The sequence below is a fragment of the Salvelinus fontinalis genome, chromosome 24, assembly GCF_029448725.1.
Source record: "Salvelinus fontinalis isolate EN_2023a chromosome 24, ASM2944872v1, whole genome shotgun sequence".
NCBI lineage: Eukaryota > Metazoa > Chordata > Actinopteri > Salmoniformes > Salmonidae > Salvelinus > Salvelinus fontinalis.
In genome coordinates, this window is record NC_074688.1 from 3,113,291 (window position 1) to 3,257,469 (window position 144,179).

The 144,179-nt window shown below is 43.1% G+C and overlaps 4 protein-coding genes across 5 annotated transcripts in view; 3 read left to right on the forward strand and 1 right to left on the reverse strand.

Moving 5' to 3' along the window:
- Positions 1-6,379: 6,379 nt before the first annotated feature.
- LOC129821770 (NADPH--cytochrome P450 reductase-like) lies at positions 6,380-43,916 on the forward strand. Its single transcript, XM_055879397.1, has 16 exons — positions 6,380-6,469; positions 10,796-10,985; positions 28,020-28,068; positions 35,586-35,714; positions 36,182-36,331; positions 36,910-37,034; positions 37,356-37,445; positions 37,566-37,664; positions 37,926-38,042; positions 38,222-38,340; positions 38,707-38,888; positions 39,309-39,458; positions 40,152-40,419; positions 40,621-40,766; positions 41,218-41,303; positions 41,672-43,916. Exons 2-16 carry the CDS (start codon positions 10,810-10,812, stop codon positions 41,814-41,816), a joined length of 2,031 nt encoding a protein of 676 aa, XP_055735372.1. The 5' UTR covers positions 6,380-6,469; positions 10,796-10,809; the 3' UTR covers positions 41,817-43,916.
- Positions 43,917-44,691: 775 nt separating this feature from the next.
- Positions 44,692-70,718, forward strand: LOC129821772 (RNA-binding protein FUS-like). 2 transcript variants are annotated; one of them, XM_055879400.1, is made up of 16 exons: positions 44,692-44,822; positions 45,596-45,626; positions 46,956-46,992; positions 47,099-47,165; positions 47,256-47,343; positions 47,514-47,617; positions 49,491-49,638; positions 54,880-54,914; positions 55,471-55,503; positions 55,676-55,821; positions 56,825-56,954; positions 57,032-57,136; positions 69,420-69,534; positions 69,666-69,745; positions 69,900-70,059; positions 70,324-70,718. In XM_055879400.1, exons 1-16 carry the CDS (start codon positions 44,813-44,815, stop codon positions 70,361-70,363), a joined length of 1,329 nt encoding a protein of 442 aa, XP_055735375.1. In that variant the 5' UTR covers positions 44,692-44,812; the 3' UTR covers positions 70,364-70,718. The 2 variants fall into 2 exon arrangements, with proteins under 2 accessions (XP_055735375.1, XP_055735376.1); XM_055879401.1 differs by lacking the exon at positions 54,880-54,914.
- Positions 70,719-70,822: 104 nt separating this feature from the next.
- On the forward strand, positions 70,823-118,053 carry mmp28 (matrix metallopeptidase 28). Its single transcript, XM_055879399.1, has 8 exons — positions 70,823-71,510; positions 73,637-73,713; positions 89,370-89,566; positions 106,140-106,361; positions 106,610-106,855; positions 114,355-114,504; positions 114,858-115,025; positions 115,244-118,053. The coding sequence occupies exons 1-8, from the start codon at positions 71,373-71,375 to the stop codon at positions 115,639-115,641; spliced, it is 1,596 nt and encodes a 531-aa protein (XP_055735374.1). The 5' UTR covers positions 70,823-71,372; the 3' UTR covers positions 115,642-118,053.
- A 10,239-nt stretch (positions 118,054-128,292) lies between these two features.
- LOC129821769 (cullin-3) overlaps positions 128,293-144,179 on the reverse strand; it is an 18,205-nt gene continuing 2,318 nt past the window's right edge. Inside the window, exons 2-16 of the mRNA XM_055879396.1 lie at positions 144,008-144,179; positions 139,115-139,228; positions 138,492-138,652; positions 137,479-137,593; positions 137,075-137,303; positions 136,504-136,649; positions 136,068-136,244; positions 135,231-135,401; positions 134,637-134,744; positions 133,981-134,105; positions 133,742-133,838; positions 133,307-133,441; positions 132,847-133,033; positions 129,446-129,591; positions 128,293-129,318 (exon numbers count right to left, since the gene is read on the reverse strand). The exon at positions 144,008-144,179 is cut by the window's right edge and continues 26 nt beyond it. Of these exons, the coding sequence (XP_055735371.1) occupies positions 129,187-129,318; positions 129,446-129,591; positions 132,847-133,033; positions 133,307-133,441; positions 133,742-133,838; positions 133,981-134,105; positions 134,637-134,744; positions 135,231-135,401; positions 136,068-136,244; positions 136,504-136,649; positions 137,075-137,303; positions 137,479-137,593; positions 138,492-138,652; positions 139,115-139,228; positions 144,008-144,179 (2,215 nt within the window). The 3' untranslated portion in view covers positions 128,293-129,186. The remainder of the gene's footprint in view (positions 129,319-129,445; positions 129,592-132,846; positions 133,034-133,306; positions 133,442-133,741; positions 133,839-133,980; positions 134,106-134,636; positions 134,745-135,230; positions 135,402-136,067; positions 136,245-136,503; positions 136,650-137,074; positions 137,304-137,478; positions 137,594-138,491; positions 138,653-139,114; positions 139,229-144,007) is intronic.

The following is a 144,179-nucleotide window of genomic DNA, read 5'->3' on the forward strand; positions in this document are numbered from 1 at the left end:
TCGTCAGAACCCAGAAGATGAGGCAGACACAGCAGTACTAGAGATGGTGGTTTAATAAAAGAACAAAATCTTCAGGCAAAGAAACTAAATCCACAATGTCCAAAAATAAAGCCAAGAGGCACAAAATGGAAATCCTCCAAAATACAAAAGAAACTCCACAAAGTGGTAAAAAACAGCAGGGAAAAACAAACCTCAAAAGACTACTCAAATAATACACAAGAACTAAACCAGAGAACCTCTGGAAAATCCAACAAGAGAAATCTCTGTATAAAACAAGGCTTGGGCTGGGGCTGGGTGCTAACTTACAAACACTGAGCAAGGAACTGAGGAACACACAGGGTTTAAATACTAACAAGGGAATGACCTACAGGTGCAAACAATAATTAGAGCAAGAAAAACAAAAGGTACAAAAAAGGTGCAATGGGGACATCTAGTGACCAAAACCCAAACAGTCTTGGCCAAAACCTGACACCCTGGGATAAAGACACAAAATGTACCTGACTGGGTGAGACAGAGTCTAATAATGACACGCCTTGTTATAGCTACATAGTTATATAGAGATATATTTGAGATACATTTATTTACGTCTACTCTGTGCCCATGGATTTCAGTCCTGGATGTGGCGAGGGCTGACATTTCTTCTGCCCTTCCTGTTTTTTGGTCATGTGAGTATGGGATCTGGCCGTGGGATTCCTCTGGCTGTGAGATTAGTTGAGCTGGAGTTAGTTTGCTTTGTCACGTATATAATAGTGAGTCACACTGAGGCTACTTTGTTGCACAGGGATTGCATAATAAATCACACATACAGTGCCTTCGGAAAGTATTCAGAACCCTTGACTTTTTCCACATTTTATGTTACAGCCTTATTCTAAAATGGATTAAATAATCTACACATAATACCCTATTATGACAAAGCAAAAAAACAAGTTTTAGAAATGTATTAAATCAACAACAAAAAACATACCTTATTTACATAGTATTCAGACCCTTTGCTATGAGACTTGAAATTGAGCTCAGGTGCATTCCGTTTCCATTGATCATCCTTCAGATGTTTCTACAACTTGATTGGAGTCCACCTGTGGTCAATTCAATTGATTGAACATGATTTGGAAAGGCACACACCTGTCTATATAAGGTCCCAGAGTTGACAATGCGTGTCAGAGCAAAAACCAAGCCATGAGGTCAAAGGAATTGTCCATAGAGCTCGGAGACAGGATTGTGTCGTGGCATAGATCTGGGGAAGGGTACCAAAAAATGTCTGCAGCATTGAACGTCCCCAAGAACCACCAAGACTCTCCCTAGAGCTGGCCGCCCGGCCAAACTGAGCAATCGGGGGAGAAGGGCCTTGGTCAGGGAGGTGACCAAGAACCCGATGGTCACTCTGACATAGCTCTAAAGTTCCTTTGTGGAGATGGGAGAACCTTCCAGAAGGACAACCATCTCTGCAGCACTTCACCAATCAGGCCTTTATGGTAGAGTGACCAGACGGAAGCAACTTCTCAGTAAAAGTCACATGACAGCCCCCTTGGAGTTTGTGGAAAGTCACCTGAAGACTCTCAGACCATGAGAAACAAGATTCTCTGGTCTGATGAAACCAAGATTGAACTCTTTGGCCTGAATGACCTGAAAATAGCTGTGCAGCGACACTCCCCATCCAATCTGACAGCGCTTGAGAGGATCTGCAGAGAAGAATGGGAGAAACTCCCCAAATACAGGTGTGCCAAGCTTGTAGCGTTATACCCAAGAGTACTGAAGGCTGTAATCGCTGCCAAAAGTGCTTCAAAAAAGTACTGAGTAAAGGGTCTGAATACCTGAATAAATGTGATATTTTTGGTTTGTTTTTGTAAATGAGCAAAAATGTCTGAAATCCAGTTTTTGCTCTGTCATAATGGGGTATTGTGTTTAGATTGAGGGGAGAAATTGTAATGAATTTTAGAATAAGGCTGTAACCTTCCAAAAATTGAAAAAGTCAAGGCATCTGAATAGTTTCCGAAGGCACTGTATATGTATATGATGGGGTGTATAGACACTATGGATAGTATATGAAAATGAAAGGTGTCTACAGCCGTAGTCATATAAGATGAGCCTTGACTAGAATACAGTATATACATTTGAAGGGGGTAAGTATGTAAACAATATTAAAGTGACCAGTGTTCAATGACTATGTACATAGGGCAGCAAGTATTCACCCCCCTGAGACAACACATGTTAAAAACACTTTTGGCAGTGATTACAGCTGTGACTCTTTTTGGGTAAGTCTCTAAGAGCTTTGCACACATGGATTGTACAATATTTGCCCATTATTCCTTTAAAATTCTTCAAGCTCTGTCAAGTTGGTTGTTGATCATTGCTAGAAAGTCATTTCCAAGTCTTGCCATAGATTAGCAAGCCGATTTTAAGTCACAACCAACTAGGCCACTCAAGAACATTCAATGTTGTCTTGATAAGCAACTCCAGTGTAGATTTGGCCTTGTGTTTTAGGTTATTGTCCTGATGAAAAGTGATAATTCGTCGCCCAGTGTCTGTTAGAAAGAAGACTGAAGCAGGTTTTCCGCTAAGATTTTGCCTGTGCTTAGAAGTATTCTGTTTATTTGTCTAAAAAAAAACTCCCTAGTCCTTGCCGATAACAAGCATACCCATAACATGATGCAGCCACCACCATGCTTGAAAATATGAAGAGTGGTAGGTACTCAGCAATGTGTTGTTGGATTTGCCACAAACATAACACTTTGTATTCAGGACATAAAGTTAATTTCTTTGCCACATTTTTTGCAGTATTACTTCAGTGCATTGTTGCATACAGGATACACATTGTGGATTATTTGTATTATATACAGGCTTCCTACTTTTTACTCTGTAATTTAGGTTAGTATTGTGTACTAACTACAATGTTGTTGATCCATTCTCTGTTTTCTCATATCCCAACCATTAAACTCTAACTGTTTAAAAAAAAATCATGGTGAAATTATTGAGCAGTTTCCTTCCTGTCCGGCAACTGAGTTAGGAAGCACGCCTGTATCTTTGTAGTGAATGGGTGTATTGATAAACCTTCCAAAGTGTAATTAATAACTTCACCATGCTCAAAAGGATATTCAGCATCAGTTATTTTTTTTTTTAAATTACACATCTACCAATTGGTGCCCTTCTTTGCGAGGCATTGAAAAACCTTCCTGGTCTTTGCGATTGAACATGTGCTTGACCTTCACTGCTCGATTGAGAGACCTTACAGATAATTGTATGTGTGGGGTATAGAGATGGGTTAGTCATAAATAAATTTAAACCACTATTATTGAACACATAAGTCCATGCAACTTATGTGACTTGTTAAGCACATTTTTACTCCTGAACTTATTTAGGCTTGCCAAAATGGGGTATTGTGTGTAGGCCAGTGACACAAAATCTTAATTTTATCAATTTTAAATTCAGGCTAAAGACAAAATGTGGAAAAAGTCAAGGGGTGTGAATACTTTCTGAAGGCACTGTAAATCTTCAGTTATATTGTAGAATTATGCTTTGTCATGTTTTAGAGGCTCTTGAATCAGACCTGGGTTTTAAACTTAAAACAATCATTTCAAATCATTTATCTGTGCCTGTTTGAGGTTGCCTGGCTTAATAAACCAATAAAAAAGTCCCAAAATTGCAAACCCTGCCCATCTGGCACTCCAGGCAGACTCAAACAAGTGCTCAAATTATTTGAACCCAGTTCTGCCCTAAACATTTGATTGACCTGGCATTTGGGATTTTGTGTGTGTGTGTGTGCGTGCATGCGTTTTGTATTACTTAATTATTTTGTGTGTATTTAATGTGTGTGTAAAGTAGGTAATTGATGTTTTGTGTTGCAGTTTTGGCAACTCTTACAACGGACTCTCTCTGTTCAGGATGAATCGGCTCCAAGACTGTAAATCAGGGGTTCTTAAACTTTTTCAGACTGGGACCCAAATTAGAAATTCTGTGTTTTCCTGGAACCCAAGCTTAGGAAAATATGCAACTATACGTAAATATCGGTACATTATGCCTAAAAAAAATTCAATATAGACAAAAACAAATAACAAGGAAATACCCATAAATATATTTATGTTTATTTTTCCCCATTAAAAACACTCTTACATACCTGTCCAGGTTGGAACTGTTGCTGTTAAAATACAATAAATAATTTCATTCTGAACTGGAATAAACGGATTGATCACGTCACACAGATGTATAATAGAACAGACACAGGCTTTTTGATCGTGCAACATTAAGTAACAGTACAGATAACAAATGCAGGCCTACTGTACATTTTACTGTATAAGTTATTGTTGATAAATCTAGGTTGGAACTGTTGCTCTTAAAATACATATGTTTTATTCTGAACTTGAATGAACTGATTGATCACATCACACAGATGTAGACCAGAAAACACAAACATACACACAGTCCTAATGAGAGGTCTGTGGCTGGTTGAAGTTTTCAACAAGCATGTCTATTCTGGGCTCAGTTTTTGACAGTGCAACACTGAGATCACGCTCAGCATTGACACTGTTTCTGTACTTGAGAACCCTGACTTGCATAGGTATGTGGTACCAAACTGGATCAGAACATCTACTGCTTTCTCAGGCAGGCAGGAGACCCGCTTCCTGCTGCAGATGAGCAACCCAGAACTGTGCGAGTGTTTGTCTCAAAAAGCATCTTGCTTCAATCAGTTTATTCCAGTTCAGAATAAAAAGTATTACTTGCAACAGTTCCAACCTAGACTCGTTTTCAACAATATTTTATACAGTAAAATGTACAGTAGGCCTGAATTTTTAATCTTCATCTGTACTGTTTCTTGGGGTTGCTTCTAAAATGTTGATTTCTTAATTAAACGTATTATGCCCTTTTGATAAGTCTTCCATCCATAAATGCAGACAATATAGTAATAAAAAAGCTGTCTTCCCCCATCTTAAGACAATATTCACAATTTCTGCTATGTCATTCTAGGTCTCAATGTGTGGGATCTCCTTCCTCATTATGTTCATGGGCAACTTCCTCACTACTGTTGCAGTAGTCCACACCAAGTTCAGGAGCAAGGACCAGGCAAAACCCAAGGGTCAGTGAGATGGAGAGATGAAGAGGATACACAGAAACTGCATCAGCTGATTTTCTCCATAAGAGCTTCTCCAGAACTTTCTATAATCATGGAGATTTCTGAATGGGTTAAATATGAATATGTTTCTGCTCAATACAATAATGGCACAGCATTTCAGCATTTTTATGGCGTGGCTTAGACATTTCAGTCATTTAATCTAAAATAAAAGGATAGAATAATAGTCAGTGTGATTGGGATTGTGCAATAACATGGCCTCTTATTGCTAAAATAATATATTATATACCATGTGTGTGTGGGGGGGCTGCCTACCTACCTAGTTAAGTTGCCTAACATTATCCCCCTTTCTACATTGTTTTTAAGTGTTTAATCACGATTGCGGCTTACAGACATGATAGCTAGGCTACATTGATGGACCATGTCTATTTGACTGACCACATCACATTGGCTAGCTAGCTAATAACAGATCATGTCAATATGGTTGGTTTGCTAACTTTCAGGGGATAAACTAGATGGCTATATCCACTTTTACTTGAGTAAATGTAAAGATACCTTAATAGAAAATGACTCAAGGGGCACTCCAACACTCGGACATCTTTACAAACGAAGCATTTGTGTTCAGTGAGTCTGCCAGATCAGAGGTAGTATAGATGACCAGGAATGTTCTCTTGATAAGTGTGTGAATTTAGACAATTTTCCTTTCCTGCTATGCGTTCAAAAAGAGTACTTTGGGTGTCAGGGAAAATGTAGGGAGTAAAAAGTAAATTATTTTCATTAGGAATGTAGTGAAGTAAAAGTTGGTCAAAAATATAATTAGTACAGTAAAGAACAGATACCTAAAAAAACGACTTAATTAGTACTTTAAAGTATTTTTACTTAAGTACTTTACACCAGTGGGTTCAGGTCTGTGCTATACTGCTATCTGTCCTTGTTACTATCACCAATCAAAATACACACTAATCTTTCAATATGACTGAAGGTAACTTGCTTCAGAGATGTGAAGACACTTTGTACTATTCGGTGGATACATAACCTTGACCCCTGGACCACTGCACTGTGATTTATTATTACGGTTACAAAGTCATTGGGTAATCTCTTTATGGACTAGTCCATTTCTTAAAATGTGTATTCTGCAAAGTGAGATAATAAGAAAATCGTTTTTAATAAGTAACTAAGCATAGTTAATTGAATTGTTAGACAAAGAGAATGGGTGATTCTTTGATGTCTTTCTGTACAAGTGATCTGACCTTGTCTACAGATAGCCTGTCGTGACGTGTATGTCCACTCTTGAGTAGGAAGTACTACACCCCTTGAGAAAACTGGTTTGGTTTAATCCACTAGAGACGGCATTGCGTGAAGTTTCTGCATTGAGTTGTGCATTTTCTTGACAGTGAAGACTGGAAGGTAAGTAGCTAACTGAAAGTCTAGCGATGTGGAAATGTTTAATATACTGAAGTGCCGTTTCTCTGGCAGCACTGAGGATTAATGTCATGAGAATGGATTGTAATAAAGCTAATTTCATTCAAACTTAGCTAGCTCGACAAGGCTTGCTACATAACCTAGCCAACTGTCAAGGAAGTACAACTAACAAACTTTCAGCAAGTACAGCTAACGTTAGCTTCTAGCCAATGGCTAAATATTCATTTCTATAGCTTGCTATTTAGTTTAAGCTAGTTCACTTACTGATATACCAAACCCTGATTTTAGTTAACAGCTTTGCCACTTGTCACTTTCTTTGGAGAGTCAGCTAGTAGTTGTTTGATTGCTAATGTCGTGGTCAAGCTCTATTCGAAGTTATATTGGTCGTTATCAATAAAACTGCGTGCCGTTTAAGGCATTGTTAAATACATGTTAACAACAGTATTTTGTTGTAATATCATCACTTGTAGAACATAGTCAGAACGACAAATGTCCGATTATACAGCAAGTAAGTTAACTGGATGCTTTTCATGATCAGTAAACATCAATTGATCACAATTTCAGATACGCGAGGGTAGCCTGACGATATCTCTCAATATTGGCCACCATAAATTTGATATTTGAGTGATATAAAAGTGAACTATACCTGATGAGGTGGTTTAGGTTACTTTCCAACCCTTTGTGCGCTCTGCCTGTCAAGCAGCAGAAGGGCGCATTTGCCGATGTAATGTTACTATTAACGATACTTGATCATGTTTACTTTGGAAGCTACCTGTAGAAACGTTGGCTTAACATAGTGATACGTAGACCTAATGTACATTTTTTTTATCCAACCAACGTAGGCCTGCCTGACATTATCCCCTTTTCAACAGGGGTTTTAAGTGTATAATCACGATTGCGGCTGACAGACATGATAGCTAGGCTACATTGATTGATTGATGGGCCACGTCTATTCGACTGACCACATTAAGTTGGCTAGTTAGCTAATAACAGATCACGTCAATAGGGTTAGTTAGATGGCTATATCCAAATATTGTTTGATTTGCTTGCCATCTATAGTGGTGATGACAGAAGTCTGACTGACCACTTTACCAGGATGAGGACTTGCCGATGACAAGCTTTAAAATAAATAAATAAAAGCCTAATCTCTGATGAAGCAAGCTAAATGACACGTTGTTTGCATAGCTAGCTACATGCCAAATGGTTAGGCTACCCTCACGTATCTGAAATGACTATCAATTGATGTTGACTGACCGTGAACATCAGGCAGGTACTGGCTGTAAAGAACCCCGACGCTCTGTTTGAACATTGAGACACATCGCTTGACGTATGGTTTTGGATGCATAAGAACTTTCCTTAACTTTCATACCAGCTAGATTTTTTTTAAATCAAGGTTTAATTGATACACCTTTTATAGGGTTAGTGTTCCCACACGGCCATATCTCCATGTTACGGAAGATAAAAGACCGTGCTAATTAGCTATCTAGCATGCTCTGAATACCTGTGTGTAACTGAAGAAGTCCGCCAGAAACGTGTTGTCATTGAAAAATAATGTTACTGCAACTGTGATTAAAGCCGGTTAAACCGTGTATATTTTGCATTTACGAAATTATTTTGATGTGATATGAAAGTAAAGGGCTTTATGTTTCTATAACCGTATCGCAATTTGAGCATCGATTCGCGCTTAGAAGGAGTATTTGGCTGCCAGAGCCAGTCTATCTCTGAAAATAACATATAAAGTCCTTGGCCCTTAGGGAGTAATGGTAAGCTCCTTCAGAGTAGTTCCTGGGCTAAACTGAACTTAGTTCCTGTCTCTTGTTATTAGTGTAATAATACATTGAGGCATTGTTTTATTAAGTATATTGTTTGATGGCTGTTTTAATTTGTCTATTTTGTCCAAAGTTAATAAATGAGCGATATGGTATCTCATGAACCTCAAGATAAGGAAAGAGGCATGATATGAACTCCTGTGACCTGTTGCACTCTGGCAGACGTGGGCATTACATGTGAATTGCTAAACATTAATCAGCATAGGCTGTCAACAACAATAACCTTGCTCTTACAACTTAGCATTTATTCTTCATGTTTCATTATAAAGTTAGAAATCTCGACAGGCCATTAGCCCAGAGCCCTGTTTAGACTTTATACACTTTATACAAACTAAACTCAGAAAAAAAGAAATGTCCTCTCACTCTCAACTGTGTTTATTTGCAGCAAACTTAACATGTGTAAATATTTGTATGAACATAAGATTCAAAAACTGAGACGTAAACTTAACAAGTTCCACAGACATGTGACTAACATAAATGGAATAATGTGTCCCTGAACAAAGAGGGAGGGGGGGGGGGGGTGGTCAACAGTCAGTATCTGGTGTGGCCACCAGCTGCATTAAGTACTGCAGTGCATCTCTTCCTCATGGACTTCACCAGATTTGCCAGTTCTTGCTGTGAGATGTTACCCCACTCTTCCACCAAGGCACCTGCAAGTTCCCGGACATTTCTGGGGGGAATGGCCCTAGCCCTCACCCTCCGATCCAACAGGTTCCAGACGTGCTCAATGGGATTGAGATCCGGGCTCTTCGCTGGCCATGGCAGAACACTGACATTCCTGTCTTGCAGGAACTCACGCACAGAACGAGCAGTATGGCTGGTGGCATTGTCATGCTGGAGGGTCATGTCAGGATGAGCCTGGATCCTCCCACATGAGGGAGGAGGATATCTTCCCTGTAACGCACAGCGTTGAGATTGCCTGCAATGACAATAAGCTCTGTCCAATGATGCTGTGACACACCACCCCAGACCATGACGGACCCTCCACCTCCAAATCGATTCCGCTCCAGAGTACAGGCCTCGGTGTAACGCTCATTCCTTCGACGATAAACGCAAATCCGACCATCACCCCTGGTGAGACAAAACCGCGACTTGTCAGTGAAGAGCACGTTTTGCCAGTCCTGTCTGGTCCAGCGACGGTGGGTTTGTGCCCATAGGTGACGTTGTTGCCGGTGATGTCTGGTGAGGACCTGCCTTACAACAAGACTACAAGCCCTCAGTCCAGCCTCTCTCAGCCTATTGCGGACAGTCTGAGCACTGATGGAGGGATTGTGCATTCCTGGTGTAACTCGGGCAGTTGCTGTTGCCATCCTGTACCTGTCCCTCAGGTGTGATGTTTGGATGTACCGATCCTGTGCAGGTGTTACACGTGGTCTGCCACTGCGAGGGTGATCAGCTGCCCGTCCTGTCTCCCTGTAGCGCTGTCTTAGGCGTCTCACAGTACGGACATTGCAATTTATTGCTCTGGCCACATCTGCAGTCCTCATGCGTCATTGCAGCATGCCTAAGGCACATTCTTTCTTTTGGTGTTTTTCAGAGTCAGTAGAAAGGTCCTACGTTTTCATAACTGTGACCGTAATTGCCTACCGTCTGTAAACTGTTTGTCTTAATGACCGTTCCACATGTGCATGTTCATTAATTGTTTATGGTTCATTGAACAAGCATGGGAAACTGTGTTTAAATCCTTTACAATGAAGATCTGTGAAGTTATTTGAATTTTTACGAACTATCTTTGGAAGACAGGGTCCTGAAAAAGGGTCATTTCTTTTTTTTGCTTTGTTTAGAATGCAAATGTTTTATTAGGGATTTTTACACATTGGGGGAATTCATCAACCATTTCACAATCCGTTCTCATTGTCTGTTCCGTTCTCCAGGGGTAATCCAAAAAATCTGGTCCTTAGCCAAACCGGTTCGGTACACAGTGGGTGTAATCAGACAGATATTTCTCTCTTCTCACACTCTTCATAACACACGCTTCCCTCTCCGTTCTCTGCCCCTTTGTGCAGGCTGCTTCCTCTTCTGCCCCTTTTTTTTTATCCCCAAGCACTCCCTGGCTTAATCGTAACTGGCACACAGATCAGTAGAAATGGTAAGATAAATTGGCATTCCACATGAGAAAGGTTGCCGACTCCTCGTGCAGCCTATTACCGGCAACTTTAGGAGAGTAATGTCAGTGACTGCAAAAGCCAGTAGGAGTGGGAGCAGTATGGTCTTTTTTTCTTTTTTTCTTGCTATCTGACTCACTCTTTTTTTTTTTGTCTTATTTCATCAAACAGTGCGCTTAAAGCATCAGTTAAGCTCAATGCATATAGTTGCTTTTATTAAAACACGTAGGGTCTGTCTATATATGGAAAAATACATGTTTAGAACTTTGACCAATCGATTGGTCGAAAGAACAGACTTTCGGTCGACAAAGATCTTTTTTAGTTGGACAGCACTACTTCTGGCCTCTAACCTCTGCCCTGTCTGGTTGTCCTGGCAGGCCTGTGTGTGACGATGCCGGACGTGGAATCAGAGAGTAGCACCCAGCCGGAGGCCATGGAGGAGGAAGAGCCTCTCTTCAGTAACCTGGACCTCTTCCTCTTCACCCTCATCGCCGGCCTCATCATCTACTGGTTCATGTCCCGCAAGAAGGCCGAGCCCATCCCCGAGTTCAAGAAGCTCGACCAACCGTGAGTACCGCTCGTTGTGTGCTAAATGCACACCAGGTGCTTGCTGTACATCTCTCACCAAATCCACCTAGTATTGGTGTTGAAATAAGTCACAATGGCCTAACCATAGTGTTAAGAGCACAATTACAGTATTATTACTGTGTTACTCATTGAATTACAATACAAGAATGGACATGAACCTTCTTATGCTGGTCCAAAGGTCAGCCATGTTGGTCAGGGAGTTGGTCAACCATGGTTTGCCAGTGCTATGAAAAGATAGTGTAAAACAGTGAATGTGTAGTATTTACAGTTGAAGTCGGAAGTTTACCTACACCTTTGCCAAATACATTTCAACTCAGTTTTTCACAATTCCTGACATTTAATCGGAGTAAAAATTCCCTGTTTTAGGTCAGTTAGGATCACCACTTTATTTTAAGAATGTTAAATGTCAGAATAATAGTAGAGAATGACTTATTTCAGCTTTTATTTCTTTCATCACATTCCCAGTGGGTCAGAAGTTTACATACACTGAATTAGTATTTGGTAGCATTGCCTTTTAAAATGTTTTACTTGTGTCAAACGTTTCGGGTAGCCTTCCACAAACTTCCCACAATAAGTTGGGTGAATTTTGGCCCATTCCTCCTGACAGAGCTGGTGTAACTGAGTCAGGTGTGTAGGCCTCGGTGCTTGCACACGCTTTTTCAGTTTTGCCCACAAATGTTCTATGGGATTGATGTCAGGGCTTTGTGATGGCCACTCCAATACAACAGGCCTACAAGCCCTCAGTCTAGCCTCTCAGCCTATTGCGGACAGTCTGAGCACTGATGGAGGGATTGTGCGTTCCTGGTGTAACTCAGGCAGTTGTAGTTGCCATTCTGTACCTGTCCCGCAGGTGTGATGCTCAGATGTACCGATCCTGTGCAGGTGTTACACTTGGTCTGCCAGCTGTCCGTCCTGTCTCCCTGTAGCGCTGTCTTAGGCGTCTCAAAGTACGGACATTGCAGTTTATTGCCCTGGCCACATCTGCAGTCCTCATGCCTCCTTGCAGCATGCCTAAGGCACGTTCACGCAGATGAGCAGGGACCCTGGGCATCTTTCTTTTGGTGTTTATCAGTGTCAGTAGAAAGGCCTCTTTAGTGTCCTAAGTTTTCATAACTGTGACCGTAATTGCCTACCGTCTGTAAGCTGTTAGTGTCTTCACGACCGTTCCACAGGTGCATGTTCATTAACTGTTTATGGTTCATTGAACAAGCATGGGAAACAGTGTTTAAACCCTTTCCAATGAAGATCTGTGAAGTTATTTGGATTTCTACGAACTCTCTTTGAAAGACAGGGTCCTGAAAAAGGGAAATTTCTTTTTTTGCTGAGTTTATGAATGTTATCGGTTGTTAGCAAGTTTGATTTCATTAACCTTATTTCTACGGTTACATATATTACTATTTTCAGCCCTTTCCTAGGTAGGGGATGTTGTTGTGAAGGTGAAATAAATGATCATCAGAGTGTAGGTGTTGTTGCCTACCTTCACAACCTGGAGGTGGCTCGTCAGGAAGTCCAGGACCCAGTTGCACAGGGCGGGGTTCAGAGACCCAGGCCCTGAGCCTAATGATGATCTTGGCGGGTACTATGGAGTTGAAGGCTGACCTGTAGTCAATGAACAGCATTCTTACGTCGGTATTCGTCTTATCCAGGTGGGATAGGGCAGTGCGATGGAGATTGCGTCATCCTTGGATCTATTGGGGCGGGATGCAAATTGCAGTGGGTCTAGGGTGTCTAGTAAGGTGGAGCTGATACGATCCTTCACTAGTCTCTCAAAGCACTTCAGGATAACAAGTGAATGCTACATAGTAGTATAGTAGATAGTAATTTAGTTCAGTTACCTTAGCTTTCTTGGGTACAGGAACAAGGGTGTACATCTTGATGCAAGTGGGAACGACAGACTGGGATAGGGAGAGATTTGAATATGTTTGCGCAGGCTCTGAGGACGCGGCTAGAGATGCTGTCTGGTCCAGCAGCCTTGTGAGGGTTAAGACACAAATGTCTTATTCCCGTCGGCCACGGAGAACGAGAGCTCGCAGTCTACGGGAGCTGTGGTGGCCTGCACGGTTTCTCTCAAAGCGGGCGTAGGTGTTTAGCTTGTCCTGGAGCAAGACGTCGGTGTCAGCGACGTGGCTGGTTTTCGCTTTATAATCCACGATTGTCTGGAGTCCCTGCCACATACGCCTCGTGTTTAAGCCGTTGATTTGCGACTCCACTTTGTCTCTGGTACTGGCGTTTTGCCTGTTTGGTGGCTTACCAAACAGGAGGGTATGACTGGACTGTTTATACTCAACCATATTCCCAGTCAACTAGCCGTGGTTAAATGTGGTGGTTAACGCTTTGAGTTTTGCGTGAATGCTGCCATCTAACTACAGTTTTTGGTTTGGGTAGGTTTTAATCGTCAGTGGGAACAACATCCCCTATACACCTTGTAAACAAGTAAATGTAACAAGTACTGATATTGTATCATGTAATTCTGTAGCATTCACATCTTTCCAAGAAAACAAAATCAGACATTTATGTTCTGTTTACAGTGCTATCGGAACCTATTCAGACCTCTTGACTTTTTCCACATTTTGTTACGTTACAACCTTATTCTAAAATTGATTGTAAAAATTTGCCTTAATCCCTCTCCACACAATACCCCATAATGACGAAGTAAAAACAGGTTTTTACACACTTTTGCACATTTATTAAAAATAAAAATCTGATATCTCATTTTTATTAGTATTCAGACCCTTTACTCAGTACTTTATTGACGCACCAATTAGTCTCAGGTCTTCTTGGGTATGACACTTGGCACATCTGTATTTGGGGAGTTTCTCCCATTCTTCTCAAGCTCTGTCATGTTGGATGGGGAGCGTCGCTGCACGGCTATTTTGTTTTTATTTTTTAGCTGTTTTTCTACCCAATTTCTTTGTATCCAATTGGTAGGTACAGTCTTGTCTCATCGCTGCAACTGCCGTGCGTACTCTGGAGAGGCGAAGGTTGAGAGCTATGTGTCCTCCAAAACACGACCCAGCCAAGCCGCACTGCTTCTTGACACAATGCCAGCTTAACCCGGAAGCCAGCCACACCAATGTGTCGGAAACACTGTGCACCTGGCAAACGTGTCAGCGTGCGTTGCGCCTGGTTCGCCACAGGAGTCACTAGAGCGCGATGGGACAAGGACATCCCTGCTGGCCAAACCCTCCCCTAACCCGAATGTCGCTGGGCCAATTGTGCGCCGCCCCATGGGTCTTCCGGTCGCGGCCGCCTGGACTCGAACCAGGATCTCTAATGGCACAACTAGCAACTGCGATGCAGTGCCTTAGACCATTGGGCTACTCGGGGGAGTCCCTGCACGGCTATTGTCACCTCTCTCCAGAGAAGTTTGAGCAGGTTCAAGTCTGGGCTCTGGCTGGGCCATTCAAGGACATTCAGAAACTTGTCCCGAAGCCACTCTTGCATTGCTTTGGCTGTACACTTAGAGTCGTTGTCCTGTTGGAAGGTGAACTTTTGCCCCAGTTCTGAGGTTCTGAGCGCTCTGGAGCAGGCAAGGATCACGCTGTATTTTGCTCCGTTCATCTTTCCCTCAATCCTGACTAGTCTCCTAGTCCCTGCCACCACCGTGCTTCACCGTAGGGATGGTGCCAGGTTTCCTTCAGACGTGACGCTTGTTTCTCTTGTTTCTGAGAGTCTTTTAGGTGCCCTTTTGCACACCCCAAGCAAGCTTTCATGTGTCTTTTACTGAGGAGTGGCTTACGTCTGGCCGCTCTACCATAAAAGCCTGATTTGGTGGAGTGCTGCAGAGATGGTTGTCCTTCTGGAAGGTTCTCCCATTGACAGAGCTCCAGAGTTCCTCTGTGGAAGAGTGACCATCGGGTTCTTGGTCACTTCCCTGACCAAGGCCCTTCTCCCCCAATTGCTCAGTTTGGCAAGGCGGCCAGCTCTAGGCAGAATCTTGGTGGTTCCAAACAGCCTATGAAATTGTAGAAAGATCTCAAGGATGATCAATGGGAACAGGATGCACCTGAGCTCAATTTAGTCTCATATCAAAGTGTCTGAATACTTATGTAAATAAGATTTTTGTTTTATTTTGAATAAATTTGCAAAAATTTCTAAACCTGTTTTAGCTTCGTTATAATGGGGTACTGTGTGTAGATTTAGGGGGAAAATATATTTAATACATTTTAGAATAAGGCTATAACGGATCAACATTTTGTAAAAGAGAAGGGGTCTGAATACTTTCCGAATAATATTGTATATTTTAGAGCAGTGTTTCCCGAACTCTGTCCTCAGGACCCCAGGGGGTGCACGTTTTGGATTTTGCCCTAACACTACACAGCTGATTCAAATCAAAGCTTGATGGTTAGTTGATTATTTGAATTAGCTGTGTAGTGCTAGGTCAAAAACCAAAATGTCTACCCCTTGGTGTCCCGAGGACTGAGTTTGGGAAACACTGTTTTAGATGCTATTTGTACAGAAAACATGTATAAAACCTGTGTAAATTGTAGGACAATATGTTAGGTTGTATCAAATTGTGTAATGGAATTATAGTCATCGCATGCCTTTATTTTCCTGACTTATTAAAAAACAGGAAATGCATCACCTATACCTCTACTGACAATAATTTCAATTAGACTGGTTTTAGATTTCTCCCTGACCATTATGGGTGCCATTATGTAACTTTGAGGGTTTATGACATAGCCCCTCTAGTAATTTAATAGGATCGCTACAGTGCTACTACTATATTACTATTGTCTCTCTGGGCTTAACTACATCCTTGTCTGCTTGTTGTTCCTTTTGTTACGTAATACTTGTATGTTTAGGGTTGGTAGCACACAATGCATCATGGTTTAGAGATCGGTTTACTAGGGCACACCTCGTTAGTATCGTGGCAAGGAAACAAATCACGAAGCGGATTACATTTCTTTGAAAATAGCTCTGTTGAAAACAAACATTATTTTGTCATCCAGTCATGTTTATTTTCCAAGCTATAGCACACTATTTTAAATGGCAGGTTTTTAAAGGTCCAACTTGTTTGTTCTGCTTCGTGTTTTCATTTTTGCCATGCCCCCCCCCCCCCAAAAAAATCACAATACTGGTATCGTCAAAGCCTTACAGTGCTGGTGTGTATTTGCTGAGGGAGGGGCTATAATGTAGCTTACATACCATAATGTGGACTTAATACACATTGCTGTAATGGTAGTTCTATTTTTGCATTGATTAAGCTGCTGTTTGGCAAAGTAAAGCCCTTGCCTTGTTTACTGTATTGTTACTGTTGTTCACGAAAGAAGACAGTAATAATTTCTGTGTTCATATACCTCAGTGGTCTAAAGTTGAGTGTAGTCCATAGTGTGAATGCAAAAATAATGGAAGTGATTGGCAGTGCACTTATTACCTCTAATTAGGTAATAAGTCAGTGCAATCACATTTTATTGCTACAAGTAGAGGTGAAGGGTAAGCCAAAACTGCCTGTGTGTCAGAGTGCACCCACAGGCTCACGCGCCTGGGGAATTTACTAAATGTAGCGACCTTTGTTTTCTTTTCCTGGCACCTCTCCATGAGTAGCTTCGCGTGTGCTGTCATGCTTGCCCCCCCTTCCTCTCACTTATCTTATCAGTGACTGAGGTTTGGCCTGAGCTTTGCTCACAGATCAGCAGATAGGTCAATATGAAACTTCGTAACTTCGCAAAAATCTGGACTTATTCAATGAATTTCATTCAAAGAAACTCACAGGCATCGCATGTGAGCCTACGCCTACTGCTTGTGCTTTCATTGTTGTTTTTTCATGTCTTCTGAGAACCTCTGATCGCACCAAGTGACATGAACAGATTCTTCTCCGTTCAAGGATTTAGTGGTTAGATCAGTTGATATCTGTTTTAATTCTGTGTGGTTAAGTTTGAACGGGATGACCCGGCTTGAGGACAAAAGCATGTTTTCCATTTCTATCGGGGGCTCACACTGCTCCTAGTTGTGAATGGTTAGCATTCCTGAAGTATTTTACATTTTTTGGGAAGATTTTATAAACTATACAAAACATACACATACAAACTAATAATAATAATAATCCAAGAAGGCGTAGCAGTCGGACGTGTGTTTGTCTTGTCTTGTCCCGTCTTGTCCCGCGTAAATAGTCCTCATATTTTTTGTATACATTTCGTATATATTTTAATTTCACTTTCCATCTTGGAACTGAATATACATTCCCGCAACCCGCCTCACCCAATGTGGTACGGATCTGCTATTTTTTATACTATAGAACCGTAACCCCAATCAGAAGCTAGCCAGATAACTAGCTAGTAGTCAGTTAGCCACTGCTGCGGTCTTCGCCCTTAACTCGGACACCAGCCAGCTTCAGCTCGGGCAAATACCTGCCAGTCTGCAGGCGCGATATCAACCCAGAGAATATAGGACTGCTTTTTCACCGGATTCCTGACGCAAGCTCTGGACAATTACACCGGATCATCGTCGCTAGCTAGCTGCAACCAGGTGGCTACTACTGGCTAATACCTCTGTCCCGAAACAAGCACCAGTTAGCCTTGAGCTAGCCTCGAGCTAGGCCCATCTGCCGGCTAGCCGAAGAGGCCTACCAGCGAATTATTGGGCTACAATACCTCTTTTGCCAATTGGACTGGACCCTTTATTGCCGACACGGAGCCCCGCCGATCAAACACGACTGGTCTGCCGACGTAATTGTCCGAGGTGGTTTCAACAGGCTTTTCCATTGCGACGTTTCTGAATACCCATCTGCTAATTATTAGCTGTCTTATCGGCTGCTAACTAAATAAATATACCGGCCAATTTTTTTTCTTTTTTCCTGGGTCACTATATCTATTTTGCCAATTGGATCGATCCCCTCTACCACACGGAACCCCACTAATCTACCGACGGAAACGAACGAGGTGACAAAAAAAAAATATATATAATAAAATAACATAGGATGGAGGTCTGTTTTTATCTTGCTACCGATAGCCAGCTACCCGGCCAGCTGTCTGGATCGCCGTGCCCCCAACCAACCTCTACTCACTGGACCCTTATGATCACTCGATTAAGCATGCCTCTCCTTAATGTAAATATGCCTTGTCCATTGCTGTTCTGGTTAGTGTTTATTGGCTTATTTCACTGTAGAGCCTCTAGCCCTGCTCACTATATATCCAACCTCTCAGTTCCACCACCCACATATGCGATGACATCACCTGGTTTCAATGATGTTTCTAGAGACTATATCTCATCACCCATTACCTAGGTTTACCTCCACTGTATTCACATCCTACCATACGTTTGTCTGTACATTATTCCTTGAAGCTATTTTATCGCCCCCAGAAACTTCCTTTTACTCTCTGTTCTAGACGTTCCAAACGACCAATTCTCATAGCTTTTAGCCGTACCCTTATCCTACTCCTCCTCTGTTCCTCTGGTGATGTAGAGGTGAATCCAGGCCCTGCAGCACCTAGCTCCACTCCTATTCCCCAGGCGCTCTCTTTTGATGACTTCTGTAACCGTAATAGCCTTGGTTTCATGCATGTTAACATTAGAAGCCTCCTCCCTAAGTTTGTTTTGTTCACTGCTTTAGCACACTCTGCCAACCCAGATGTTTTAGCCGTGTCTGAATCCTGGCTTAGGAAGACCACCAAAAATTCTGACATTTTCATCCCTAACTACAAGATTTTCAGACAAGATAGAACGGCCAAAGGGGGCGGTGTTGCAATCTACTGCAAGGATTGCCTGCAGAGTTCTGTTTTACTATCCAGGTCTGTTCCGAAACAATTTGAACTCCTACTTTTAAAAATCCACCTCTCTAAAAACAAGTCTCTCACTGTTGCCGCCTGCTATAGACCACCCTCTGCCCCCAGCTGTGCTCTGGACACCATATGTGAACTGATTGCCCCCCATCTATCTTCCCGAGCTTGTGCTGCTAGGCGACCTAAATTGGAACATGCTTAACACCCCAGCCATCCTACAATCTAAGCTTGATGCCCTCAATCTCACACAAATTATCAATGAACCTACCAGGTATCACCCCAATTCCGTAAACACGGGTACCCTCATAGACATCATCCTAACCAACTTGCCCTCCAAATACACCTCTGCTGTTTTCAACCAAGATCTCAGCGATCACTGCCTCATTGCCTGTATCCGTAATGGGTCAGCGATCAAACGACCTCCACTCATCACTGTCAAACGCTCCCTGAAACACTTCAGCGAGCAGGCCTTTCTGATCGACCTGGCCGATGTATCCTGGAAGGATATTGATCTCATCCCGTCAGTAGAGGATGCCTGGATATTTTAAAAAAATGCCTTCCTCACCATCTTGAATAAGCATGCCCCATTCAAGAAATTTAGAACCAGGAACAGATATAGCCCTTGGTTCTCTCCTGACCTGACTGCCCTTAACCAACAGAAAAACATCCTATGGCGTGCTGCATTAGCATCGAACAGCCCCCGTGATATGCAACTTTTCAGGGAAGCTAGAAACCAGTATACACAGGCAGTTAGAAAAGCCAAGGCTAGCTTTTTCAAGCAGAAATTTGCTTCCTGCAACTCAAACTCAAAAAAGTTCTGGGACACTGTAAAGTCCATGGAGAATAAGAACACCTCCTCCCAGCTTCCAACTGCACTGAAGATAGGAAATACTGTCACCACCGACAAATCCATTATAATTGAGAATTTCAATAAGCATTTTTCTACGGCTGGCCATGCTTTCCACCTGGCTACCCCTACCCCGGTCAACAGCACTGCCCTCCCCTCTGCTACTCGCCCAAGCCTTCCCCATTTCTCTTTCTCCCAAATACAGTCAGCTGATGTTCTGAAAGAGCTGCAAAATCTGGACCCTTACAAATCAAACGGGCTAGATAATCTGGACCCTTTCTTTCTAAAACTATCTGCTGAAATTGTTGCCACCCCTATTACCAGCCTTTTCAACCTCTCTTTCGTGTCGTCTGAGATTCCCAAAGATTGGAAAGCAGCTGCGGTTATCCCCCTCTTCAAAGGGGGAGACACTCTAGACCCAAACTGCTACAGACCTATATCTATTCTACCCTGCCTTTCTAAGGTCTTCGAAAGCCAAGTCAACAAACAGATTACCGACCATCTCGAATCCCACCATACCTTCTCCGCTATGCAATCTGGTCTCAGAGCTGGTCATGGGTGCACCTCAGCCACGCTCAAGGTCATAAACGATATCTTAACCGCTATCGATAGGAAACAGTACTGTGCAGCCATATTCATTGACCTGGCCAAGGCTTTTGACTCTGTCAATCACCACATCCTCATCGGCAGACTTAATAGCCTTGGTTTCTCTAATGATTGCCTCGCCTGGTTCACCAACTACTTCTCTGATCGAGTTCAGTGTGTCAAATCGGAGGGTCTGTTGTCCGGACCTCTGGCAGTCTCTATGGGGGTGCCACAGGGTTCAATTCTTGGACCGACTCTCTTCTCTGTATACATCAATGATGTCGCTCTTGCTGCTGGTGAGTCTCTGATCCACCTCTACGCAGACGACACTATTCTGTATACTTCTGGCCCTTCTCTTGACACTGTTAACAACCCTCCAGGCGAGCTTCAATGCCATACAACTCTCCTTCCGTGGCCTCCAATTGCTCTTAAATACAAGTAAAACTAAATGCATGCTCTTCAACCGATCGCTGCCTGCACCTGCCCGCCTGTCCAGCATCACTACTCTGGACGGCTCTGACTTAGAATATGTGGACAACTACAAATACCTAGGTGTCTGGTTAGACTGTAAACTCTCCTTCCAGACTCACATCAAGCATCTCCAATCCAAAGTTAAATCTAGAATCGGCTTCCTATTCCGCAACAAAGCATCCTTCACTCATGCTGCCAAACATACCCTTGTAAAACTGACCATCCTACCAATCCTCGACTTCGGTGATGTCATTTACAAAATAGCCTCCAAAACCCTACTCAATAAATTGGATGCAGTCTATCACAGTGCCATCCGTTTTGTCACCAAAGCCCCATATACTACCCACCACTGCGACCTGTACGCTCTCGTTGGCTGGCCATCGCTTCACACTCGTCGCCAAACCCACTGGCTCCAGGTCATCTACAAGACCCTGCTAGGTAAAGTCCCCCCTTATCTCAGCTCGCTGGTCACCATAGCAACGCCCACCCGTAGCACGCGCTCCAGCAGGTATATCTCTCTGGTCACCCCCAAAACCAATTCTTCCTTTGGCCGCCTCTCCTTCCAGTTCTCTGCTGCCAATGACTGGAACGAACTACAAAAATCTCTGAAACTGGAAACACTTATCTCCCTCACTAGCTTTAAGCACCAGCTGTCAGAGCAGCTCATAGATTACTGCACCTGTACATAGCCCATCTATAATTTAGCCCAAACAACTACCTCTTTACCTACTGTATTTATTTATTTTGCTCCTTTGCACCCCATTATTTCTATCTCTACTTTGCACCTTCTTCCACTGCAAACCAACCATTCCAGTGTTATTCTTTTTATTTGCTATATTGTATTTACTTCGCCACCATGGCCTTTTTATATATTTTTTTTATTTTTTTTTATATATATATTTTGTTTGCCTTCACCTCCCTTATCTCACCTCACTTGCTCATATTGTATATAGACTTATTTTTTTTCACTGTATCATTGACTATATGTTTGTTTTACTCCATGTGTAACTATGTGTTGTTGTATGTGTCGAACTGCTTTGCTTTATCTTGGCCAGGTCGCAATTGTAAATGAGAACGTGTTCTCAATTTGCCTACCTGGTTAAATAAAGGTGAAATATAAAAATAAAAAAATTAAAAAAACGACAACATCATACAAACATTAACTACATCACACCTGCCCAGACCAGGTTGTCCGTGGGTCCTTAAAGTCTTAAGGCTTTTAATTTAGATAAAGGAATTTAAGTCTTAAATACATTTTTAAAAGGTCTTAAAAATAAAGTAGACTGGGATATTGACTACTTTTTATTACGTTCCGTTTGCATTGAGGTGATGTAAAGAATGGGTGATAGGATTGTGATTTACTTCAATGGAAGGAACTCATTTTAGCTTGAGTCACGTGCAGAGCGGAACCACACTAACACGGAACCCAAACCAGCTGTGCGCGTGCGCCATCGTGCATAAATGTATTTTGTCCCCCCCCCCCCCCACACCAAACGCGATCACGACACGTAGATTAAAATATCAAAACAAACTCTGAACCAATTATATTAATTTGGGAACTTGTCGAAAAGCATTAAACATTTATGGCAATTTAGTTGGCTTGCATTTGCTAGCTAATTTGTCCTATTTAGCTAGCTTGCTGTTGCTAGCTAATTTGTCCTGGGATATAAACATTGAGTTGTTATTTTACCTGAAATGCACAAGATCCTCTACTCCGCCAATTAATCCACACATAAAACGGTCAACCGAATCGTTTCTAGTCATTTCTCTTCCTTCCAGTATTTTTCATCTCTTGACTTTATATTGCAATTGGCAACTTTCATAAATTAGGTGCATTACCGCCACTGACCTCGTTTGTCTTTCCCACATGGGTATAACCAATGATGAGATGGCACGTGGGTACCTACTTCTGAAAACCAATGAGGAGATGGGAGAGGCGGCAGGATTTGCAGCGCAATCTGCATCTCAAATAGAACTGACTTCTATTTTAGCCCTTGGCAACGCAGACGCTCGTTGGTGCGCGCGAGCAGTGTTGGTACAATAATTGAATAATATAGATTTCTACATTTATTTTGCAACACTTCGCGCAGGCGACGCGAGCGGTGTAGTCAGCCTGTAACGTTCCTGCAGCGAACAGAGGTCAGTGAGTCACTCTTGACTGTTGGCATATTTTCTTTCAACACGGCTTGTGCGTTAATCTGTTAGCTAGCAGAGATTGGCTGTGGTGAAGTGGTAACGGAGGTCGACTTGAAACTACGGTAGACGGCTAACGTTACAGGCTGACTACACCGCTCGCATCGCTCCCAACCCCTGGAACAGAGTCGTTTTGACACAAACAGCTCAGCAAGATCAGCTCATCTTGGGTCAAACTGCAGTTCTTCATGGTTATCTCCAGGACTTTCAGTCCCTTTTTGACCAAGTACCAGATTGACGAGCCAGTGATGCCACTCCACTGCAAAGAGTTGATAATGGTAATGATTTACATTATAGCAGTGCACAATTTGATATTGCCGTTTTGATTAAATCTCTTGTCACTGATTGTACTATTGATGATATGAAGCTTATGATGGAGGTGATGATAAAGATAAGAGTTTTGGAAATATACATGTATTTAATGACGAATATGGTTAAAATGGTATTTGCATTACATTTTGAGTTTTCCTGTTGGCATAGTCTGCTGAGGCGTTCTGTCAAGAGGGAGCTCCTCCAGGACATTGCAGATGATCAGACTGGATGTCGCCGACCAAAATATTTGGGCCCGCCCGAAGGAAGTTGACATAGGCTTGGGTGCCGAGTCAGTCCTCAAGGTAATGTGAGAATTTAAAGTATTACTTTCTATCAAATTATGGTGAGGCTAGTTTTCTATTGTAATAAGTCATTCAGGACTATTTACGGCCCACTGTCCCTGCTGAGAAAAAACAGTGTAGGGAGAGCTCACTGTCCTAGAGTTTAGGAGGGACTGCATGAAGGCTATGTCAAACAGGACAATAGCCCCCTGAAATACCCCACCATAAGACGGCTGGTCTGTTTGGACCGCACTGTCATATACTCCGACCCAGACTGGTGTCAGGAAAGGATGAGCAGTCTTGTGCATAAGTTTCAGGAAGTTTCAAGCAGTTGTCAGGAGGTGTCTCTGCTGGTAGGAACAGTTTAATAGAATAGTTCTGGAAGAGGTTTTGTTCTGGATTTATTACCAAATGCATACACAAGTATAACTTATGTCTGATGTAATATAATGATTCATCATCTAAATAATAGTTTTCACTTATTTCTTTTCGACTGTTTTGTTACAGGTAATGTGGGAACTTCCTATCCCTTGAGGGCAAAAGTAAGCACTTCCTCTCTTTCCGGCCCACAGAGACGAGGCTGGATGTGTTCCTGTGTGGCTTCCTCAGCCAAATCGTACCCTGAGCTTTGGGGTTTCTGTAAGAAGCTTCTTCGGTTCCATGGGCAGGCAGCTGTCGAGAGAGGCTTCTCCATAAATCGATGTAATTTAGCCCACACCTTCACAATGAATCCATTATTTATTTTAGAGAAGTCTAAAGAAGCATGATATGAAGAAAATTGTGTTTATTTCAGAAGAAAAGAGTAGCAAACTCTAAGTTGTCCTTATCTTAGGTCCTGATGTGGCTATGCCAAATGGCTGTGGGCTACACTAGTTCATTTAGCAGACATGATTTGCTTATAATACCGTGGTATTATTTTATAGTATGAAGAATACAATTGAACAAAGCTGAATAAAAAATAAATATTTTCTCAATTTGAGGGAGGGTGGACATGCGGCTATTCTGTGTGGAGAGGTTAACAAAGAAACAGGTACTCCTATTTGCTTAATTTAGAGTAATTCTAGTAACTTTAGTTGTTCTGCAAACGTTGGGCTACATGTTTTGATTTTTAATGCATTGTAAGGCTGCATGATGAGAAAAAAAAAAGATTATTTTTTTTAAAGTCACTTGAAAGGCATGAGCTCTGTTTAGTTTTTTGCGTAGTCTGTACACCAATAGTCTAATTCACAATTTGACAAGCACTTGATAATGCCTTCATGGCGGCATCCCCTTTGTGGAGAAATTAGTAGTTGAAGTCGCTTGCATCATTTACCATAAAGTAGTGTGAAAGTACCAGGTTTTGACCACTAGATGCCGCTGTTCCTGCTATACCGCCACACTCATCCATTTTGCTGGTCTCTTATGTTTATTATACTAAACACATATAAACACGACATGTAAACTGCCTGTTTCATATGATCCCAGAAAAAACGTATTTCTCAAATGTTGTGCACAAATTTGTTTATATCCCTGTTGGTAAGCATTTTATCCTTTGTCAGAATGCCACAGATGTCTCAAGTTTTGAGAGCGCGTGCAATTGGCATGCTGACTGTAGGAATGTCCACCAGAGCTGTTGCCAGATAATTTAATGTTAATTTCTCTACAATAAGCCGCCTCCAACTTTTTTTTATAGAATTTGGCAGTACGCCCAACCGGCCTCACAACCGCAGACCATGTGTAACCACGCCAACCAAGGACCTGCACATCCAGCTTCTTCACCTGCGGGATTGTCTGACACGAGCCACCTGGACAGCTGATGAAACTGACTGTAATACAGCCTTTATGTGGGGGAAAACTAATTCTGATTGGCTGGGACTGGCTCCCCCAATGGGTGAGCTTATGTGTTTCCAGGCCCACCCATGGCTGCACCCCTGCCCAGTCATGTGAAATCCTTAGCCTAATGAAATGACTGATTTCCTTATATGAACTGTAACGCAGTAAAATCGCTAGTTGTTGCATGTTGCGTTTGTTTTTGGTAAGTATATTTTGAGCCCTCTATGGAAAGATGTGAGAAGTATGATGTTTTCTGTTTTGCTCGTATGAAGTTGCTACATCCGATCTGCCAACTTCTGTCTATCTAAACCGTTTGGGCTACACACTAATATGACCCCTCTGTGGAAAGGAGCGTCGCTCACTAACATGTGGTTTGCTCTAGGATGCCCACAAGCCTCACAAGACTAGTCTGAAGGTAGCCGGTAAACAGTAAGAAAAATGATGGAAGTGAATATATGAAGATAGTTCCGTGCCTAAAATAATGTGTTACATGCATCAAAGCATTATTTTTTTTCTCAGATATAGGACAGGCACTTCAAATCAAACTTCATTTTACAATTTTTGGGGGTGGGAGGGGGATGACTGTCTTTATTTATTTATAAAGCTGTTGTTCAATACATTTCTATGGACTAAGCAATAAGGCCAAATTCAATGTTTCATCAAATAATTGCTAAATATATTTTTTTAATATACCTTAATTAAGTGCCTAAAACTACAAATCAAATGGCTAAATGAACCTTGCTATGACCGTCTTGTGTCATTGAGTACACCTACAGTACCCGATGTCTCAGGACATCGGGTGCCAAAAAGATCAAGGACATAAATCGCCTGTTCACCCCGCTATCGTCCAGAAGACGAGGTCAGTACAGGTGCATCCAAGCTGGGACAGAGACTGAAAAACAGCTCAATCTCAAGGTCGGCCATCAGACTGTTAAATAGCCATCACTCGCCGGCTTCCATCGATACGCAATCCTCACCTTAGAGGCTGCTGCCCTATATACATAGACTTGGAATCACTGGCCACTTTAATAATGTTTAAATACTGCTTTACTCATCTCAGATGTATATACTGTATTCTAATCTACTGTAATTTAGTAAATGCCACTCCGACATTGCTCAATCTAATATTTATATATTAATTCCATTCTTTTACTTTTAGATTTGTGTCTATTGTTGTGAATTGTTAGATACTACTGCAATGTTGGAGCTAGGAGCACCCAGCATTTCGCTACACCCGCAATAATATCTGCTAAGTACGTGTATGTAACCAATAACATTTATGATTTGATAGGAGTCAAACATTTATTCTACTGTCAAATTTGACTACAAAGTGTAAATAGGATCATTTTGGTCATAAAATCGGTCTCGTCCAAAACTGAGTTTTGTGAGACGTATGGTCGTGACTGCATCACAACAGTTGGGTTTGTTTCCATCCTGCCCACATTTGGCAGCACAGAAGTAATCATTTAGAGTGCAGCTGCACACCCTGATCAGAATACCTGTGGTAAATGTGGGTTGACTTTGGATATCCCTATGGGACAATGTTAAAATTCCAATGGCTCCAAATTTCAATGACTTTACAATATCGTAACTAATATAGTAGACATGTATATACAAATATTGAAAGCATTTAATGACAACTAAATGGTGTGCAACATGAATATATTGTCTCATTTACATTGTGTAATTTGATGGTTCCTAACTAGCCACGGCTAGGCTATCCACAGTCGAACCAATTTTGTCACAGTCACACACCAGCTGAAGCGTCCCACCTGCGAACACACACACACACACACGAGACCAACTCAGGTTTTAATTCAGTCATGGCCGCTTGCATTTCTTAATGAACCAAATCTTAAACAAGGCCAAATCAGGAAGTATAGTCTCCCTTTAGACTGTGGCATATGGTACAAAATGTGATAGTCTCAAGTTTTTATATACAGTACCAGTCAAAAGCTTGGACACACCTACTCATTCCAGGGTTTTTCTATATTTTTACTATTTTCTACATTGTATAATAATAGTGATGACAAACTATGAAATAACACATGGAATCATGTTGAAAACGAAAGTGTTAAATCAAAATATATTTGAGGTTCTTCAAAGTAGCCACCCTTTGCCTTGACAGCTTTGCACACTCTTGGCATTCTCTCAACCAGCTTCATGAGGTAGTCACCTGGAATGCATTTCAATTAACAGGTGTGCCTTGTTAAAAGTGAATTTGTGGACCATCCATATTGTGGCAAGAACAGCTGAAATAAGCAAAGAGAAACGACAGTCCATCATTACGTTAAGAAATGAAGATCAGACAATCGGGCCAGTGACATGCGCTACCTCCGGAAGTAGCGGTCGAAGATGTGACAAGTTAACAAGTTTACATTGCAGTAAAAGGTCTAGCCGAGGGTATTTTCTCATTCTTGGCAGTCTCTCGTAGTGAGAATAGGTTCTTAAACAAGATAGCCTGGCATTCTTTTAGCCAACTCCTCTGTTCACTGTCATGTGTTGTTCACTGTCATGCCAAGCAATGTTGGCTGAAACACAAACCGATCTGGCAACCAGGCTATAGGAAAGTGTGAAGGTCCTCCATTGACATGCTATTAATGTGCATAGTGTGAAAAAAAAAAAAAAGTGATCGTCCCTGTACCAGGCATGTGCTTTTCTTGTTTGTGAAAAGCATCATTGATTTGCAGTGTTTTATGTCCCAGCATATAGCGGTGAAATAATGATTTTTCAGTGTGATTTTCTCAATAGACTTTGAAAGTACATAACATTTGTCTTCTTTTTCTTTCAGAGCACCTTCTACTCGAGAGACTAGTTTTATTGAGAAGATGAAGAAAACAGTTAGTGTTTTTCTATTTTCCGGTATATTGGGGGTGGGAAGGACAATGGTCTAGCTACTAGACTGGCTTTACATAATGGTTCTTAGGTAGAGGACAGCTTGACGGATTGCAGTGGATCCTCCGGACTCCTCAGTCCAGACCTGGGTTCAAATGCAATTTGAAATCATTTGAAATATGTTCTGGGCTGGATTGAGCGTTTCTGGTACAATAGAGTCAATAGAATGTTCGAAAAGGTGAAAACCCTGGCCATCTGGCAATCCAGGCAGAAAAGAGCAAACACTAAATGTATTTGAAAGATTTCAAGTTGCTATTTAACCTAGATCTGCGCAGTAACGTTACTAGCTGATCTTGAGAAATTGATATAGGCTTGAGTAAGCAAGTGTGATTTGGCTGCAAAGTCCCCAGATATCAGGAGATGAAATAAATACAATAATGATGGTATTTTACGCCATCATTTAGTCTTGTCTCTGTTGCTCACTGTCTAATGATTTATCATGGGAACCATGAATGGTGAAATACACTGAGTATACAAATCATAAAGAAGACCTGCTCTTTCCATGACATAGAAAGCGATGATCCCTTATTGATGTCACTTGTTAAATCCACTTCAATCATTGTAGAGGAAGGGGAGGAGACGGGTTAAAGAAGGATTTTTAAAGAAGGAAGCCTTGAGACCATAGAGCCCAACAGTGGAGGTGTGAAAATAGCCATAAAACCAATAGTTTTTCCATAGGGGATTTTAGAATCACTTAAAATAAGGGTTGTGCTTCGTGTAGGCTTACCCTGGCGTGACGTTTTGATAACCATGTAAATCTCTCTCGGAAAAGATGAGTTTTATCAATATATTCGGTTCAATTTACTCTCAGGTTCGAAAATGCTAATTAGCATCAAATTCCTGCACAGGAATGAAATCATCAGCATGTATTCATCACATCTTTACTAATGCTGCAGAAATTTGCTTGAAAGCAGTATCCAGATCCATCGGATGTAGTGATCACAATATAGTAGCCATATCTAGGAACACCAAAGTTCTAAAGGCTGGGCTTAATATAGTGTATGAGGGCATACAATAAGTTGTGTAGTGATTCTTATGCTGTTGATGTAAAGAATGTTTGTTAGTCTGTGGTGTGTAATGAGGCGCAAACAGACACTGCACGTGACACAATTGCTTATTCCAGTCACTAATAAGCATGCACCCATTTAAGAAAATGACTGAAAAAACTGTTAAATCCCTGTGGATTGATGAGGAATTGAAAAATTGTATGGTTGAGAGAGATGAGGCAAAAGGAATGGCAAATGAAGTATGGCTGCACAACCGATTGGCAAACGTATTGCAAATTGAGAAATCCTGTGACTAAACTGAATAAAAAGAAGAAACTACACTATGAAACTAAGAAATTACATAAAGAATGATAGTAAAAACTTTGGTGCACCTTAAATGACATTTTGGGGGAAAAAGGCAAACTCAGCTCAATCATTCATTAAATCAGATGGATAATTCATCACAAAACCAACTGATAACTACTTAAATTATTTTTTCATTGGCAAGATTAGCAAACTTAGGCATGACATACCAGCAACAAACGCTGACACAGAGAGCTAACATTAATCATATGCATGTCAATCTCTCCTGGTTCAAAGTGGAGGAGAGATTGACTTCATCACTACATGTATTTATGAGAGGTATTGACATATTCAATGCACAGAACTGTCTGTTTGAACTAGGGTTGCAAAGGGTCGGAAACTTTCCCGGAAATTTTCCATGGGACATTAAGACCTGGAATTTGGGGAATTTTGCTTAAATTCCTCAAAAAAGTTAGCTTATAACAGTGAACCTTTTTTGTGGGATACACACAAGGCAATTCTAGGTCTTGTGGCCTATTTTGGTTAAACTATCCCCAATTCAATGGAATTGCAACCCTCGCATGCACAGTGCATTCTTCCATCACATGTACAGCTGATTCTCAAGGTCTTGCACACTAATGAGATGCTATTGAGCCCACGCTACTACGCTGTCTGAGCCAAGGACTACATGTTTACTGGTGAGTTTTCATTGCAATACTGGGTGGGGTGAATATATTTTCTTTGACATTATTTTTTGTTGACTAGTAAATAGTAGCCTACCGCAAAGTGTGTTTAAATCATTTCAAACTTGTTAACAATTTCTGCTAGTTAGTTTTTGCTACCATGTGGGTTTAAGCTTGCTTGAGCCTGCTAACTGAAGTGTTAATTCACTTGTTTCCATATGTTTCATTTGAAAAAATTTATCTTACAAAGGAGTTGTTTAATCTAACTGCTTAACTATTTATCTGTACATGGAATTGTATATATATATTTTTTTACTCATTATTTTCTAATATTTACAGGAAAATGCCACGGGCACTATCTGATGTGTGGAGACATTTCACTGCAGCTAATGTAGAAGGAAACGCTGTGTACATTTGCAAGTACTGTGCCAAATCATATGTGAAGAATGCAACAAAGATGCAGGATCATCTGGCCAAGTGCATAAAGTTCCCACAGCGCTCACAACAAGCAACCTCTGACAAAATTCCCTCTACTTCTATTTGAGGTGAACATGATGAATCAGACACCTTATCAATAGCAACAGCTCATGGTCCTCCTGGAATCAGAAGTTTTTTTGACTCAATGGAGGAAAGTAGTCAGAGAAATGCTGATGAATGTCTTGCTCGAGCTGTGTATGCAACTTGTTCACCTCTGATGCTCACAGGCAATGTGTATTGGAAGAGATTTCTGAATGTTCTTCCCCCAGAATACACCCCTCCAACCAGACATGCTTTAGCTACTCATTCACTGGATACAGAGTTCAAGTGAAGGTCAAGCAAATCATAGAGAAAACAGATTGTATTACAATCATCTCTGATTGGTGGTCGAATGTAGGTGGGCAAGGAATAATTAACTACATCATCTCCACCACTCAACCAGTATTCTACAAGAGCACAGACACGAAGGACACTAGTCTCTACATTGCAGATGAGCTGAAGGCAGTCATCAATGACCTTGGACCACAGAAGGTATTTGCACTGGTGACAGACAATTCTGGGAACATGAAGGCTGCTTGGCCTAAAGTAGAGGAGTTACTACCCTCATATCACAACCATTGGCAGTGCTGCTCATGCATTGAATCTGCTCCTCAAGGACATCATGGCACTGAAAATAATAGATACACTCTACAAGAGAGCCATGGAAATGGTTAGGTATGTGAAGGGTCATCAAGTTTTGCAGCGATCTACCTCACCAAGCAAAGTGAGAAGAATAAGAGCACCACATTGAAGCTGCCCAGCAACACCCATTGGGGTGGTGTTGTCATCATGTTTGACAGTCTCCTGGAGGGGAAGGAGTCTTTCCAAGAAATGGCCATATCACAATCTGCCGATACGGACATCCCCATCAAGAGGATCCTCCTGGATTATGTATTTTGGGGGAGAGTGGTAAGCGGCCTGAAACTACTGAAACCTATAGCAGTAGCCATTGCTTTGATTGAGGGAGACAATGCCATCCTGTCTGATGTTCAGAGAAGAAATCCGTGATGCCCTGCCCACTGTTGCTCCAAGCAGAGGAAACCGTGGTTCTGAAATACATCAAAAAGCACGAAGACTTCTGCCTGAAGCCCATACACGTCGCAGCGTGTACGCAGCATACTTACTGTCTGGTGCAGAGATCAACAAGGCCGATGGTGTCATCACTATCGTGTCTCGCCACCTTGGCTTGGATGAGGGCAAGGTTCTTGGCAGTCTGGCGAAGTACACTTCCAAGCAATGGCTTTGTGATGGAGATGCAATATGGCAGTCGTGGCAACATATCAGCCACCTGGTGGAAGGGACTTTGTGGATCTGAGGCTCTTTCCACTGTTGCCTCCATCATCCTCTAAATCCCAACATCAGCCGCCTCAGAGCGCAACTGGTCCTTGTTTGGGAACACACACACACCAAAGCACGCAACAGGCTGACTAATACAAGGGTTGAAAAATTGGTGGCCATCCATGCAAATTTCTGGCTTTTTGAACCTGACAATGAGCCATCCTCAACAAGGTTGGAAAGTGACAGTGAAGATGTGGCCTCTGAGTCTGATGTTCAAGAGGTGGACATTGAGGAGGTCCATGGAGAAGACATGGAAGCCTGAGAGGAAGACAACCAAGCTTTAGTTTCTAAACTACCATTTTACAGATGTATGTTGAAAATGTTTTTGGGAGATGCGATGGATCATTGGGGATCATTCAATATTCCCTTTTGTTGTTCAGTGAAATCAGCCCATGTGAAGAGTCAACTAATTTAATTAAAGTTCAATTCGTAACTAAATCGTTTTTTTTATTTCTATTGGAAGGATTTAATCATTTGCAATTATGTCGACTTATGATTAGGTAAAAGGTTTATGTTTCTGTCTCCAAATTATATGGTAAATATATCCAATGCAAAAAACATCTACATTTAAATGGTATTAATAATAATTTGCATATTTCTGTTAATTTCCACAGAAAGTTTCCACCTCTGAATATTGCCCTAATTGCAAACCTAGTTTGAACTACTGGCGCACAGCTCAAATACCCATGCATACCCCATAAGACATGCCACGGGAGGTCTCTTCACAGTCCCCAAGTCCAGAACAGACTATGGGAGGTTCACAGTACTACATAGAGCCATGACTACATGGAACTCTATTCCACATCAAGTAACAGACGCAGTAAAGCAGTAAACAAAAAAAACGATAAAAATACACCTTATGGAAGAACGGGGACTATGAAGCAACACAAACATAGGCACAGACACATGCATACACACACACACACACACACACACACACGATAACATATGCATTATACACACACGTACACATGGGTTTTGTACTGTAGATACAGTTGAAGTCGGAAGTTTACATACACCTTAGCCAAATACATTTAAACTCAGTTTCATAATTCCTGACATTTAATCCTAGTAAAAATCCCTGTCTTGGGTCAGTTAGGATCACCACTTTATTTTAAGAATGTGAAATGTCAGAATAATAGTAGAGAATTATTTATTTCAGCTTTAATTTCTTTCATCACATTCCCAGTGGGCCAGAAGTGTACATGCACTGAATTAGTATTTGGTAGTGTTGCCTTTAAATTGTTTAACTTGGTTAAAACGTTTTGGGTAGCCTTCCACAAGCTTCCCACAATAAATTGGGTGAATTTTGGCCCATTCCTCCTGACAGGGCTGGTGAAACTGAGTCAGGTTTGTATGCCTCTTTGCTCGCACACGCTTTTTCAGTTTTGCCCACACATTTTCTATAGGATTGAGGTCAGGGCTTTGTGATGGCCACTCCAATACCTTGACTTTGTTGTCCTTAAGCCATTTTGCCACAACTTTGGAAGTATGGTTGGGGCCATTGTCCATTTGGAAGACCCATTTGCAACCAAGCTTTAACTTCCTGACTGATGTCTTGAGATGTTGCTTCAATATATCCACATAATTTTCCTGCCTCATGATGCCATCTATTTTGTGAAGTGCACCAGTCCCTCTTGCAGCAAAGCATCCTCACAACATGATGCTGCCACCGCCGTGCGTCACGGTTGAGATGGTGTTCTTCGGCTCGCAAGCTCCCCCTTTTTCCTCCAAACATAAGAATGGTCGTTATGGCCAAACAGTTCTATTTTTGTTTTATCAGACCAGAGGACATTTCTCCAAAAAGTATGATATTTGTCCCCATGTGCAGTTGCAAACCGTAGTCTGGCTTTTTTATGGAGGTTTTGGAGCGTGGCTTATTCCTTGCTGAGCGGCCTTTCAGGTTATGTCGATATAGGACTCGTTTTACTGTGATATAGATACTTTTGTACCTGTTTCCTCCAGCATCTTCACAAGGTCTTTTGCTGTTGTTCTGGGATTGATTTGGACTTCTCGCTCCAAAGTACGTTCATCTCTAGGAGACAGAACATGTCTCCTTCCTGAACGGTATGACGGCTGCGTGGTCCCATGGTGTTTATACTTGCTTACTATTGTTTGTACAGATGAACGTGGTACCTTCAGGCGTTTGGAAATTGCTCCCAAGGATGAACCAGACTTGTGGAGGTCTACAATTTTTTTCTGAGGTCTTGGCTGATTTATTTTGATTTTCCCATGATGTCAATCAAAGAGGCACTGAGTTTGAAGGTAGGCCTTGAAATACATCCACAGGTACACCTCAAATTGACTCAAATGAAGTCAATTAGCCTATCAGAAGCTTCTAAAGCCAGGACATCATTTTCTGGAATTTTTCAAGCTGTTTAACGGCACCGTCAACTTAGTGTATGTAAACTTCTGACCCACTGGAATTGTGATACAGTGAAATAATCTGTCTATAAACAATTGTTGGAAAAATTACTTGTCATGCACAAAGTAGATGTCCTAACCGACTTGCCAAAACAATAGTTTGTTAACAAGACATTTTTGGAGTGGTTAAAAAACGAGTTTTAATGACTCCAACCTAAGTGTATGTAAACTTCCGACTTCAACTGTATGTGGTGGAGTAGTGGCCTGAGGGCAGACAGTGTTGTGAAATCTGTGAATGTATTGTAATGTTTTTGAAATTGTATAAACTGCCTTATTTTGCAGCTAATGGGGATCCTTAATAAATACCAATAGTACATTTAGCTAACATAGTTAACCCGGAGATTCTTACCTTTGAATCGATTTGGCAGTCTCGTCCAGATCGTGGCATTTGTAGTTCTTTGTGATAGCCACATTAGCAGCTAATTAGCGTTGCATTTTTGGGTGGTAAATACAGGTGAATATATTGATAAGTCCGCTTGTTCTAGAGAGATTTACATGGTTATCAAAACGTCAATCCAGAGTAAGCCTTCACTAAACCCTTATTTTATGTGTTTCTAATATCTCCAGTGAGACAAATGAATGGTGGAATAACTATTTCCCTGTTTGACCTCTGTTTTTATGGGTATTATGACTCATACTGTGGTACTCTATTGATACATGGATTATGTATGTGTACCATTCACAGGGTGAATGGGCAAGACAAAAGATTTTGGTGCCTTTGAACGGGGTATTGTAGTAGGTGCCAGGCGCACCGGTTCGTCAAGAACTGCAATGCTGCTGGGTTTTTCACGCTCAACAGTTTCCTGTATGTATCAAGAATGGTCCACCACCCAAAGGACCACCATCCAACTTGACACAACTGTGGGAAGCATTAAAGTCAACATGGGCCAGAATCCCTGTGGAAAGCTTTCGACACCTTGTAGAGTCCATGCTACGAAGAATTGAGTCTGTTCTGAGGGCAAAAGGGGGGTAAAACTAAATATTAGGAAGCTATTCCTAGTGTATTTTTTCTATCACAGAACATAATACTCTAACTTGTATAATGTAGTATTTTACCTCGTTATTGGACAGCAAAAAGTTGAATGGCAGCAGGGTGGGTTGGGATTTGGTTATAACTATGGCCTGGAGTTTTTTTTCCTGGCTCCAGGTCATGTGGTCAGTAAAAAAACTCCTGGCCCTAATTCCAACTGTTGCTGCTGTTTCCCTCTCCAGGGTAGGAACATTGTGGTATTCTACGGCTCTCAGACAGGCACGAGCGAGGAGTTTGCCAACCGGCTGTCCAAAGACGCCCAGCGCTACGGTATGAAGGGTATGGCTGCCGACCCCGAAGAATACGACATGGTAACTAACGACATTTCTATATCAGGGTTTATATGGTTCAAAGGAACTATCTTAGGGCGTTGAAATTCAGTACCCTGGTTCCAGTTTCCTGGATCGTTTTAGAATTTTACAAAAATTGTGTTTTCACAAGACCTGATAACTGCTTCAGGGTGCGATTTTTGCATTCTACCTGACGTTAGCAAGCTAGCTTGTTTACAACGGGCAAAAAGTACCATGCGACTCATGTTACCGCGTCACAATACCTGGTACTCTGGTCCTGGGTCTTGGACCCGCAACTCACACTGGTCCAGGATTCGCTTCAGTCATGGTTTGTTTGCTTTTCACACAGGCTTTATAGCACAGATCAGTATTAGTCTCTTGAGCCAAGGACCTGTTCTGTACAATTGAAAAGCTACTAGTACCCTGAATGGCGTACAGCATGTGTAATAGCAAATCTCTATAATGTCCTGGCATCTTTTAATTCACAGTGTGAGCTGTCCCGTCTGGCTGAGATTGAAAACTCCCTGGCCATCTTCTGCATGGCCACGTACGGAGAGGGAGACCCCACGGACAATGCCCAGGACTTCTATGACTGGCTGCAGGAGAGTGATGGGGAACTGAATGGAGTCAACTACACAGTGAGTATCTCTTTGTCTCTCTCGCTCTCTTTCTCCTCCCCGTCATTCATAATCAGGGACAGAGTTTGCCCGAGAAACACGTATATTGGCTCCATTCACATACATTTGCCAAGCGTTCACTTTCAAATGTGTATTTCACATCGATGAACTTTAGTGCGAGACCGAGATGAGTAATGACAACATGCAAGAAATAGGCTTTATGTGTATGGTTGAATTCTGGCTTCAGCCATAGCTGACATGCGTGCCATCCTGGCTGGTTGGGCGTTGTCGGGGTCGATCCAACGGTCCTGCCCTCAATGGGGTGTAGAATTTAACTTCTGACTTAAGTGAATCTGGCCGGGCACTCTGAATGGTCACTTGGGCACCTTTCACTCCCTGATATTGTCTTTCTGTCCTAGACCAAAAAAACACATTAATTACACTAAGTGAAAGATGATTAACTTTCACAATGTACTAGCAGCAGGAGCTTGCATTCAGTGTGTGTGCATGTCTTTGTGTGCGTGTTTAAATATTGTGTATATAGGATACTATCTTATATTGAATATGTTGAACTGATGTTGACATATCTCTCCCTGCAGGTGTTTGCGTTGGGTAACAAGACATATGAACACTACAATGCCATGGGAGCGTATGTGGACAAGAGGCTGGAGGAGCTGGGAGCCAAGAGGGTCTTCGACCTGGGCATGGGAGACGACGACGGCAAGTGAGTGATGCTGCGTTGGAGGGGTGCGTCCCAATATCTCCTTTCTCCTGAAGAGTGCACTTGTTTACTACTTCCTACAAATCTAAAGGCGTTGAATTAGTGGAGGCATGGGCTAATTGAAGTTTCCACCATATTTCTTATACTAGCAATTTCCTTTCAAATCAGTGGAGGGAAGTGAACGAGTGCACACTTTGTGAGGAAGGAGAAATAATTGGTACATAACCTTGGATCACTCCCGAATCAAAGTGTGACCGATGTTTTCAGACCCCTGATGTCGAGATCAAAATAAGAGGGTGTTTTCTGCTTCTTTTCATTGTTCAGCCTGGAGGAGGACTTTGTGACATGGAGGGAGCAGTTCTGGCCAGCCATGTGCGAGCACTTTGGAGTGGAGGCTTCAGGAGAGGACTCCAGGTACTTAGCCCAATTTATTGTCTTTTTCACATGAAAAATGTCCCTCCACAATTCACACACACAAAGAGTATGGATGGAGCGATTTTCAGATTAACTGTAGGCCCTCTCGCTCTACATTAGCATTCGTCAGTACGAGCTCAAGGAGCACAATGACATCAACATGAACAAGGTGTACACAGGAGAGTTGGGGTGTCTGAAGAGCTTTGAGACCCAGAAACCGTGAGTTATTTTACCCCATCCTTTTCACTTATCATTACAATCATTATCTGCTACAGAGTTTAAGTCATGTTTTATAGATTTCACTCAAAACGAGTATTACTGCCCCCTAGTGGAGCTAAAGGGGATTTCATTGTTGGAATGCCTAAGTGCAACACTGCTTCATCCATCTATGTTCACCTCTATGATTCACCTTATGTTGTCTCTGCATGCCGTTGTGCACAGTTCACTGGTTTGAAATTCTATTTATCCTTTTCCCCCCAGGCCTTTTGATGCAAAAAACCCCTTCCTGGCTCCAGTCATTGTTAACCGCAAGCTCAACAAAGCAGGCAACAGGCATCTCATGCACCTTGAAGTCGACATTACAGGCTCCAAGATTAGGTAAGAGAGAGAGAGCCAAGAGAGACGTAACTTTGTCTCTGTATAGTTACCAATCTATCTCTACCTCCCAGACAGTATTTCCTTAAAAGGAATAGGCTACACTTCTTGGATGTAATTATGCCTTTCCACATAGTGGAAAGATGACTAGAAAAAAAACCTTTGTCATGCTGTCTTTGTAGATATGAGTCGGGAGACCACGTTGCCGTATATCCCACCAATGACACAGCGATCGTGAACAAGCTGGGACAGATCCTTGGCGTGGACCTTGATACGGTTATTTCTCTCAACAACCTTGACGGTACGGCACTGACCTGACGCAACACCTTGACTCAGTCCTCCGAATGTCTCTCAATGTCTTTTGAACATCCTTAAACACACACACATTGTGTTTGGACATCTCTTGAAATGTTACTCTCACTGCATTTACTTTTTTTTTTGAAGCAGAAGAAGGTTTTGTGTATTCACCAACTGTCTTATTACTCTAAGTCTTAAATGTAAATGTAAATGTTTGCCTTACCCAGATTAAGCCTAGTCCTGGACTAAAAATAAAAAGCGTAATTGAGATTTACTTTTTAGTTCAAGATTAGGCTTAATCTGTGTCTGGGAAACTGTCCCTTAATGTATAACCAATGTTAATGTGATGTTATTTGATGCCGTTTATCAGAGGAGTCCAATAAGAAGCACCCATTCCCTTGCCCCACCACCTACCGTACGGCTCTGACCCACTACCTGGACATCATCCATCCGCCTCGCACCAACGTCCTGTACGAGCTGGCCCAGTACGCCACCGACCCCAAGGACCAGGAGAACATGCACAAGATGGCCTCGTCTGCTCCCGAGGGCAAGGTGTGTGGCTCTGACACCGTGTTAACTCTACTTTGAATCAAAGTAGTCAAGATTACCTCCACATACCGAAGATGGGTAATTGGTAGTGGGAAAGTACTAGACTTGGGGTCAATTCAATGTCAATTCAGGAAGCAAACTTGAGAAAGCAGTGAGAAAAATTTGAATAAGAATTGAAATGTACTTCCTGACTGAATTTAAATTAAATTGAGCTCAACCTTGATAAGCCTATAACACCATGTGAAAGGTTTCCGCTAAACATAGATCTAGGATCATTTTAACGCCAACCTTAACCAATTTAGGAGGATGGTAAATAGATCTGACCCTCATGTATCTCAGATTCCTGACTACAGATCAGTGGTTAAGGGCAACTTCTACCTACTCCATGTTATCCCAGCTGAGTGTTGTTGTGGTCTCCACTAGGCTCTGTACCAGAGATTTGTGCTGGAAGACAACAGGAACATCCTGGCCATCCTGGAGGATCTGCCATCCTTGCGGCCTCCCATCGACCACTTGTGTGAGCTCATGCCCCGCCTGCAGGCTCGCTACTACTCCATTGCCTCCTCCTCCAAAGTGAGCCTATATACAGGGGTGTATCCATGCACTGTAGCAAAACGTTTTGCAACAGAAAAAACTAAAACAGGCATTTATTTCGTATGATTTCTAGTGAATATACGCCAGTCCACCACCCCTAATGACCCCACACCCTAGCTCCTATGGCAATAGTTATTTTTCATGTTACATTTACAATAGTTATTTAGCGGATGCTGTCTTACACTAGGAAGGACATTCAGATGATGTCAAACGACCAAGTTTTTTTAAAGGCCCACTGCAGTCAAAAAATGTAGCATCCTGTGTTTTATATATATTTCCACACTGAGGTTGGAATAATACTTTGAAAGTGGGAAAATTATGATAATTCCCTTTTAGTGTAAGAGCTGTTTTAAAAGAGAGCCTGAAATTTCGGCCTGTTTTGTGGGAGGGAGTTTTGGCCTTCCATGGTGACATCACCATCTGGTAAGTTCTTTAATAGCCCAATACATTCCAAACCTCTCTGCCAATAACAGCACATTTTCAGTTTTCCCCTACCCACTCAAACCACTTCCAGACAGTCCTAGCAAAATTCTTGTTTGACATATTGGTCTTTGCTAAGAAGCTAATTTTGTTTTATTTTAGTTGAGAACAGCTGCATTGGACCTTTAAGCGTCCATTTTAGGTCAATAGTGTGTTCTAAAAAGAGTGGTTAATGATGCCTTCTCTTTGTAGGTCCACCCCAATAGCATCCACATCTGTGCTGTGCTAGTGGAGTACACGACTAAAACGGGGCGCCTCACCAAGGGAGTGGCCACCACTTGGCTGAAGAACAAACTGGTTGCGGACAACGGCCACAAGTCCACAGTCCCCATGTACATTCGCAAGTCTCAGTTCCGCCTGCCCTTCAAGGCCAGCAACCCAGTCATCATGGTCGGTCCTGGGACCGGCATCGCTCCCTTCATGGGCTTCATCCAGGAGCGAGGGTGGCTGAAACAGCAAGGTACATGGTAGACACCGTAATAGAAGCTAGGCATAGATGCATGGAAATGTTTTGTGTTTGTGTCGATTTCCTGATTGTTTTGTTATGCTGCATAGTCTTTCTTTATGAGTTGTCATGTTCTGTGTGACATTGACTAAAATAAAGCACCTTAACGGTCTTGTATGGATACAAGTAAGACAATTGGTCTGCTTTTTCCTGTAGGCAAGGAGGTGGGGGAGACGGTCTTGTACTTTGGCTGCAGGCACAAGAACGAGGACTATCTGTACCAGGAGGAGTTGGAGGACGCTGAGAAAACGGGTGTCATCACGAAGCTCAACGTCGCTTTCTCTCGGGACCAGGAGCAAAAGGTATACTTGTTTTATTAGTTATTCAGCACCAGGACCTTAAAATGGTGAACAGTACTTTTCTGGTAGCTAGAATTTGACTAGATAGTCGTAGGCCACCATACAGCCATATTATCTGAGCCTACACACCCTGCAGTTGGGACACAAGACAAAATTGTACTCATATTTCCATAGCGTTCTTGAGTGTTGCCGATTATGGTTGTTGGTAGTATAGACCTTTTATCTATACCTGTCTGATTCTGTACCATTAGGTGTACTATTAGTGGGGACGGTCAACACATACTCCATACAGTCCTAGGCTAGCCCTCAGAGGATACCTGAGCGATTGAGTTTGTGCTGCCTCATCTCATAAGGAAAGAGGAACGCGTTTCTTTGCAAGATCAGTTTTTTGTTTGAAGGAGACTGGCAGCTCAAGAGGATGATAGATCTCTCTTTCCTCTCACTGTCTCTCCAGGTATACGTGCAGCATCTCCTGAGGACCAACAAGGAGGACCTGTGGAGGCAGATCCACACAGACAACGCACACATATACATCTGCGGGTAAGGAAGGATCCTCTCCGGTAACATTTGCCCCTTGGCAATAAAGTTGATTGAAATTGACTGAATCACCACCTTCCGGAGACACCTGAAACCCCACCTCTTCAAGGAATATCTAGGATAGGATAAAGCAATCCTTCTGCCCCCCCCCCCCCCCCCCTTAAAAGATTTAGATGCACTATTGTAAAGTGGCTGTTCCACTGGATGTCATAAGGTGAATGCACCAATTTATAAGTCGCTCTGGATAAGAGCGTCTGCTAAATGACTTAAATGTAAATGTAATATTTCTTGAAAGCACTCCTGAATTCACAAAATCCTCAAACAAGGGTTAAAAGACAAATGTCTTATTGAGAAATGCTCCTGTTTTTTAGGGATGCGCGGAACATGGCCAGGGATGTGCAGACAGCTTTCTATGAGATAGCAGAGGAGCTGGGCGGCATGACACGCACTCAGGCCACCGACTACATCAAGAAACTGATGACCAAGGGACGGTACTCGCAGGACGTCTGGAGCTAAAACCCCTAGGATCCAACCACATCCTATATTTGTTTGCATTGTTATTTGTGCCAGTTTGTGTCAGTAATGGTTATAATGGGTCACCAACCCTGGTACTGGAGAGCTACCGGGTGTGCCGGCTTTTGTTCCCGCCAAGCACAAAAACATCTTCTATTGATTGGCTTATCATCATGACCTTGATTAGTTCAGATGGGTGTGTTTGTGCCGTGCTGGAATAAAAGCCTACACACCCTGTAGCTCTCCGGGACCAAGATTTGTGATCACCGGGGAAGGATATCACTGCCGTCATCATTGGTTGTTTTATTTCCATGGAGCAACACAAGCCTTCATGCACCACAATAATGGTTGGTTATCCTCCATTCTGATTTGATATTTCATGTCAGTCGGCCATCAGTTTGGCAGTGTCAAATGTAGCATCACATTTGTCGACATCGTGAGTGAGATGATATATTGTAGCTGTACATAATTGTACGGTGCAAAGTGGAGGGGGCTTAAATACAAAACTCATACGGTGCAAGTCTTTTCTTTAGGAAGTTGACCTAATCTGGGTATTCAGAATACATTATAAATATTTTGATTTGTGAAATAAAAAGTGACATCTTTTTGTCTCTGAAATCAGTCACTGAAAATATTAGTGTTTGTTTACCTTTTGCATTTGGATAAGGGATATTTAGCCTTTTATGCAATGAGGATGTTACTGTACATTTCTAATAAATCACAGTAACCTTTAGCAAGGCATGAAAAAAGTATCATGGTGTAATTAAGTAGTCAATCCCTCTAATGAGGAGAAATTCTTAGCTTTTATTTTCCATGAGACTGCCTTTCTAAATATCAATGAAAATTATTTTTAGGTTCCCTGTAGAATTTGTATACCTGATGCAAATGTAAAAACATATTTTTAAAAATTTTACCTTTATTTAACCAGGTAGGCCAGGTTAACAAGTTCTTATTTACAACTGCCACTTGGCCAAGATAAAGCAAAGCAGTGCGACAAAAACAACACAGTTACACATAAACGTACAGTCAATAACACAATAGAAAAATCTATGTACAGTGTGTGCAAATGTAGAAGAGTAAGGGGGTAAGGCAATAAATAGGCCATAGAGGTGAAATAATTACAAGTACAATTTATCACTAACACTGGAGTGATAGATGTGCAAGTAGTAATAATATGGGGATGAGGTAGTTGGGTGTGCGATTTACAGGTTGGCTGTGTACAGTGATCGGTAAGCTGCTCTGACAGCAGATGTTTAAAGTTAGAGAGGGAGATCAGCTTCAGTGATTTTTGCAATTTGTTCCAGTCATTGGCATTAGAGAACTGGAAGGAAAGGCGGCCAAAGGAAGTGTTGGCTTTGGGGATGACCAGTGAAATATACCTGCTGGAGCGCGTGCTAGGGGTTGGTGCTGCTATGATGACCAGTACACTTAGATAAGGTGGGGCTTTACAAATACTTATAGATGACCTGGAGCCAGTGGGTTTGGCAACGAATATGTAGTGGCCAGCCAAGGAGAGCATACCGGTCGCAGTGGTGGGTAGTATATGGGGCTTTGGTGACAAAACGGATGGCAATGCAAATGGTTGACATAGAAAAAACAAGTAAGCCTGGAGGGGGGGGGATGAGTAAATAATATGCATATCTCTACTTAAATACTCGGCAGGGTAGCCTAGTGGTTATAGCGTTGGACTAGTAACCGAAAGGTTGTAAGTTCAAATCCCCGAGCTGACAAGGTACAAATTTGTCTTTCTGCCCCTGAACAGGCAGTTAACCCACTGTTCCTAGGCCGTCATTGAAAATAAGAATTTGTTCTTAACTGACTTAGGTAAAATCACACTTATGTGACGGATGCTGCTCAAACTTGTTGAGATTTACTTTCTACCACCTCTTTTCAACTGTCGCCCATTTAAATTTGGCATCCCTTTGTTCACTTCACTGACATTTTTCAAAAATATTGGAGAGAAACCATGTTCTGTGAAGACATAGATTCCATTCCTGTTACTTTTTTGTCCACATTCCATTTTATACAGTAATACGTGTCTCAACTGAATGAATGTAACTTGGCATCTCTTTTTAAAATGAATAAAAAATATTAAATAGTCAAGTTTATTCATGTCCTGTTAATCTGATCAAATTTTAGAAAATGAAATGGTATTGTTATTTTCAATTATTAAATGGAAGGATGGATGCAAGAAGACCAGATGGATTAAAGTATGTTTGATGGATGGAGGCCCTACGTGACTGCTGTCTACCCTTTACCAGAGATGAACAGGCATAATAACTGGTCACAACTAGTCTCAATTTAAATATATCACAGCCACAAAAGGCCACCAAGGGGGTATACTACAAAGCAGGATCAATCATACCTCAAAACAAAATATTTTTAAAAAGCTGTTTGGGTATAAACTACAAGCACAGGAAGGGTGAATATAAGGCCACATGAAAAATGAGTGAACTTCCCTTTATTAAAGAAAGCTAAACTCATTTATTTTGGGCTGAGTCAAAGATACAATGGCCATTTGAATTTCATCTTTCTGAAAAATACTAAATTATTTCAGACTATTTTGGCAAGTTAGCTAAGTTCTTGAATTCTGCGTTATAGTATAAACCTTTGGGCTAGATCGTTCCCACGCAATGGGCTGTTGAAGATGAAATCAAAGGGAAAGAAGAGAACGGCTCTACATGGAACACACAATTATTTAACAATAGGGGTATTCATTTTTAGCAAACTACTGTATAACATGTGCCGTGTCACTAGTTATGACACATTTATTCAATACGAACTTAACAATGTTCAACACACATGTTTTGAAGGTTACTTGGTTTCAAATTATTATGCGTAAGAAAAAATGTAAATGTACTCAAAAGTTGGCTATCCCAGCAGTAGGTTAGAGTTCACAATTGCCGCAGTGTATGTGCGACTGTGCGCTGCTGTTACCGGGTTTTTAATTTGTTGAAAAGTGATTCATCGAGAGAGAAAAAAATTAAGAACGGAGGAGAATGGCCTCTGGTAAGTTTATTATGAACTAAGTGTATGCAATGTGTTCAATATGAATTTTATGTGTCACATTTAAAAATAAAAAAACATTTAATGAAACTGCTGGCTCAGTTAGCACGCTAGCTAGTTAAAGTAGCGTTAGTTTAACAAGCTTTCAAGCGCGACCATTAGAGAATGAACACCAGCCATAGTTTGTTGGCGAATTTATTACCCTTTCGAAAATAACGTCTGCCGCTTTGTGTAAAATTGGTTATTTTTCACACTTGGTTATTTTGATTCGCTCAACCATCTTTCTTGTTTAGTTTCCCTTTTTAGATGAGAATTGACCGCCATTTTTGTCGCGCAGCGTGGTCCTGTTAGCACTGCGCTAACTAGCACGCTAACGTTAGCTAGCTAGTCTACGAGTATCACGCATATTATTAGCAACGATAGTTAGCTAGCTAACGCCAGCTATCCAAGGCCTGCTATTTACACCGGGTATTTATATGCATTTCGTATTGACTTGCATGTATTTTCTTTATGATAACATTAGATGGGAACAACATTTAATAATAAGTCACAGCTTATCAAACTAAGTTTACTTGATATCGAAATAAGTTAAAGTAATATAGCGAGATAAGTTAGCTAACGTAACAGGTTTACGTCCTATTCGGTACGATCTTTGCTATTCACATTAGGAGACATGTTCAATGCCTAGCTAACAGTTAGATGGCTCATTGGCTAACCAGCTAACGAACATTGTAGCAATTTTGCCACCCAATCACCCATATCCTTCTCGTTCACAGATTCGGGCTACGGTCAGCCTGGCGCTCAAAGGTAACGTGAAATCACAATGAATACATTAGCCACTCGGCGCTTTCAAGTTGCCATGAAACTTATATTTAGTTACCACATAAGCAATTACATAATAGTTTGTGTAAACTATCCAACTAGCCACACAATGCTTGATCACTTTAAATATTTAATCGGATATGTTTTTGACGGGTAAACTAATTGATAGTACATCCCCAGTTGTGGTAGCTTTGGGGCTCAACATAGGGAGTCTGTATTGGTTGAACTCCCTGAATTGTATTGGTGGGTGGCGACGGAAAATAACCCTACCAAAATATAGCTGGCAACATTCAAAAACGTTTCCTGCCAGAGGCATATATAAAATCTCAAGGAACTCTACTTACCAGATGTGAAATGTGACCCGCTATTAAATATAAGTCTGAATACAATTTATCCCAACCACACTATATTCCTGCTGTGTATACAGTGGTATATTTTGTAGTAGAATGTCTAGCATGAAGTGTGTTGTCTTATGCAGCCTGCTGTCTAAATCTACAGGAATATGGTGCTGTTCAGACAAGTTGGATTCAGATGTTTATTTGATAGCAAGGGACATTTCACTTTACATCTGGTAAATAGAGTTCCTAAAGATTTATACATGTGCCTTTGACAGGAAACGTTTTTTTTGGGTGAAACCAGCTATATTGTGGCGGGGTTGTTTTCCGCAACAAGAACAATGCACAACTGAGTCCAACCAATAGCTTTGAGACATCGGGAGTCTAAGTTATGTTAAATGCTCTAGCAACATACTCATCCATAAGTGGACATCTGATGTTGCTCATTAGAAATGCATTTCCAAATCAGTTGTTTGGGGGGTGTACATGTTGCATTAAAGACATGTTCCAGTACTTTGGTGGCTAAATGTTTATTTTATTTTTTTGCTCCGGCTTTGGGCTGAATATGTCAATGTGTAGTTCATACATGCATGATCTATGAGCCGAATAACTTTCTTACCTCAACTAGCCATGAAATCCCAAGGTTGAAAGCAACTCTTTTCTTGAAGCTGTGCCATGCCATTTTCCCCAAAGTGGGCGAGCCCCCAAGCAATTCTAGATCTAGCCAAAGAGCTTCTCCCCCTCTCATTTGAGGCATGCCCAGTGTTATCCAATGAGGTTGCTGGGCGGGCCCAACGGCGCAGTGGACACAGCGTAAGGGGGGGGGGCGCTAAGACGTGGTGCGCACATGTGAGACAGTATGCAATTTTCGGGCACCAATTTTGGCTCGTGAGTGCTACTTTCAGAACTACAGGCTAAGAAGTATACGAAAGTTCAGGAGAATCTCTAAGATATCTAACTTTAGCTCTCCCTCCCACAGCTATGGAGCTTATCCTCCAGCTCAGCAGAGTGGGCCGGTATGTGTGGCCCCTCAATTTCTCACTGAATGGTGTATGAAACTATTTTCTACGTTAATTTCATCCCACTTTTGTTCAGATAATGACAATTAAATGCATATTGCAGGGCTACGGTCAAGGAAATGGAAGTGGCTCATTTGGTGGACAGAGTTATGCTGGCTATGGACAGTCTGGTATGTTAAATTTTTGGAGTCTTGGGAAATTATTTGAGGTCTAGAAGTTGCCGTTTTTAATACATAACATTTCCATTTTTGTTTCTCCAGCAGAGGGTTATGGCCAAACACAGGCGGCAAGCTATGGCCAGCCGCCCTATGATGTCTATGGGCAACAAGGTTCGGATTCCGCTGCTGGGTAAGGCCACTGGCACTACATAAACACAGTATTCCTTGCCGTATGTACTTTGCCTTTCTACTGGACTAATCTCATTGCAAATGTTACCTTTCAGTAATCTGTTTTGTTCATTATTAAAGTCTTTGTTGGTGTCTCGGGAATAATTGTTGTGAAAACTTCTCACGATATAGTGGTACTGACAAGTCGTCATACAGTCAGCCAAGTTCGTATGGTGGCACCGCCGGTGGCGGCTCTTATGAACAATCTCAAGGAGGCTACAAAGGTCGAAGTGAAGGTTAGTTATTCTATCAATTTACAGTGCATTCGGGAAGGTATTTAGACCCCTTCCCATCTTGTTATGTTACACCTTATTCTAAAATTGATCAAATTATTTTAAAAAATCTCCTCTGTCTACACACAATACCCCGTAACACATTTTTGCAAAAAATAAAATACCTTATTTATAAAAGTATTCAGACCCTTTATGATGAGACTTGAAATTGAGCTCAGGTGCATCCTTTTTCCAATGATCATCCTTGATGTTTCTACAACTTGACTGGAGTCCACCTGTGGTAAATTCAATTGATTTGACATGATTTGGGAAGGCACACACATGTCTATGTAAGGTGCCGCAGTTGACAGGGCATGTCAGAGCAGAAACCAAGCCATGAGGTCAAAGGAATTGTCCGTAGAGCTCTGAGACAGGATTGTGTCGAGGCACAGATCTGGGGAAAGGTACCAATAAATGTCTGCTGCATTGAAGGTCCCTGAGAACAGAGTAAGTTTGGAACCACCAAGACTCTTCCTAGAGCTGGATGCCCAGCCAAACTGAGCAATCGGGGGAGAAGGGCCTTGGTCAGGGAGGTGACCAAGAATCCAAGTCACTCTGACAGAGCTCCAGGGTGGCGATGGGAAACCCTTCCAGAAGGACAACCATCTCTGCAGCACTCTACCAATCAGGCCTTTGTGGTAGAGTGGCCAGACAGAAGCCACCACTCAGTAAAAGGCACATGACAGCCAACTTGGAGTTTGCCAAAAGGCACCTAAAGGACTCTCAAACCATATAAACAAGATTCTTTGGTCTGATGAAACCAAGATTGAACTCTTTGGCCTGAATGCCAAGCGTCACATCTGGAGGAATCCTGGCACCATCCCTACGGTGCAGCATGGTGGTGGCAGCATCATGCTGTGGGGGATGTTTTTCAGCAGCAGTGACTGGGAGACTAGTCTGGATTGAGGGAAAGATGAATGGCGCAAAGTACAGAGAGATCCTTGATGAAAACCTGTTCATGACATCAAGACTGGGCGACGGTTCCCCTTCCAACAGGACAACGACCCTAATCACACAGCCAAGACAACGCAGGAGTGGCTTCGGGACAAGTCGCTGAATGTCCTTGAGTGGCCCAGCCAGTGCCCAGACTTGAACCTGATCGAGCATCTCTGGAGAGACCTGAAAATAGCTGTGCAGTGTTGCTCCCCATCCAACCTGAGAGCTTGAGAGGATCTGCAGAGAAGAATGGGAGAAACTCCCCAAATACAAGTGTGCTAAGCTTGTTGCGTCATACCCAAGAAGACTCGAGGCTGTAACCGCTGCCAAAGGTGCTTCAACAAAGTACTGAGTAAAGTGTCTGAATACTTAAGTAAATGTTATATTTTAGTTTTTATTTTCAAATAATTTGCAAAAATATCCTAACCTGTTTTTTTGCTTTGTCATTATGGGGTTTTGTGTGTCGATTTGAGGGGCGGGACAAATGTAATACATTTTAGAATACGGCTGTAACGTGACAATGTGGAAAGTCGAGGGATCTGAATATATATATATATATATATATATATATAACGTATGCACTGTATATATTACATGGCAATGATTTTTCTTGATCAAATGGCCTGCAAAGGTCTGCATACCTTGAAAAGAAATGTTTATTATGATTTGGAGGATCAGCAATTTATAGCCACGTTTGACCAAGGTGGATCGGCCAGACTGGACTGTTAAAGATGTCTGAATGCCACCCATAAATTCAAAAAAAATTAAAAACTTTTATTGCAGAAAAGTCTCATACATATAAAACAAAGTGCCATTCATATATGACCGGAAATACAAACGTGTGCAAAGAAAGACAACACCACATAACTCAAAGGGCTTGTGTGCCTGTGTTTTGCCCCAGGTGAAGGCGGTCAGGGCAGGAGGTATGGTGGAGATGATGGGGGCTCAGACAGGGGCTCTTCTGACGGGTATAGAGGCCGAGGGCGTGGTGGGTACGAGCGCGGGGGATACGACAGGGGTGGAAGAGACGGCCCTCCATCCGGTATTGGGTAAGTTCCAGAGCGTGACCACCCGCAAGGTACTTCTGCAACACCCATGCCAGGTAGATGTTCCTTCCAACGCAATGCATGATATAACCCATTCTGAATCCATCACACCACTCCTCATCCACATGGACTAATACCTCGTCACCCTCTACCCCATCCTGCTATAGCCCCCCCCCCCACCCCCCACCAATTTCCACCTGGGATGTGCTTAGGGCTGAGCGATATGGCCTAAAGTCATATTTCGATTATTTTTTTCACTCATGGACGATTAGCGATATCTCGATTTTTGAAAAATTCTCTACGCTTTGTTGCACAGTTAAAGGTCAACACACTGCATTTCAAATGGTCAGGAATAATATAATGAATTCAGGGCATGTAAAATTATACATAGGCTAAATATAAGCCTTCCACAACCATAAGAACCATTATTTTATCAAAATAGTTTCACCTGTTTTTTTGCAATAAACACAGATTTCTGGCTTTCACGTTTGTATGGAAAAATTATTGAAAAAAATTATTGAAAAAAAATAACCATGAACATCCACTAATAATGACCAACGTCTTGAAGCAGGCATAGAAAATGAACACAGGGCTCAATTTCTCAAGCACAAGCCCATGTGCTAGTGAGTAGCCAGGGGATCTTTTTATTTCAAGATCTATTTGCTTGCTAACAAGGTAGAACTGTTACTAATAGACCAGCTTGTCCATCTCCAACTTTTGGAACAGCCTGCCAGTTCACTTAGTTTAAATATTGAAATCAAGTGGCCTACCTGGATAAGATGCTTATTTCTCAGAATGAGAACGAGTTGACAATTCCTTTTATATACAGTTGAAGTCGGAAGTTTACATACACTTAGGTTCGAATCATTAAAACTCATTTTTCAATCACTCCACATTCCTTGTTAACTTCTTATGGCTGCAATCATGCTAACGGGATCGATATGACAGCAGCCAGATAAAGTGCAGGGCGCCAAATTCAAACAGAAGTCTCATAATTAAAATTCCTCAAACATACATGTGTCTTATATCATTTTAAAGGTAATCTTGTTGTTAATCCCACAAGTGTCCGATTTCAAATATGCTTTTCAGCGAAAGCACTACAAACGATTATGTTAGGTCACCACCAAACCACAATAAGCACAGCCATTTTTCCAGCGAAATGTAAGCAGTCACAAAAAGCAGAAATAGAGATAAAATTAATCACTAACCTTTGATCTTCATCAGATGACACTCATAGGACTTCATGTTACACAATACATGCGTGTTTTGTTTGAAGTTTATATTCATATCAAAAAATCTGAGTTTACATTGGTGAGTTACATTCACTAGTTCCAAAAACATCAAGTGATTTTGCATAGCCACATCGTTTCAACAGAAATACTCATCATAAATGTAGATGATAATACAAGTTATACACATGGAAATATAGATATACCTCTCCTTAATGCAACCGCTGTGTCAGATTTCAGAAAAACTTTACGGAAAAAGCAAATCATGCAATAATCTGAGACGTCGCTCAGAACAATAGCCAAATTAGCCGCCATGTTGGAGTCAACAGAAACCAGAAAATACATGATAAATGTTTCCTTACCGTTGAACATCAGAATGCAGTCCTAGGAATCCCAGGTCCACAATAAATGCTTGATTTGTTCGATAATGTCTGTTATTTATGTCCAATTAGCTACTTTGGTTAGCGCGTTTGGTAAACAATTCCAAAGTCACAAAGCGCGTCCACTATAACGTGACAATGTCCAAAAGTTCCATAACAGTCAGTAGAAACATGTCAAACGATGTATTGAATCAATCTTTAGAATGTTGTTAACATCTTGAATAACGTTCCAACCGGAGAATTACATTGACTTCAGTTGAGCGATGGAACGGAGCTGCCTATCACGTGAACGCGCGTGGTCAAAGCATGGTCAGCTCGTGGCAGTGGTGAATTCCTGTCTCCTTCGGCCCCCCTTCACATTAGTCACAACATTTGACCAATTTAACCAATTTAAAGGCAATGCTACCAAATACTAATTCAGTGTATGTAAACTTCTGACCCACTGGGAATGTGATGAAAGCAATAAAATATTAAATAAATCATTCCACTATTATTCTGACATTTCACATTCTTAAAGAAATGTGGTGATCCTATCTGACCGAGGACAGGGAAACAAAGCAGAAACAGGTGTTTAGAAATGTTTGCATATGTGTGTGTAAAAAGACTTATTCAGACCTTTTACTCAGTACTTTATTGAAGCACGTTTCGCAGCGATTTACAGCCTCGAGTCTTCATGGGTATGGCGCTACAAGATTGTCACACCTCTATTTGGGGACTTTCTCCCATTCTTCTCTGCAGATCCTCTCAATCTCTGTCAGGTTGGATGGGGAGCTTCGCTGCACAACTATTTTCAGGTCTCTCCAGAGATGTTCGATCAGGTTCAAGTCCGTGATCTGGCTGCGCCACTCAAGGACATTCAGAGACTTGTCCCGAAGCCACTCCTGCATTGTCTTGACTGTGTGATTAGAGTCGTTGTCCTGTTGGAAGGTGAACCGTCGTCCCAGTCTGAGGTCCTGAGCGCTCTAGAGCAGTTTTTCATCAAGGATCTCTTTGTACTTTACTCCGTTCATATTTCACTCGATCCAGACTAGTCTCCCAGTCCCTGCTGCTGAAAAATATCCCCACAGCAGGATGCGGCCACCACCATGCTTCATCTTAGGGATGGTGCCAGGTTTCTTCCAGGTGTGATTCTTGGCATTCAGGCCAAAGAGTTTCTCATGGTTCGAGAGTCCTTTAGGTGCCTTTTGGCTAACTCCAAGTGGGCTATCATGTGACTTCTGTCTGGCCACTCTACCATAAAGCCCTGATTGGTGGAGTGCTGCAGAGATGGTTGTTCTTGTGGAATGTTCTCCCATCGCCACTGAGGAACTCTGGAGCTCTGTCAGAGTGACTTAGGTTCTTGGTCACCTCCGTGACCAAGGCCCTTCTCCCCTGATTGCTCAGTTTGGCTGGGCGTCCAGCTCTAGGAAGAGTGTTGGTGGTTCCAAACTTCTTACATTTAAGACTGATGGAGGCCGCTGTGTTCTTGGGGACCTTCAATGCAGCAGACATTTTTTTTGGTGCACTTCCCAAGATCTGCGCCTCAACACAATCCTGTCTTGGGGCTCTACGGACAATTACTTCGACCTCGTGGCTTGGTTTTTGCTCTGACATGCAATGTCCACTCCGGGAACGTATATAGACGTGTGTGTGTGCCTTTCCAAATCATGTCCAATCAATTGAATTTACCACAGGTGGACTCCTATGAAGTTGTAGAAACATCTCAAGGATGATCTATGGAAACAGGATACACCTGAGCTCAATTTCGAGCCTCATAGCAAAGGTTCTGAATTACTTATTAAGGTATTTCTGTTTATTTTTAATTCATTTCTAAAAACCTGTTTTCGCTTTGTCATAATGGGGTATTGTGTGTAGATTGATGGGAAAATAATTTACCGTAATCATTTTTAGAAAAGGGCTGTAACGAAATGGGAAGGAGTCTGAATACTTTCCTAATTCACTGAATATTATATCTCGTCTTGTTGTGAGTGGCAGGTTGAGGAGCTTGGTTTCTGTGTGGGAAGGAGTGAAGGAGACGAGACCAGAAGACAGCGCTCATAAAAACTAACCAAAAATAAAAACCTGATCTTGCGATACAGAATTTGGAACATTGCGCTTAAAACTTAATTCGATATCGCCCAGCCCTAGATGTGCTATATGTTTCACCGTGAGGCTTCACTCATAGAATTAGAATTGTATTTATGTGGTTTAAGTGACTTGTGAGGATATAACCTGTGTTCCATCTCAATCGTAAATATGCATGCACCATTCTGGCTGATTTATGGCCTTGTTAGCAAATTTCAATGAATGTGAAGCTCAAATGGCTTGTGGGACAGATGACATGGTGGGGTGTCTGCTACTGACTCCTGTGGTGCAAGGAGTTAAGGTGACACTGTTCACCTGACCCCCTTTATGAACTAGATAGGTTGTTGAGGATTTGAGTCACTTCACCAGCCAAGGATCCTGTAGACCCCAGCTTTTGTACATCTTCATTGACAAGGCTGTTGAATATACTAGTCAGGACTTTGTCGCTTGCCAGTCATCAGTTCATATTGCAATCTATCTACAATGGCAGTTCTGGAAACTTTTTGTATTTGACAAGCAATTATAGATCTTGGCCAAGTAGCTTTCAGTGTAGAAGACTTGTAGCCTAAACCATTATTTTAGCCAAGGATAAGAAAAGTAATCTGGATATCATTTGAAATTGAGACGTTTGTAATTGGAAGCTTTTAACAACCACTTTGGTAATGGCATTGAATAACGAGTACAGTAGTTCTGCCGCAGTGCTGTCACATTCTCAACATTTCCGACCATCGAGATTTCATTTTACATGGTTCCTGACAAGTAATAGACATCAGAGGAGAGTTGTAATGCTTCTGCACATGTATATAAAATGTGCTACGAATCCTGCTGGCTGTTATTATGTATGCTTTTCGCTATTAAACTCTCTGTGCAAAGTTAAGACTATTCTAGCTGGAATGCGGATTATTTTGCCCCCCCGTTGCTTTGAGAACCACCACATGAGCGCCTTAAACAATGCCCCCAGAATGATCTGTTCTTGAAGTGACCTGATTTTCACAAGTTAGACCCAAGGAACATTGTAAGCTGCTGTACATCAACAGGTTTCATTCAAGTGTTGTATATTTGACATGGAGACATTTGTATTGTGTTAACTTTGGATCTACATTTTATACTACAGGTTTCAGTGAATGAAATAAAACTTGGACCTCAGCTAATGGAGCTCATATATAAGCACTCAATGGAAGAATACTCGACACTCATCGAGTGCCGCAGCTATTCAAACCATTTCGAGCTATCAGTACTTTTTAAATTGACTTTTTTTTTTTATCCAAAAACTTTATCCAACTGAATACTCTAAGCAAATCTGGTCTTGTAGCAATCTAAATTTACACATTAGCCATCAGTGCCTCTTCACTCATCAGAACCTACCTGTGTATATAGTGGGCATTCTGCCCAGTTTTGTCCATTTTGATCTTAAAACATCCCAGACCTAACACTTTCTCATGTGAGTGGGAAGAGCATTTCCACGATAGTCGCTCACCATGGCAGGAGTGCATACTGATGGGGATGTAGGGGAGCTTTGAGCTCTGTTGGGACAAAGGAAACCCATCATATCTACAATTTTTCCTCTGCAGAGGTGGTGACCGTGGTGGCTACAAAAATTTCGGTGGTAAGTGACGAGCATCAGAACTGTCTCGGTTGGGGAGGAAAAAGGTTGATTTAGGAGTAGGGAGTAGGAAAGAAAGCAGAACAAACTGAATGCCACCTTTTTCTTGTCAGAACCTCAGACCTCCGCCTATTGTTCTTAGGGAGGGGGATTTCTCATAATTGCTCTTAGATATTTTAGCACAAGAAGCCTGAAGTTTATACATAATGGTATTGTTGCATGAGGACAAGGCTGAATGTAAATGACAAAAGATGAGAAGTGTGCTGTGGCGAAGAATGAAACTGTCTAGAAACTGGAGAGTTCTTTCAAATGTTTTATTTATCTTCTAAACTCAATCATTTCTGCCCGTGTTGCAAGGTGTTGAGCGATTTTATATGAATGTCGCAACACTGCAGCAGAAAGCTGTAAAAACGGCCTTATTCTAAATGTTAACGTAGCCTCGTGCATACACTATTGGTAGAGTCGATGATTTCTTGTATGGATGTTGAATAAAGTTGTGTGGTGTACAAAGTGCAGGTTCTCATGGCTTTCCCCACCTTTCCTCTTTGTTGTATTTCAGGTCCTCGAGACTACGGCTCAAGGGATGAACCAAGTGAGTTGCTCGTTTGAAGTTCAGGGTAACAAGAAGCAATCTAGGGTTTGACTATCCCTGCAGTCATGCCAGCCTAACGCTGACCTCTAGTCTCTCGCAAGCAAATGCCACAGAACCACAGGCTGGTTCAAGTGATGCATCTGCTGAGTAGTACCTCGGTGTTTGTCCCCAGCTGGAGGTAGCGGCGGTAGCCAAGGTAGCGGCAGCGGTGGGGAGCAGGACAACTCTGACAACAACACCATCTTCGTCCAGGGACTGGGAGAAGATGTCACAAGTGATGAAGTGGGCAACTACTTCAAACAGATTGGGATTATTAAGGTAAGGATTGGCAGCCCCGTAGCCCCTTCCCCATAGGGCCTAGATATTTCATCTAAGTGGCTAGGATGTAGGGATTGTTTCTGGACGGGGAATGCGTCTCCCTGTACACTTGCATGGCTACAAGTGACGGGGAGCGGCATATCAGACCTGCCAACCTGCCCACATGTTGCATACCGTGCATGCAATTTGAGGTCAAAGTACGCTGGTACAAAAAAACAACCCTAAAATAGGCTTCTATTTTTACTAGACTAGCCACATAAAGACACCTATTTAATTAGAATAATCATTACCCCTACATTTAACTTAAACTGTGAGTCATTGAGAACACCTCAATTTCATTTAGGGTCTAACACAATACTTCAGTTTTGGCTACATTGTGTGATATAATTTAAAACTAGATTTCAGGAAATGGCAGTTGGTGCATTTAACATTTTTGAAAAACCAACTTCCCGAGGGGGAAGTTGACTTACCACCCCTCCCCAAAAACATTTGAACGTATTTCTAGTGACCTACTGAATAGCAGCCAATTACCAAGTACCCATTAGTCTAACTTACCACTCCTACTGAGGCAGTCTAACGCCAACATCGTTATTAAGCACAAAAAAATGTTGGCAGGTCTGCAATCTTATATCGATACTTTGACTCAAACTTTTGGTCTGTTGCTAGGTAGCATTAGCTAGCGCTGGTCTGCTGTACCTGCGGCCAAAAGAAATCCATCTTATTAGTGGGCAAACATGTTTTCAGCGCCTTTATTTCCATGTCTTAACAAAATAAATGTTCTCTCCAGCAAACCTATAGTGAGCAACATGTTTGGGACATGAAATCGCAATAAAATCGCAGTATCGAATCGCAATACATATAGAATCGTGATAATTGCGATACATAATGTGTTGGCACTTAAGTGACGTGATAACTTATTGTGAGTTCCCTGGCAATTCCCAGTCTTAATGGCAACCCAGATGTATGTGTCCTAGTGTTTAATCTTTGTGTCCTGTCTTGATAGTTGAACAAGAAGACTGGCCTGCCCATGATCAACCTGTACTCTGACAAGGCTACGGGAAGACTGAAAGGAGAGGCCACGGTCTCATTTGATGATCCACCTTCCGCCAAAGCTGCCATTGAGTGGTTTGATGGTAAGGGTGTACTCTTTATTCCCATGCTGTGTTCAGTTCTTCTGTTACATTCTCATCCATGTCTAATTTTCTTCTAGGCAAAGAATTCCAAGGGAAACCCCTCAAAGTGTCTTTTGCCACCCGGAGAGCCGAGTTCACGCAGAGGGGTGGCGGTGCAGGAGGAGGAAGAGGTGGCGGAGGAGGTACGTTTCATTCACGTTTTGGTGACAAACCATTCAAATGTTGCTGTAACTACCCGCGGGTGAGTTTCCCAAAAACACAAGATTATCTTTGTGCTAAAGATAAGCTTTAAATCCATTGGTTGGCAATAAGGGTATAACAATTCAGATACGAATTGGAATCTGGTAAAACTATTTAAGATATGAGTGCATCATTCTGAGAACCCAAATGTAGCATGCGTCGGGCAGTACAACTCTGCCCACAGCGTGCTGACCAACTGGCGGTAGGACTATCCCTGATTTTTAACTACCACCGAATAAGGCATTTTGTAGAATGGAAAGGCGAAGTGGCATGTGCTCTGTACAGGTAGAGAGCCCCGTCTGTGCAGATGCTTGGTGTGAACCAATGTAATTGGCATCATGCGCTGTTGAAAATGCTGTTTTAGCGGAATGGAAGTATGCTACCGGAGACAACCTGCTGATCTGGGCTTACATCATTTTACATTTTGTTTTGATTCTTCAGGTTCACCATCAGCAATAGTTTTAGTAGTTTTGCTTTAAACACTGTTTATTTGGTCTTTTTTTTTTTTTTTTGATTCAGAGTAAAGTTGATGATTTCATAACAAGGGCAGCAATCACTTTGAGAGCTGCGCTACATGGTCAACGCGGCCGGGAGGAGAAGAGAACTTCACTCTGAAAGTTCTTCTTTTTATCTTTTCTTTAGAATATTAATATTTTTGCAACAAATGTTAGCGCATTTATTCGCATCGAACGAAATCTCATGGGTTCGTTCCTCTAGTCAAACAGAATCGCACCTCGTCGTTTCAAATTAAGACCTACCTTGGCCCGTGTATCTAGATCGAATTGTCTTAAAAGGGAAAGATGCTTGCCCCTAATGGGTAATGGAATAAATGATCTTGATGCTAAATACTAGATGAACATTTTCTTTGATGAAAAATAGATTTTCTTCTGACGTATGTTTGTGGATAGGATTGCCTGATCATGTCAACGATGATTTGGTGTCTCTGGCGTGAACCAGGTTTGGGTGATATACTTCGAAATGCTGACTATGAGTTTCAATCGTTTTAAAATATCTATATACACTAAGTATACAGGACATTAAGAACACCTGGTATTTCCATGACTGACCAGGTGAAAGCTTTGATCCCTTATTGATGTCACTTGTTAAATCCACTTCAGTCAATGAAGATGAAGGGGAGGAGACTGGTTAACGAATGGTTTTTAAGCCTTGGGACATGGATTATGTATGTGTGCCATTCAGAATGTGAATGGGCAAGACAAAATATTGAAGTGCTTTTGAACAGGGTATGGTAGTCGGTGCCAGACGCACTGGTTTGTGCTCAACAGTTTCCCATGTGTATCAAGAATGGTCCACCACCCAAAGGACATGCTGCGAACTTGACCCAACTGTGGAAAGCATTGGAGTCAATATACACAGTGAGCTCCAAGTATTGGGGGGTGAGGGACGTGCGTGCAACTTAATATTATGGGGACCAAAAGTATTGGGACAAATTCGCTTGTGTATTAATAACCCCATAGTGTTGATGTCTGTGCCCTCGCAGAAATCTAATTGGCGTGTGCCATGTATATTTTTGTCTGTCCCCACCAGACATGTTCATGACATTAAAATGCCAAACCTGTGAACCAACGATATTAATTTAAGGACGGGTCAAAACATTCATGGATATTTAGGTAGCTTGCTATTGATAGCTAATTTGTATTTTTTGGGAGACTGGCGCTTTGTAGAATTTTGACCCATGTTGAGTCATACAGAATTGTGTGTTCTCTACTGTAACCATTAATAAAAAGGGGAAACTAGGTTAGTTTTTCTCCTTGTTCATTCTTCTAATGTGGATTTTATATGGCAGTTGGCAACCGACTTTGATGTGCAATTACCACCACCAAATGAATCAGGGTCACACGCCACTCCATCTCTCAATCACCCATGTGGGTGTATGCTCCTAAAAAACCAATGACTCGCACTGCGTCAAGCATCTAAAATAGTACAAAGTTGTATTTTTAGCACCTGGCTACGCAGACGCTCGTTGACTCGTGCGAGCCGTTTGGATGAAATTATTGACTAACAGGTATGTGTGCGTTTATTTTGCAACGCACGCGATGCCGGGCGGTGTGGTCAGCATGTAAGCCAATGGTAGCCTTTGCATCTGCGGTGGAAGGTGGCCGCGCTACAGGGGTGTTTGTCAGACCTTGAGACAATCCGAAAATCAGTCTTACCAAAACGTCTATAGCGTCTCAAAAACCCGCTCATGTCCGTTTTTCTCTAGGATGACCACAAGACTCCTTTGAAGGTAGCCCGGTCTCAGTGAAAAAAATAATGGAAGTACGGTGCCTTAAGTTAAGAAAGTATTCACTTCCCTTGACTTTTCCCACATTTTGTTGTTACAGCCTGAATTTGAAATGGATTAAATAGAGATGTTCTTTGTCACTGGCCTATACACAATACCCCATAATGTCAGTGGATTTGTTTTTTGTTATTTTTATTAATAAAAAAATGTAAAGCTGAAATGTCTTGCGTTAAGTATTCAACCCCTTTCTTATGGAAATCCTAAATAAATTCAGGAGTCCAAATGTGTTTAACAAGTCATAACTTGCATGGACTTGCTCTGTGTGCAATAATAGTGTTTAACATGATTTTTGAATGACTACCTCATCTCTGTACCACACACATACAAGAACCTGTAAGGTCCCTCAGTCGAGCAGTGAATTTCAAACACAGATTCAACCAGAAAGACCAGGGAGGTTTTCTAATGCCTCGCAAAGAAGGGCACCTATTGGTAGATGGGTAAAAAAAGAAGCAGCCATTGAATGTTCATTTTGAGCAAGGTTAAGTTATTAATTACACTTCGAATGGCATCAGTACACCCAGTCACTACAAAGATACAGGCGTCGTTCCTAACTCTGTTGCCGGAAAGGAAGGAAACCGCTCAGGGATTTCACCATGACGCCAGTGGGGACTGTAACCTCTACCGAGCACCTACACCGGGTCCGGGAGCACCCCCCCCCCCCACACTGATTAGCATTGCTAGCATAGCGTCACAATTAAATAGTAGCATCTAAATATCATTAAATCACAAGTCCAAGACACCTAATGAAAGATACAGATCCTGTGAATAAAGCCACCATTTCAGATTTTTATAATGTTTTACAGGGAAGACACAATATGTAAATCTATTAGCTAAACACGTTAGCAAAAGACACAATTTTTTTACTCCAGTTTTTTCCTGCGTCAGTAGCTATCACTAATTTGACTAAATAAAAATATATATAGCCACTAACCAAGAAACAAGTTCATAAGATGACAGTCTGATAACATATTTATGGTATAGCATAGTTTTTTTTTGAAAAATATGAATTTTTCATGTATAAATCACAGTTCTACATTGCAGCTGCAATCTGAAATGGTGCCGACGCAGCCAGAACAATTACAGAGACCAACGTCATATAACTAATTACTTGTCTTAAAACATTTCAGAAAAAATACACAGCGTACAGATATTGAAAGCCCAACATCTGGTGAATCCAAACAATATTTCTGATTTATTAAATGTTTTATAGCGAAAACAAAATGTAGCGCTAAATTAGCATAGCCACGCCAGCCAGAACCAGCTGGGCGCCCCCGACCAGTTCACATGCACGACAGATATATGAAATAACATCGTAAATTGGGTCTTACTATTGCTGATCTTTCATCAGAATGTTGAGCAAGGTGTCCTTAGTCCTGATGAGTCGTTCAATCCATTCATAATGGCAACTTTCCCTCTTCATTTAGCATATGTACTGGTCGACTGGCCAAAGAAAAAAAGTCACAGAACGGAACACGGCAAAACTCCCGAAAAAATTCAAATAATCTGATTAAACTATATTGAGAACATACATTAACCTGTCTAGGATCAGCGTGGCGCTAGCGGCACACCAGCCCCCCCCCCCCCCACTGAAAAACCAGTGCCGCGAAATTCAAAAAAAATATATTTTTAAAATATTTAACTTTCACACATTAAAGTCCAATACAGCTAATGAAAGACACAGATCTTGTGAATCCAGTCAACATTTCCGATTTTTAAAATGTTTTACAGGGAAGACACAATATGTAAAGATGTACATCTATTACCTAAAAACACATTAGCATAATCCACCATCTTTTATTTGTCCACCAACACCAGTAGCCATCACCAATTCGGCTAAACTAAGATATTTATAGCCCCTAACCAACAAAAAAACTCATTAGATGACAGTCTGATAACATATTTATGGTATGGGATAGGTTTTGTTAGAAAAAAGTGCATATTTCAGGTAGACTTCATAGTTTACAATTGCACCCACCATCACAAATGGACTAGAATAATTACAATGAGCAACGTGTTTACCTAACTACTAATCATCAAACATTTCGTAAAAATACACAGCATACACGAATCGAAAGACACAGATCCTGTGAATACAGACAATATTTCAGGTTTTCTAAGTGTCTTACAGCGAAAACCCAATAAATCGTTATATTAGCTTAGCACATAGCAATTAGCAGCCCAGCATTGATTCTAGCCAAAGTGAGCGATAAAAGTCAACATCGCCAAAAGATATTAATTTTTTCACTAACCTTCTCAGAATTCTTCCGATGACACTCCTGTAACATCACATTACAACATGCATATACAGTTTGATCGAAAATGTTTATATTTAGCCACCAAAATCATGGTTAGACAATGTGAAATGTAACTCAGCTGGTCAGAATTTGTCCTTGCGCCACTTAGACAGTGATCTACTCTTATACATAAATACTCATAAACGTGACTAAAAAATATAGGGTGGACAGGGATTGATAGACAATTTAATTCTTAATACAATTGCGTTATTACATTTTTTAATTTATCCTTACTTTTCAATACAGTTTGCGCCAAGCGAAGCTACGTCAAAAAACATGGCGTCCTAAGCCACTAAAATGTTTCGACAGAAACACGATTTATCATAATAAAAATGTCCTACCTTGAGCTGTTCTTCCATCAGTATCTTGGGCAAAGGATCCTTTCTTGGGAGAAATCGTCTTTTGGTGGAAAGCTGTCCTCTTGCCATGTGGAAATGTCAACTGCGTTCGGGATGAACTGAAAAGCGTGCCCAACTTTTCACATCGTTGCAAAAATAAATGTCCCAAAATCGCACTAAACGGATATAAATTGCTATAAAACGCTTTAAATTAACTACTTTATGATGTTTGTAACTCCTATAACGAGTGAAAAGATGACCGGAGAAATATAACAGGCTAAACTAACGCTTGGAACAGGAGAGGGTCGGTGTCTTCCACGCGCGTTACGCAGCAAGAAAAGACTTGCTAGCTAAAGGTTTTTTTCATTTGTAGGGCCTGTGAACGAGCAATCGACCCCGTTGGAATCGTCATCACGTAAAGGCATCCAGGGGAAGACGTAAGAAGTGTCCGTATAGTCATAGCAACGACAGTGCCCTTTTAACTGACTTCAGAAAAGTGGCCAACATTTCTCAAATCTGACTCCATGTCAGGGAAATTGCTGTAGAATGGGCTCTGTTCCACTTAGAGACAAAATTTCAACTCCTATAGAAACTATAGACTGTTTTCTATCCAATAATAATAATAATATGCATATTGTACGATCAAGGATTTTGTGGGAAGCCGTTTAAAAAATTAGCCACATTAGCATAAATAGTCTAAACAGCGCCCCCATCCCCAACAGGTTATTAAGATGATATGGTCACATGTATCAAACAAACTTCGAGACGGAGATAGTTTTCATCCGTAACGGCAGCAAAACAGAAGACAATCACACCTACAAATCGCGCGATTCAGAGAACCGGAAGTTGTCGGTCACGCCAAAGAAATAGGTCTTATTTCACGTTAGTACAAGATAAACAAAACATTTCTCCTCTGACGTCCTCTTGACACCCAGAGGAAGACGAATGAAGTGTGTTTCGGGTCATAGGTGGCGTGACCATATATAGGCAGAGCGTTGAAGCGAGCATACACATCTTGCATTCTTCTTCTTGGTCAGGGAAAGTGCTGTCAAATGACTTCTGTTTCACTTAGAGACAAAATTGAAACGGTTTTAGAAACTATAGATTGTTTTCTATCCAATGGTATTAATTATATGCATATGGTAAGAGCAATAATTGATTAAGAGGCAGTTTAATCTGTAGAGGAAATTATGCTAATGTGAAAACAGCACCCCCTGTATTCTCAAGAAGTTAAAGTTAATGAGTTTAATGGCTGTGTTTGGAGAAAACTGAGGTTATATCTACGACTTTGTAGTTACTCCACAATACTAACATAAATTACAAAGGGAAAAGAAGGAAGCCTGTACATAATACAAAATATTCCAAAACATACATCCTGTTCGCAACAAGGCACTGAAAGTAATACTGCAAAAATTGTGACAAAGCAACTAACATTTTGTCCTGAATACAAACTCGGTTTGTTTGTTGTGAATGCATCACATTACGGAGTACCGCTGTCCATATTTTTAAGCATAGTGGTGGTGGCTGCATCATGTTATGGGTATGCTTGTAATCGTGAAGGACTGGAGTTTTGTTTTGGATCGAAATGGAATGGAGCTAAGCACAGGGAAAATCCTGCAGAGCCTGGTTGTATGACTTCCACCAGACACTGGGAGATGAATTCACCTTTCAGCAGGACAATAACCTTAAACACAAGGCCACATCTTGTTACTTACCAAGAAGATGGTGAATGTGGCTGAGTTACCGTTTTTACTTAAATCTACGTGGAAATTCTATGGCAAGACCTGAAAATAGTTGTCTACCGTTGATCAAAAAACAATTTGACAGATCTTGAAGAGTTATGGGGAAAGAATAGTGGGAAATGTTGCACAGTCCAAGTGTGGAACGCTCTTGAAGACTTAACCAGAAAAACTCAAAGCTGTAATCACTGCCAGAGGTGCTTCTACAAAATATTGACACAGGGTTGGGAATACTTACGTAAATGAGATCAGTATATTTTGAAAAAATGTATAACATGTTTTCACTTTGTCACTTGCTCCAAATACAAGTGTAGACCTTTTAGTGAAATGCTTACTTACAAACCCTCAACTCTTCTTGAATTGCTTTGTTGGTTAAGAAAATATTTACCAAATGAAACTAAAGTAACACAATGGAATAACGAGGCTATATACAGGGGGTACCGGTACCGAGCCAGTGTGCGTGAGGTAATTGAGTTGAGGTAATTTGTACATGTAGGTAGGGGTGAAGTGACTGCATAGATAAGAAACAGCGATTAGCAGCAGTGTACAAAACAAATGGGGGGGTGTAAATAGTCCACTGGCCATTTTAATGAATTGTTCAGCAGTCTTATGGCTTGGGGGGTAGAAGCTGTTAAGGAGCCCTTTGGTCCTAGAGTTGGTGCTCCGGTACCGCTTGCTGTGCAGTAGCATAGAGAACAGTATGACTTGGGTGAATGGAGTCTCTGACAATTTTTGGGGCTTTCCTTTGACACCATCTATTATATAGGTCCTGGAGGGCAGGAAGCTTGGCCCCGGTGATGTACTGGGCTGTACGAGCAGATGCCATACCCAGGCGGTGATGCAACGGGTCAGGATGCTCTCAATGGTGCAGCTGTAGAACTTTTTGAGGATCTGGGGACCTATGCCAAATCTTTTCAGTCTCCTGAGGGGGAAAAGGGATTGTTGTTCCTTCTTCACGACTGTCTTGGTGTGTTTGAGCCATGATAACCAACAAACTATGTGGACACCAAGGAACTTGACACTCTCGACCCGCTCCAGCCCTGTCAATGTTAATGGGGGCATGTTCGGCCCGCCTTTTCCTGGTAGTCCACGATCAGCTCCTTTGTCTTGCTCACATTGAGGAAGAGGTTGTTATCCTGGCACCACACTACCAGGTCTCTGATCTCCCTGTAGGCTGTCTTGTCGGTGATCAGGCCTACCACTCTTGTGTCGTCAGCAAACTTAATGATGGTGTTGGGGTCGTTTGGCCACGTAGTTGTGGGTGATCAGGGAGTGCAGGAGGGGACTAAGTACACACCCTTGGGGGGCCCCAGTGTTGAGGATCAGTGGCAGACGTGTTGTTGCCTACCCTTACTACCTGGGGCGGCCCGTCAGGAAGTCCAGGATCCAGTTGCAGAGGGAGGTGTTTAGTCCCAGAGTCCCCTTAGCTTAGTGATGAGCTTCATGGGCACTATGGTGTTGAATGTTGAGCGGTAGTCAATGAACAGCATTCTCACATAGGTGTTCCCTTTGTCCAGGTCGGAAAGGGCAGTGTTGTGAGATTGCGATATCAGTGGATCTGTTGGTCATTATGGGGTCCTGTGTGTAGAAGGCTAAGATTCGTAAAAAATAAATGTTTTAATCCATTTTGAATTCAGGCTGGTTCACAACAAAATGTATGAATAAATCAAGTAGCATGAATACTTTCTAAAGACACACATGGAAGTATATTGAACAAAAACGCAGCAATTTCAACGATTTTAATGAGTTCAGTCAATTTAAATATACACTGCTCAAAAAAATAAAGGGAACACTTAAACAACACAATGTAACTCCAAGTCAATCACACTTCTGTGAAATCAAACTGTCCACTTAGGAAGCAACACTGATTGACAATAAATTTCACATGCTGTTATGCAAATGGAATAGACAACAGGTGGATATTATAGGCAATTAGCCAGACACCCCCAAAAAAGAAGTGATTCTGCAGGTGGTGACCACAGACCACTTCTCAGTTCCTATGCTTCCTGGCTGATGTTTTGGTCACTTTTGAATGCTGGCGGTGCTCTCACTCTAGTGGTAGCATGAGACGGAGTCTACAACCCACACAAGTGGCTCAGGTAGTGCAGTTCATCCAGGATGGCACATCAATGCGAGCTGTGGCAAAAAGGTTTGCTGTGTTTGTCAGCGTAGTGTCCAGAGCATGGAGGCGCTACCAGGAGACAGGCCAGTACATCAGGAGACGTGGAGGAGGCCGTAGGAGGGCAACAACCCAGCAGCAGGACCGCTACATCCGCCTTTGTGCAAGGAGGTGCACTGCCAGAGCCCTGCAAAATGACTTCCAGCAGGCCACAAATGTGCATGTGTCAGCATATGGTCTCACAAGGGGTCTGAGGATCTCATCTCGGTACCTATTGGCAGTCAGGCTACCTCTGGCGAGCACATGGAGGGCTGTGCGGCCCCACAAAGAAATGCCACCCCACACCATGACTGACCCATCGCCAAACCGGTCATGCTGGAGGATGTTGCAGGCAACAGAACGTTCTCCATGACGTCTCCAGACTCTGTCACGTCTGTCACATGTGCTCAGTGTGAACCTGCTTTCATCTGTGAAGAGCACAGGGCGCCAGTGGCGAATTTGCCAATCTTGGTGTTCTCTGGCAAATGCCAAACGTCCTGCACCGTGTTGGGCTGTAAGCACAACCCCCACCTGTGGACGTCGGGCCCTCATACCACCCTCATGGAGTCTGTTTCTGACCTTTTGAGCAGACACATGCACATTTGTGGCCTGCTGGAGGTCATTTTGCAGGGCGCTGGCAGTGCACCTCCTTGCACAAAGGCGGGGGTAGCGGTCCTGCTGCTGGGTTGTTGCCCTCCTACGGCCTCCTCCACGTCTCCTGATGTACTGGCCTGTCTCCTGGTAGCGCCTCCATGCTCTGAACACTACGCTGACAGACACAGCAAACCTTCTTGCCACAGCTCGCATTGATGTGCCATCCTGGATGAGCTGCACTACCTGAGCCACTTGTGTGGGTTGTAGACTCCGTCTCATGCTACCACTAGAGTGAAAGCACCGCCAGCATTCAAAAGTGACCAAAACATCAGCCAGGAAGCATAGGAACTGAGAAGTGGTCTGTGGTCACCACCTGCAGAACCACTCCTTTATTAGGGGTGTCTTGCTAATTGCCTATAATTTCCACCTTTTGTCTATTCCATTTGCACAACAGCATGTAAAATGTATTGTCAATCAGTGTTGCTTCCTAAGTGGACAGTTTGATTTCACAGAAGTGTGATTGACTTGGAGTTACATTGTGTTGTTTAAGTGTTCCCTTTATTTTTTTGAGCAGTGTATTAAGGCCTAATTTATGGATTTCACATGACTGGGCAGGGATGCAGTTTTGTGTCAAAACTGCACATTTTAGTGGCATTTTGTTGGCCCCAGCACAAGGTGCATCTGTGTAATCAGCTTCTTGATATCCCACACCTGTCAAATGGATGGATTATCTTGGCAAAGGAGAAATGAGGCATTGGAGTGCAAGAGGGTTGAGGAGGCTTGACTCGCTGGGCATCTTGTTACAGTATGTCATGCATTCTCTGAATTTGGTCCACATGGAATTATATGTATCAATAGTGGCTTCCATGTAGGAACTTTTGAATGTTCTTTGAGCTAGCTAGGTAACTAATAATCTTAAATTAGCTAGCTAACCAGCTTGTGTATTTTGTCAATTAATAAATGCAACGTGAATTGTGATCAATGGGCCTATAGTATCCTTAATTAGCATTGTAAAATTAATTGATTTTTCTTTAGCTAATTCAAATTATCTTGCCCTATCTTCTAAATCAATCTTGTAACGTCATTACAGTAGCATATGCTTCAGAAGGGCAAGGGGCAGGTGGCCTGCACACGCTCTGGAAAAGATTTTAAGCTTGCAAGCAGACATCTGTTTCTGAGTGACAGAGGGCTTTCCATAAGCGTTTTGTTGTGGGAACGGGAAAACAATGCCTGGAACGTAAAATAACGGTTCTGTTCCAGAACAGTATGGATCACTTTTGTTCCAGGTTCTGTTTGATCCTTCATTTTATTTTTCGGTGCTGTTCCCTGAACCAGTTCCAGGCATTGTTTTATTATACATATGAAGATATTGGTTTATAGGTGCTGTACACAACGTTTTGGAGAAATCTGTTTAGCGGTGTCAAAAGATGACACGTACTCCATTTTCAAATTGGCGGCTGATCATCATGGTGACATCATTGGTCCAAGAGGCAAGTTTGTTCCTTGGGTAGAGTAATCTTTGTACTAAATTCCAAGACTGTAGGTTGAATGAGGAGGTGGGGCTAACCTCTGAGGTCGAAGGTGGTTTATAGCACCACTATTTGGCAGTTGCACCCCGTGTACCCAGATGTAGTTGTGCATAATTTTACACCATCCCACAAAGTTTGATATTTGTATGCCTTACCACTTCAGAGCTATAGCGCTCCAAACATAAAAATAAATAAATAATAATACTGCTAACAATTATAATAGGGTTCCAACCCCTTCATTACACTATTGTTCAAAATTCCATCACCCTATTCACCCTCATTTGCCTGTGCTACCCCATGGGCTCATCTGCGACTATCCATAGTTTTAAGCTGACGTTAGCTAGCTACTTTTTGTCACTCAACACCGACAAACAGCTATAACTTTTGATTAGTAGTAAATAATTCTGTTCAGATTTTTGTTTTGTATAGCAGAGAAGTAGACCAAGATGTCATACCTTCTAAGTTTAAGTCGAAAGTCCTGCAACACTTTTCGATTACACTTGCTTGGCAAAAATGTAATGAGTTTCCTAAATCTGCTGTATTTTATTATTATTTTTAGATTGGTAGCATATATTTTGTTCTGATATTTGTTTTGAATAGCATGGAAGTGGAGCGTATTAAGTCTTATTCTAACGTGTGAAAGTGTTCAATTTCGTTTGTTTATTAAAAAAAGTTTGAGGGAATGTTATTGATGCTGTTTATAAAAAATAAAATAAAAAAAACTTTAGTTTGATCGGTAGATTATTTTTGTTCAGATTTTAGTAGCAGAGCAGAAGAAGATTTTATACTAACTTATCTATGTTGGCAAAGTGTCAAACTAGCTGATTTGTGTCAAGTTGCGTTATTGCATTTACAGTGAATGTTGGATGTCATGTCACAATGGGACCTTTTATAATGCTTTAAAAAGTGAATTAAGATAGACAAATAGTTTAGAAAGTATAGAAGATATCAGTTATATACAAGCAAGTCAATCCAGACCGGTCTACACATTTTACAGTTAACTGCGTTTCTAGCTTAAATGGTGTAAGAGGAGTGCTAAAGAATAACTATAATAAGACATTTTTTTAATATTTAAAAGTGGGTACTCCTGCTTTGCAAGCCCAACTAACAAATAGAAGTCAGAAATAAGTGGTACAATATTTAAAGTGTTTCTGCTTTTGCAAGCCAGACTAATTATTTTGTTTCTGGGAAATTACTCCTGAAGAATGAACTGAGCTTTCTTTGAACCCCATTGTTGAAGCAAGTGGTATTTGATGTCGCTATTTTAGGTTTCGGAGGCCGTGGACGTGGACGTGGGTTTGGAGGAGGAGGCGGCGGCGGTGGTGGTGGTGGTGGTGGACCCAACTTTGACATTAAGGGAGGGGACTGGCCATGTCCTAACAGGTATTTATTGCAATGTTTTGTTTGAAGAGGGACAGGTGCAATTAAAACAATTTTCATGAGTCATCCATTGTATGTGCCACTAAATGATGTTTGAATGTGATGGTTGACAATTGTTCCCCTCTCCTTTTCAGTTCTTGTGGCAACATGAACTTTGCGCGGCGATACGAATGCAACAAGTGTGGCACACCGAAACCAGGGGACAGTGGAGGAGGTATGTAATGATATTACGTTGCTATGAGCCTGTGGTAGAGAGACCTGGGTTTCAAGTAGACTATAGGGGGAAGTTGAGTCATTTAACCACTAATACTATAAACTACTACTTCTCTGTTGGAGAACTTGCTCTAACAGCTGGCCTATGTTTGTAGATCGTGGTGGTGGCGGCAGAGGAGGGTATGGTGGTGACAGGGGCGGCGGCGGCGGCTACAGAGGCCGTGGGTGGTTCCGTGGCGGGGACCGTGGAGGTGACCGCGGTGGTTATGGCGGAGGTGGATATGGTGGTGACAGGGGCTACAAGATGGGAGGAAGGTAAATCGATTACTGCGTCATTTCCCTCCCATGCAGTTCAATGTTTGACCAGAAGAGGGTATACCTGACATGTGATAGTGAACTGTAGAATATTGAATTAGGTTAACTTTTTTTGTCCTTTTTGTTTCTCTAATAGTAATGAGAGATTTTTATTTAATTTTTTATATTAAGCTAGCTGAACACCAGTCAGCATTATCTGACTGAATGCCAATGCCTTCATGGTATGGTATAATTGACTATGGGTCTATTGTTTTCTTCCCTCAGAGGTGACCATAGAGAAGACAGAAGAGATCGGCCATACTAGGGATTCACATGGACATCATTCCAGCCCAGGGGTTAGGGGAAGGGAGGGGGGATTGATATACACTTTGATTTGCATTCCTTTCATTACCAATGCATCACATGTACTGCTTCTGATCTGTCTTGTCGGGAGGTCAGGGTAAAGATGTGCAACTACTGTGAAAGGACTTTTGGGCTGATAAGCAGGGTTGTTGAAGTGGGCAGGGTCAAATGTCGTGTTTATTGTTTATTTTCATTTCTCCGATTCTAAGTCCAGGCATTGTGAGGTAGACTTCGTATCATTGTTTTGTAAAATTGAAATGAACTGTTTTACGTGGGTTTCTCTTTTTTCCAAATGATATTAAACTGTTCCGATCTTAGTGTCTTCCTGTGTGTTTTACTTCAGAGTTCTAGTGGGAATCTACATACATATTGAATGTGTGGGTATTAATTGCTAAATTGTCAAATATTAGCAATTGAATTAAGCATGTCAGCTTTTTTTCAATGTCTGCGGGTAAATTTTGGGTCTACTGAGTGGTGCTGCGGTGTAAGGCACTGTGCTAGAGGTGTCACTACAGACCCTGGTTCGATCCTAGGCTGTATCACAACCGGCAGTGATCGGGGTTCCCATAGGGCTGCGCACAATTGGCCCAGCTTTGTCTGTGTTAGGGGAGGGTTTGGCGGTGTAGGCCGTCATTGTAAAATAATAATTTGTTCTTAACTGACTTGCTTCGTTAAATAAAATATATAAATTAATTTGAACAATATTTATGTGGTCGATACAACGTGCCAAGAGAAGGGATGTTTTGACATGCTCTCAATGTACAGTATTTTGATTTCAGTTCTCATCCAGCTCATGAGCTGTGGGCGGTACTGTCCCTCCCCTATGTGAGGAAATGACACAGCATAGGGATCACACACATTGATATAACCTTGGTTGTCGCACATTAGACAAGCAGTACTTTGAAATATCTGAATTGGATTTAAATGTATGTTTGTATGCGTTAATCTAATGGTATTGCAAGTGTTGTACAATGAGTTTGCGAGACTCTCCGGACCAGAATAAATTGTGGCATATCGGTCCATGTATTATCACTGCGCTAATACTCATAAAGTCGACTGTTTGCACGCCGGTGTTAGCGGATTGGCGGGCCGGGACCCCTGAGGCTGAGGTACGTGTGTTATCTGTAGCTTATTAGAAGTTTGCTAAAATGTTTACTGCTTGAAACTTTTTAGAACTAGACTATTTTTGACGAGATATTCTGAAACACTGACTGCGTTTACACAGGTAGCCAAATCTGATATTTGTTCACAATCAGATATTTTTCAAAGCTAGTCTGATTGGTCAAAATACCTATTAGTGAAAAAAAAAATCAGAATGGCTGCGTTTAGTATATAAAGTGTAGAGTTGAATGAAAATAATTATTTGACTCATCTAAATTGAGCCAGGTAGCATACGCCCACAGCAACTGTCAGTTTAGAGTGGTTGTTTGTAGAGGGGTAGGCAGGCTACCCCCGATTGAACTATGATAATGAGAAACCAAAGAGAAAATGGCTGTCGGTGTAAAATCCATTAGAATCTAATGGATGAGCGTAAGACGTTCGTACGTCCTTTCAAAATCTTGTGCTTAGGGGTGGATGGGTTTTGTCGATTTATTAATTTCCCTATATGACCTGATGAGTCTCTTCCATCTAGCTCTAGCAGACATTTTACCTTCCAGCAAGATTCCACAGCTACATTCTGGCAGGTATAAATACTCAAATGAAAATGAGTTATCCTATACCACTTTGGTTATACACAACACCTTCATTACAGTTTCAGTTTTCAAACCTAAATTATAGTCTGACAAATGTTTAATTCAATTTGTTATGCTGTTTCAGTATTTCAATATACACTGAATGAAAATGCAACTATTTCAAACATCTTAAAGGAAATCAGTCAATTGAAATAAATTCAATAGGCCCTAATCTATGGATTTCACATGACTGGGAATACAGATATGCATCTGTTGGTCACAGATGTTGATTGTGGCCTGTGGAATGTTGTCCCACTCTTCAATGGCTGTGTGAAGTTGCTGAATATTGGTGGGAACTGGAACACGCTGTCTTACAAGTCAAGCCAGAGCATCCCAAACAGGCTAAATGGGTGATGTCTGGTGAGTATGCAGGCCATGGAAGAACTGAGACATTTTCAACTTCCAAGAATTGTGTACAGATACTTGCGACATTGGGAAATGCATTATCATGCTGAAACATGAGGTGGATGAATGGCACGACAATGGGCCTCAGGATCTCGTCACAGTACCTCTGTGCATTCAAATTGCCATTGATAAAATGCCATCGTTGCCCTTAGTTTATGCCTGCCCATTCCATAACCCCACCACTACCATGGGGCACGGTTCAAAAGGTTGACATCAGCAAACCACTTGGCAACACAACGCCATACACGTGGTCTGCGGTTGAACGTACTGCCAAACCGGGATTCATCCGTGACGAGCACACTTCTCCAGCGTGCCAGTGGCATTAAATGTGAGCGTTTTCCCACTGAAGTTGTCTACGACACCGCACTGCAGTCAGGTCAAGACCCTGTTGAGGACAACGAGCACACAGATGAGCTTCCCTGAGACTGTCTCAGAGCATTTCCGCAGGTGAAGAAACCAGGTGTGGAGATCCTGGGTTACACGTGGTCTGCGGTTGTGAAGGCGGTTTGGACGTACTACCAAATTCTCTAAAACGATGTTGGAAGAGAAATTAACATTAAATTCTCTGGCGACAGCTCTGGTGGATATTCATGCAGTCAGCATGCAAATTGCATGCTCCCTCAAAACTTGAGACATCAGTGACATTTTAGAGTGGTTTGACAATGTAACTTCCCTCTCCACATTCCCTGTGTGTAAGGGGTCGGACACACACAGGATTGTCTGCCGTTCGCCAGCCGAGAGTATTTAGCACCTCTGAACTGAGTTGTCATCTGTAGATTTTTTTTATTCCCCCCCATAACATCTAATCATACCTCTTCCTGTCGGTGCCTGTTGTTAACATCAAGCCCAGTGGTTAGAACCTGATAACTGATGGTCTCCCTACTCTCTTTCTGTAAGATGGGTGGTCCGGAGTCCATCACTCCTCTCCTCAGTCACCCAGAGGGATGAGGGGGAAAGTTAGCATGCTACCACCTGACAGTGAAGGAAATAGTTGAAGTTTACAAGGCTGAGGCAAATGAATGTCTGATTTAATCATGTTGAAATGCCAAGTAAGTGTGGGAGTCTCATGAAAAAGAATGATGTAACGTTTATTGCAGGGCTTCCTGGAGAAATATGGCTACCTGCACCAGGACAATCACATACACAATGCCGCAGAGGTAAAAACAGCAGTCCGGTACGGTACTACTCTCTCTCAAATAACTCTTATCACTTTTGAATTGTCTCCATCCCCTTCATGCAATTCTGTTCTGTGTCGGTTTCTCTCTCTTTGTCCCCTTACATTCTCCACTGGCTAAGACTTTGCCATTCTGTCTCTCTCACACTGTATTTCACAGCCTCACCCTCTCTTCTCAATTCAACCAGTGGGGCATAGAGTAGTCTTCCTAATCAGAGAGCCTTTTGCCCAGTGGAGCAGAATATTTATGTTGGCCCGAAGACTCATAATAATCGAATTACTTACATTGGATTATGCACTCAACATCCTACATTGAAAAATGCACTTATCAACATCTCTGTTGGCTGATTAGAGTCAGTACAAGGCTATTAACCTGGTAGCTGAGTCAGGTTGTATGGTGTTAGGGGAGGGTGTAGGTCTGTGGGCCAACCCATGGAGAGGTAATGTAAAAAGGCAGGCAGTAAAATATTCCCTCTCTACCACCGAACTGGGAAACCTCCTCTGTTGAACCCTCTCCTAACCACTCTGGAATGTAGAGTTCAAATCTCACTAAGAATGCTATACTGTTGATATACAGTGCTTTCGGAAAGTATTCATACCCCCTCGACTTATTCCACATTGTGTTGTGTTACATCCTGAATTCAAAATGGATTAAATAGATTTTTTCCTCAGCCATCTACAGTCGTGGCCAAAAGTTTTGAGAATGACACAAATATTAATTTCCACAGATATTTTTGTCAGATGTTACTATGGAATACTGAAGTATAATTACAAGTATTTCATAAGTGCCAAAGGCTTTTATTGACAATTATATGAAGTTCATGCAAAGAGTCAATATTTGCAGTGTTGACCCTTCTTTTTCAAGACCTCTGCAATCCGCCCTGGCATGCTGTCAATTAACCTCTGGGCCACATCCTGACTGATGGCAGCCCATTCTTGCATAATCAATGCTAGTAGTTTGTCAGAATTTGTGGGTTTTTGTTTGTCCACCCGCCTCTTGAGGATTGACCACAAGTTCTAAATGGGATTAAGGTCTGGGGAGTTTCCTGGCCATGGACCCAAAATATTGATGTTTTGTTCCCCGAGCCACTTAGTTATCACTTTTGCCTTATGGCAATGTGCTCCATCATGCTGGAAAAGGCATTGTTCGCAACCAAACTGTTCCTGGATGGTTGGGAGAAGTTGCTCTCGGAGGATGTGTTGGTACCATTCTTTATTAATTTCTGTGTTCTTAGGTAAAATTGTGAGTGAGCCCAGTCCCTTGGCTGAGAAGCAACCCCACACATGAGTGGTCTCAGGATGCTTTACTGTTGGCATGACACAGGACTGGTAGCGCTCACCTTGTCTTCTCCGGACAAGCTTTTTTCCGGATGCCCCAAACAATCAGAAAGGGGATTCATCAGAGAAAATGACTTTACCCCAGTCCTCAGCAGTTCAATCCCTGTACCTTTTTCAGAATATCAGTCTGTCCCTGATGGTTTTCCTGGAGAGAAGTGGCTTCTTTGCTGCCCTTCTTGACACTGGGCCATCCTCCAAAAGTATTTGCCTCACTGTGCGTGCAGATGCACTCACACCTACATGCTGCCATTCCTGAGCAAGCTCTGTACTGGTGGTGCCCCGATCCCGCAGCTGAATCAACTTTAGGAGACTCCTGGCGCTTGCTGGACTTTCTTGTGCGCCCTGAAGCCTTCTTCACAACAATTGAACCGCTCTTGTTGAAGTTCTTGATAATCCGATAAATGGTTGATTTAGGTGCAATCTTACTGGCAGCAATATCCTTGCCTGTGAAGCCCTTTTTGTGCAAAGCAATGATGACGGCACGTGTTTCCTTGCAGCTAACCACGGTTGACAGAGGAAGAACAATGATTCCAAGCACCACCCTCATTTTGAAGCTTCCAGTCTGTTATTCAAACTCAATCAGCATGACAGAGTGATCTGCAGCCTTGTCCTCGTCAACACTCACACCTGTGTTAACGAGAGAATTACTGACATTATGTCAGCTGGTCCTTTTGTGGCAGGGCTGAAATGTAGTGGAAATATTTTTTGGGGATTCAGTTGGCAAAGAGGAACTTTGCAATTAATTGCAATTCATCTGATCACTCTTCATAACATTCTGGAGTATATGCAAATTGCCATCATACAAACTGAGGCAGCAGACTTTGTGAAAATTAATATTTGTGTCATTCTCAAAACTTTTGGCCACGACTGTACACACAATACCCCATACCCATTGGATGCAGTGATCACAATATAGTGGCTGTATAAGAGATCATACAAACGATTTTGCTGTGGCTCTTATGTGGATGATGTTAAAAATATTTGTTGGTCTGATTAATAAGGAGCATCCAGATGGTGCACTTGATTAATTAAGAAACCGACTGTTAAGAAACTGACTGTTAGAACTGTTAAGGCTCCATGGATTGATCAGGAATTGAAAAACTGTATGGTTGAAAGAGATGGGACAAAAGGAGTGGCTAATAAGTCTGGCTGCTCATCTGACTGGCTGACTTACTGCAAATTGAGAAATGATGTCCAAACTCAACAAAAATAATAAACTGTATTATGAAGCCAAGACCAATGATAAAAAGAATGATGGGAAAAAAAACTTTGGAGAACTTTAAATTAAATTATGGGCAGAAAGACAAATTCAACTCCATCTTTCATTGAATCAGATGGCTTATTCATCACAAAACCATTTGATGTTGCCAATTATTTTAATGATTACTTCATTTGCAAAGTGGGAAAACTTAGCCAAACTTAGCCAGGAACAACGCACAGTGAGCCATCATACTCATGCATAACAAAAACTAATTAAGGAAAGAAAAGCATTGTAAGTTTGAATTTGTTGAGTTAGTGTGGGAGAGGTGGAAAAATGATTGTTATCGATCAATAATGACAAACCTCCTGGCATAGACAACTTAGATGGAAAGCTACTGAGGATGGTAGCTGACTCTATAGCCACTCCCATCTGTCATATCTTTAATCTGAGCCTAAAGTCTTTGTCCTCAGGCCTAGAGGGAAGCCATAATCATTCCGCTACCCAAGAGTTGTAAAGCGGCCTTTACTGGTTCTAACAGCAAAGCTATAAACTTGCTGCCAGCTCTTAGCAAACTGTTGGAAAACATTGTGTTTGGCCAAATACAATGCTATTTCTCTGTAAACAAATTAACAACAGACTTTCAGCATGCTTATTTAATTTTTTTAATTTTTTTATTTCACCTTTATTTAACCAGGTAGGCTAGTTGAGAACAAGTTCTCATTTGCAACTGCGACCTGGCCAAGATAAAGCATAGCAGTGTGAACAGACAACAACACAGAGTTACACATGGAGTAAACAATAAACAAGTCAATAACATGGTAGAAAAAAAGAGAATCTATATACAATGTGTGCAAAAGGCATGAGGAGGTAGGCAATAAATCGAATAATTACAATTTAGCAGATTAACACTGGAGTGATAAATCATCAGATGATCATGTGCAAGTAGAGATACTGGTGTGCAAAATAGCAGAAAAGTAAATAAATAAAAGCAGTATGGGGGGTGAGGTAGGTAAATTGGGTGGGCTATATACCAATGGACTATGTACAGCTGCAGCGATCGGTTAGCTGCTCGGATAGCAGATGTTTAAAGTTGTTGAGGGAGATAAAAGTCTCCAACTTCAGAGATTTTTGCAATTCGTTCCAGTCGCAGGCAGCAGAGAACTGGAAGGAAAGGCGTCCAAATTAGGTTTTGGCTTTAGGGATGATCAGTGGGATACACCTGCTGGAGCGTGTGCTACGGGTGGGTGTAGCCATCGTGAACTGAGATAAGGCGGCACTTTACCTAGCATAGCCTTGTAGATGACCTGGAGCCAGTGGATCTGACGACGAACATGTAGCGAGGGCCAGCCGACTAGGGCATACAGGTCGCAGTGGTGGGTCGTATAAGGTGCTTTAGTAACAAAACGGGTGGCACCGTGATAAACTGCATCCAGTTTGCTGAGTAGAGTATTGGAAGCTATTTTGTAGATGACATCGCCGAAGTCGAGGATCGGTAGGATATTCAGTTTTACTAGGGTGAGTTTGGCGGCGTGAGTGAAGGAGGCTTTGTTGCGAAATAGAAAGCCGACTCTAGATTTGATTTTGGATTGGAGATGTTTGATATGAGTCTAGAAGGAGAGTTTGCAGTCTAGCCAGACACCTAGGTACTTATCGATGTCCACATATTCTAGGTCGGAACCGTCCAGGGTGGTGATGCTAGTCGGGCGTGCGGGTGCAGGCAGCGAACGGTTGAAAAGCATGTAATTGGTTTTACTAGTGTTTAAGAGCAGTTGGAGGCCACGGAAGGAGTGTTGTAAGGCATTGAAGTTCGTTTGGAGGTTAGATAGCACAGTGTCCAAGGAAGGGCCAGAAGTATACAGAATGGTGTCGTCTGCGTAGAGGTGGATCAGGGAATCGCCCGCAGCAAGAGCAACATCATTGATATATACAGAGAAAAGAGTCGGCCCGAGGATTGAACCCTGTGGTACCCCCATAGAGACTGCCAGAGGACCGGACAACATGCCCTCCGATTTGACACACTGAACTCTGTCTGCAAAGTAGTTGGTGAACCAGGCAAGGCAGTCATTAGAAAAACCGAGGCTACTGAGTCTGCCGATAAGAATATGGTGATTGACAGAGTCGAAAGCCTTGGCCAGGTCGATGAAGACGGCTGCACAGTACTGTCTTTTATCGATGGAGGTTATGATATCGTTTAGTACCTTGAGCGTGGCTGAGGTGCACCTGTGACCGGCTCGGAAACCGGATTGCACAGCGGAGAAGGTACGGTGGGATTCGAGATGGTCAGTGATCTGTTTGTTGACTTGGCTTTCGAAGACCTTAGATAGGCAGGGCAGGATGGATATAGGTCTGTAACAGTTTGGGTCCAGGGTGTCTCCCCCTTTGAAGAGGGGGATGACCGCGGCAGCTTTCCAATCCTTGGGGATCTCAGATGATACGAAGGAGAGGTTGAACAGGCTGGTATTAGGATGTGCGACAATGGCGGCGGACAGTTTCAGAAATAGGGGGTCCAGATTGTCAAGCCCAGCTGATTTGTATGGGTCCAGGTTTTCCAGCTCTTTCAGAACATCTGCTATCTGGATTTGGGTAAAGGAGAAGCTGGGGAGGCTTGGGCGAGTAGCAGCGGGGAGGGGGGGGGGGTGGGGTGGGGGCTGTTGGCCAAGGTTGGAGTCGCCAGGAGGAAGGCATGGCCAGCCATTGAGAAATGCTTGTTGAAGTTTTCGATTATCACGGATTTATCGGTGGTGACCGTGTTACCTAGCCTCAGTGCAGTGGGCAGCTGGGAGGAGGTGCTCTTGTTCTCCATGGACTTTACAGTATCCCAGAACTTTTTGGAGTTAGAGCTACAGGATGCAAATTTCTGCTTGAAAAAGCTGGCCTTTGCTTTCCTGACTGACTGCGTGTATTGGTTCCTGACTTCCCTGAACAGTTGCATATCGCGGGGGCTCTTTGATGCTATTGCAGTTCGCCACAGGATGTTTTTGTGCTGGTCGAGGGCAGTCAGGTCTGGAGTGAACCAAGGGCTATATCTGTTCTTAGTTCAGCATTTTTTGAACGGGACATGCTTGTCTAATATGGTGAGGAAGTAACTTTTAAAGAATGACCAGGCATCCTCAACTGACGGGATGAGGTCAATATCCTTCCAGGGTACCCGGGCCAGGTCGATTAGAAAGGCCTGCTCGCAGAAGTGTTTTAGGGAGCGTTTGACAGTGATGAGGGGTGGTCGTTTGACCGCGGACCTGTAGCGGATACAGGCAATGAGGCAGTGATCGCTGAGATCTTGATTGAAGACAGCAGAGGTGTATTTGGAGGGCAAGTTGGTTAGGATAATGTCATTAGGGTGCCCATGTTTACGGATTTAGGGTTGTACCTGGTGGGTTCCTTGATGATTTGTGTGAGATTGAGGACATCTAGTTTAGATTGTAGGACTGCCGGAGTGTTAAGCATATCCCAGTTTAGGTCACCTAACAGAACAAACTCTGAAGCTAGATGGGGAGCGATCAATTCACAGATGGTGTCCAGGGCACAGCTGGGAGCTGAGGGGGGTCGGTAGCAGGCGGCAACAGTGAGAGACTTATTTCTGGAGAGATTAATTTTTAAAATTAGAAGTTCGAACTGTTTGGGCGTAGACCTGGAAAGTATGACAGAACTTTGCAGGCTATCTCTGCAGTAGATTGCAACTCCTCCCCCTTTGGTAGTTCTATCTTGACGGAAAGTGTTATAGTTGGGTATGGAAATCTCAGAATTTTTGGTGGCCTTCCTAAGCCAGGATTCAGACACGGCAAGGACATCAGGGTTGGCAGAGTGTGCTAAAGCGGTGAGTAAGACAAACTTAGGGAGTTGGCTTCTGATGTTGACATGCATGAGGCCAAGGCTTTTTCGAACACAGAAGTCAACAAATGAGGGTGCCTGGGAACATGCAGGGCCTGGGTTTACCTCCACATCACCCGAGGAACAAAGGAGTAGTAGGATGAGGGTGTGGCTAAAGGCTATCAAAACTGGTCGCCTAGAGGGTTGGGGACAAGGAATAAAAGGAGCAGATTTATGGGCGTGGTAGAATAGATTCTGGGCATAATGTGCAGACCGGGGTATGGTGGGGCACGGGTACAGCGGAGGCAAGCCCAGGCACTGGGTGATGATAAGAGAGGTTGTATCTCTGGACATGCTGGTCTCAATGGGTGAGGTCACCGCATGTGTGGGAGGTGGGACAAAGGAGGTATCAGAGGTACGGAGAGTGGAACTACGGGGTCCATTGCAAACCAAAACAATGATAACTAGCCTGAACAACAGTATACAAGGCATATTGATATTTGAGAGAGACATACAGTAAGGCATAAAGTGATTGCAGGTCTTGATTGGGAGAGCTAGCTAAAACAACAGGTGAGATAACAGCAGCTAGTGAGCTAACACAGCAACAGCAGGTAAAAATGGCGACGACTAGGCAGAGAGGGTCGGATTAACTACACACAGAGCCTGAGTTAAAACACAGAGCCGACAGATAAAACACAAATAAACAGAATGGAGTACCGTGAATTAATGGACAGTCCGGCAGGCATCAGCTATGTAGCCAAGTGATCATAGTGTCCAGGGGGCAGCCGTAGATGGAGCAGGGAAGCCGCCACTAAGCTAGCACGCGGCGTTTAAAGTTAGTAGCCCGGGGGGGGTCTGCTCAGACGGAGGGGGTCTGCTCAGACGGAGGCCGGTTGAGGGCACAGCGGATGGGGTATTCGTCTGCAGACCAGACGTGGTCGTGTCGACAGAGAATCCAAGCCGGATGGCGATGGCGAAAGAGAGGTTGTAATTGTAGAATTGTGTTTGCTAACTGGTGCTAGCTTCGTGGGAGTGGCGCTAGCTGCGCTAGCTGCAAGCTAGCTGTGAGTATCAGAAGTAGTGGCTCAGGGATTACGGCAGGAATCCGGCGTTGTTGTCGTGAGACAGTCCGATGCTGGTAAATTGGTGAGTAATATCCAGGCTAATAACAGGGCTGGTGTCTGTGCAGAAGGTAAAAGCTGCTAGCAGCGGCTAAAAATGACTAACTAGCTTGTAGCTGATTAGCTGGTTAGCTACTGGGGGTTCTTGAATGTGTTCCAAAGTTTAAAAAAATAATAGCGATTCCGTATCGCATTGGGTGAGGTAGGTTACCGGAAGGTATAATCGAATTAAAAATCGAAAAGAGATAGAAAAAAAAAATATATATATATACAAGAAATACGAAAAATACAAACGTACACGAGAGGACTAAACAAACACGTCTACACTGCTACGCCATCTTGGAATTGTGAGAGAAGGGCACTCAACATGTACTTCACTGACATAAATGGCCGATGATTGGTTGAAAGATATTGATAATAAGAAGATTGTGGGACCTGTACTGTTAGATTTCAGTGAAGCCTTTGATATTATTGACCATAACCCCTTATTAGAAAACGTATTTGTTATTGCTTTTCAACCTCTGCCATATCGTAGATTCAGACCTATCTATCTAACAGAACTCAGAGGATTTTCTTTAATGGAAGCTTCTCTAATGTCAAACATGTGAAGTGTGGTGTACCACAGGACAGCTCTCTAGGCCCTCTACTCTTTTCTATTTTTATCAATGACCTGCCACTCACATTAAACAAAGCATGTGTGTCCATGTATGCTGATGATTCAACCATACGCATCAGACCTCAGCTGAATCTGGTAATGAATGGTGTGGCTGTTGAACAAGTTGAGGAGACTAAATTACTTGGTGTTACCTTAGATTGTAAACTGTCATGGTCAAAACCTATAGATTCAATGGTTATAAAGATGGGGAGAGGTCTGTCCACAAAGCAAGTACGGCAGGCTCTAGTTTTATCTTATCTTGGTTAATGTCCAGTCATATGGTCAAGTGCTGCAAAGAAAGACCTAGTTAAGCTGCAGCTGGTCAAGAACAGAGGCACGTCTTGCTCTTCATTGTAATCAGAGGGCTAATATTAATACTATGCATGCCAGTCTCTCTTGGCTAAGATTTGAGGAAAGACAGACTGCGTCACTTCTTGTTTTTTTTTAAGAAACATGAATGTGTTGGAAATTCCAAATTGTTTGCATAGTCTACTTATAAAGAGCACTGACACATACACAGCTGATGCCCCCTGGACTGTTTTAATAACACGGTACCTGTAACGGGTGTCGCTTTCCTCATCCTCGGATGAGGTGAGGAGAGAAGGATCTTCAGACCAAAATGCGGAGTCAGGGAAATAAGCCATCTTTATTACAAATACGACGTAGACTAAACAAAACAAAACACTTTCAAAACTTACAAAATAACAAAACGACGTTGACGCAACCTGAACATAAACTTACATAGACAAACGTAAACTCACGAACAGGAACGTACATCGAAACACACGAACAGCCAAACAGCTCCAAAAGTGAATACATCGAACACAACGACGAAAGACATCACAGGAGACAATCACCCACAAACAAACAGTGAGAATGCCCTACCTAAATATGACTCTTGATTAGAGGAAAACGCAAACCACCTGCCTCTAATCAAGAGCCATACCAGGCAAACCAAAACCAACATAGAAACAGATAACATAGACTGCCCACCCAAAACACATGCCCTGACCATAAACACATAAAAACAACATAAAACAGGTCAGGACTGTTACAGTACCTAATTTTGTTTACCTGTCGGCCCCAGCCTCGAACTCAGTTCCTGTATGTACCTAACTGACCCGCTCTGCCCATTCATCGCCATTTACCCGTTGTTGTCTTAGCTCTCCTGATCAACACCTGTGATTGCTTTATGCCTTGTCTCCTGCTGTCTTGGCTAGTTCTTATTGTTTTATTTCACTGTAGAGCCCTCAGTCCCGCTCAACAGGCCTTAGATAGCTCTCTTCTCCCATTTATCTTCAGAGTTTGTACTGTTAGGTGACCTAAACTGGGATATGCTTAACAGCCCGGCCGTCCTACAATCTAAGATAGATGCCCTCAATCTCACACTAATTATCAAGGAACCTACCAGGTACAACCCTAAATCAGTAAACACGGGCACCCTCATAGATATCATCCTGACCAACCTGCCCTCTAAATACACCCCTGCTGTCTTCAACCAGGATCTCAGCGATCACTGACTCATTGCCGGCGTCTGTAATGGGTCCGCGGTCAAACAGCCACCCCTCATCACTGTCAAACGCTCCCTAAAACACTTCAGCAAGCAGGCCTTTCTAATCGACCTGGCCCGGGTATCCTGGAAGGATATTGTCCTCATTCCCTAAAGACTGGAAAGCTGCCGCGGTCATCCCCCTCTTCAATGTGCGAGACACTCTAGACCCAAACTGTTACAGACCTATATCTATCCTACTCTGCCTTTCTAAAGTCTTCAAAATACAAGTTAACAAACAGATTATCGACCATTTCAAATCCCACTGTACCTTCTCCGCTATGCAATCTGGTTTTCCGAGCTGGTCATGGGTGCACCTCAGCCACGCTCAAGGTCCTAAACGATATCATAACCGCCATCGATAAAAGACAATACTGTGCAGTCATTGACCTGGCCAAGGCTTTCGACTCTGTCAATCACCGCATTCTTATTGGCAGACTCAACAGCCTTGGTTTTTCAAATGACTGCATCTCCTGGTTCACCAACTACTTCTCAGATAGAGTTCAGTGTGTTAAATCGGAGGGCCTGTTGTCCGGACCTCGGGCCGACTCTTTTCTCAGTATACATCAATGATGTCGCTCTTGCTGCTCGTGATTCTCTGATCCACCTCTACGCAGATGACACCATTCTGTATACTGGCCCTTCGTTGGACACTGTGTTAACAAACCTCCAGACGAGCTTCAATGCCATACTACACTCCTTCCGTGGCCTCCAACTGCTCTTAAATACAAGTAAAACTAAATGAATGCTCTTCAACCGATCGCTGCCCGCACCCGCCCGCCAGTCTAGCGTCACTACTCTGGACGGTTCTGACTTAGTATATGCGGACAACTACAAATACCTAGGTGTCTGTTAGACTGTAAACTCTCCTTCCAGACTCACATTAAGCATCTCCAATCCAAAATTAAGTCTAGAATCAGCTTCCTATTTCGCAACAAAGCATCCTTCACTCATGCTGCCAAACATACCCTCGTAAAACTGACTATCCTACTGATCCTTGACTTCGGCGATGTCATAAATAGCTTCCAACACTCTACTCTACACTAAACAAATTGAATGCAGTCTATCACAGTGCCATCCGTTTTGTCACCAAAGCCCCATATACGACTTACCACTGCGACCTGTATGCTCTCGTTGGCTGGCCCTCGCTTCATATTCGTCGCCAAACCCACTGGCTCCAGGTCATCTATAAGTCTTTGCTAGGTAAAGCCCCGCCCTATTTCAGCTCACTGGTCACCATAGCAGCACCCAACCATAGCACGCGCTCCAGCAGGTATATTTCACTGGTCATCCCCAAAGCCAACTCCTCCTTTGGCCGTCTTTCCTTCCAGTTCTCTGCTGCCAATGGTTGGAATGAATTGCTAAAACCACTGAAGCTGGAGACATCTCTCCCTCACTAACTTTAAGCATCAGCTGTCAGAGCTGCTTACCAATCATTGCACCTGTAAACAGCCCGTCTGTAAATAGCCCACCCAACTACCTCATCCCCATATTGTTATTTCTTTTTTTGCTCCTTTGCACCCCAGTATCTCAACTTGCACATTCATCTTCTGCACATCTATCACTCCAGTGTTAATGCTAAATTGTAATTATTTTGCCACTATGGCCTATTTATTGCCTTACCTCCCTAATCTTACCTCATTTGCACACACTGTATATAGACTTTTCTATTGTGTTATTGTTTATCCCATGTGTAACTCTGTGTTGTTTGTGTCGCACTGCTTTGCTTTATCTTGGCCAGGTCGCAGTTGTAAATGAGAACTTGTTCTCAACTGGCCTACCTGGTTAAAAACAGGTGAATTATTTTTTTTAAACACACTTACCCTACCAGACATGCAAACAGTGGTCTTTTCACAGGCCCCAGGTCAAGAACAAATTCAAGAAAACGTACAGCCATGACTTTGGAACTCCTTTCCATCTTATATAGTGCAAGTGAACAGTAAACAAATAAAGCAACACCTCACGGCACAGCGCCTTTCCCCCATGTGGTAAGGATAGAGGTAACAATGAAGCCAGCCAAATACAGGCAAATCTTTGACGAGAACCTGCTTCAGAGTGCAAACAACCTTAGAATGGGGGAAATATTTACGTTCCAACAGGACATTGATCCCAACAACTCAAAGCTGTAATCGCCGCCAAAGGTGCTTCTACAATGTATTGACTCATTGGGTATTCCCTTTGTCATTATGGGGTATTGTTTTTATTTTATTTTTATTTAACAAGGCAAGTCAGTTAAGAACAAATTCTTATTTACAATGATGGCCTACCACATTAAAAAAAAAATAGAACAAAATACTCATCACGACAAGAGAGACAACACTACATAAAGAGAGACCTAAGACAACAACATAGCAAGGCAGCAACACATGACAACACAGCATGGTAGCTACACAACATGACAACAACATGGTAGCAGAACAAAACGGGGTACAAACATTATTGGGCACAGACAACAGCACAAAGGGCAAGAAGGTAGAGACAACAATACATCACGCAAAGCAGCCACAACTGTCAGTAAGAGTGTCCATGATTGAGTCTTTGAATGAAGAGATTGAGATAAAACTGTCTGGTTTGAGTGTTTGTTGTAGGTCGTTACAGTCGCTAGCTGCAGCAAACTGAAAAGAGGAGTGACCCAGGGATGTGTGTGCTTTGGGGACCTTTAACAGAATGTGACTGGCAGAACGAGCGTTGTATGTGGAGGATGAGGGCTGCAGTAGATATCTCAGATAAGGAGGGAGTGAGGCCTAGGAGGGTTTTTATAAATTAGCGTCAACCAGTGTGTCTTGTGACAGATATACAGAGATGACCAGTTTACAGAGGAGTATAGAGTGCAGTGATGTGTCCTATAAGGAGCATTGGTGGCAAATCTGATGGCCGAATGGTAAAGAACATCTAGCCGCTCAAGAGCACCCTTACCTGACAATCTATAAATTACGTCTCCGTAATCTAGCATGGGTAGGATGGTCATCTGAATCAGGGTTAGTTTGGCAGCTGGGGTGAAAGAGGAGCCATTACGATAGAGGAAACCAAGTCTAGATTTAACTTTTGCCTGCAGCTTTGATATGTGCTGAGAGAAGGACAGTGTACCGTCTAGCCATACTCCCAAGTACTTGTATGAGGTGACTACCTCAAGCTCTAAACCCTCAGAGGTAGTAATCACACTTGTGGGGAGAGGGGCATTCTTCTTACCAAACCACATGACCTTTGTTTTGGAGGGGTTCAGAACAAGGTTAACGGTAGAGAAAGCTTGTTGGACACTAAGAAAGCTTTGTTGTAGAGCATTTCACACAAAATCCAGAGGGGCCAGCTGAGTATAAGACCATATCATCTGCATATAAATGGATGAGAGAGCTTCCTACTGCCTGAGCTAAGTTGTTGATATATTGAGAAGAGCTTGGGGTGCCACTGAAGGACGAACCGTGGATGCCTTCCAAGCAATGGGAACCTCCCCAGAAAGGAGAGACAGGATTGGCGATGATAGGGAGCAGCAACCTTGAAGAAGAAAGGGTCTAAACCATCTGACCCAGATGTTTTTTTGGGGTCAAGTTTCAGGAGCTCCTTTGGCACCTCGGACTCAGTGACTGCCTGCAGGGAGAAACTTTGTAGCGGGGCAGGGGGAAAAGAGGGAAAGGGATTGGGGATTGTCATATTAGAATGGGTGGGAGATTAGGAAATGTTGGACGGGCAAGGAGGCATGGCTGAGTCAAATAGGAATCCTGACTTAATGAAGTGGTGATTAAAGAGCTCAGCCATGTGCCTCTTGTAGTAACAACCACATCATCAACATTAAGGGATATGGGCAGCTGTGAGGAGGAGGGTTATTCTCCAGGTCTTTAACAGTTTCCCAGAACTTCTTAGGATTAGACCCACAGAGAGAGAACTGCTGCTTAAAGTAACTAACTTTGGCCTTCCGGATAGCCTGAGTGCACTTATTTCTCATTTGCCTGAATGAGAGCCAGTCAGCCTGAGTATGCGTGTGCCGAGCCTTTTGCCAAATGCAATTCTTGAGGTGGAGTAACTCTGCAAGATCACGGTCGAACCAGGGGCTGAACCTGTTTTTAATTCTCATTGTCTTTATGGGGGCGTGTTTGTTAACAATATCACTGAAAATATAAAAAAAGAAGGTCCAAGCGTCTTCGACAGAGGGGATCAAACTGATTCTATACCATTTTACAGAAGCCAGTTCATGAAGGAAGGCTTGCTCATTAAAGTTTTTAAAAAGCCTCTATAATAAATCAGGGCAGGTCGTTTCACTGAGCAGCCATTACGAACACAGGCTGTAAAACAGTGATCACTAAGGTCATTACAGAAAACACCAGACTGATACCTATCAGGGTTATTTGTGAGGTAAGGCGGTTTAAGCATATCCCAGTTTAGGTCACCGAGCAGGACAAATTCAGACGTGGTGTAAGGGGCCAGGAGAGAGCTTAGGGCAGGTAGGGTACAGGCCGGTGCTGATGGAGGACGATAGCACCCAGCAACAGTCAGCAAAGAGCTATTTGAAAGTTTAATGCTTAAAACCAGCAAATCAAATTGTTTGGGGACAGACTTGGTGGAGACAACAGAGCACTGAAGGTGATCCATGGTAAAGATTGCCACTCCACCACCTTTGGAGGATCTGTCTTGCCGAAAAAGGTTATAACCAGAAAGGTTAACATCAGTATTCAAAACACTCTTCCTTAACCACGTCTCAGTAATGACCAACACATCTGGATTGGAGCTGTGAACCCACACTTTCAATTGATCCATTTTAGGTAATGAGCTTCTAGTGTTAACGTGCAGAAAACCCAGGCTTTTACGAGAGCAGAAATCAGTGAAGCAGATATTAGAGCACAAGTCAGAATTGGGGCTAGCAACAGTAGATGGGCCAGGGTGTACATGCACATTTCCAGATATCATCAACAGTAGATGGGCCAGGGTGTACATGCACATTTCCAGATATCATCAACAGTAGATGGGCCAGGGTGTACATGCACATTTCCAGATATCATCAACAGTAGATGGGCCAGGGTGTACATGCACATTTCCAGATATCATCAACAGTAGATGGGCCAGGGTGTACATGCACATTTACAGATATCATCAACAGTAGATGGGCCAGGGTGTACATGCACATTTCCAGATATCATCAACAGTAATGCAATCTATGCACGGCACAGGACAGGGAGAGCTCTGCAGTGCTGATTTATGACATCTAGATATGCATCAGATGGCAACAAGATCATATTGTACAGCAATTTCATCAGGTAACATGAATACAAAGCCGGTGAGAGGTGGTTAGAATAGGACGGGAGGCCAAAAGTCTGTGTAACCCATAGAGAGTCAGAGCCCCGAGTGTGGGAACAAACATAGTCTGTCCCATGGTTGGGTAAAGAAAGTTCGTAGTCAACAAAGCATGCAGGAGTCATGAGGCAAATAGCAAAATACACAAGAAAAAAATCGAATATATAACGACTTAGGGCTAGCCATTGTAAGTTTAGAGTCACTCGCCCCAACAGTGCGTGTGTGCAGGACGCGTGCGAAAGCTCGGGAGAGAGGGGGGAGTGGGGTGGGGGTAATTGTACCAGACAGGGGGAGACAGGCCAGGGAAGACGGTGAACAGATTGCCAGGTGGAATCCAAGCAGCAGTGCCACAGGCAACGGGAGTAGGTGTCACACCCACTTGGGAAAAGCTTTTATTTCTCCTGCCAATTGTTGTGTCCAAAGGGCTCGACACCTTTCACTTCACACCTCAGTGCTTATTGAAGTTGTATCTGGTCTGTACCAGCAATGAGTGTATAATATAATCATTAGATATACTCTTTGAGTAATGAGGTTTGAGAACATGATTGTCTCTTTGCGTGAGTTAAATACAGCAGGGACAATGACACTGAAATTATGACATCATAATGTATTCCTCATTGTGACCAAGACAGAGTTTGTTTCATGTATTGTTTATTGGTATGCTAATCTGTATTCATTTTTTTGCCACCTCCTCTCTCACAGGGAGTTTCAGTGGCTGTCCCACCTGCCCGTCACAGGACAGCTGGATGGTGCCACCCTGAAGCAGATGGGCACACCGCGCTGTGGGGTAAAGGATGAGGGCAGCCATCAGGTCTGGGCCCAGAGAGTCTATGCAGTCTTCACAGGCAAGATGGCGTCCAATGGGTCACAAACCCGCGGGAAACGCTATGCTCAACCAGGTGAGGGAATACACTCAAAGTTTTGTGTGCGTGCGTGCATGCCCTAAGCAGGTAGTCAGTGGCGCGCCAAGGTGACAATGGCTTTTGTTTCCTGTTGTTGAGCTCTGTATATTTGCACAACCGTGAGTTTTCCAGTGACACAAACCTCATTTACATTTACATTTACATTTAAGTCATTTAGCAGACGCTCTTATCCAGAGCGACTTACAAATTGGTGCATTCACCTTATGATATCCAGTGGAACAACCACTTTACAATAGTGCATCTAACTCTTTTAAGGGAGGGGGGGGGGTTAGAAAGATTACTTTATCCTATCCTAGGTATTCCTTAAAGAGGTGGGGTTTCAGGTGTCTCCGGAAGGTGGTGATTGACTCCGCTGACCTGGCGTCGTGAGGGAGTTTGTTCCACCATTGGGGTGCCAGAGCAGCGAACAGTTTTGACTGGGCTGAGCGGGAACTGTACTTCCTCAGAGGTAGGGAGGCGAGCAGGCCAGAGGTGGATGAACGCAGTGCCCTTGTTTGGGTGTAGGGCCTGATCAGAGCCTGAAGGTACGGAGGTGCCGTTCCCCTCACAGCTCCGTAGGCAAGCACCATGGTCTTGTAGCGGATGCGAGCTTCAACTGGAAGCCAGTGGAGAGAGCGGAGGAGCGGGGTGACGTGAGAGAACTTGGGAAAGTTGAACACCAGACGGGCTGCGGCGTTCTGGATGAGTTGTAGGGGTTTAATGGCACAGGCAGGGAGCCCAGCCAACAGCGAGTTGCAGTAATCCAGACGGGAGATGACAAGTGCCTGGATTAGGACCTGCGCCGCTTCCTGCGTGAGGCAGGGTCGTACTCTGCGAATGTTGTAGAGCATGAACCTACAGGAACGGGTCACCGCCTTGATGTTAGTTGAGAACGACAGGGTGTTGTCCAGGATCACGCCAAGGTTCTTAGCACTCTGGGAGGAGGACACAATGGAGTTGTCAACCGTGATGGCGAGATCATGGAACGGGCAGTCCTTCCCCGGGAGGAAGAGCAGCTCCGTCTTGCCGAGGTTCAGCTTGAGGTGGTGATCCGTCATCCACACTGATATGTCTGCCAGACATGCAGAGATGCGATTCACCACCTGGTTATCAGAGGAGGGAAAGGAGAAGATTAATTGTGTGTCGTCTGCATAGCAATGATAGGAGAGACCATGTGAGGATATGACAGAGCCAAGTGACTTGGTGTATAGCGAGAATAGGAGAGGGCCTAGAACAGAGCCCTGGGGGACACCAGTGGTGAGAGCACGTGGTGCGGAGACAGATTCTCGCCACGCCACCTGGTAGGAGCGACCTGTCAGGTAGGACGCAATCCAAGCGTGGGCCGCGCCGGAGATGCCCAGCTCGGAGAGGGTGGAGAGGAGGATCTGATGGTTCACAGTATCAAAGGCAGCCGATAGGTCTAGAAGGATGAGAGCAGAGGAGAGAGAGTTAGCTTTAGCAGTGCGGAGCGCCTCCGTGACACAGAGAAGAGCAGTCTCAGTTGAATGACTAGTCTTGAAACCTGACTGATTTGGATCAAGAAGGTCATTCTGAGAGAGATAGCAGGAGAGCTGGCCAAGGACGGCACGTTCAAGAGTTTTGGAGAGAAAAGAAAGAAGGGATACTGGTCTGTAGTTGTTGACATCGGAGGGATCGAGTGTAGGTTTTTTCAGAAGGGGTGCAACTCTCGCTCTCTTGAAGACGGAAGGGACGTAGCCAGCGGTCAAGGATGAGTTGATGAGCGAGGTGAGGTAAGGGAGAAGGTCTCCGGAAATGGTCTGGAGAAGAGAGGAGGGGATAGGGTCAAGCGGGCAGGTTGTTGGGCGGCCGGCCGTCACAAGACGCAAGATTTCATCTGGAGAGAGAGGGGAGAAAGAGGTCAAAGCACAGGGTAGGGCAGTGTGAGCAGAACCAGCGGTGTCGTTTGACTTAGCAAACGAGGAACCTCCCTAGCACAAACCTCCCAGACGAGCTGAATGCCTTCTATGCTCGCTTCGAGGCAAACAACACTGAGCCAGGCACGAGAGCCCCTGCTGTCCAGGACAATTGTGTGTTCTCGCTCTCCGTGGCCGATGTGAGTAAGAATTTTAAACAGGTAAACACTCACAAGGCCGTTGGGTCAGATGGAATACCAAGCCGTGTTCTCAGAGCATGCACAGACCAGCTGGAAACTGTCTTTACATTTTCAACATCTCGGTCTGTAATCCCAAAGGTAATCTCAAAGATAATCTGCTTAAATGACTATCGTGCCATAGCATTTACATCTGTAACCATGAAATGAATTGAAAGGCTGGTCATGGCACGCATCAACAATCGCAAAGCTCCCCAACAGATCCACAGATGACACAATCTCTATTGCACTACACACTGCTCTCTCCCAACTGGACAAGAGGAATACATATGTGAGAATGCTGTTCATTGACAACAGGTACAGGTCAGCGTTCACCACCATAGTTCCTTCCAAGCTCATGACCAATCTCGGTATCCTTGGACTGAACACCTTCCTCTGCAACTGGATCCTAAACTTTCTGATGGGCCGCCCCCAGGTGGTGAGGGTAGGTAACAACATCTGCCACACTGACACCCAACATGCCCCTCAGGGTTGTGTGCTTAGTCCCCTTCTGTACTCCCTGTTCACCCATGACTGTGTGGCCAGGCACAACTCTAACCCCATCATCAAGTTTGCTGACGACATGACTGTGGCAGGACTGATTGCAGATGACAATGAGACAGTGGCAGTGTGAATCCAGGATAACAACCTCTCTTTCAACATCCGCAAGACAAAGGAACTGATCGGGGACTACAAGAAATGGAGGGGCAAGCCTGCCCCCATCCACATTGACGAGGCTGTAGTGGAGCAGGTCGAAAGCTTCAACTTACTCGGTGTCCACATTACTAAGCACTTAACAAGGTCCTCTCAAACCAGCACAGTTGTGAAGAAGGCACGATAAAGCCTCTTCCCCCTCAGGAGGTTGAAAAGATTTGACATGGTTCCTCAGATCCTCAAAAAGTTCTACAGCTGCACCATTGAGAGCATATTGACTGGCTGCGTCACCGCTTGGTATGGCAACCCCACCGCTCTCGATCGCAAGGCGCTACAGAGGGTGTTGTGGACAGCCCAGTACATCACTGGGGCAGAGCTCCATGCCATCCAGGACCACTATACCAGGCAGTGTCAGAGGAAGACCCGGAAAATTGTCAAAGACCCCAGCCATCAAAGCCATTTACTGTTCACTCTGCTACAGCAGGTCAAGCGGTACCGGAGCGCCAAGTCTGGGGACCAAAATACTCCTGAACATCTTCTACCCCCAAGCCATAAGACTGCTGAACAGTTAATCAAATGGCTAACCTGAATATTTGCATTGACCTTTTTTTTGCACTAACTCAATGCACACTGGACACCCCAACACACACACACACACACACACACACACACACACACACACACACACACACACACACACACACACACACACACACACACACACACACACACACACACACACACATATTGATGCCACACACACACTTTCACACGCTTCACATACGCTGCGCTGCTACTCATTTTATTATCTATCCTGATTGCCTAGCCACTTTTACCCCTACCTACATGTACATATTACCTCAACTACAGTACCTCGTACCCCTGCACATTGACTCGGTACCGGCACTCTTTATGTATAGCCTCGTTATTGTTATTTATTGTGTTACTGTTTTCTATTTTTATTGGCAAATTTTCTTACTCTGCATTGTTGGGAAAGGGCTCGTACGTAAGCATTTCACGGTAAAGTCTGTTGTATTCGGCGTATGTGACAAATAAAATGTGATTTTGTTTTGATATGCTTGTGGAGTCTGTGGCTGTGGTCGCTCCAGAGCTCAGAAAACGTGCACACCGTGGTCAGGGTGGGTCTCCTGTCGTGAAGCCCATGACTAATAGCACCGAGGGCTGTAGTTAAGGCTTAGAAGAGCGTCTGATGTCCCACTCTTTGGCCCGAACGACCCCTCTGCTGCAGGGGTACTAGTGGTTATCTACTCAACTCTACCTGTACCTAGCGAATTACACTGCATTCTATGGAGTCTCATTAGCATATTCACTGCAGATGAATTGAACCATACATACCCCACTGGATCAGAACATATATTCTGGATTTTGGTTATACATAAGCATACCGTTTCAGTCAAAGCAGTAAGGTTACCTCTTTTTCCTCCGAGGAAGTATGATTGACAGTTGAAACAATGCCACAGTTTGACACCAACACCAGTGTGACTCCCAATGCATGTGGTGGTTGACTGTTATACTTGGGTCTCTTAAGATGTTTTGACCCTGCACAGATCCTCTGCTTGTGTCTACTGTTTATGTTAGACGAATATCTGGTCTCTCACTACATGAGAGGAAAAACAGTCACTTTAACAGCCGTGTCAGTGACCATGAGGAGGAGGCAGCCATCCCTCCCGTTGTTCCTGCTCGTAGCCTGAACTGTGAACACTCGGCATTCCTCTCTGTTTCGCAGGGGATTGGCTAATACTCTGGGAATGTGGTGGCGTCGGACGGTCTCTCCCACTTCCAAGTCAGTACCTGATGAGGCCTGTTCTCTGTTCGCTAGCTGGGTAAATAACACATCTCTGTTGTTTTGAGACCTGAGACGAGCTGCTGTCTTTGTCATCGCCGTCTCAGAGAAATGACTCATACGACGAGCAGGAGTGTTATTAAGCGAAACAAGAATGGTACTGACGGATGTTGTTTCACCTCCATGCGAAAGCTACGACTACAACAGGTGTCGGGTGTACCTCAGGCAAGACCAGGGTCGTGTTCATTGGGCACCAAACAGAAGAAAAACAAACTGACAAGGAGAGGGAAGTAAACACACATTTTTGAACACGAACACGTCCCTGATGTTTCAACCAGACTTTTCCCTTTTCATATAAAATAATGAGCACTTCTAAATGAATGTGGATGATACCATGATTACGGATAATCGTGTATGAATCGTGAATAATGATGAGTGAGAAAGTTACAGATGCACAAATATCATACCCCCAAGACATGCTGAACTCGAATCATTACAATAACAGGGGAGGTTTGCAATTTTTGGGTGGTATGATATTTGGCGCCTAACTTTCTCATTCATTGTTCACGGTTCATTCAGGATTATCTGTGATCATGGCAGCATCCACATTAATGTAGAAGTGTTTAGAAACATATTATATTCTTATTTACAATAAAAGTGACTCCAAAATGACAATACAATATTTACCAATTATTTCTATTGGGCACAAAATAATCTGAAACACAACCAAAACAAACAGCAAATGCATCAAACAAATTTGTAATCACAAGCTTGATGTAGTCATTGCATGCAATGAATATGGGACCAAATACTTTTTACTACTTTAATACACATAAGTGAATTTGGGCTCCTGAGTGGCGCAGCGGTTTAAGGTACTAGAAGTGTCACTACAGACCCTGGTTCGATTCCAGGCTGTATCACAACCGGCCGTGATTGGGAGTCCCATAGGGCGGCGCACAATTGTCCCAGTGTCGTCCGGGTTAGGGTCGGGCCGGGGTAGTCCGTCATTGTAAATAAGAATTTGTTCTTAACTGACTTGCCTGATTAAATACAATAAAAATGTGTTCCAATACTTTTGGTCCCCTAAAATTGGGGGGACTATGTACAAAAAGTGTTGTAATTTCTGAACGGTTGATCCGATATGGTTCACAGTCATTGTATAATTTCAAATTCAGTGCTGGAGTAAAGAGCCAAAATAATGAAGAATGTGTCACTGTCCCAATACTTTTGGAGCTCACTTTATGTGGTTTTGATGACATAAAACCGATAAATGACTGGGATCAGATTGTTTTCATTTGCCACTGTTTTTTCGCAGAGGAAAGGAGGTGCTACTACCGTGCCTCCCGGGAATAACAAGCAGACGTACTGTAGCTCTTATCCTGGAAGACTAGCTGTGGGAATCTGACGCAGGTTCCCACTGATATTTACAGAGGCTACATTCCATCACCCTTGTTCAAGATAAGCAGTGCAGGTTGTGAAGGCTCCGTGTTTGTGAGAGGTGTGTGCCGTTTGGAACCACAGCCCTGACTGACCACATGCTTTCTCGCTGGTTTGAGGTGTGAATGGGTATCAAATCTTTGAAGCCATATATTACTGTGATTATTTGATATGACTGTACGTTATGATGATAACGTACAATAGATGCTGCACTGGCTCAGTGCTGTGGCTCTCTAGGAAGTCTCCCTCTGAGGATACTGGCCCCTTACATCTCTCAGACAGACCAGTGATAGGATAGAGCCAAGTCTGTGTTTGCCTCAAACATGCTCTCTTGTACAAGAAAGACCCAACTCCCACCACCACTGTTCTCTTCTACTAACAACCATCGCTATCAGATGATCTTGGTCACTTCCTAGAGAGATGGGGATTTCTCCCCCCCCCCCCACCACCAACACTACTTTACAGGCCATAATTCTAATTACTTCCATAAGGGAAGTCAAGGAATGTCTTCAGTATAACTTCCTGCCGTTGTTGGTCTCCGGTGGGACCGTCTTACTCAGCGGAGGTCTATGAGTGCTAGAATCAAGGCAATGACTCAAGGCCACTGCCCACTGTGCAAATGTCAGCGTGGACGTAACTGCATGTAAAATGGTCTTTGATCTCCTCTGGATGAGTCCACCGAGACCATTTGCCTGAATACACTTCACTTGACCCTACATTTGTACTGTTTTAGTTCTACTGCTTTTGCGATAATGTGGTGGTGGGCAGTCTAATATTTTATCGACCATCTTCTCTTTGATCGACAAGACTTCACAACCCATACCAACATAGGGTACTGAATGATAGTGTTTAAAAGGAGCTTTAAATTTTTTTTTTTTTGCAGATCACCACAATGGGAATGGTGTTCAGACTTTTTTTCTAATGGCAGAACCCCAAAGTTATCATAATATGAAAGACACGCAGAGGCTCATTTAGAAAAGTTGATTGAAAACCTAATTAACAACATTAACCACCCTAGCCTTGATAAACATGGTATGATCACTCCCATTCTGGATATCCTTATGGATAGGGGATGTTTGTCTTTGGATCAGGGCAACCAGCTTTTTTTCCTGCTGAATCTTGTCAGATCTCCCTTGACAGAGGTTTATCCTGGTTAAATAAAGGCTATATGAAAAAACGATTCGATAAAAATCCTAGTTCACTTCTTCACCCGTTCGTCATATTACTTTGTGAGCAGTTTTTTAAGAGGTTGAAATACGTGGAGCAATATCCCCTGGTCATGGCAGTGTCCTGTAAGCAGAAAACAGAGATAAGACTTTAGAGGAGAGGTCATGGTACACTGGCAGATAATGACATATGGCTATATTTATTTATGACTGATGACACTTTTCTCTCATCATCTTACCTTTTCCATCTTGGTCTTCTTCTTGACCTTGATGTTCTTAGTGGATGCAGTCTTCTCCTTCTTCCCAAAACAACATGTCATCGTCCTCCAGAAAGACACATCCTTGGGCGTTGAGTAAGCCTTGTCAGCCATAACCACAGGCTTCTACTCAGGAACTGGTTGGCCAATGAGGTCACCGTGAGGGTAGAAGGAGAACAGCCATGACTTGCCCATAATATTGGAGATGGAGGACCGGCTCAGGGCCCTCCGAGGCTCACCCTTGGAGGCCCAGGCGGCTTTAGGAAGAGGTGGTGTCGGTGTGTCCAAGGAGGTTGTCTCGGGTTCATCCAGAACTTGGCTGATAGAAGCACTAAGCTCCACAACCTCTTGGCGGAGCAGCTGCATCTGTGTTCGGATGGCTTCAGGGGAGAGGGGCCATGTCCATATCTGTGGTGAAGTGTCCATTTGGCTTCAATCTATAGCTAGAGGACTCCTGATATCTCCAGGAGTGATGAGTATATATTTTTTGTCTTTATCTGTTGTGGTCTAGTACTGTCTTTTTTTATAGCTAGGGCCATCTACTTTAAGTGCTACCTGTCTTCCCAGTGGCTTACTTGGTGTGTGAACTGCTGACTGCTCATAATTTGCATCAACCAGGATAAGGGGCAGGGCAATTGACTTGTTTTGATAATCAGTGGCTGTATTGGAGGGGGAGTGGTTTCACCTCTCTTGGCAATCAGCAATTAGTACAGGGATGCGTGCTCTCCACCTCTGCTAAGCAATTAGTGTTAGTTCTTCAGTCTCCCCTGGTTCCTCAACGGCAGCTGTAAGACGGTTCTCCCGAGTTGTTCAAGGAAGGAAAGAGAGGAAGGCTCCACACCATTATCTCACTTGAGTATCTTACCTAGTTATTTACGGATTATCTCATGTTGCCCTTTTGTAGCTTTGTCAACTATGTGTGTCTTTTCTATACCTGTTTGCACCTCTCCCTGTAGGCTTTACAGACACTCCCCACCGATTGGCTGCAACCCTTCTAATTTAGTGTACCCTGCCCGCACATCCCATGTGGAATTCCGGGTCTCTGGAAGGGTTTGGAACTACCGATCTGTGGTCAAGAACGCAAAGTTCATCTCAGCCTATGCTGCCCTTCAGTCCCTTGACTTGTTGGCCCTGTCGGAGACATGGATCACCCCAGAGAGCACTGCTACTCCAGCTTCTCTTTCTTCACCTGACTATGTTTTCTCTCATAGTCCGAGAGCATCTGGTCGTTGCGGTGATGGCACAGGTCTGCTAATTTCCACTCAAGCTTAACATTATTGTCATCTATCACCTATCACGTGCCCTTGGAGAGTTCCTCAATGAGCTTGACAACTTGATAAGTGAATTTCCTGACTCCTGGCTCACCGTTCTTTGTACTTGGCTACTTCAACCTCTCGACGTCTGCATTAGATTCATTTCTTTCCAACTCTCTCTTTCCCCTCTTTGCCTCTTTATAAAAACAATGTTTTACCCCTTTTTCTTCCCAATTTCCTGATATCTAATTGGTAGATACAGTCTTGTCCCATCGTTGCAACTCTTGAACGCACTTGTGAGAGGTGACGGTCGAGAACCATGCGTCCTCCGAAACACGACCCTGCCAAGCCGCACTGCTTCTTGACACACTGCTCGCTTAACTCGGAATTCAGCCGCACCAATGTGTCGGAGGAAACACTGTACAACTGGTGACCGAAGTCAGCTTGCAGGCGCCCGCCTCGCCACTAGAGCACGATGGGACAAGCAAATCCCGGCCAGCCAAATCCTTCCCTTACCTGGACGACGGTGGGCCAATTGTGCGCTGCCTCGTGGGTCTCCCGATCACAGCCTGGGATCGAAGCCGGAGATGCAGTGCCTTAGACCCACTGTGCCACTAGGGATGTCTTCTTACCTCTTTTGACCTCAACACTTTCCCAATCCCCTCTAACTCACAAGGCAGGCAATACGCTTGGCCTCATCTTTACTAGAGGCTGCTCACCTACTAATGTCACTGCAACCCTCCTCCAGGTCTCTGATCACTACTTTGTTTCCTTTTCTGGCTCCCTTTCCTCCAACCCTAACCACTCAGCCCCTACCCAGATGATCATGCGCCGTCGCAATCTTCGCTTTCTCTCTCCCACTACTCTCTCCTCTTCTATCATATCTCTCCCTTCTGCTGTGGTGAAACGTCCATAGCATCGCTACTTTAGTCCAGGACAGGCTGCAGTAATGCAATCAACTCACCAAGCTCTTTTGCCTCTTCACCAGGAAGGCCTCAGGAGAGTTCGCCACAGGCCCACTATCGTCTGCACATGGGCCTCCACAACTTAAGCTTCTATCCATGACAGGCTGAATGTATGGATGCAGATCCCTTTTGATTACCAAAGAAAAAAGACAATTGTTCAATAATAATCACTTTAAAAGAAACAAGTAGACTAGCTAATTACTTTTCAATATCACGAGAAGACACGGATAAGGAAACGATGACGTAAAACACACTGGTAAGACGCAAGTAATGCTCAAAGTTGAACGCAACTGACGAAATCAATGCATGACTCTTTGACGATTTGTGACAGCTGCGTCATAATGACTCGTAATGCACAATAGTTCTAGAATATGGTGCGTAATATTCAGATTTGTAATAGCCCAAGGGAAAAAAACACACACTTCAGTGGAGTCTGGTGGGGGGAGCTATAGGAGGACAGGCTCACTGTAATGGCTGGAAAGGAATAAATGGAATGGTATCAAACATATGGAAACCACTTTTGACTCCAGCCATTAGGAGTCCATTATCCTATAGCTCCTCCCACCAGCCTCCACTGACATGTATTTTCTCTCATTATATTATGTCTGCCACGACTGTTGTCCATCCTTATGTAATTTAGCTCGACTCAGTGTGTAATAGCGCGTAAAACCACGCACACGTATTTCAAGGATGCAGAGTCAAAGCATGCTCCTGCTAGGTCGCACTCTTGAAAACAATTACAAATTCACCAAAGTCTTAGGTCGTTTTTAATTCATCCAAATGTCCAGATTACCAAGAAAAGACCTGCCTTCGCAATATGTTTCTGCCATATGAGCCTAATGGGGAGGAGTGGGTGAGAGGCTGGTTATCTAGTCAAAGGGTAGATATTTAAAAAAAAAAAAATCTAAACCTCGTCTCTATCTCTGTGTCCAGGATCGAGATGGCTCAAGTGTGCACTGCACTCACTACAACTCTGGTGTCTGACGAGACCTCCCAGTTAACATCTCTCCTCTGTGGCTGATCTTTGACAGGCCTAATCCCAATTGACACGCATTTCGGCTCTGATTACAGCACTATATGGGGAATGTGGTGGCTCCGGTCAAAAGTAGTAGCCTTGCAAGACACCTAATCTCTCGAGTTTACATGAATGTTCGCTACGCAGGTATCTGCAGTGTTTCCCCTAGGCAGAGAAATGAGGGGGGGCAGCATGGTAGTGGGCGTTGCCAATGGTGCGGTTTTAGAGGTCCTCTTGGCAGCAGAAACAAAATGTAGCAGTTTCAAAGCTCATTTTCTACAATTCTACACATTTTGCCATGTGGCTGAGAGAACATTTTCAGTTTAAAAAGTTAATGTCCTTGAATTATATACATTTTTCCATAGCATAAGAGCAAGGCATAAGCCATCTGATTGACCCAAACATAACAAAATCAATGGGCGCCCCATGACATTACATGGTAGTTTTAGAGGCCCCTTGGCCGCAAAGACAATTGCTGCTTTAGAGCTAATTTCCTGACATTCTACACATTTTGCCATGTGGCTGAGAACATTTTAGATCTAGTTCCCTGCAATTCTACACATTTTGCCATGTGGCTGAGAGAACATTTTAGATCTAGTTCCCTGCAATTCTACACATTTTGTCATGAGGCTAAAAGAAAAATGCCTGTTTCTAAGCGAATTAATTATACACATTTTGCCATGACTTATACCTTGTTTTATGCTATCTGAGTGACTCAAACATTATAACAAAAACAATTGGGGCCCCATGCCATGACATTTTTGGAATTTTGGATTCTCCCTGACTGGCTAGATTTTTTTAGGGGGGTGATTGTTAGTTCTCAAAGATGATCTTACTTAAAAAATATATTGCGGTGTGGTGGCTACACTTAAACGGCGGTGCGCTATAGAGGAAAGTGCATATAGGGGAAACACTGAACATTCATGCAAGCTCATGAGATCAGTTGGCTTGCGAGGCTGCAGAAGTAGTGCACTTTATGGAGAATAGGGTGGCTTTGTTCAAAAGTAGTGCATTATGGATTAAGGTGGCTCTGGTTGATAGCAGTGCACTATATGGGCAATGTGGTGTCATATCATATGACAGAAGTAATCCTTCCTTTGGCCGCCTCGCCTTCCAGTTCTCTGCTGCCAATGACTGGAACGAACTGCAAAAATCACCAAAGCTGGAGACTCTTACCTCCCTCACTAGCTTTAAGCACCAGCTGTCAGAGCAGCTCACAAATCACTGCACTTGTACATAGATCATCTGTAAATAGCCCATCCAATCTACCTCATCCCCATGCTGTATTTATTTATTTATCTTGCTTCTTTGCACCCCAGTATCTCTACTTGCACATTCATCTTCTGCACATTCTACCATTCCAGTGTTTAATTGCTATATTGTAATTACTTCGCCACCATGGCCTATTTATTGCCTTACCTCCCTTATCCTACCTCATTTGCACACACTGTATATAGACTTTTTCTACTGTATTATTGATTGTATGTTTGTTTATTCCATGTGTAACTGTGTTGTTGTATGTGTCGAACTGCTTTGCTTTATCTTGGCCAGGTCGCAGTTGCATGCAAATGAGAACTTGTTCTCAACTAGCCCACCTGGTTAAATAAAGGTGAAATCAAAAAAAATCTCTGGCTGATACAGCCAGGCTGTTACGGTTACGGTCCAGGCTCCAGCCGGTTCCACTAATCTCTGGGTAATGGTTGTTTCCTGCTAAGAACTTTTCCTCTCGTTGTTGTATGCTTTGCATGCTGTGTGTGGTTGTTTGCTTTAGTGATTTCTAGATTGTGTAATCTCGTGTATACACGAGGCGATTACAGTCTTGTAAAGAAAAAAAACATTGAGCTTTACCCCCCCCCCCAACAACAAATGGGTGCAACAAAAAAACCTTGACTGGGACACACAGTCAAGCATACAGCAATGATGCCTCTTGTATTGAGATGCAGTGTCTTAGACCACTGCGCCACTCGGGAGCCCTCTTATTCTGAAATCTATTCAATACATTTTTCCCCCTCATCAATCTACACACAATACCCCCATAATGACGAAGCGAAAAAACATATATATATTTTTTTGCAAATGTATAAAAAAAATATTTTATTTACATAAGTATTCAGACCCTTTGCTGTGAGATGTGAAATTGAGCTCCGGTGCATCCTGTTTCCATTGATCATCCTTGAGATGTTTCTACAACTTGATTGGAGTCTACCTTGGTAAATTCAGTTGATTGGACATGATTTGGAAAGGCATATAAATGTCTATATGAGGTCCCACAGTTGACAATGCATGTCAGAGCAAAAACCAAGCCATGAAGACGAAGGAATTGTCTGTAGAGCTCTGACACAGGATTGTGTCGAGGCACAGATCTGGGAAAGGGTACCAAAAAATGTCTGCAGCATTGAAGGTCCCCTAAAACACAGTGGCCTCCATCAGTCTTCAATGGAAGAAGTTTGGAACCACCAAGACTCTTCCTGGAGCTGTCTGCCCAGCCAAACTGAGAAATCGGGGGAGGTGGTCGATGGTCACTGCCGATGGTCACTCTGACAGAGCTCCAGAGTTCCTCTGTGGAGATGGTTGTCCTTCTGGAAGGTTCTCCCATCTCAGCAGCACTCCACCAATCAGGCCTTTATGATAGTGGCCAGACGGAAGCCACCCCTCAGTAAAAGGCACATGACAGTCCGCTTGGAGTTTGCCAAAAGGTACCTAAAGACTGACCATGAGAAACAAGATTCTCTGATCTGGTGAAATCAAGATTGAAAACACTGGCCTGAATGTCAAGCGTCACGTCTGGAGGAAACCTGACACCGTCCCTACGGTGAAGCATGGTGGTGGCAGAATCATGCTGTGGGGATTTATTTTCAGCGCTAGGGACAGGGAGACTAGTCAGGATCGAGGGAAAGATGAACGGAGAAAAGTACAGAGATCCTTGATGAAAACCTGCTCCAGAGCCTCAGGACCTCCGACTTCGGGAAAAGTCTCTGAATGTCCTTGAGTGGCCCAACCAGAGCCCGGACTTGAACCTGATCGAACATCTCTGGAGAGACCTGAAAATAGCTGTGCAGCGTTGCTCCACATCCAACCTGACAGAGCTTGAGAGGATCTGCAGAGAAGACAGGGAGAAACTCCCCAAATACATGTGTGCCAATCTTGTAGCGTCATACCCAAGAAGACTCTAGGCTGTAAATGCTGCCAAAGGTGCTTCAAGAAAGTACTGAGTAAAGGGTCTGAATACTTTATGTAAATGTGATATTTATTTTATTTTATACGTTTGCTATAATATCTAAAAAACAGATTTTGCTTTGTCATCCTGAGGTATTGTGTGTAGATAGATGAGGGGGGGAAACAATTTAATCCATTTTAGAATACAGCTGTAACATAATGTGGAAAAAGTCAAGGGGTCTGAATATTTTCCGAATGCACTGTAATTATGCCTAAATCACCAGCCTGGTCTCATAGACTAGACGTAACATAGTAAACATAAATCCGAGACACTCAAATTGTTATATATTACGTTTGGTATGGGTACATTACAGAAGGTTACCTAAGGTAAAAACCAAGGTGTAGCAACCCGAAGGTTGTGTGTTTGAATCTCATCACGGACAACTTTAGCATTTTAGCTAATTAGCAACTTTTCAACTATTTGCTACTTAGCATGTTAGCTAACCCTTCCCCTAACCTTAACACTTTTAGCTAACCAAGGTCTAGCAACTGAAAGGTTGCGTGTTTGAATCTCATCACAGACAACTTTAGCATTGTGTTAATTAGCAACTTTTCAACTATACTAAACAAAAATATGAACTCAACATGTGAAGTTTTGGTCCCATGTTCCGTGAGCTGAAATTAAAGTCCCCAGAAATCTTCCATACGCACAAAAAGCTTATTTCTCTCATTCTTTGCACAACTTCATCCTCACCAGGGTCTTGACCTGACTGCACTACGGCGTTGTAACTGACTTCAGTGGGCTAATGCTCACCTTCGATGGCCACTGGCACGTTGGAGAAGTGTGCTCTTCACTTATGAATCCCGGTTTCAACTGTATCGGGCAGATGGCAGACAGCGTGTGTGGCGTTGTGTGGGCGAGCGGTTTGTGCTCCGTGGTGGCGGTGGGGTTATGGTAAGGGCAGTCATAAGCTACGGACTCCGAACATAATTGTATTTCATCGACGGCAATTTGAATGCACAGAGATACCGTGACGAGATCCTGAGGCCCATTGTCGTGCCATTCATCCTCCGCCATCACCTCATGTTTCAGCACGATAATGCACGGCCCCATGCTGCAAGGATCTGTAAACATACTCACCAGACATGTCACCCATTGAGCATGTTTTGGATGCTCTAATTCCATTCAGCCACAAGCATTAGTGAATTTAGACACCCGAGTGGCGCAGTGGTCTAAGGCACTGCATCCCAATGCTAGTCTTCATTACAGACCCTGGTTCGATTCCAGGCTGTATTACAACCGGCCGTGATTTGGAGTCCCATAGGGCGGCGCACAATTGGCCGAGCGTCGTCTGGGTTAGGGATTGGCTGGGGTAGGCCGTCATTGTAAATAAGAAATTGTTCTTAACTGACTTGCGTAGTTAAATAAAGGTTACATTTTTAAAAGTAAAAAATCGGTGTTCTAATTCATCCCGATGGGGTTGAGGTCAGGGCTTTGTGCAGACCAGTCAAGTTCTTCCACACCTATCTCGACAAATTATTTCTGTATGGACCTTGCTTTGTGCACAGGGGCATTGTCATGCTGAAACAGGAAAGGGCCTTCCCCAAACTGTTGCCACAAAGTTGGAAGCACAGAATTGTCTAGCATGCTGTAGCGTTAAGATGTCCCTTCACTGGAATAAAGGGGCCTAGTCCGAACCATGAAAAACAGCCCCAGACCATTATTCCTCCTCCACCAGACTTTACAGTTGGCACTTTTCATTCGGGCTGGTAGTATTCTCCTGGCTTTCGCCAAACCCTGATTCGTCCGTCAGAATGCCAGCGTGATTCATCACTCCAGAGAATGCGTTTCCACTGCTCTAGAGTCCAATGGCGGGCGAGCTTTACACCACTCTAGCCGACGCTTAGCATTGCACATGGTTATCTTAGGCTTGTGTGCGACTGCTTGGCCTTGGAAACCCATTTCATGAAGCTACCGACGAACAGTTCTTGTGCTGACATTGCTTCCAGAGGCAGTTTGGAATTTTACTACTATTGCCCATAGAAATACATTGAATAACACATTTATAGATGGCAAAAAAATACATAAATGTATCATAACGAATAAGGTTTTGAAGATATAAGAAATCTCAGGAAATATTTTAGTTTTTTTGGACATTGAACCCCCTATTTGTATTGGCACAAAACCACCTCCATACTTCCATTGTATGGGTTACCTTCAGATGAGACCCATGACACTTGTGGGGGTCGTAGAGCAAAATGGGAAACACCATCATGTTCATGAGTCTCCCCTTTCCATCGAGTGGTCATACGAGTTTGTAGGCCGTTTTGACGCTGAGAAGACCGATTTTCCGCATGTCTCATGGTCTGACGAACACCACTGTAGCTCGGCCACCTTCCACGCCGATGCGGAAAGGCGACATAGGCGACATGCGGCGGATTGAGACGCAGCCCATGCAAAATGCTTCAACTGGCTTAAACTGACGTATGTTGATGGGGATTTTTTTATTATTTAACTTAGATGACATGTGCGTCAATAGACTCTTAAGGACGTTGCAATGTATGTGATTTTAAAGCAAATGTTGAAATACCAACACCGTCATATCACATTAAACTTACTTGGTGGGGAAAGTATTTTATTTTATTTTATTTTATTATAATGAGCAATGTGGTGGTGTCCCGTGCAGTCCTTTTTTTGTTTATTTGTCATTGGCATGTACCCATGGTTCTCTGTGTCATCTCTGCCCCTGCAGGTGAGAAATGGTACAAGCGTCACCTGACCTACAGGATCGTGAACTGGCCACGTCACCTTGCGCCGGGCCCCGTGCGGCTTGCGGTGCGCGCCGCCTTTCAGCTGTGGAGCAACGTGTCAGGCCTGGCCTTCCAGGAGGTCCCAGAGGGCCCCACGGACATCCGCCTGGCGTTCTACGAGGGCGAGCACAATGACGGGGCCAGCAACGCCTTTGATGGCCCAGGTCAGGCCCCACATCATCTTCACCCTACTGGATATTACCATGGGGCCTGGAGCTTTTTTCCTGACCATGTAACCTGACACTGGGCTATAATTCATAGCTAGTTTTCAGGTCACATGGTCCGTAAAAACTTGCCCTACTATTCTTTTAAAGTAAAGAAATAGCTTAATCACCAAAATCTGGGCACCAGAGAGGGGCAATGGAGTTCCTGTCCTGTCCAAACCTCTCACACGCCCTCTCCTATCCTATAGGGGGAGCTCTAGCACATGCCTTCTTCCCTTGCCGGGGGGAGGCCCACTTCGACATGGCAGAGAGGTGGACGCTGTACGGACACAAGGGCCACAACCTGTTCATGGTGACAGCCCACGAGATAGGCCACACACTGGGGCTGGAGCACTCACCGGTGCGCCACTCCCTCATGTCCCCCTACTACAGGAAGCTAGGCCGCGCCCTGGTCCTCAGCTGGGATGACATCGCTGCAGTGCAGCAGCTCTATGGTAAATGATATACATTGTCCTCCATTCAAGTTAAAACCAATGATGTCATATACTGTATACACTACAAGGCATGTCTGTGAATTAAACCATCTGTCTGTATGTAAGGTTAAATGGGGCGTCGACAGCCATCTCAGTCAGATTTATAAGCAAAAAGTGTTGAAAGGAATTGCATCATTAAACAAGCGGAACTGTCCATATGCTCCCTAGAAAGAGAGGGAGACAGACTGACATCACTTAATTACCTCATTGTATACTATACTGAACAAAAATATAAACGCAACATGTAAAGTGTTGGTCCCATGTTTCATTAGCAGGAATAAAAGATTACAGAATTATTTCATACGCACAAAAAGCATATTTCCCAATTTTTTTGCACACATTTTTTTACATTCCTGTTAGTGAGCATTTCTCCTTTGCCAAGATAATCCATCCACCTGACAGGTCTGGCATATCAAGAAGCTGATTAAACAACATGATCATTACACAGGTGCACCTTGTGCTGGGGGCACTAAAATGCTACTCGAAAATGTGCAGTTTTGTCAAATACAGTAACATAATAAAAAAAAAAAATGTTATACCCTTTTCTCCCAATTTTCGTGGTATCCAATTGCTAGTAATTACTATCTTGTCTCATCGCTACAACTCCCGTACGGGCTCAGGAGAGACGAAGGTCGAAAGCCATGCGTCCGGCCCGCCACAGGAGTGGCTGGTGCGCGATGAGACAAGGATTTTCCTACCGGCCAAACCCTCCCTAACCCGGACGACGCTAGGCCAATTTTGCGTCGCCCCACAGACCTCCCGGTCGCGGCCGGCTGCGACAGAGCCTGGGCGCGAACCCGGAGTCTCTGGTGGCGCAGCTAGCGCAGCGATGCAGTGCCCTAGACCACTGCGCCACCCGGGAGGCCAGATGTCTCAAGTTTTGAGGGAGCGTGCAGTTGGCATGCTGACTGAAGGAATGTCCACCAGAGCTTTTGCCAGAGAATTGCATGTTCATCTACCATAAGCCGCCTCCAACATCGTTTAGAGAATTTGTCAGTACATCCAACCGGCCTCACACCTGCAGACCACGTGTATGGTGTCGTGTGGGCGAGCGTTTTTTCTAAAGTCAACATTGTGAACAGAGTGCCCCATGGTGGCGGTGGGGTTATGATATGGGCAGGCATAAGCTACAGACAACGAACACAATTGCATTTTAACGATGGAAATTTGATTGCACAAAAATAGTGACGAGATCCTGAGGTCTATTGTGAGGCCCATTTTTTTTTTTAAGGTATCTGTGACCAACAGATGCGAATCTGTATTCCCAGTCATGTCAAATCCATAGATTAGGGCCTAATGAATTTATTTCAACTGACTGATTTCCTCACATGAACTGTAACTCAAATTGAAATTGTTGCATGTTGCGTCTATATTTTTGTTCAGTATACAGTATATCTTCTCTCTCAACTGCACTTAAGACCTTATTATACCTCCACACACACTGTTTACCTGACAGTGCTGTCACGAGGGTAGATTGGTTGTCCCAGTGTTAGTGTTACTGTTACTGGAGAACAGAGCTCATGTTATTGCGGACTGGGCTCTGCATTAGGGTTGAATGGCGAGTACTCGGTTACCAAGATTTACCGCCCAAAACCACTCCTTTTTCCTGGGATAAATAACTGCGAGAAACCTATACATTATTATCAATTATTTATATGAACAGTGTGGCGTGAAATGGAACTGTTAAATGATATGCTTTGTCTAAATCTGGCTTCTCTATGGCCTCTGCATGATGAATCGTCAACGCTCAGGGTGGGGACAGACCGCCCATCTCAGTATGGAGCGCAGTTCACAACGCATGCAGACCTATCATCTCATGGTAACTTTTTTTTCTTGTGACAGACAGGCCTACATTTGCTGCAGATTAGTCTATGCTACAGTAATATAAAGACAGAATGCGCGTCTAATTTACCCATCTCCATCTGGTCTAATTTACCAATCTCCGTCTGGTCTAATTTACCAATCTCCGTCTGGTCTAATTTACCCATCTCCGTCTGGTCTAATTTACCCATCTCCGTCTGGTCTAATTTACCCATCTCCGTCTGGTCTAATTTACCCATCTCCGTCTGGTCTAATTTACCCATCTCCGTCTGGTCTAATTTACCCATCTCCGTCTGGTCTAATTTACCCATCTCCGTCTGGTCTAATTTACCCATCTCCGTCTGGTCTAATTTACCCATCTCCGTCTGGTCTAATTTGCCCACCTCCGTCTGGTCTAATTTGCCCACCTCCGTCTGGTCTAATTTGCCCACCTCCGTCTGGTCTAATTTGCCCACCTCCGTCTGGTCTAATTTGCCCACCTCCGTCTGGTCTAATTTGCCCACCTCCGTCTGGTCTAATTTGCCCACCTCCGTCTGGTCTAATTTGCCCACCTCCGTCTGGTCTAATTTGCCCACCTCCGTCTGGTCTAATTTGCCCACCTCCGTCTGGTCTAATTTGCCCACCTCCGTCTGGTCTAATTTACCCACCTCCGTCTGGTCTAATTTACCCACCTCCGTCTGGTCTAATTTACCCACCTCCGTCTGGTCTAATTTACCCACCTCCGTCTGGTCTAATTTACCCACGTCCGTCTGACTTTCGGAGGTCATCTTATTTTTTGAATTGTAAAGATGTATATTTTTTTTATGCAGCTGCAGAGTTTTAAAACAGCCTATCACTCAAATATCGCTGCTGTAAGTCAGTGCACACGCAAGCACTCAGTCTTTTCTCTCCTCCAACTCCATTCAAATTGCATCCAAAATACTGTAGATAAACCTGTTCTAGATTTATATATATATATATATATATACAGTGCATTTGGAAAGTATTCAGACCCCTTGACTTTTTTACAGGCATATTCTAAAATTGATTACATTTAAAAACTGTCCTCATCAATCTACACACAATAACCCATAATGGCAAAGCAAAAACAGGTTTTTAGAAATGTTAGCAAATGTATTAAAAATAAAAAACAGAAATACCTTATTCCCCTAATGTTATTAGCCTACCTCCTATTTCTCTCTCTACTGTTGCTTCATCCTTTCCTCACTGTCAGCATCTTTGCCAGCGATTACAGCCTCGAGTCTCTTGGGTATGACGCTACAAGCTTGGCACACCTGTATTTGGGGTTTCCCCCCCATTCTTTTCTGCAGATCCTCTCAAGCTCTGTCAGGTTGGATGTGGAGTGTTGCTGCACAGCTATTTTCAGATCTCTCCAGAGATTGTTTGATCGGGTTCAAGTCCAGGCTCTGGCTGGGCCACTCAAGGACATTCAGAGACTTGTCCCGAAGCCACTCCTGCGTTGTCTTGGCTGTGTGCTTAGGGTCATTATCCTGTTGGAAGGTGAACCTTCACCCCAGTCTGAGGTCCTGAGCGCTCTGGAGCAGGTGTTCATCAAGGATCTCTCTGTTCTTTGCTCTGTTCATCTTTCCCTCGATCCTGACCAGTCTCCCAGTCACTGCCGCTGAAAAACATCCCCGCAGCATGATGCTGCCACCACCATGCTTCACCATAGGGATGGTGCAAAGTTTCCTCCAGACGTGACACTTGACATTCAGGCCAAAGATTTCAATCTTGGTTTCATCAGATCAGAGAATCTTGTTTCTTATGGTCTGAGTCCTTTAGATGCCCTTTCCTGAGGAGTGGCTTCCGTCTGGCCATTCTACCATAAAGGCCTGATTTGGTGGAGTGCTGCAGAGATGGTTGTCCTTCTGGAAGGTTCTCCCATCTCCACTCAGGAACTCTGGAGCTCTGTCAGAGTGACTATTGGGTACTTGGTCACCTCCCTGACCAAGGCCCTTCTCCCCCAATTGCTCAGTTTGACCAGGTGGCCAGCTCTAGGAAGAGTATTGGTAGTTCCAATCTTCTTCCATTTAAGAATGATGGAGGCCACTGTGTTCTAGGGGACCTATAATGCTGCAGAAATGTTTTGGTCCCCAGATCTGTTCCTCAACACAATCCTGGATTTTTGCTCTGACATGCAATGTCAACTCTGGGACCTTATATAGACAGGTGTATGCATTTCCAAATCATGGCCAATCAATTAAATTTACCACAGGTGGACTCCAATCAAGTTCTAGAAACATCTGAAGGATGATCAATGGAAACAGGAGGCACCTGAGCTCCATTTCGAGTCTCATAGCAAAGGGTCTTAATACTTATGTGAAATATTCTGAAAGGTATGCTTATATATGCGTCAGCTTACTAATTATACAAATAGGCCCTATTCAATTTCAAAATGAATATCTAATTCGCTAGTTGTATGTGCTGCACCAGAATCACATGTTCTCTCCCTGCTTTATCATGGTTTGAACGATGCCCGCAATTCCAGTCCAGATAATACAGTGTAAGACAACGCAGTACAGTAGTAATACAGTTCACACTCAAAAAGATTAGCTGTCTGGAGCTTGTTTCATTTATTTACCCAAGAGTGCATATAACTAGCTACATTTATGGGCTTTTGTTGTGCATAATGTGCAGTAGCCTTTATCATATATATTGGATAACAAACATTTGGGCTTTTTTGGGCTTGGGCTCGATGAATGTCTTCAATGTAGGACTCATAAAATGTATTTAATGTATGGTTCAGGCTCAGGTAGCCTCAGGCTTGAATATTCTATCAAAGCTCTAATCTAATCCAGACAGAGGCCTACTTGTGCTTTATAATGCTTTTGAATGACACTTCGGGTTTTAGCTGGGAAATACTGGGTTACCCAGTAGAAAAACGATTTATTCTCGGGATGGAACATTTGTAAAATACCGGGGAAATATTCAGCCCTAGTCTGCATGCATAGCCTACATGTTTTTATGTAGAACAAATGGAGTAGCAATTTGCCGTGGAGGTTTTCGCTCCCTCCTGGCATGTGTAAGACAGGTTTCCACAGGTTGATGCTGCTGTTGTATGATGAGTCCCATCCATCCACCTGCAGGCATTTATCCAGGAATGTCTCCGTGGCTATTGAGCGGTCCTACCTGGATCCAACAAAATGTAGTCTTGTATACATGCCAATTGTAGATGCCTTTCTCTGTTTGATTTCTGGAGGAGAATCAACTCCACCCCTTTGTAAACAATTGTTTTTTCATTGAAATGAAAAGACTTACAGTTGAGTACATTCTACTCCTTTTTAGTTCAAAACATTTAGCATATTTCATATATTGATACAGATCTGCTCCCCTTTATATCAAGTCTCTAAGCATTATCACTGCTGATTGTGGTATTGGGTTCCTCATACAGAACAAGGGGATGAAAACAAACAGTGTATCTTCTGAGATATTAAGGTATGCAGTGCCCTGCGGGCAGAATACGTGTGCGTTAACACCATGTGATGATGGGAACCAGATGTCTGTCTGACCTGAATAACTTCACTGTACTGAATCTGACCAAGAACCTTCCTACATACTTCTAACCATTCTGGTCGGGGTGTACGGCCGTGGCATCTGCTTCAGAAACCTTATTTTTTTTCTTAGTGCATTACTTTTGACCAGGGCCCATAGGGACTCGCATAGGGCTTCTGGTCAAAAGTAGTGCACTATATAGGGAATAGGGTGCCATTTGGGACGGAACCTTTGTCTTGGTGATAATGTCACGTCACAGTGTATGAGATTTTGCAGTAGACTTGGCCACACAAGTTTGTAATCTAGTAAATGTTATATATTTTAAATTGTCTGTGTAGACTGACCCAAGTACACAGTATGTTTAGATTACACACAGTAGCACTGCGCTCAGCAAAGAATCTCTGTTTTATTCTTCCTGCCAGGTTGCATTCTTTTCAGATTTTCCTCCTCTCCTTAGGGATGCTGATATCATCACTGCGAAGACAATTGTTTGCTCAGCCTGTTGCAAACAAAATGGGTGTGTGATGTCCAGAGCCTTATCATAGGATGCTGCTTTGTGTTTCTTTTGACATCCGTTTGCAGTAGCCACATGTGTCTTTCTTCATTCTTTTCAACGAGAATGACATTCTTGACTTATACCAGTAAATGACCAGAATGTTCGTATCTTTCAAAGATTTTATGTAATTTATGTAAAGACATCTAGTGGCCCTTTTGGATACTTCAGATTATCACAAGTGTCTGTAGTCATCTCTGGCCCTCTCTGGTCTTACCACATATAAAATAATTACGATTTTTAAAATAAAAAATAGAACGCAAGACTGTAAAACATTATCCTAAATATAAACGATCAACTTAGTGAATACCATTGGTGTTTTATATGAGGGTTTCAACATGAAATATCCTTTGTAAAATGTTTTACACTTATTTATTTTACTATGTTAATATGTATTTGGTGTCAATGTTTGTGTCAAACTGGTGGCAGTTGTGAACAAGTCAACATTGGATGAGTTGTAGAGGTAATTGAAAATGATGCTATTGTTGATGAGATGCTTTTATCATTAATGAGGCTATTTTCTCTTGTACCATATGATCTATCTACTAGAAACTCATGGACAATATGGACACAGATATAAAAAATTAATACTATATACATTTTGTTATTCAAGTAAACATTACTAAAGTCATGATTTTAATTACTGAAGATTCCAGTAACTTTGCAACCCTTTGTCCAGTACACAGCAACTCAAGTTTCCTGGGAAGGCCAGCTTTACATAATTGACTATTTGAGAATATTGTTCTGTTTGTTTCCACTTGGGAGGGTTGTTTGTTCCCATGATGTCCGTTTTAGAGAAAATACTGTCATTGATTTTGGTTTGTATTTCTCATATTTTTTTAAAGGGAAAAAAATGACATTGGCATGCAGACTTCCTTTATCAAGTATCAACCAACATTTGTCCCATTGGAGCAGTAAATTAATCTGTGAGACAATATTTGTGTTAACATTCCTTTTTATTCACATGGTAGTTCATAATCAGTGGCCATGTACCAGATAGATTGTGGAAGTAACACTTGTACGAGTTTAGTTTAGATGGCTGACTCAACATTCTCTCGGACGCAATGGAACGCTCATACATCAACATCATAGTGCCCATCGCTTATCACCATATCACTTAAACTACTGGAACTTGTCTGTATACAATCTACTCTCCCATTCCATATGGTCTCATTCTCTTATCTGGCCTGATCCTGGATTTGTATGTGCTTCAGCAAACAGTATTTTTTTGTTGGGAGATAACGGTTACAATATTTAAATTCCTATACTTTTTTTATTTTGTTCATATCACATTTTCCATTCATCATGTCACACATACTAGTTTTGTACCTGTGGGCTGCCGCTCAGAGGATTTATTATTTTATTTTTTTAAAGTTACATAACTACAAAGTATTGATCATATTACAGAGTTTTTAAGTAATAATAAATTCAGTATGTACAGGAAAAGAAAAACAAAGTGGGCCTCCACCCCCAACCTCCCACCCAGCCAACATATCCCCACCCAGCCCCCCTTCTGACTACAGTTGTCATTCCAACCCCGCCGTTGGTCAGATGAGTTGGCTACTGATGGTCTCCCTCTCTCTGTCGTCCCCAGGAAAGCCTCTGGGGGGTCGGCCCATGAGGTTAACAGGCCAGGCATTCAGCTCAGCCCTGCAGGAGTGGGAGATGGCTGAGGAGCCCGAGGAACATCCTGAAATTACCCAGCCCCTCTACTGCCAGGGGGTCTTTGATGCCATCACTATGGGTAGGGCACGACTGTGCTCACAATCATTTGAACCCCCCTCAAACATATAAGTTATTCATTGGGATATTATAAACTGGGTGGTTTGAGCACTGAATGCTGATTGGCTGACTTTTTTTTTTTTTACTGCTCTAATTACATTGGTAACCAGTTTATAATAGCAATAAGGCATCTCGGGGGTTTGTGGTATATGGCCAATATACCATGGCTTAAGGGCTGTATGCAGGCACTCCGTGTTGCATTGTGCAGAAGAACAGCCCTTAGCCGTGGTATATTGGCCATATACCACACCCCCTCCGGCCTTATTGCTTAAATATAATAATTTAATGTATACTTGTCTGTCTTTGTGTGCTCAGACCAGAACCACACAGTGCTGGTGTTCCGGGGCAGTGTGTACTGGATGGTGTCGGCTCAGGGGAACGTGAGCGCACCTCTCCCTCTCCAGCAGCGCTGGCGCCACCTCCCGCTGGCCATCGAGGCCGCGGCCTTCTCCCCACTGGACAGCAAGTGGTACTTCTTCAAAGGTAAAGCAATCTCCTTCAATTCACTTTAGTCAGTGGATGATCGTGTGAAGTGACCTGGTCCCAGATAATTGTGCTTTAGCCAACTCCCCTGACTATGGTTGGATGACACTGAAATAACACAGCAGAGGAACTGGCTAAAGCACAAACAGGATAAAGTACCTCAATGAGGAATTAGTGTTGATTGCGCTGAATTGTCTCTCCCTACCCTCCCTCTGCAGGTAAGCGTATATGGCGTTACTCGGGCAGTGCCCTGGACCCTGGCTTCCCCAGGAGGAGCAGCCAGGCCGGCCTCCCCTGCCACCCAGACTGTGCCTTCTACTACGCCCCCCTGGGACACATGGTCCTCTTTAAGGGCTCCCGCTACTCCGTGCTCAACCTGCACACACTGAGGTCCGAGCCCTACTACCCGCGCCGGCTGGCCGACTGGACCGGGGTGCCCCAGGGAACCAACGGTGCGCTGACCCGTCCCGACGGGCGCCTCTATTTCTTTCGGGAGCAGCAGTACTGGAGGTTTGACCCGGTGAAGGTGCGCATGACCAGAGAAGGCCAGTGGGCTCAGGACCTGGAATGGATAGGCTGCAGGAGCAGGACTCACCGGGGCAATGGCATCCTGTGACAAACAGGGGGGGGCTACAGCACTCATATCAAAGTTGATATGAGGCCAAAAGCCTGAAACGATAGCCTGGGTACAAGTTTGTTTCCGATAATATTCCAGTCCTTATACTCTATCATATGCCAAACAGTTTAGCATGATAAGGAGTGGAAACAGACTAGTACCCAAACATATAAAAGGCCATTATGTCTGTGCAATCTAAATATAGAAGACTTGGTTAGAGCCGGCCGGGGTCGTTGGCCTTAAACTGTCATCAGTGCCATCGAACTGGACTTTTTGGTAAGATTCATGACACAATAAAATTGACATTAGTAATGAACATTGTTGAGCATATTAAACCTGGGCCCGGCCAGTCATGCTGTAGAGCACTGCTGACCATTCACTTTAAAAAAAGGCAATGTTCCCGACATTCGTGAAGATCGCATTCACAGTAAACGCTGCAGATATCATCTCATTAGGAAATTATCTCTAAAGTCAAGCACTCTACAACGTGCCTCGGATTGAATCCCAGCCCTGGTCACAAATACAGTGCATTCGGAGAGTATTCCTACACCTTGAATTGTTACATTACAGCCTTATTTAAAAATTTATTCAAATGTTTTTTTCCACCCTGATCAATCTAAAAACAAAACTCCAATGACAAAGCAAAAACAGGTTTAGAAAATTCAGCAAAATGTATTAAAAACAAAAACATTTACTTAAGTATTCAGACCCTTTACTCAGTACTTTGTCGAAGCACATTTAGCAGCGATTACAGCCTCGAGTCTTCTTGGGTATGGCGCTACAAGCTTGGCACACCTGTATTTGGGGAGTTTCCTCCATTCTTCTCTGCAGATCCTCACAAGCTCAGTCAGGTTGGATGGGGAGGTGCTGCACAGCTATTTTCAGGTCTCCAGAGATGTTCGATCCGGTTCAAGTCTGGGCTCTGGCTGTGCTACTCAAGGACATTGAGACTTGTCCAGAAGCCACTCCTGCGTTGTCTTGGCTGTGTACTTAGGGTCATTGTCCTGTTGGAAGAACCGTCGGCCTAGTCTAAGGTCCTGAGCGCACTGGAGCAGGTTTTAATCAAGGATCTCTGTACTTTGCTCCCTCCGTTCATCTTTCCCTGTCTCCCAGTCCCTGCCGCTGAAAAACATCCCCACAGCATGATGCTACCACCACCATGCTTCACAGTAGGGATAGCACCAGGTTTCCCCCAGACGTGACACTTGACATTCAGGCAAAAGGTTTCACCAGACCAGAGAATCTTGTTTCTCATTGTCTCAGAGTCCTGTTAGGTGCCTTTTGGCAAACTCATGTGCCTTTTACTGAGTGTCTTCCTTCTGGCCACTACCATAAAGGCCTGATTTAGTGGAGTCCTGCAGAGATGGCGGTCCTTCTGGAAGGTTCTGCCATCTCCAGAGAAATTCTGGAGCTTTTTCAGAGTGACCATCGGGTTCTTGGTCACCTCCCTGACCAAGGCCCTTCTCCCCCGATTGCACAGTTTGGTCGGGGGGCCAGCTCTTCCTAGACTCTTGGTGGTTCCAAACTTCTTCCATTTAAGAACGGAGGCCACTGTGTTCTTGGGCACCTTCATGGCTGCAGAAATGTTTTGGCACCCTTCCTCGGATCTGTGCCTCGACACAATCCTGTCTCAGAGCTCTACCAGACAATTCCGTCGACCTCATGGCTTAGTTTTTGCTTTGACATGCACTGTCAACTGTGGGACCTTATATAGTCGGTGGTGTGCCTTTCTAAATCATGTCCAATCAATTGAATTTATCACATTCTAGAAACATCTCAAGGATGATCAATGGAAACAGAATGCACCTTAGCTCAATTGAGTATTATAGCAAAAAGGTCTGAATATTTAGGGGGTCCTGTGCAAACATTTCTAAAAACCCTGTTTTCGCTTTGTCATTGTGTGAAATTGAGGATTTTTATTTAATCCATTTTAGAATAAGGCTGGAACGTAACAAAATTTGGGTAAAGTCAAGGGGTCTGAATACTTTCCGAATGCACTGTACGCAGTGGTAAATCAACTCCATAGAAAATGCTTTTGTATGATACACTTAAGCCTTAAAGATTTCTTACATGTTTTTATGCTTTGGTATTACACTTGTACATTTCAGATACTCAACAAGACCAACAATGTGTAATTCACTTCTGAATGATTCATTTGTGTGAGATACAGATAACTTCTCTGGAACAATGCTGCCTTCCAGTGGTAAAATTATTTATTTGCAGACGTATACATTACTCTACATTTTACAAGACACTTCGTCTACTGAAACGGACATAACCCAAATGTATTGTTAGCCATCAGTGTTGCTGATCCTAAACCAAGAATACCCCTAGTTTAGTTCTCCAATAAATATACATCAGCAAGATTAGAACCTGTGACCTTCTGTGCCAAATAAAGTGTTCAGTGAGTTAGTCATTTCTTTATATCAGTAGATTATAAAAGTTGAATTGGGATTTAGCAAGAGCGAACAACACTTTTGCATGCAAAAACTCCTAAGGGGTGGATTAAATCCGTATCGCGGAAGATCCGCGTTATAATGTAAAAGGTCATTTCCGATTGAGCCGAATCTGCCGTCTCCGCAAACGCAGGAATATCACTTTTAAAATTTAAATTGAGCTATAAGATGGAAATTCTGCGATGCAGATTGAATCCAGCCCTAAATCACTACTACACGTGCTTGATAGACCTGCATCACTTGTTTTTGAGCCAACTTCACTATAGGCTTTGAATGGGGAAACCCAGCCTCATGACAGTCCAGTTTCAAAACAAATGCCATCACTTTTCACCCAGTGCAAACTCCACCCACCTGGAACAGCATTAATATTCTCATTACTGACCTTTCATCCAATCAATTTATCAGGATCAGTTCTTTTAATAGTCTACACCCGTCTAAAAATATGTGGGCACAATGAGAATGTAGACAAGATCCGTACAGATGTTAGCACCAGGTATAAACAGGGATGGTACCCAATGCAGCAGTACAAAGTTATTGGAGTTATATTTAAGCAATAAGACCCAAGGGGGTGTGGTATATGGCCAATATACCACGGCTAAGGGCTGTTCTTATGCACGACGCGCTAGGACACAGCCCGTAGCCGTGGTATATTGGCTATATATCACAAACCCCCGAGGTGCCTTATTGCTATTATAAAACTGATTACCAACAATTAGAGCAGAAAAAAATGGAATGTTTTGTCATACCCATGGTATACGATCTGATATACCACGGCTTTCAGCCAATCAGAATTCAGGGCATGAACCACCCAGTTTATAAATCACTAACATATCATCATAATGTCTTAAGAACAATTTGAAAACAAATGACTAGTATTATTCCCAAATTAGTCAGATGTCAAAAATAATGTAATTTACAAAACACAGTGAATTACTTTAGTGATGCATATTTCTGGTTCATAAAACTTCAGAAAAATTATTAGTCCTATTTCACAACTCGCCTGTTTAAATTCATTACGTTAAGGGACAGTTTCCCTGACACAGATTACACTTAGTCCTGGATTAAATGGCACTCTCAATGGAGATTCTCCACTGAAGGCGCTTTTTAGTCCAGGTTTAGGCTAATTTAAGAAACCAGCCTCTAGACGATCAGTTTGGTAAACATTGTCTTGTCCTAGGTTATAGACAGCCTTGTAATGAAATGTAACAGCCTTCCATGGTAATGTCAGCACACACTTTATACATTATTAACCGAGTATCATCTCAGACAAGGAGTCTCTTAGCCCTCTAGTCCTTTGTTGTACTCTCGTCTTCAAGCCATCTTCGAACACACCGATTACCAAATATGTAGCCTAACCACAGTCCCTGAAACTAACGGCTTTACGAAAAAGTTCCCAGAAAATAAATTAATTATCAGCTCCCATAGTATTCGTCTTTTCAAAATGTGTCCTTTCAACACAGTGGTTTGGCAAGGTCTACTCAAAACAACTTATGGTTTCGTATAGTATTAGAAGATGCTGTTGAAATAATAAATCAAATGTGTTAATCCTAGAAAAAATAGGCTAATGACTGTACAATACTAACTTCTGACCCAGGAGTCAGACACCGCAGACCCCCAGGTAAGGCAGGCATTTCAAGGCCTGGGTCGGTGCGCAGCCAGTTCCCTGGCTGGGTCACTGGGGTCATCTGGTTGCAGGACTACAGGGCGTGGGCTGCTGGAGGCAGTGCAGACACAATGCTCCTCAGTAGCCCTCTGGGTGAGACGCTGGGGCAGGTCAGAGGGAAGGCACAGGTCAGGAGTCGCTGAGGCTGCTCTGGGGCTTTGACCTGGGGGACAGAGACTAACTTAACTTTCTCTGGGAGACTTGAGCTGAAAATAATGGACGGTTCAACAATCATGGAGGGAGCCTACAGAGACAGGAAAAACAACAAACCTAAGTTCCAAATAAAGATGCACTATGCAGAAATGGATCTGCCATTTCCTGGGTGCTAAAATTCTAATAATTCCCCTAATTTCAATTTCTGTGACAAAACAAGCCAGTATAGTGTAGAGAGTCATTGTACCATCTATACCGCTGTGAAATATATTTTCCATAACGGAAAATATTGTATTTTCAGCTGGTGAACAAAACCGAAATTAAGAGGCAAAAATTCTACTTAAGCACGGGAAGCATAAAAATAGCGCACATAGAACAGACCGACCGCTTCTTAGACTTGTTTTCAATGTGAATGAAATATCTATAACTCACATTTCTATGTGAATTTAGTCAGGTCGCCCAAAAAGTTACATATTGCAGCTTTAAGATTGACGACCAAAATATTAGCTTATATCCAGCCCGTCGGGACGATTCATGCCTCTCAAAGTTACTATGCGTTTATACAGAGGTGCAATGGGGAAAGTATGTTTCAATGTGAACCATTTTTTCCTTGGCCTTCCTGAACACAGCCTTGGCTTGGACTGTTTTCCTTTTATTGGCCAACATGTCGTGAAGGAAAGGTAAATGAGAGTATGATACTGTATAAAACCTGTGCATGCCTGGATGCCATCGTTCTGTCTGGGAATGTGTGCATTTATAGCCGAGTAGGAGAAACCAGTGCAGTGATATACAATGAGCCGACACATTTCATCCTTATCGGGTGAAGCGTTTAGAAATTATAGCACTTTTTGTACATCGTCCCCACATTTTAGGTAACCAAAAGTATTGGGACAAATTCACTTACGTGTATTAAAATGGAGTTAAATGTTTTTGTATTTGGTCCCATATTCCTAGCATGCAATTACTACATCAAGCTTGTGACTCTACAAACCTGTTGGATGCATTTGCTGTTTGTTTTGCTTGTTAATATTGATTATTGCCCAAATCAGTTTGTGATTCATTCCTGTATTTGAATCTGCTAATTGAGGATTGGTTAATAAAAAGTATGGTCCTTATAGAGGGTTCCCAGGTAGGGTATTTAAGACTTGTCATTTATGTCTAGGTCAGGGAAGGGACAGGTGTTGGGTTGTTTGATCGCAACTTTTTCAATTTGGTTTATCGTCAGGTTTATGTTCCTGTTTGTTACTTCCTTTTGTAAACAATTGTCACGTTTTTCGCCACGCTTATTATCTTCACGTTTGCTAATAAAAGCATCACTACGGGCAACACAAGTAAAGAACTGCTGTGTTGACTCCTCACTTAAAATCCTACTGCATGGTCAACCTCAGTCTAACTTTCTCACTTGTGGAGGCCAGGTCATCTGATGCAGCACTCCATCACTCTCCTTCTTGGTCAAACCGCCCTTATAGTTTAGTAGTCCCATTAACTGTCACCAGCAAAGCACCCACACATCACCACACCTCCTCCTCCATGATTCATGGCGGGAACCACACATGCGGCGATTATCCGTTCACCTACTCTGCGTCTCACAAAGACACAGCGGTTGGAACCAAAAATCTCAAATTTGGACTAATCAGACCAAAGGACAGATTTCCACTGGTCTGATGTCCATTGTTTCTTGGCCCAAGCAAGTCTCTTATTGTTGTCCTTTAGTCATGGTTTCTTTGCAGCAATTCAACCATGAAGGACTGATTCACGCAGTCTCCTCTAAACAGTTGACGTTGAGATGTGTCCGTTACTTGAACTCTGTAAAGCATTTGTTTGGGCTGCAATTTCTAAGGCAGGTAACTGTAATTAACCTATCCTCTGCAGCAGAGGTAACTCTGGGTCTTCCTTTCCTGTGGCGGCCCTCATGAGAGCCAGTTTTATCGTAGTGCTTGATGGTTTTTGCGACTGCACTGGAAGAAACTTTCAAAGTTCTTGAAATTTTCCAGATTATCTGACCTTCATGTCTTAAAGTAATGATGGACTCTCATTTCTCTTTGCTTATTTGAGCTGTTCTTGCCATAATATGGACTTGGTATTTTACCAAAAAGGGCCATCTTTTGTATACCACCCCTACCTTGTTACAACACAACTGATTGGCTCAAAAGCATTAAGGGAAGAAATTCCACAAACTTGATTGAAATACATTCCAGGTGACCAGCTGCAGACACCGCCCCGGCTCCATGTAGAGTGTGAACCAACAGAACCCCGGCTTCTGCTCCTCTGCAGCAGCGCCTTGTATAGCCACGCCGTGTCGTCAATTATCGTAGCCGCTGTAGAGCGTCACCTGCAGCATTTCCCCACCACAGTGCACCGGGCGCACCCCCCACACGGGCATCCCCGTGCCCAGGCTGTAGAAGTCTCGGTTGGGCAGGGGGGGGGGGGGCACTGCAGAAAGTCAGGCACCCGGAGGATGCGCTCCTGTCCATCACAGCCAGAGAGGAGTACCCGGCCTCCGGTCACAGGCGGGAACGGGCGTAGTCGCGGAGGGAGCAGGCCCGTTCAGACGTGGAAGAGGCACAGGCTGGGGCACACTCAGCGGAGGAGGCGGTCCAGGGTGGCTGTAGCAGGAGCGAGTCCCCAGGGTTGGCCAGCAGGTGCATGTTCATCAGGGGCTCCTGGACCCGACTGGCCAGTAGCTTACCTGACAACACCGTCACAGAGCAACAGGGTTAGGGAGGATCACATTGAAACTGAAGAAAAACCCTTCACTGACATTACAGAGTAAGACAGGTAGTTTAAATATTTTCCATATCAGAAGAGACACCAACAACATGTGTAAAATAAGCCATCCTCAGTGACATACATGGTATAGTACTTACTGCTTAATGATGACATCTTACTGCAATCAGATGTAGAAAAGTAGTGAGTGGCAGACAATTATAATAAGGGAATTCCAAAAACACATGGAAAAACAAGTCAATAAGCCATTATTGTTTTAGCACACACTAAAACAATACCTCTGTACCATAATCTGTTCAGTAGTAAAGCATCTAGCAGCCAGCTACCCCTCATGCTTGTAATTACATTTTGGCACCATCACAGCTAGGAAAAGAGAGAAGAAATTGCCAGATGCATCATAATAGCCCAAAAGTAAAGCCGCACTGGGAGGCAAATTTGAAATGGAATAAATCAAATACATGGAGGGTTGAGAAAATAAATAAACATGATTTAAATGTATTTTTGGAAGGGCTGTGCATTCAATACATATACACATCTGATGGTAGTTTGGGAGCTATTTCATAGTTTATGGTTTCATTAATTTCCCATTTATGTCTTATAGCAACTCTATATTATTGGCAGCCCTGGTGTGAAGGAGAGAAATGGCAGAGCATATGACCCTAAATATTTTGATGTGCAACTTGGAATTACAATTTAATATAGCGAGAAAATCTCACATCTGTGCCGTTTGGGAGCAATGTTGTACATACTGTTGATTCCACTTCAAAGCGCACAAGTGATACAATGTATAATTTCGCTTGACTGTGAGAACCACAAGTTCTTTCAAGTTTGCTAATGTATATTCAGAAAGCTTGCAATCTTGCTTGCAATTTTTTCCGCGGCATCTAAACTGATTGGATCCCCCTCACCTACTGAACGAACGCACTACACAGTGCAAAGCTCACCCCATGCGCTCCAGCCCACCACTGCTTTGATCTCCCATCAGGTCAGAGAAATCAGACAATTAAATGGCGTGCACGCCACGCTTTGGGAGGAGTTTCATCCCGGGGGCTCTTACCATTATGAACAATTCCCCATATGGGCAGGTGTGGGGTTTGATGGCAGGGTGGGAAAGGTATCTGTCCGACTGTTCCTATGGTTTGTTTGCTGCGCCTTATACATGTTTTGTTCAGGCCTATGTGATGTGAGAATTGCAAGGATTTCCTCTTGTAGGAAAAACGTGACTCGAAATCGTTTTCAGTTTTCCGTCATACGACCGTCATGATTCAAAAGCATTGATGTAGTTTAATTCAATCAGTGAATCAAAGTTTAATACTGCGATTATTTTCGTCTTCATGGCATGAGGAGTGACAGCTCATAAACTGAAGAGAACATACACAATAAGATTGATTGGCTTCTTTCTCACCTTCCAATCCAGAACCAAACACATTTAAGTTAAACACCACATGGGGACTACATTAACATAATGTGATGGGTATATGATCTTCTCTATTCTATGTGAAGGAATAACATTATGAAACTAGAACCTCAACCTACAGCAGTCAATTTATTTGTCATAAATAAAAGCAAACACCAACAGCTTGATAAAAATGGAAAAACACACATATGAAAGCTTAAATACAATATTGGTGGGAATATGTCCATGCCAAAAATAAAAGGAAATATAATTGGATAAATTGGAAAAAAGATGAGTTGAGATGCAGCCATCACACACGGGTGGATCGACATTTCTAAAATCAGTAAGGACAGCGCCCGGTGCTGAAAGTTTAGTCAGCAAATTCACTAAGAGGGCTTTGTTGGAGCATTAAGAAATTAGAGATAGGCTTACCTGTTTGACAGACGTAATTATGTTATCCATATACTTGTCGGTACAGCTATTTCCTAAAACACGGTCACCATGCACTTCCTAAAATAGGCCTACCTCCGTTCTGGGTTGGACTCAGGCCTCATGTCTGGGGTGAAAATTCTACTTCTATAAGTAGCATGCATAGATTCTCAGAATGAATACTTTGCCAAAAGTGAATGTCTTGTTGCAAAAAAAGACACTGGATTGGCATTGGAGAAATACAGCGAGGTTAATATATTCCAACAGAATAGGTAGACCTATTATTAACAGATATTGGTGATTATTAACAGATATTGTCATTTAACTGATTAGCCCACTTGCCTCGTTAAAAAAGTACGTGTTAAATGTGTAGGGCTATGAATTGGGCAGCTAGCTACTATTTATAGGCCAATTATGATCTGGCCAGCCAACTAGCTACAAGCTCAGGAACAAATTGTTTGAAGGCCAAGCCTAGTTGCCAACCCACGTCACAGATCATCGACTTGAAGAACTCGTGGATGTCTCGGTGAAGTGATGTTGTTGCTCACCAGTGCCCTCTGAAGAAACAATACAATGCTAACCTGACGTCGTTCTCAAAACTGCAGACTTCTTTCAACATAGAAGCTCTGGTCCTATTCCACTTTAATTCCAGGTTTCATACCAAAATATTTAAGGGCATATCGGATGGCCTGCTCTTCCTATAACAGTCATGCCAAGGATTGGCTTGCTATAAGATTGAAATGGGAAAATAATATACCTGTGAAAAAACTATGAACTAGCTCCCCAATACCGTCTGATGTATATAATTAATGTATTACATGAATGGTCATCACAACTATTCCCGAAAGTACATTTAAATCGTGTTTTAATGCGATTTTCCCCACCCTACTCCATATATGCGATGTATTCCATTTCAAATTTGTCTCTCAGTGTAGCTTTACTTCCGGGCTATGACGACGTATCTGGCCATTCCTTCTCTGTATATTCCTAGGCTAGCAGTGCCATCTAGTAGTGGAAACGTGCATTTTAGTTACTATGACAACGGCAGTGGCGGGTTGGAAAACGCCTAGCTGGTAGCTAGCTAATTAGTTAACCAGCAACAATCAAGCCAACAGCTTTTTTTGCTAACGTTAGCTAGCTAAGGTTAGTAAACCACATTCAATTATGCTAGCGTGCCATCTTACTTGTAAACTGACCTAATAAGATTACTCATACGTGTAAATGTAGCTACCTAACTAATTTAGACCAGAAATGGGACCATTCCATTCCCATTGCCTGTGGGCTGTTGCATGAAAAAAAAATTCGGCAAGCACTAGTTAGCTAGCTAGTGAGTCCCACCCACTTACATTTTTTTGAGACTCGTTTTAAATTAACGTTAGCTAGTCACAATTTCGGCAACATTGATAGAAAACACTGAAGTAGATTTAGCCGGGGAATTTATACTGCACACAGCGAAAATAGTCATGATTCACATATTGCCAGTAACGTTACCACTTGGATACTAGCTAGCGACTAGTAAATTCGTTAACTTATAAGAAACTTACTCGGCAGTCTCAGCTCCTGAATCCACGTTATCAACTGTTCGAGAATGCCACCGGACTTAAATCGAGTCCTATGGAGAAAAGCACATTTTTGTAGTGGCCCTGGCTTAGGCAGATGATGACAAGGCGGTCCAGACACTTAAAAGACACCCTATCCCCTCAGCCCTCAAATTAAGTGGACACTTCTGATGGCTTAGGCAGATGATGACAAGGCGGTCCAGACACTTAAAAGACACCCTATCCCTTCAGCCCTCAAATTAAGTGGACACTTCTGATGACGTATCATGACTAGTATGCACTTGCAGGACGAGGGAGCCAGGAATTATTTTTAAATCGACCACCTTTAGCTGGAAATTTGTCACTCATTTTTATTTAACTAGGCAAGTCAGTTCTTAAATTAAACAAATTCTTATTTAGGACTCAATGACGGCCTACCAAAAGGCCTCCTACGGGGGCTGGGTTTAAAAAAATATATATAAATATAGGACAAAACACACATAACAACAAGAGAGACAATACTTCATAAAGAGAGCGCTAAGACAACATAACACAGCATGACAACAACGTGGTAGCAACACATGATACAAACACTATTGGCCAAAGTCAACAGCACAAATGTGAAGGTAGAGACAACAATACATCATACAAAGCAGCCACAACTGTCAGTAAAAGTAAGAGTCTTTGAATTAAGAGAATGAGATAATACTGTCCAGTTTGAGTGTTTGTTGCAGCTCGTTCCAGTCGCTAGCTGCAGCGAACTGAAAAGAGGAGCTTGTGGGTGCTGTATATGCCCAACAGTCAATTATGATTGCATGTCTTCGCCTTGCTGTAAGGGCCGCGGCTTTTGTGAAGCGATGGGTATCGATGCTTCGTGGGTGACTGTTGTTGATGTGTGCAGAGGGTCCCTGGTTCGCGGCGAGGGGACGGACGTAAAAGTTAAACTGTTACTTACACTTGTATGTTGACTTCTCCATTGATGTTGTTTTTCAGGCCCCGGAGTGAACATAGTGTAACGACCCTGGGTTTATAAGCGTGGATATCGACTCTGCCGCATGAGTATGCTTTTGCGGCACAGTCGATGGCGCGCCGGACTTCGGGCTAGAAGATCGAGGGTTTGAGACCTGCTCCCTGCGGTTTCATTACAGTAATTATACAAAGCCGACTAAAAACGAGGGCTGAGGGCCTGAAGTTGCAAACTTCCCTTGCTTGGCTAATCATTTGGACCACCCTCTAATATGGCGACGGGGAATCCCCCAAAGGCATAAGGCCGAGGGTGTGTCTTTAAAATGTTTGGAGCGGAACCAAAATCAGTCCGTTCCCGAAGTCTGTTTTTTCAAGAGCATCCTTCTAGTTGGGACACTGACGTCATCAGCTGCACTAGTACCGTTAATACATATTTTATATGAGGGAGTAGAATGTCAGATTTAGGGAGGCTATAAAAAAAAATGTAAAGGATAAGTAGAAAAGAGTCGTGTCTACTCAAACACATGAATAAAGACGTGCAGAGTTGACCAAGAGACATGAAAAATGGGAGAAACGGTTGTCTACTCAAACTAAATGAGGAAATGGCAGTCGTCTCCCTGTCATGATGTATGGGGCGGCAGGTAGCCTAGTGGTTAGAGTGTTGGACTAATAACTGAATCCCCGAGCTGACACTGTTCCTAGGCGTCATTGAAAATAAGAATTTGTTCTAGTTAAAAAATAAATGTATGAGTCCAGACAGTGTAACTACACTGAGGGGCAAAGGATGTAATACCACTTCTGTAATGGAACCTGAATCACATTTCTGTTAAAGTGCATAGCAACCTTGTTCCTCTTCACTTGCTTTTACATACAAGTCCTTGTCACATTCTCTGTCGTGGAACATTGGAGACTATAATCACCGTTAACATGTTATTTTCTAATAATCGACATTCAATTGTCATAGCAGCTGTATTAGTGAGATGCATATTGAACCCATGTAAAGTGGCCTTAAACAATTTCATTGAACACTGAGAAATAAAATACACTTGAAGGTGATTCAGCAAGAAACATTGTTCTAAAGCAAATGCAGTGACTCAAAGTTGGCTACCACTGTTTGAAAGCAATACAAATAGTTATTGAGTTCCTCTTCTAAGATGCTTAACAGTTTGACTGTGGTTCCCTCTATGCATTACGCTTTAATTATGGTCAGAGGCGCAGATTCTGTATTTCACTGTACAATTTACTGTGGCTTTCTCTCTGCTCTCAGAGAGGAATACACAAGGCACAGAGTCGTAAAACAGGGAGGCAAAATTCCCTTCAATGTACATTTTCTTTTTCTACATTTAATATGATGAAAACTAGGCCCTGTACAGTCCACTTTAGTGAGTACAATAATTATTTTACAATTTATACACATTAAAACATGGTGCTAAATTGGTTCCAATTGAAATGCAGTAAAAAAAAAAAAATGTACTTCCCCTTTGTGATCTGCATAGGGAGGAACCTACAATTCCAAGGATAAATATTTTCTGGGCTGATGATCCAATTTTACAATAGGCCCCATTGAAAAAAACTTTAACAAAAACTTGAATAGAGCATATGTGACTTCTCCCACCACTCCATAAAACAAAACATGCTATCAAAGCAACTGCTCCTGTTTTCTGCAAACCAGCCACTACATCCATGTCTTCCTCTTCTCTGATTAAAACCTTAGAAGGAAAAAAGGCCAATAGTGTCTAATAGTGTACAACCAGCATGATGCCACGAAAAAACAAACATAATACATTTACATCAACATTTAAAAAACGTGAGAAATGTCAAATATTTTCTTGGTCTTCGTGTAGCCAACCCACATTTGCTTGGTATATGTTTTGTATTATTTTTTGTATGCTCGTTTTCTTTTCCTTTTGTTATATTGGGTTTGAATGCAGTACACTCGATGCGTTCACACTCTCCCCCCAATTCTTCCCAAGGCCACATTAGGAACATGAAACTGTAACAAAGCGAGATCCAATCCCTCCATTTAGCTCTTCTCTGCAGAAGAAATCTAAAAGATATGAGAAAAAAAAAGTCTTTAAATGCATTTTTTTTTCAAAGGAAGAAAAGTAAGCTTCCCAGTGTTTCCCAGTATGAGACAAACTTTCAAATTCATACGCATAACCCGTCCCAGAAAAAAAGGTTTCTTTTTGTGTGTCAGGTTTCATGGAATTCACGCCTTTATGCTACATAAGTGTACACTTTGCGATCCTCTGGTGTCCGCGCCAAATATTCCCGCTCAATGAGTCCTTCAATGCGCTTCTTGATGACTACAGGACTGGGGAGGAATCGCGATCGCAGCTGCTGGGTGACCTGGAGAGACGGTACAAAAACAGAGACACAAATCAGAACCTCACCTCACATCTAATTACCGACGTTAATTAAATACAACCAGGTGTACCCGAAACACCTCAATCTTCATACACTGTATTCCACTGACCTCTGCTACTAGTACGTTATGCTGCATCTTCTTTCTAGACTTCATGATGCGGACGATGGCCGCCTCAATCTCGTGCTTCCTGTCATCGTCCACTTTCTGCCGCGTCTCCTTCCTCTCCGGGTCCGACTCTCCTTGCTTAGCAGCGACTAGTAGCCAACACAAGGAAAACCCGTTTCAGCCGCGAACCACATGACGGCTACATGCACAAGAATATATAATACACGCTACACAGGTGAATCTGTGGCTGGGCTATCCAGATGAGTGGAGATCAGTGGGGGTTTTCCACTACAACTACACTATATAAAAGTATGTGGACTCCCCTTCAAATTAGTGGATTCAGCTATTTCAGCCATACCGGTTGCTGACAGGTGTATAAAATGGAGCACAGAGCCATGCAATCTTCATAGACAAACATTTGCAGTAGAATGACCTTACTAAAGAGCTTAGTGACTTTCAACGTGGCATAGGATGCCAGCGTAGTCAAATGTCTGCCCTGCTAGAACTACCCCGGTCAACTGTAAGTGCTCTTATTGTAAATTGGAAACGTCTAGGAGCAACAACAACTCAGATGCAAAGTGGTAGACCACACAAGCTCACAGATCGGAACCGCCGAGTGCTGAAGCGTGTAAAAGTAGTCTGTCCTCGGATGCAACACTCACTGAGTTCCAAACTGCCTCTGGAAGCAACGTTAGCACAATAACTTCGTCGGGAGCTTCATGAAATGGGTTTCCATGGCCAAGCAGCCGCACACAATCCTAAAATTACCATGCGCAATGCCAAGCGTCAGCTGGAGTGGTGTAATGCTCACCGCTATTGGACTCTGGAGCAGTGGAAACTCGTTCTCTAGAGTAATGAATCACGCTTCACCATCTGGCAGTCCGACGGACGCCAGAAGAACGCTGCCTCGATGAATGCATAGTGCCAACTGTAAAGTTTGGTGGAGGAGGAATAATGGTCTGTGGCTGTTGTTCATGGTTCGGGCAAGGCCCATTAGTTCCAGTAAAGGGACATCTTAACGCTACAGCATACAATGACATTCTAGACGATTCTGTGCTTCCAACATTGTGGCAACAGTTTGGGGAAGGCCCTTTCCCGTTTCAGCATGACAATGCCCTGTGCACAAAGCGAGGTCCATAAAGAAATGGTTTGTTGAGATCGGTGTAGAAGAACTTGACTGGCCTGCACAGAGCTCGGACCTCAACCCCATCGAACACCTTTGGGATGAATTGGAACGCCAACTGCGATCCAGGCCTAATCGCCCAACATCAGTGCCTGACCTCACTAATGCTCGTGGCTGAATGCAAGCATGTCTCCAAAGCAATGTTTCAATATCTAGTGGAAAGCCTGTTATAGCAGCAAAAGGGGGACCAACTCCATATTAATGCCCATGATTTTGGAATGAGATGTTCGACAAGCAGGTGTTCACATACACTACATGACTAAAAGTATCAGAGGTAGAATCATAATCATAAACTCATTATAGTTTTGTGGGTAGAATGACCCTTCGAAGGTTGGTATACAATGTGTAACAGTATAACTTTAAACCGTCCCCTCGCCCCGACACGGGCGCGAACCAGGGACCCTCTGCACACATCAACGACGGTCGCCCACGAAGCATCGTTACCCATCGCTCCACAAAAGCCGCGGCCCTTGCAAAGCAAGGGGCAACACTACTTAAGTCTCAGAGCAAGTGACGTAACTGATTGAAATGCTACTAGCGCGCACCCGCTAACTAGCTAGCCATTTCACATCCGTTACAAATGCACTCGGGAAAGTATTCAGACCCCTTTACTTTTTCCACATTTTGTTACGTTACAGCCTTTTTCTAAATTAGATGAAAAAAAATTGTGTCCACTCAATCTACACACAATACCCCATAATGACAAAAAAGTTTTTTTATTTTGTTATACATTTTTGAAAACGTATCAAAATAAAATAAAAACAATATCAAATTTACATACTTTGTTGACGCACCTTTGGCAGTGATTACAGCCTTGAGTCTTCTTGGTTATGATGCTACAAGCTTGGCACACCTGTATTTGGAGAGTTTCTCCCATTCTTCTCTGCTGATCTCAAGCTCTGTCAGGTTGGATGGGGAGCGTCGCTGCACAGCTATTTTCAGGTCTCTCCAGAGATGTTCAATCTGGTTCAAGTCCGGGCTCTGGCTGGGCCACTCAAGGACATTCAGAGACTTGTCCCAAAGCCACTCCTGCATCGTCTTGGCTATGTGCTTAGGGTCGTTGTCCTGTTGGAAGGTCAACTTTTGCCCCAATCTGAGATCCTGAGCAGGTTTTCATCAAGGATCTCTCAGTACTTTGCTCCGTTCATCTCTCCCTCAATCCTGACTAGTCTCCCAGTCCTTGCCGCTGAAAAACATCCCCACAGCAGGATGCTGCCACCACCATGCTTCACCGTAGGAAGACGCCTGGCATTCAGTTCAATCTTGGTTTCATCAGACCAGAGAATCTTGTTTCTCATGGTCTGGGATCTTTAGGTGCCTTTTGGCAAACTCCAAGCCTTTTACTGAGGAGTGGCTTCCGTCTGCCCACTCTACCATAAAAAGGCCTGATTGGTGGAGTGCTGCAGAGATGGGAGAACCTTCCACAAGGACAACCATCTCCACTGAGGAACTCTGGAGCTCTGTCAGAGTGGTCATCGGGATCTTGGTCACCTCCCTGACCAAGAACCTTCTCCCCCGATTGCTCAGTTTGGCCGGTTGACCAGCTCTAGGAAGAATCTTGGTGGTTCTAAACTTCTTTCATTTAAGAGTGATGGATGCCACTGTGTTCTTGCGGACCTTCAATGCAGCAAAACATTTTGGTACTCTTTCCCAGATCTGTGCCTCGACACAATCTTGTCTCGGAGCTCTACAGACAATTCCTTCGACCTCATGGCTTGGTTTTTACTCTGACATGCACTGTCAACTGTGCGACCTTATATAGACAGGTGTGTGCCTTACCAAATAATTTCCAATCAATTGAATTTACCACAGGTAGACTCCAAGTTGTAGAAACATCTCAAGGATGATCAATGGAAACAGGATTCACCTGAGCTGAATTTCTCATAGCAAAGGGTCTGAATACTTATGTAAATAAGGTATCTGTTTTTAAAAATAAATTTGCAAAACATCCAAACCTGTTTTTGCTTTGTCATTATGGGGTATTGTGTGTAGATTGATGAGGAAGACACTTAATTTAATACATTTTAGCTTGAAATGTGGAAAAAGTCAAGGGGTTTGAACTTCCCAAATGCACTGTGCATACAGTTCAAAGTCACAACGCAATGTTTCAGAAAGCAAGGTTGAAACAAAATAAATCTTGGTTGTTTTTGTGCCATTTCGGTTATGCATGGCTTAGATCTTCGAATCTGTGTTCCACAAGAATGGTCTATATGGATGTTACCTGTCTGGATCTTGACGCGGTGCAGCTTGGAGGTGAACTGGTCATTAACGGTGAACACGTGGCCGTTCTCGATCTCCTTGGACTTGGGCTCCTTGGTGAGGACGCGTTGGGTGGGCTTCCCGCAGGCCAGTGACTGCAGCGCACGCACCAGCTCCCTCTCCGGGATGTCTGTCTCCTGCTGGATCTCCTACACAGTAGTGAGCGAGAGATGGGGATAAAGAGGAGAGGACGATATGAGGCAGAGGGATCCTTTGATCCATGACTGCATTATACTGAAACCAAATAATACATTCTGTTTATAGAGAAACAAGTGTAACTTTTTCAATTCAATATCATTGCCAGACCACAAATATCAACATCATGCACATATAATAAAGACATCACATTGCCCAAATACATCCCCCCCTTACAAACTTGACTTTATTCAGTGATGTTCTACGCATTCAATTAGCGGCTGTACCTCAAACAAAGACTTCTCCCGGTTGTTGAAGAGCATTAGTATTGTCATCTGGAAGGTGGACACCTGCAGTATGTGCTTCCTGGTGTTGGAGCCTGTTACCTGGGCGCCGCCCACCCCCACCTCTGAGCCGTCCTCCTGGGGGGGAGAGGAAATGAGAGGTCACCACCACCGGCCACCTTCAGGTAACTCAGTCACAAAGGAGGAATCATCAATGTAGCCTCCGTTCAATCACTGACTATGTCATGCTTATATAAACACAAATGTGTGAAATGTGAGTTTAGCCCCGCCCCCCACACATCCCTGTTCATCCCATATTCAAAAAGGCAAGTACAGCCTTGATGCACCTGCTGTTATCAAGACCTGATGTTGACATTGCTGGTGTGTGTGCATGCATCAATCCGTCTGTCAGCCAGGCAAAGGCTGTCCCCTGCATACCTTTTTGATTGTGCCGTAGAAGGTGGCGTTGAGGTCTGCAGAGCCCATGTGATGCTGCAACGTAAGCTGCCTGCCGCTGTGCTTGGCCAGATAAAACCTATGGCCGCAGAGCCAGAGGGGACAGTCACACACTACAGCGTTAAAGATAAACACAGACAAACAACGGACAGCGCCCCGCTTCCACAACCTGCAGCAGAGAATATATGGCCTCTGGTATGCAAAGTAAATGAGAGACAAACCTTCTAAAGACTTCAAATGCATGTCGAGGAGAAGGGGGGATATTACATTTGGGTGTGGCGGACTGCGTTGGCCAATAACCCGTCGTCAAGACCCTCACTGTGAGATCAACTCCGCCCAACGACACCTGGGGATGAAAGTTAGATCTACAGTCTTCCACTGAGGTATCAAAAGCTTCACAAGATGTGCTCTTCGCTTTGAGAAAGCTAGTGGCTATGTTAAATAGAGAGCAATAGTAATGGCGTCTTTTTATAGGCACCAACTCCGCCATGGTTCAAAGCCTGTGGGAAAATGAATGGAGTTTTTGTAGGGTTTTTTGATAAATGCCAAAAATAAAGTCTGTGGTAAACACAGGCTTAGAACTTATACGTTTTGTTCTATGAGCTAATCATCAGCTAACGTCACTTTTTATGAATGTTTAAGCATTTATGTAATAAAAAAAAGCACATAAGGTTTCATAATTCATAAAGGTAATGTTAACAGACCAATATTATATCATAGAACAAAACATATAATATCTCCTAAGCCTTTTCTTTCTATATAGGAATGGCTGAACGAACCAGAAGTAACTAATTTCTGTTTTTTTAGAACTACAAGCTGGCGAGCTCTATGTTCCCCAGAACCAACACTGGACTGGTTCTGGGAGTGGGTGTCTCACCGCCGTTGACTGTAGGTGTTGGCGGAACTCGTCCATGGTTGTGTTTGAGATGCTCATGTCCCGGAACATTCCTTCCAGTTTAGAGGTGAACTGGCAACCACACTCCGTCTGGCCAGGGGAACCAGAGAAAGAGATAGTGAGAAAGATACGGGATGAGACAGATCTATTAAACAACACTTCACTCGCGCTATCCGTTTCTTTCACACTGACTCTGCACTCAGCTGAGCTGAGGTTCAACACAGTCTCTGTGCAGTTCAAGTTAAAAATGTATTGTACCAGACCTGGGATCAAAATACAATTCAAAATGATTTCAAATACTTTAGCTTTGCTAGCTTGAGGTTGCCTGTTGCAATTGAACCAATCAAAAAGCACCAAAAGTGCAAACCCCGCCTACGTGGCACCGCAAACAGGCTAAAGCAAACGCTCGAAGTATATGAAAGATTTGAAATAGTATTTGAACACAAGGTCACACTTATTAGGTATCGAAGGTGCTACAATATATCTGACAAAAAACAACAAAGAAAACAGTTGATGAATGTATTAATGGATGGAAGATCTTAAGATATATAGCTACTGCTCTTCCTGTATATTCACCTTGAGCTTAGAGATCATGTTCTTCTCCGAGTCGTCCGAGACGCTCTTGTTGGTGAGCAGCCTCCTGGCCAGGTGCTGTTTGTAGTACCGCTCAAACACATCCTTCTCCTGCATGAACCTGAAGAGCACCATGGCCTTGTCCAGGATCGACTCCACCTCTTGCTCCGTCAACTACACATACAGGACGAGAGAAAAGTGAACGTTACACAAGCACACACACTTTAAATGATTACATTTCAAAACACTAATTTAATCAAATATTGAACTCCTTATACAGTGAGCTCCAAAAGTATTGGGACAGTGGCCTTTGTTGTTTTGGCTCTGTACTCCAGCATAGAACATAGAATATGTTTCTAAACACTTCTACATTATTTGGATGCTACCACGATTACAGATAATCCTGAATGAATCGTGAACAATGATGAGTGAGAAAGTTAGACACACTAATATCATACCCCCCTAAAAATACTAACCTCCCATTAGCATTTACATTTAAGTCATTTAGCAGACGCTCTTATCCAGAGCGACTTACAAATTGGTGCATTCACCTTATGACATCGTGCAGCATGTCTTGGAGGTATGATATGTGTGTGTCTAACTTGATATAATTCCAAATGAGTGATGAGGTCAAGCTTTCATTCTTTCGGGCTGGTGTTCAGGAACAATGACAGGGTGCTGGGCCCTGGTCAAAAGTAGGGCTCTACGTAGTGAATGTGGTGCCATCGGGCTCTGGTTAAAAGTAGTGCACAATATAGAGAATATGGTGTCATTAGGGAAGCATCCTGTGTGCCTTGAGGGGAGGACGTTCCTCCCCCATTACATCAGAAAACCACCCACTCCTTTTACGCCTTTCTTCAGCTTGTCGTCAATGAACAAGGAGAGGTACTCGGGGGAGCGCGAGTTGAGGTTGAGGAAGTATTCAAAGTCCCCTGCGATGGTCTGCTTGAAGAGCCGGTCATTGTTGAACGACTCTTGGAGGAAGCGGTCGAAACGTGACTTCAGATCCAACAGACCCTGCAGAGAACAAAACGGAGGAAGGAAGAAAATGTGACATTATTATTGGAAAGCAGTGGCACTTACTACATGTTCTTGTGTACGCTGCCATCTAGTGTCAATATGGAGAGTAACAGAAATTGCATCCCTGTTGTAGATTTAAAAGCATTCGCTGGAGTTTTCACTATTGTTAAATCTGTGACGGGAACGTAGCCAGAGATCAATCTTTATTGGACCCCCCCTGACCCGTGTCAATGATGCCACTTCCTGTGTGAGTTACCTGGATGTAATCTACAGGGTTTTTGCCCTCGCCCTCCTCTGACACCAGCGCCTTGCCCTGCTCGCGGAGGTAGGAGCTCATGCACTCACACATTGTCTTCAGTCCGTTTGGCACTCTGCTAAAGAGCTTATACATACACGCCAGGTCTGTGTTCACGCACACACACACGCACACACCATCAGTACAAACACATTAGTATCCAAAGACCACCTACTACACAGAATATATTTCACAATAAATATTGAATTGCTGACATTGATGTGGTACCAAGTATGCACACGACAACAACACACATTCACACAATGTACATTACTCTATTATTCTGCTCTGCAAAATATCTATTCAAGAGGTAAACAAACATCTGACAAATTTTAGCATCGAGGTGAAATACCCCTTTCATAAAAAAAGAAAGAAAACACCCTATGCCCTACATAGTGCACTACTTTTGACCAGAGCCTAATCGTCCCCATCAAAAGTAGTTTAATGCATAGGGAATAAGGTGCCATTTGGGACGCTGCCCATAGCTGGGACTGGAGTAGTAGTAGTAGTAGTAGTAGTGTGGCACACTGACCCTCTGTCTTTCCGTTCTTGAGCATGTGGACGAGGCCCGAGTTCTCCATTTCCACGATGGTCTTCATGTGCTTGGAGATGAGCTCCCTCTCCACCACCTTGACGATGGGCTCTTCCGTCGTTTTGTCCAGGCAGTGCAGCACGCGCTCGATCTCCTCGTTTATCCGCGCCTCCACTTTCTTTATGTACACGCTCGCGCTGTTCTCTGCCAAAAACTTTTGACTTTCCATCTGGAGGGCAAACAAACACGGGGTTAAGAGCACCTTGGGAGATTGAGAAGGCATCCACATGATGTATATAACATGATAGTAGGCCAACAACATATCACTGCAAGTCAACATGCATGACACACATAGCATTGATGCGTGTGAATAGATGGGTGGGGGGGGAGGGATTCTTACAAACCTGGAAGAACTCTGCAGACATTTCTAAAAACGGGGCCTCAAAGTCCTCTTCGTAAACCGACCTCCCTTCGAGTCCTAAGATCATTAACATCTGGCAGGCATTTCTGATCGCCCCCCTGAGAGAAAGAGTGTGTGTCAAGTACATGTGCCAAGTGCACTGGAGTCCCAAATTGCATTCTATTATGGGCCTCGGTCAAAAGTAGTGCACTGAATGTAGAAAACACGAGGAACACCTGCTCTGACCATGTTATAGACTGACCAGGTGAATCCGAGTGAAAGCGATGATCGCGTATGTCACTTGTGAAATCCACTTCTATCAGTGTAGATGAAGGGGAGGTTAAAGAAGGATTTTTAAGCCTTGAGACAATTGAGAAATGGTTTGTGTTCGTGTGCCATTCAGAGTTGAACTGCAACGCTCGTGGGTTTTTCACGCTCAACAGTTTCCCGTGTGTATCAAGAATGGTCGGCCACCCAAAGGACATCCAGCCAACTTAACAACTGTGGGAAGCATTGGGGTCAACATTCCTGTGGAACGCTTTCAACGCGTTGTAGAGTACATGGTCCGACAAATTGAGGCTGTTCTGAGGGCAGAAGGGGGTGCAACTCAATATTAGGAAGGTGTTCATAATGTTTTGTCCACTCAGTGTATGGGTCAGCTCAAAGACTATCAGATACTTTTTAAATATAACAAAGAGCACAATGAAATAATCATGGATTAGAGTTGTGTCTTTCTTTATCGGGAGAAACACTGCATCCTTCAGCTCAGAAACTGTGGCTCTGTTCGAATTCCTTCAAAATGCATCCTTCCTCCCACCCTCGAAACAGTCAATGCTTAGACATGACTGGACAGATGAACACAAGCATTCCACCGCATGGCTTTCACTTGTCCAGGCATTTGTAGTGATTCCACTTATCCAGTAATTTCAGTGATTCCTTCAACGAAGCTAGGAGTTAGTGCATTTTTAAAGAAGTCGAACGGGGCCTGTGTATATAGACGGGGTCATATTATTATACCTGTCCACCACCTCGCCCTTCCTCTCTCGTGCGATCATGTCCAGGAGGGTCTGTCGGAGGTGGTCTCGGATGCAGCCGTAGCGCACCACCTGGTCTCTGAAGATGATCAGGCCCAGGTTGTAGACGTTCTCCACGTTGTTCTGCTGCACGTACACCCGGTCCTGGGAAACAAGAGGAAGAGAGGGGGAGACTTTGTCAGTCAAGGCGGATCTTAAATAAGTTTTGCATTTACCCCACTAACGGGTATGGTTAGGATTGGGAAGCTGATCTGTACTTAAGGGAAACTTCACCCCGGAGCGCGTTTGAGACCCGCAGCCAGGCAGCAATGCATTGCCAGTCCAAGGGATGGTTACGAGACGACACTGCATTGAGAAATACAGTCAAATCCTAATAACTAAGAAGTGTGCACGTCTGATTAGCACAAATTATGCATGTCAGCAGTTATGTTTTCTAAAAGTGTGATGATGCAGAACACATATGATGCAAAACATAGCATCACTACAGCCAATCGGCTGACTGGATTAAAATAACTCTATGCAACTATGTCTAGAATGAAAATGACATTCTAAAAGTTGGCCCAACTCTCTAAATACATGGCTCTGGTAGCTGGTGGTGACACTCACCATGTACATGAGGATGTCTCTGATCATGACCATGGCCGTCTGGTGGTCGTTCCAGGCCTGGTTCAGTGTTTGGAGGAAGTTGTTGTTTAGTGAGTTGAGGACATCTTCCCGTACCTGTGGGGAAGCAGCGGCACAGTCAGGCAGAGAGGCATTCGTTTGATACTACACGCACACCACACTGATGACTCAGCATACCGAGCCCATCTCGCTTTCTCTGGATGACACAAGCTCTGTCTGTGAGCCTCTCCCTCCACAAGCTCCTCTCTCGGAGTGTTTCCTTCACTCTCCGTACGGAACTCCAAAGGACACTGTGCTCATCAACTCCAGGCAGAGACGCCATCATCGTCCATTTAATGAAACAGTGTCCAGCACACTGACTCAAGCACACACTATCTCAATGGAAAGTGAACTCCTCTCAGCTCACTATAAAATCACCCACTGATGAATCTGTTGTACATATGTCTAGTAGCCTAAAACACCATCATCCAAATATAAGACTTTCAAAAACATGTTCAAAACAAACAAAGGTAATTATTATTTGTATTTAATTTTACAAATCGAGACCTTGGGACTATAAGGTTCTATCTGAAAAAAAAATGATTATGAGGTAATTGCCTTTAAAGTTCCAAAACACCGGTTTGAATGGTGTCAGAAATGTATTGTGTATTTAGAATAAAGAGTAAGGCTGTGTCAATAACAACATTTTGTCAATAAATTAGTAGCAAATTCCCATAGCTAGCTAAATGCTAACAAACCCAAGCGAACAAACTATTTGCAGGACAGACAACCCAGCTCATAAAGATATACAACTATCTCAAAAGGCTACTCACGGTTTTCTGCACTCACAAAATAAATATTAGACAGCTCGGCTCTTGATCCAGGAGGGGATTGATTGTCTCTGCTGTAACCAAGAAGCTTGATCTTGCCATCTTGCCACTTAGCTAGCAAATTAGCAAACCAAATGCATAGCTGAAGCCCTGAGCTGGATATTATTTATTTGGCACATCTTAGATAGTCAACTTGTAGTTATTACCAGTGGCATAACACGTACCCCTGCAAGGTGGGGGTCTGCATTTAAAAAGCCCTGGTAAATGGTATATCGCTCAAGCCTAATGGTGTACCAGCTAAATTGCAGTGGTCTGAAGGGATAGAAATATATTTCATAGAATGGAATAACACCCACCCTGTATTTAAGAGCATGTTGTGTCTCAACCAACGGCGGGCACAACACAATAATATAATCACAAAAGCTTACTTTAAATGATATGAAACTCAACTGTTTCTCTTTTCCAGTGATAGACATGGACGTCTCATAGTATGGTGGGGTATGCAAAAAGGGTCAACTTTGAGCACCTTTATCTCCTGAATGTTTTGACATTTAGGTCCAAAAAGTCACTTTATGACCCCTTCTTTCATGGGCAAACACGTATGAAAAGGTTTTGTTTAAATCAAAAGAAATGCTGTCAAAAAGTGATTGAATTCAATTGAATGTCCCATATTTCTCTGATTGCAAATGTGGGGGACAGGAACAGAATGTCAATGGGAGATAATTCGTTTCAATTCGGAGATGCCAATTGGGTGGTGTTTTATAAAGGCCAATGCTGAAATATTGACATCCACAGCGATAATTGGTCATCTCAAAAGGTAGGCATGCCGCACTACATAGGGCTGTTATGGTGACCGTATTACAGCCACACTGGCAGTCATGATAGCAGTCATCTGATGCCTATGAATGTCATTAGTAACCTACCAAGCATTCTAACTCAGCACACTATTGTCCCTCTAATCACTCTGATATCAATGCAAATGCAATCGAAAAATCACATTAAACACTTCACGAGAGCCCTGGCATTCAGTTTGAGCGGAATAGGATCACCTGTTGCACAGGGAGAGACAGCTCCTCATAGGTGGTTGATGCATGGAATGAAAGTTTTGCTGTTGCGCAACATTTCTATAGGCTCAATTGCGTGAGAACAGAGCCAATTGGCCTATATGTTTTGCTAAGGTTAGTATCACAACTGAAGTGGACAAATAACTCCAAACATAGCCTATAGGCCCAAGACCCCTGAAACATGGTTGGAGAGCCCATAGCCTACAGAGCTTAGTGAAACGTGTTCTTATAAGCCCAGTCATTGCGCAATCGCACATGAAAACAGAGTTAACTTGCCACTATTTAATACAAGTGGTTCCGAGCTTTCTTGTGCTGCTATATTTATTGCAAAATTCTTAAAAATTAAGCACATTAATCCCCTTTACAAACAGGGTAGCCTACCTAGCATATTAAAAAAGTAACCGCACATAACCTCCATTATTCACTATTCGAATGCAGGCTATGGCTGATGTCTATTCTTTTTTTGTATAATTCCACACTGGCGACTACCTCATTAAGCTGGTTGAGAGAATGCCAAGAGTGTACAAGGCTGTCATCAAGGCAAAGGGTGTCAACTTTGAAGAATCTCAAATATAACAAATATTTAGATTTGTTTAACACAGTTTTGGTTACTACATGATTCCATATGTGTTATTTTATAGTTTTGATGTGTTCACTATTATTCTACAATGAAGAAAATAGTAAAAATAAAGAAAAACCCTTGAATGAGGTGTCCAAACCTTTGACTGGTACTGTATATTAGTAGGCTATATGTAAAGACCAGACTAAATTTAGAATAATGCATGAGTATATCATCAAGTGCTTGTCAAATTGTGAACGAGAGACTGATGAAGTGTTTGCAGCCTGCACAAGAAAAAAGAGAGCTTCCCTTTCATGCAACTTTTTTCAACTCATCCTTTGTCGCACCATGAAGCCTTAGAATGTATTAGAAATCAAAACATATAGCCTAACGTTTGCATCACAACTAAAGCTGCATAAAAATCTATAAATTAAGCATTTAGGAGAACCCGTTTCTTCGTTTACTGCTCAACACAGGATGGACGCATCTGCTCACTCCCTCAAATCGTTTGATGAAAAATAACCTTTACATTTTATTCAGATATTTTCAATTGTATTGTTCTTACAATAAAATAATTCCTCAGGAATTATAAGCAAATCCTGCCCGCTAAATGAACTAGTGTAGCACACAGCCATAGCCAGAACAGGCCCTAACATTAGGACGACTCAGAATATGCTATTCGTTCTTCTGAAATAGGCTACATCTTCTTCATATCATAATGTTTCTTTAGACATGCCTAAAATAATGGATTTATTGTGATGTTCCAAAAGGTCCACATCAGTGGATTTACTTTTTGCATCAATTACAGTGAGACTGGCAGTTACTTGAATGACAATCACCCGGATGACAAAATTTCATGACCGTCACAGCCCTAGCCCTGCATAGATATTTCATTGGCCCGGTAATGTCATTGTTTCCAAAATAGTTTGCAGACGCTATAGCTTCACGGCTTCGAGATAATCTGATGCTGCTTCCTGCTGCTTCTCATTCAGTGGAATATGTTGGCCTACATGGCGTGTGGTTTAAACAGGAATGTTATAGGGATCATGTGATACACAAACTATCCTCAAAGGCTATTGCAATCGCGGGCCTCCCGAGTGACGCAGCGGTCTGAGGCACTGCAGTGTTTGAGGCATCACTACAGACCCGGGTTCGATCCCAGGATGTGTCGCAACCAAGAGACGGCGCACAATTGGCCCAGCGTCGTTCGGGTTAGGGGAGGGTTTGGCCGGCCGGGATGTCCTTGTCCCATCGCACTCTAGCAACTCCTTGTGGCGGGCTGGGCGCATGCACGCTGACGTCGGTCGCAAGTTGTACGTACACATTGGTGCAGCTGGCTTCCGGGTTAAGCGAGCAGTGTGTCAAGAAGCAGTGCGGCTTGGCAGGGTCGTGTTTCGGAGGATGCATGGCTCTCGACCTTCGCCTCTCCCGATTCCGTACAGGAGTTGCAGCGATGGGACAAGACAGTAACTGCCAATTGGATATCACGAAAAAGGGGTAAAAAGTACACAAAAATAAAATAAAGGCTATCACAATCACTGATGAAAGTACCAAAGGGCAGATTGATCTGCTTTCTAGTACCTACACGATTGGACAGAACAAAACCAAACATACAAATCCTCAACGAAACAGGAGGCTTTTTCAATCAGCCGAGCTTGTCAAAGATCAGGACTGTGTGTGTGCTATTACTGAAAGAGGGCCTTCAAATCTCCAGTCAGATGCCTATGGGACCTAGTGGAGCTGGGCCTTCTGATAGAGGAATTGGGCTAACTTTTCTCATTTCCAACTACTAAATACAAGGCTGATGAATAAATGGGAGCAACTAATGTTTTGCAAGTCCGCAGCATCCAGCCATCGTCAAACAAATCCCTGGAGCTTTTCCACAGTAAAAGGTTTAATGAGCGCTCCACTTCATCATGCTGTCAGCATACCAAACAGGCCCAACACTGAACAGGACAAATCAGCCTGTAATTTAATATGACCTGGATTCATGCGACAGGCTTTCACAAGATTTGTTTCCTTGCTTTTCAACAATTAAAAGTATTTTGTGGTCAAGCTGAGTAACATTCTGTGGCTAAGCTCAGTGACTATTTTCAGACTCCAGAGATCCTGCAATGTACTGACGGAAAATACGCTAAAGACCGGCCAGTGATTTTATAAGGGTGATTATTACCACATACCCTCACAAATCCAGCAAAGGGGACGTTAATCCAGACCCAGGTCGTGTTCATGAGGCACCAAACAAAAGAAAACTGGTTGAAAACGGAGAGGGACTACCTGGACTCGTCCAATAAGAAACACTTTTTTTCATTGTCTGTTGCAAAATGTTTTTAAACGTTTTCTCATCGCATGCCCTAATAAACAGCACCCAGTACTGAATCAACATCCTGACCTGCGCTGGGATGAACACATTAATCTACCACCATGCGTTCATTGGCCTTACTTTGTTGATGAGGTGCTCGGTGACCACCTCCCGGAGGCCCGTGTAAAGCTTCTCGCCGTGTTTGTGCAGCACCATGGTGTAGGCGTTCCTGTAGAGCTCCTCGAAGCTCAGCCCGCTGTTGTTCTTCCTCTGGATCTCCTGGATGGCATTCTTCAGAAGGTCCCAGATGTTG

What these genes read in the sequence shown, in the direction of transcription:
- LOC129821770 (XM_055879397.1), top strand. Translation starts at nt 10,810, where the DNA reads ATGCCGGACGTGGAATCAGAGAGTAGCACCCAGCCGGAGGCCATGGAG. An exon ending in ATGGGAGACGACGACGGCAA is followed by an intron (nt 37,035 to 37,355) that starts GTGAGTGATGCT and finishes TTCATTGTTCAG; the next exon opens with CCTGGAGGAGGACTTTGTGA. An exon ending in GCACACATATACATCTGCGG is followed by an intron (nt 41,304 to 41,671) that starts GTAAGGAAGGAT and finishes CCTGTTTTTTAG; the next exon opens with GGATGCGCGGAACATGGCCA.
- LOC129821772 (XM_055879400.1), top strand. An exon ending in AACAGATTGGGATTATTAAG is followed by an intron (nt 55,822 to 56,824) that starts GTAAGGATTGGC and finishes CTGTCTTGATAG; the next exon opens with TTGAACAAGAAGACTGGCCT. An exon ending in ACCAGGGGACAGTGGAGGAG is followed by an intron (nt 69,746 to 69,899) that starts GTATGTAATGAT and finishes CTATGTTTGTAG; the next exon opens with ATCGTGGTGGTGGCGGCAGA.
- mmp28 (XM_055879399.1), top strand. Translation starts at nt 71,373, where the DNA reads ATGAGTTTGCGAGACTCTCCGGACCAGAATAAATTGTGGCATATCGGT. An exon ending in GAGGTAAAAACAGCAGTCCG is followed by an intron (nt 73,714 to 89,369) that starts GTACGGTACTAC and finishes CCTCTCTCACAG; the next exon opens with GGAGTTTCAGTGGCTGTCCC. An exon ending in CAACGCCTTTGATGGCCCAG is followed by an intron (nt 106,362 to 106,609) that starts GTCAGGCCCCAC and finishes CCTATCCTATAG; the next exon opens with GGGGAGCTCTAGCACATGCC.